Source organism: Oncorhynchus mykiss, chromosome 16 (assembly GCF_057628025.1).
Source record: "Oncorhynchus mykiss isolate SJ-2025 chromosome 16, ASM5762802v1, whole genome shotgun sequence".
Classification (NCBI taxonomy): domain Eukaryota; kingdom Metazoa; phylum Chordata; class Actinopteri; order Salmoniformes; family Salmonidae; genus Oncorhynchus; species Oncorhynchus mykiss.
The window spans coordinates 21,002,329-21,146,507 of NC_143037.1; the positions used below are offsets into that span (position 1 = coordinate 21,002,329).

The 144,179-nt window shown below is 43.2% G+C and overlaps 6 protein-coding genes across 17 annotated transcripts in view; 5 read left to right on the forward strand and 1 right to left on the reverse strand.

Annotated features, from left to right (window-relative positions):
• The first annotated feature begins 2,926 nt into the window (after nt 1-2,926).
• Nucleotides 2,927-57,769, forward strand: LOC110491616 (retinol dehydrogenase 13). Of its 2 annotated transcripts, none has more exons than XM_090202213.1 (7): nt 2,927-2,945; nt 51,751-51,869; nt 54,177-54,332; nt 54,496-54,600; nt 54,754-54,966; nt 55,125-55,226; nt 55,414-57,769. In XM_090202213.1, exons 3-7 carry the CDS (start codon nt 54,191-54,193, stop codon nt 55,743-55,745), a joined length of 894 nt encoding a protein of 297 aa, XP_090058339.1. In that variant the 5' UTR covers nt 2,927-2,945; nt 51,751-51,869; nt 54,177-54,190; the 3' UTR covers nt 55,746-57,769. The 2 variants fall into 2 exon arrangements, with proteins under 2 accessions (XP_090058339.1, XP_021420862.1); XM_021565187.3 differs by lacking the exon at nt 2,927-2,945 and adding an exon at nt 51,007-51,511.
• Nucleotides 16,606-46,315, reverse strand: sbk1 (SH3 domain binding kinase 1). The gene is made up of 4 exons (XM_021565186.3): nt 45,333-46,315; nt 20,246-20,493; nt 19,412-19,614; nt 16,606-18,969 (listed from the first exon to the last, which is right to left on the reverse strand). Exons 1-4 carry the CDS (start codon nt 45,368-45,370, stop codon nt 18,127-18,129), a joined length of 1,332 nt encoding a protein of 443 aa, XP_021420861.3. The 5' UTR covers nt 45,371-46,315; the 3' UTR covers nt 16,606-18,126.
• A 949-nt stretch (nt 57,770-58,718) lies between the features above and the next one.
• On the forward strand, nt 58,719-63,883 carry decr2 (2,4-dienoyl CoA reductase 2, peroxisomal). Of its 6 annotated transcripts, none has more exons than XM_021565188.3 (10): nt 58,719-58,950; nt 59,559-59,679; nt 59,862-59,930; nt 60,339-60,390; nt 60,498-60,633; nt 61,379-61,503; nt 61,694-61,787; nt 61,990-62,094; nt 62,812-63,000; nt 63,408-63,883. In XM_021565188.3, the coding sequence occupies exons 2-10, from the start codon at nt 59,582-59,584 to the stop codon at nt 63,440-63,442; spliced, it is 903 nt and encodes a 300-aa protein (XP_021420863.2). In that variant the 5' UTR covers nt 58,719-58,950; nt 59,559-59,581; the 3' UTR covers nt 63,443-63,883. The 6 variants fall into 6 exon arrangements, with proteins under 6 accessions (XP_021420863.2, XP_090057765.1, XP_021420865.2 ...); XM_090201639.1 differs by having other exon boundaries at nt 58,728-58,950; nt 62,812-63,055; XM_021565190.3 differs by having other exon boundaries at nt 58,735-58,950; nt 59,563-59,679; nt 62,812-63,055.
• A 1,629-nt stretch (nt 63,884-65,512) lies between these two features.
• Nucleotides 65,513-109,039, forward strand: rab11fip3 (RAB11 family interacting protein 3 (class II)). Of its 6 annotated transcripts, XM_021565192.3 has the most exons (13): nt 65,513-68,910; nt 81,422-81,515; nt 84,141-84,217; nt 89,931-90,103; nt 95,759-95,962; nt 98,339-98,476; nt 99,640-99,675; nt 99,881-99,974; nt 101,089-101,333; nt 102,817-102,898; nt 103,189-103,326; nt 103,665-103,961; nt 104,842-109,039. In XM_021565192.3, the coding sequence occupies exons 1-13, from the start codon at nt 67,237-67,239 to the stop codon at nt 104,953-104,955; spliced, it is 3,366 nt and encodes a 1,121-aa protein (XP_021420867.2). In that variant the 5' UTR covers nt 65,513-67,236; the 3' UTR covers nt 104,956-109,039. The 6 variants fall into 6 exon arrangements, with proteins under 6 accessions (XP_021420867.2, XP_021420868.2, XP_090058340.1 ...); XM_021565193.3 differs by lacking the exon at nt 98,339-98,476; XM_021565194.3 differs by lacking the exons at nt 65,513-68,910; nt 81,422-81,515; nt 84,141-84,217 and adding an exon at nt 86,873-87,261.
• Nucleotides 109,040-116,204: 7,165 nt separating this feature from the next.
• Nucleotides 116,205-117,117, forward strand: telo2 (TEL2, telomere maintenance 2, homolog (S. cerevisiae); the record flags this gene model as incomplete). The annotated part of the gene is given in 7 exon segments (XM_090201681.1): nt 116,205-116,246; nt 116,248-116,446; nt 116,567-116,595; nt 116,597-116,631; nt 116,633-116,752; nt 116,844-116,949; nt 117,049-117,117. Coding segments are annotated over 7 exon segments (600 nt in total), but the record flags the coding sequence as incomplete, so codon positions are not given.
• Nucleotides 117,118-128,963: 11,846 nt separating this feature from the next.
• The window catches only part of ift140 (intraflagellar transport 140 homolog (Chlamydomonas)), a 62,361-nt gene continuing 47,145 nt past the window's right edge, over nt 128,964-144,179 (forward strand). The window contains exons 1-15 of the mRNA XM_021565195.3: nt 128,964-129,559; nt 130,104-130,269; nt 130,551-130,772; nt 134,191-134,312; nt 135,315-135,457; nt 138,419-138,594; nt 139,906-139,997; nt 140,351-140,457; nt 140,781-140,920; nt 141,240-141,443; nt 142,492-142,564; nt 142,746-142,837; nt 143,303-143,430; nt 143,701-143,818; nt 144,003-144,124. Coding sequence (XP_021420870.3) covers nt 130,123-130,269; nt 130,551-130,772; nt 134,191-134,312; nt 135,315-135,457; nt 138,419-138,594; nt 139,906-139,997; nt 140,351-140,457; nt 140,781-140,920; nt 141,240-141,443; nt 142,492-142,564; nt 142,746-142,837; nt 143,303-143,430; nt 143,701-143,818; nt 144,003-144,124 — 1,886 coding nt within the window. The 5' untranslated portion in view covers nt 128,964-129,559; nt 130,104-130,122. The remainder of the gene's footprint in view (nt 129,560-130,103; nt 130,270-130,550; nt 130,773-134,190; nt 134,313-135,314; nt 135,458-138,418; nt 138,595-139,905; nt 139,998-140,350; nt 140,458-140,780; nt 140,921-141,239; nt 141,444-142,491; nt 142,565-142,745; nt 142,838-143,302; nt 143,431-143,700; nt 143,819-144,002; nt 144,125-144,179) is intronic.

Here is a 144,179-nt window from a genome sequence, read left to right on the forward strand (position 1 = left end):
AAATGTATTAACACTTAGGGAATTATTACTAACAGCCAAAACAAATGAACATTAAAAACATGTTTAAACTATACATTTCCTTTTATCTGTACATTTTTAAACAACACAAATACATGAAGTTTAAAAACGTCCAGCAATGCAATTACATTGAACATTACACAGGGCTGTGAATAGTGGAGGAATGGTTCTTGCCTCTCTTCCTGCTGGAGGTACTACATGTTGATTCCAACCTTAAAAGTAACAACAAAGAAAGTTAGCAGGTCTGTTAGGAAATGCCTTTGTCACACTATTTGGATAAGGGTATTCTGTGCTGCGCCAGAAACTCAAAATGGGAAGATGGGAAACTTCATTCAATTCGTATGATTATATTCCTCTTTCATTGACAAATCTCGTAATGTGACTATGAGACGTGGCTATATCTAGGGGGATTTGTATTTAGCTGAGCTTGATAGCGAGCAAAATTTCGGCTAGCTAGCAATTGCTGTGAAGTCACACGGAATTATTTGAAATAATGATTGAGTTAGCTACTGTATGTAATCTAACTCAACACTTAACTACTACAAACACATTTAAATGACAATAAATAAAGGTTAACTTACTTGTTTTTTGCTGTCCAGTGGCAGCCCAAGTGGGCATTTGATTTGCGAACTCATCACATGATCAGCGTCTCAACGGCAACACTAAAAATGTACTTCTGGGTCATAGGATTTCAGAAAAGTGCCCCACACAACAGTGCAGGTCATGCTCACTAAATTAAAGGGCAACTACACTCAAAACTACACTCCCAGTGTCAAAGGTGTATACGGGAGGCGAAGTCAGGTGTAGGAGAGCAGAGTGTAGTGCTTTAATTCCGTTCCAAAATACACAGCACATAAAAACAATAACGTGACAAAAACACGGAACATCAAATTTATTTATACAGCCCTTCTTACATCAGCTGATATATCAAAGTGCTGTACAGAAACCCAGCCTAAAACCCCAAACAGCAAGCAATGCAGGTGTAGAAGCACGGCGGCTAGGAAAAACTTCCTAGAAAGGCCAAAACCTAGGAAGAAACGTAGAGAGGAACCAGGCTATGAGGGGTGGCCAGTCCTCTTCTGGCTGTGCTGGGTGGAGATTATAACAGAACATGGCCAAGATGTTCAAATGTTCATAAATGACCAGCATGGTCAAATAATAATAATCACAGTAGTTATCAAGGGTGCAACAAGTCAGCACCTCAGGAGTAAATGTCAGTTGGCTTTTCATAGCCAATCATTGAGAGTATCTCTACCGCTCCTGCTGTCTCTAAAGAGTTTAAAACATCAGGTCTGGGACAGGTAGCACGTCCAGTGAACAGGTCAGGGTTCCATAGCCGCAGGTAGAACAGTTGAAACTGGAGCAGCAGCACGGCCAGGTGGACTGGGGACAGCAAGGAGTCATCATGCCAGGTAGTCCTGACGCATGGTCCTAGGGCTCAGGTCCTCCGAGAGAGAGAGAGAAAGAAAGAAAGAGAGAAAGAGAGAATTAGAGAGAGCATACTTAAATTCACACAAGACACCGGATAAGAAAGGAGAAATACTCCAGATATACTCCAGACACATAAACTACTGCAGCATAAATACTGGAGGCTGAGACAGGAGGGGTCAGGAGACACTGTGGTCCCGTCTGATGATACCACCGGACAGGGCCAAACAGGCAGGATATAACCCCACCCACTTTGTCAAAGCACAACCCCCACACCACTGGAGGGATATCTTCAACCACCAACTTACCATCCTGAGACAAGGCCGAGTATAGCCCGCAAAAATCTCCACCACGAGGGGGGGGGCGCCAACTCAGACAAAAGTAAAGTGCCCGACAATGATCCACAATACCAAACAAACAATTACACACAAAGACATGATGGGAAACAGAGGGCTAAATACATGTAGAATGATTAGGGAATGAAAACCAGGTGTGTATGGGACAAGACAAAACAAATGGATATATGAAAAATGGAGCAGCGATGGCTAGAAAGCCGATTCCCGAACGCCACCCAAAAAAGGAGAGGAGCCGACTTCGATGACACCCAGACGCCAAAAGCCATCCCCTGAAGTGGTATAAGTGTTGTTGTGATCACAGAAAAACATTTTTTTTTCTATTAAAATTGTGTGAAAAAAACTGGGGGAAACAAGAAAAAAATGGGGGAAATTCGAAACCTTGAAAAACAAAACCAAGAAAACGGAATTTGGCAACAAAAAAACAAATTGATTTTAAAAGGCCCTACCAACTTTTGAGTGTGTGTCATCCTGCAGCACAACATTTTGGGGGAAGTTGAGGTCAGGTCCAATGTTGACTATGCACCCAGGAGGGAAAGAGGTTGGGTCATCCTAGAAATGTTTTCGTGAAATATAATATATCATATTTAGTAGATGCCCTATAGGGCGGCGCACAATTAGCCCAGCGTCGTTATGTCACATTTTACATTGTTTGTTATGTCTCACAGTTATGCCACATTTATGAACCCTTTATAAAGCATGTCATATGATTATAGATGCTTTGTAAGACATTTATGTAGTTCTTATCAAGGCATCATGAATTCTTTACAAGCTGGACGTAATTTAAGAGGGACCGATTTAAGAAACACACTTTCAAACTAAAGGAAACTTCTTGGCAGCCATAAAATAACGCAATATATGTCACAACAGGTATAAATATGTAGGTCATGACAGTGTTATGACAAGTTATGTCAGCTGTCATGACCTATTATGACACGGTTATGATCATGTTATGACACTGGGTGTCAAGTAAAATGCTACTCTTTTTTTGTCAGGATTTGTTCACACTTCAAGGATATCCATACAAGATGTGTTTTCGGCGACCTCCGGAAGTGGTCAGGAAGATCTAATCACAATCAGATCACAATGTATCTTCTGATTGTCTACACCTGTGTGCCTCTGCTACATAGCCTCTCTTTCTTACAGGTACATGTTATTTTCTTTTATTGTCAATGTAGCTCTTCAATGTAATTCAGTCTATTTTTTCATCCCTTGCTGTTACTCGAATGGACTTCTTCTCTTCTCTCACTTCCTTGGCTGCTCTCTCAACAATCTCAAGGGGGGCCAGACCCCTGCTTGTTTAACCTTTCTAGCGACAACATTCCACTGAAAAGGCAGCGCGCGAAATTCAAAAATAATTTTTAGAAATATGTAACTTTCACACATTAACATGTCCAATACAGCAAATGAAAATATAAACCTCTTGTTAATCTACCCATCGTGTCCGATTTCAAAAATGCTTTACAGCTAAAGCACAACATATGATTATGTTAGGTCATAGCCAAGTTGAAAAAACACAGACATTTTTCCAGCCAAAGATAGGAGTCACAAAAAGCAGAAATATAGATAAAATGAATCACTAACCTTTGATGATCTTCATCAGATGACACTCATAGGACATCATGTTACACAATACATGTATGTTTTGTTCGATAATGTGCATATTTATATCCAAAAATCTCAGTTTACATTGGCACCTTACGGGCAGTAATGTTTTGATTCCAAAACATCTGGTGATTTTGCAGAAATACTCATAATAAACATTGATAAAAGATACAAGTGTTTTTCACATAATTAAAGATAGACTTCTCTTTAATGCAACCGTCCTGACCGTAGAACTTTACTGTCACGTCCTGACCGTAGTTCCTTTTTTATGTATTTTATGTGAGTTGGGGTGGGCATTCTATGTTTTGTTCTGGTTTGTATTTCTGTGTTTGGCCTGGTATGGTTCCCAATCAGAGGCAGCTGTCTATCGTTGTCTCTGATTGAGAACCATATTTAGGTTGCCTGTTCCCACCTGTGTTTGTGGGTAGTTTTCTGTCTCTGTGTCTGCACCAGACAGAACTGTTTCGTGTTGGTCTATTTTTGTTATTTTGTCTAAGTGTTCTGAGTTAAAATAAATATTAACATGGACACTTACCATGCTGCATTTTGCTCCGATCTTGACTACTCTTCCTCAGACGAAGAGGAGATTCGTTACACTTACGGAAAAAGCATAATCTAAGAACGGCGCTCAGAACCCAAAACAGCCAGAGGAATATTCGCCATTTTGGAATCAACAAAGTTAGAAACAACACCATAAATATTAACTTACCTTTGATGATCTTCATCAGAAGGCACTCACAGGAATCACAGTTCGGCAATAAATGACTGATTTGTTCCATAAAGTTCCATCATTTATGTCCAAATAGCCACTTGTTGTTAGCGTGTTCAGCCCAGTAATCCATCTTCATGAGGCGCGAGCATTTCGTCCAGACAAAAACTCGAAAAGTTCCGTTACAGTCCTTTAGAAACATGTCAAACGATGTATGGCATCAATCTTTAGGATGTTTTTAACATAAAACATCAATAATGTTCCAACCGGAGAATTCCTTTGTCTTCAGAGAAGCACTGGAACGAGAAGTAACTCTGTTGGGAGCGCGCGTCATGAGACCAAGGCTCTCTGCCAGACCACTGACTCAAAGAGGTCTCATGAGCCCCTCCTTTATAGTAGAATCCTCAAACCAGTTTCTAAAGACGGTTGACATCTAGTGGAAGCCCTAGGAAGTGCAAACTCATCCATATCTCAATGTGTATTCGGTAGGCCAAGCTTTGAAAAACTACAAACCTCAGATATCCCACTTCCTGGTTGGATTTTCTCAGGTTTTCGCCTGCCATATGAGTTCTGTTATACTCACAGACATCATTCAAACAGTTGTAGAAACTTCATAGTGTTTTCTATCAAATACTAATAATAATATGCATATATTAGCATCTGGGACAGAGTAGGAGGCAGTTCACCCTGGGAACGCTATTCATCCAAAAGTGAAAATGCTGCCCCCTATCCCAAAAAGGTTAACGTTTGTAACACGGGGAATGATGATATCTGCTCTGTAAAAATACAAATGCACATCTTGAATTCATATCTATGACACGTTACAAAAATACTATGCATATTATGCATAACACTGACCAAATCTACTTGGTTTAGACAAGCAATTTGAAACCTATAACACAATAAATTAATTTGGCTTCCTAGAAAATCAGTTTTGGACATAACTTGCTTACCACTTTTTCCATGTGGTTTCTTCCTTGACAAACTCCATGAAATTATGACCTCATCCTAAATATTTGGTCACATGATTAATTTTGTATATGGTTTCCTAGAAACAAGGTGTGGCTCAACTAACCCTTTGGCTCAACTAACCCCACTCTCCCATACCATAAGCTCATGCCACAGCTAGCTTGAAATGTCGCCGATGGAGCTATTGAATTAGATTTGATAGCTCAAACGGTTGGCATGTTACCAAGGAGGGCTGTCACATGTGCTAGCAAAGCAGAGGTCCTGGGTTCGAGCCTCGGTGTCAGCCGAATCAGGAGGAGGAGGCACTCGTTAAGCAAGCAGCATGATGTCTGTAACACTCACAAACCGATGATTAATTAATTAAATGTAGCATAGCCTAGCATCTCCCCATAGCCGGGGCTTAACAACTCAGCACCTCTACTGAGCTTGACAACTCCATCCACCCATGAAACATCTTGGCTCCATCCATCCTTGCCTATCAGCTCCACACAGCTTGTATTTAGAGACCCTATTCCTCTCCGGCAAGATCCGAGGTATAGGCTGCTGGAGCGATTAATGCTAACTCAATTAGTCTGCAGTTCTGTCGTTATGCTACTGTAGCTAGCTAGCTACCTCAGGTCACCTGCCCTTCAAAGAGCGGGAGAACATTCTATTGCACATTATAAGATTCCACACGCTAACTTCAGCACTCTCTCTGCCACATTGACCTTTCCGGAGTTTTTGTATTGTGTGACCTAATTAGCTTAGTGCAGCAGCTGCTACAACCCACCATTTCCCAATCATCCAACTCAGCCCCATTATGAATATACCACTAATGCCTCAGATCAAAGAAGACAACATTAGCACGTGCTGAAGGGTGGCGGCTGATAATTATTTTCGTCCACCGTGGCATATACCAATTGCTCTCGACCTCTTTGAGGTCCGCCAGATAACTCCTATCTACGGATGTGTTAATTGGTCTTTCAGCAGGAAGTCGGCTTATTAAAGCAGTCTGAGGGGCTAGTGTACACACCAGACCAAAGCCTCGGGAAATGAGACGTGCTTTGAGCTGACCTTCAGCTAATGTGCAGTCGAAAGGACAGTCTAGGACTGGATTTGCATACACAGATAGACCGAGTGGAATTAAATGCAGGGAAGAAGGAGGATAAACTAAGACATTCAGCCATTTCTAGATGTTAATGTTAATGCTAATGCGACTTTAATTGTCATTTTAACATTATATAAAAAGTTGGCATCAGTGGTGTACAGAAAGTTTTATTTTAGCTCGATATTAAACATTTTTATTTGTTTGCATGTTAAAGACATTATTCATTTGTACATTTACATAATTCAACTGGCTGGTGAAGACCAGTGTAGGATCAGGACGTAACTGGGGTAAACAGTAGGCTACTCAGTACAGAGCTAAAATCAACACTACACAATGTGATCATAATGCCTACACAACCTAATAACAGTCTGTGACAACTGACTTGACACTTATGACAACTGACATGACACTGTTCTGATGTATAATGTTGTGCGATGTTGAACGAAACTATAAATATTCACCATATCACACAGCAAAACAGTGTATGTCATAAGTGTAAGGCTACACATAAGCAAGTTATGCAAGCATTGGGACCGCCATTTCAAATGTCTCTAGACTACCCCTGTCATTATCTACATTATTGCACAGACGGACAGTGGGACCTAAGGCAGAGCTATTAAGCGTTCTTACAACCAATGGGAGACTGATGCTTCACCCTTTGAGTGATCACAGAAAAGCTGCGCCCAGATTGAGGTCTATGAACCATCGATCTCTGACTACGGTCACCCTTAAATTGTGACATCTGACCAGGGCACTGCAGGACTAGCAGGTAGGTGTTCGAGAGACGATGAAGGACTAATTAAGATGAATTGGACATATTTTGACAATGTAATTAGTACAACAGATGTATTTACATAGCATATGTGATGGAATGAGACCGTATAATACGTAGTGACCTCAGAAAGTATTCATACCCCTTGACTTATTCCACATTTTGCTGTGTTAGATCCTGAATTCATATATAATTAAATATTTATTCTTCTACTCTCCTACACAATACCCCATAATGACAAAGTGAAAACATCTTTCTAGAAATTCGTGCTAATTTATTGAAAATGAAATACAGAAATGTCTCTTTTAAGTATTCACGCCCCTGAGTCAATACATGTTAGAATCACCTTTGGCTGCAATAACAGTCTTTCTGGGTAATTCTCTAAGAGCTTTGCACACCTGGATTGTACAAAATTTGCACATGATTATTTTTAAATTGTTCCAGCTCTGCGAAGGTGGTTGTTGATCATTGCTGGATAGGCATTTTCCAATCATGCCATAGATTTTCAAGCCTATTTAAGTCAAAATTGTGACTAGGTCAGGAACATTCAATGTCGTCTTGGTAAGCAACTCCAGTGTATAATTGGCCTTGTGTTTTAGGTTATTGTCCTGCTGAAAGGTGAATTTGTCTCCCAGAGTTTGAACTAGGTTTACCCTAGGATTTTGCCTGTGCTTTACTATATTCCGTTTATTTTTATCCTAAGAAACTCCCTAGTCCTTGCCAATGCTAAGCATACCCATAACATGATGCAGACACTATAGTGCTTAAAAATATGAAGAGTGGTACTCAGTGATGTGTTGGATTTGCCCCAAACATAACGCTTTGTATTCAGGGCATAAAGTTAATTTCTTTGCCACATTTTTAGCAGTTTTACTTTAGTGCCTTATTGCAAACTGGATGCATGTTTTGGAATAATTTTTATTCTGTAAATGCTTCCTTCTTTTCAGTCTGCAATTTAGGTTTGTATCAATGCTTCTCCTATCACAGCCATTCAAATTCAACTTTGAAACTGTTTTAAAGTCACCATTGGCCTCATGATGAAATCCCTGAGGAGTTTCCTTCTGCTCCGGCAACTGAGTTAGGAAGGACCCTTGTATCTTCCAAGTGACTGGGTGTATTGATACACCATCCAAAGTGCAATTAAGAAGTCCAGCTTGGTCAAAGGGATATTCAATGTCTGCTTTTAAAAATGTTTACCCATCTACCAATAGTTGCCCTTCTTTGTTAAGCATTGGCAAACCACCCTGGTATTTGTGGTTGAATCAGTGTTTGAAATTCACTGGTTGACAACTGAGGGACCTTACAGATAATTGTATGTGTGGGGTAGGCATTCAAAAATCATGTTAAACACTATTATTGCACACAGAGTGAGCCCATGCAAATTATTTTAATTAATTAATTACTTGTTAGTCACATTTTTACTCCTGAACATATTTAGGCTTATCATAACAAAATATTTGACTACTTACTGTCTCAAAACATTTCAGCTTTACATTTTTATTTAATTTGTAAACATTTCTAAAAACATAATTCCACTTTGACATGATGGGGTTTTGTGTGTAGGACAGTGACACAAAATATAAACTTATTCCATTTTAAAATCTGGCTGTAACACAACAACATTTTTATAAAGTTAAGGGGTTGTGAATACTCTCTGAAGGCACTTTATGTATATACAGTGCCTTGCGAAAGTATTCGGCCCCCTTGAACTTTGCGACCTTTTGCCACATTTCAGGCTTCAAACATAAAGATATAAAACTGTATTTTTTTGTGAAGAATCAACAACAAGTGGGACACAATCATGAAGTGGAACGATATGGATATTTCAAACTTTTTTAACAAATCAAAAACTGAAAAATTGGGCGTGCAAAATTATTCAGCCCCTTTACTTTCAGTGCAGCAAACTCTCTCCAGAAGTTCAGTGAGGATCTCTGAATGATCCAATGTTGACCTAAATGACTAATGATGATAAATACAATCCACCTGTGTGTAATCAAGTCTCCGTATAAATGCACCTGCACTGTGATAGTCTCAGAGGTCCGTTAAAAGCGCAGAGAGCATCATGAAGAACAAGGAACACACCAGGCAGGTCCGAGATACTGTTGTGAAGAAGTTTAAAGCCGATTTGGATACAAAAAGATTTCCCAAGCTTTAAACATCCCAAGGAGCACTGTGCAAGCGATAATATTGAAATGGAAGGAGTATCAGACCACTGCAAATCTACCAAGACCTGGCCGTCCCTCTAAACTTTCAGCTCATACAAGGAGAAGACTGATCAGAGATGCAGCCAAGAGGCCCATGATCACTCTGGATGAACTGCAGAGATCTACAGCTGAGGTGGAAGACTCTGTCCATAGGACAACAATCAGTCGTATATTGCACAAATCTGGCCTTTATGGAAGAGTGGCAAGAAGAAAGCCATTTCTTAAAGATATCCATAAAAAGTGTTGTTTAAAGTTTGCCACAAGCCACCTGGGAGACACACCAAACATGTGGAAGAAGGTGCTCTGGTCAGATGAAACCAAAATGGAACTTTTTGGCAACAATGCAAAACGTTATGTTTGGCGTAAAAGCAACACAGCTGAACACACCATCCCCACTGTCAAACATGGTGGTGGCAGCATCATGGTTTGGGCCTGCTTTTCTTCAGCAGGGACAGGGAAGATGGTTAAAATTGATGGGAAGATGGATGGAGCCAAATACAGGACCATTCTGGAAGAAAACCTGATGGAGTCTGCAAAAGACCTGAGACTGGGACGGAGATTTGTCTTCCAACAAGACAATGATCCAAAACATAAAGCAAAATCTACAATGGAATGGTTCAAAAATAAACATATCCAGGTGTTAGAATGGCCAAGTCAAAGTCCAGACCTGAATCCAATCGAGAATCTGTGGAAAGAATTGAAAACTGCTGTTCACAAATGCTCTCCATCTAACCTCACTGAGCTCGAGCTGTTTTGCAAGGAGGAATGGGAAAAAATGTCAGTCTCTCGATGTGCAAAACTGATAGAGACATACCCCAAGCGACTTACAGCTGTAATCGCAGCAAAAGGTGGCGCTACAAAGTATTAACTTAAGGGGGCTGAATAATTTTGCACGCCCAATTTTTCAGTTTTTGATTTGTTAAAAAAGTTTGAAATATCCAATAAATGTCGTTCCACTTCATGATTGTGTCCCACTTGTTGTTGATTCTTCACAAAAAAAATACAGTTTTATATCTTTATGTTTGAAGCCTGAAATGTGGCAAAAGGTCGCAAAGTTCAAGGGGGCCGAATACTTTCGCAAGGCACTGTGTCTACATATATATATATATATATATATATATATATATATATATAAACATGACTACATGACCAAAAGTATGCGAACACCTGCTTGTTGCACATCTCATTCCAAAATCATGGGCATTAATATGGAGTTGGTCCCTCCTTTGCTGCTATAACAGCCTCCACTCTTCTGGGAAGGCTTTACACTATACGTTGGAACATTGCTGCAGGGACTTGCTTCCCTTTAGCCACAAGAGCATTAGCAAAGTCGGGCACTGATGTTGGGGGATTAGGCCTGGTTCTCAGTCGGCGTTCGTTCCAATCCATCGACAAACCATTTCTGTATGGACCTCATTTTGTGCCTGGAGGCATTGTCATGCTGAAACAGGAAAGGGCTTTTCCCAAACTGTTGCCACAAAGTTGGAAGCACAGAATCGTCTAGAATGTCATTGTATGCTGTAGCATTAACTGTGACCTTAATTGCCTACCGTCTGTAAGCTGTTAGTGTCTTAACGTTAACGTTAGTGCTGTTAGTGTCTTACCGACACTAACGTTCCCTTCCCTGGAACTAAGGGGCCTAGCCCGAACCATGAAAAACAGCCCAAGACCATTATTCCTCCTCCACCAAACTTTACAGTTGGCACTATGCATTGGGGCAGGTAGCGTTCCCCTGGCATCCACCAATCCCCGATTCGTCCATCGGACTGCCAGATGGTGAAGCGTGATTCATCACTCCAGAGAACGCATTTCCACTGAAAACTTCACAGATTTTCATTGTAAACATTGTTTAAACACTCTTTCCCATGCTTGTTCAATGAACCATAAACAATTAATAAACCTGTGGAACGGTCGTTAAGACACTAACAGCTTACAGACGGTAGGCAATTAAGGTCACAGTTATGAAAACTTAGGACACTAAAGAGGCATTTCTACTGACTCTGAAAAACCCCCAAAGAAATATGCCCAGGGTCCCTGCTCATCTGCGTGAACGTGCCTTAGGCATGCTGCAAGGAGGCATGAGGACTGCAGATGTGGCCAGGGCAATAAATTGCAATGTTCGTACTGTGAGACACCTAAGACGGCGGTACAGGGAGACAGGACAGACAGCTGATCGTCCTCTCAGTGGCAGACCACAACACCTGCACAGGATCGGTACATCCGAACATCACACTTGCGGGACAGGTACAGGATGGCAACAACAACTGCCCGAGTTACACCAGGAACGCACAATCCCTCCATCAGTGCTCAGACTGTCCGCAATAGGCTGAGAGAGGCTGGACTGAGGGCTTGTAGGCCTGTTGTAAGGCAGGTCCCCACCAGACATCACCGGCAACAACGTCACCTGTGGGCACAAACCCACCGTCGCTGGACCAGACAAGACTGGCAAAAAGTGCTCTTCACTGACAAGTCATGGTTCTCTCTCACCAGGGGTGATGGTCGGATTCCCGTTTATAGTTGAAGGAATGAATGTTACACCGAGGCCTGTACTCTGGAGCGGGATCGATTTGGAGGTGGAGGGTCTGTCATGGTCTGGGGCGGCGGTGTGTCACAGCATCATTGGACTGAGTATGTTGTCATTGCAGGCAATCTCAAAGCTGTGCGTTACAAGGATGACATCCTCCTCCCTCATGTGGTACCCTTCCTGCTGGCTCATCCTGACATGACCTTCCAGCATGACAATGCCACCAGCCATACTGCTCATTCTGTGCGTGATTTCCTGCAAGACAGAAATTTTAAATGTTCTGCCATGGCCAGCGAAGAGCCTGGATCTCAATCCCAATGAGCACATCTGGGACCTGTTGATCGGAGGATGAGGACTAGGGCCAATCCCCCCAGAAATGTCCGGGAACTTGCAGGTGCCTTGGTGGAAGAGTGGGGTAACATCTCACAGCAAGAACTGGCAAATCTGGTGCAGTCCATGAGGAGATGCACTGCAGTACTTAATGCAGATGGTGGCCACACCAGATACTGACTTACTTTTGATTTTGAGCCCCCTTTGTTCAGGGACACATTATTCCATTTCTGTCAGTCACATGTCTTTGGAACTTGTTCAGTTCATGTCTCAGTTGTTGAATCATGTTTAGTTGACAGTGAGAGCAAATGTATTTTTTTGCTGAATATATATATGTATATTTTTTTTTCAGTAGAAGTCGGAAGTTTACATACACTTAGGTTGGAGTCATTAGAAGTTGTTTTTCAACCACTCCACACATTTCTTGTCAACAAACTGTAGTTCTGGCAAGTCGGTTAGGACATCTACGTTGTGCATGATACAAGTAATTTTTCCAACAATTGTTTACAAACAGATTATTTCACTTACAATTCACTGTGTCACAATTCCAGTGGGTCAGAAGTTAACATGCACTAAGTTGACTGTGCTTTTAAACAGCTTGGAAAATTCCAGATAACTGTTTGGCCATAATGACCATTGTTATGTTTGGAGGGAAAAGGGCGGGGCTTGCAACCCGAAGACCACCATCCCAACGGTGAATCACGGGGTGCTTTGCTGCAGGAGGGACTAGTGCACTTCACAAAATAGATGGCGGAAAAGGAGGGAAAGTTATGTGGATATATTGAAGCAACATCTCAAGACATCAGTCAGGAAATTAAAGCTTGGTCGCAAATGGTTCTTCCAAATGGACAATGACCCCAAGCATACTTCCAAAGTTGTGGCAAAATGGCTTAAGGACAACAAAGTCAAGGTATTGGAGAGGCCATCACAAAGCACTGACCTCAGTCCTATAGAAAATGTGTGGGCAGAACTGAAAAAGTGTGTGTGAGCAAGGAGGCCTTACAAACCTGACTCAGTTACACCAGCTCTGTCAGGAGGAATGGGCCAAAATTCACACAACATATTGTGAGAAGCTTGTGGAAGGATACCCGAAACGTTTGACCCAAGTTAAACAATTTCAAGTCAATGCTACCAAATGCTAATTGAGTGTAGGTAAACTTCTGACCCACTGGGTATGTGATGAAATAAATAAAAGCTGAAATCTCTCTTATTATTCTGACATTTCACAATCTTAAAATAAAGTGGTGATCCTAACTGACCTAAGACAGGGAATTTTTACAGGGATTAAATGTCAGGAATTGTGAAAAACTTTGAAATGTATTTGGCTAAGGTGTATGTAAACTTCCGACTTCAACTGTATGTACAGTACCAGTCAAAAGTTTGGGCAGACCAACTAATTGCAGGGTTTTTCTTTTTACTATTTTTACTATTTTCTACAATGCAGAATAATAGTGTTGACATCAAAACTATGAAATAACACATATGGAATCTTGTAGGAACCAAAAAACTGTTAAACAAATGAAAATATATTTTATATTTGAGATTCTTCAAAGTAGCCACACTTTTCCTTGATGACAGCTTCGCACACTCTTGGCATTCTCTCAACCAGCTTCATGAGGTAGTCACCTGGAATGCATTTCAATCAACAGGTATGCCTTGTTAAAAGTAAATTTGTGGATTTTTTTTCCTTCTTATTGCGTTTGAGCCAATCAGTTGTGTTGTGACAAGGTAGGGTTGGTATACAGAAGATAGCCCTATTTGGTAAAAGACCAAGTCCATATTATGGCAAGAACAGTTCAAATAAGCAAAGAGAAACGACACGCCATTATTATTTTAAGACATGAATGTCAGTCAATACGGAACATTTCAAGAACTTTTAAAGTTTTTTCAAGTGCAGTGCAAAAACCATCTAGCGCTATGATGAAACTGTCTCTCACGAGGACCGCCAGAGGAAAGGAAGACCCAGAGCTACCTCTGCTGTAAAGGATAATTTCATTACCAGCCTCAGAAATTGCAGCACAGATAAATGCTTCACAGAGTTCAAGTAACAGACACATCTCAACATCAACTGTTCAGAGGAGACTGCGTGAATCAGGCTTTCATGGTCAAATTGCTGCAAAGAAACCACTACTAAAAGGACACCAATAAGAAGAAGAGACTTCCTTGGGCCAAGAAACACGAGCAATGCACATCAGACCGGTGGAAATTTGTTCTTTGGTCTGATGAGTCCAAATTTGAGATTTTTGGTTCCAACCGCCATGTCTTTGTGAGAGTATGTGAACGGATGATCGCCGCATGTGTGGTTCCCACAGTGAAGCATGAGGAGGTGTGATGGTGTGGGGGTGCTTTGCTGGTGACACTGTCTGTGATTTATTTAGAATTCAAGGCACACTTAACCAGCATGGCTACCACAGCATTCTGCAGTGATACGCCATCCCATCTGGCTTGCAATTCGTGGGACTATCATTTGTTTTTCAAAAGGACAATGACCCAACACACCTCCAGGCTGTGTAAGGGCTATTTGACCAAGAAGGAGAGTGATGGAGTGCTGCATCAGATTACCTGGCCTCTACTATCACCCAACCTCAACCCAATTGAGCTGGTTTGGGATGAGTTGGACCGAAGAGTGAAGGAAAAGCAGCCAACAAGTGCTCAGCATATGTTGGAACTCCATTAAGACTGTTGGAAAAGCATTCCAGGTGAAGCTGGTTGAGAGAATTCCAAGAGTGTGCAAAGCTGTCATCAAGGCAAAGGGTGGCTACTTTGAAGAATCTAAACACTTTTTCAAATGTAACACTTTTTTGGTTACTACATGATTCCATATGTGTTATTTCATAGTTTTGATGTCTTCACTACATAGTTTTGATGTCTTCACTAATAGTATAAATAAAGAAAAACCCTTGAATGAGCAGGTGTGGCTAGCAGGGTGGTGTTGTTATTCATACTAGGGAGGTGTTGTTGCAGAACAACCAGACACAAGTCAATTATGTTTGATGTTTTGGGAGTGGACAGGAGCTGAGAAACTAACCAGAAAAACACTGACTGTCACTATAGCAACAGGGATGATGGTCTGTCATCATTGAAAGGAAGGGAAGGGAAGGGTGAGACTCACTAACAAACAAACACATACACACACAAACACACACCTGTAAGACATGACAGTAGCGGCAGCTTAGCAGATAAATAGAGACGAACGCTCGATAAAGCAGCATACAGAGTGTTTTTTAGATGCTTATCTAGCACATGTGGATGTGTGAAACTTACACGGAACCCAAACCGGCTGCGTGCGTGCTCCATCCTCCATCCCCCCCTCACACCAGACTTGCAGCGCTATCTGCGTAACAAATAGAACTGACTTCTATTTTAGCCCTTGGCAACGCAGATGCTTGTTGGCGCGCGCGAGCAATGTTTGAATAATATAGATTTCAAAATGTATTTTGCAACACTTGTGCACGTGAACGCGAGCGGTGTAGTCGGGGTATTACTCCTCAGCCTGTAGTGTCCCCACTTGCGCCAGCAAATAGTTAGCTTTTTGCGTGGCGCTGACGGGTAAGACGCTCCAGGAGAGCGGTCACGTGTGCAGAGGTCCTGGGTTTCAGGAGGAAGTTGTACTCACTAAGCAAGCAGCATGACATCCTTTGCCCTTATGTAACTAATTTTCTTTTTTTTCCTGTGAGATGAGACTCTCGCCATGCAACGGCCTCTATTGATCATCAGCCCACAGCATGCCAAAGGGGAGAGAGAGATCATTCCACCAGACAACACAACATGGCTCAGAGACTCATTCGCAGGAGAAAGACAGGCAGATGAGAGGGAGGAATGAGCGAGTGAGAGAGAAAGGAGAAAAAGGTGAAGGACAGAGAGTAGGAAAATTGGCTGGCTTGGGGTTTGAGGAGCCTGGAGTGAACATGGGATCTTTGAACACTTGTGTTGGAATTGCTTTGGTAATGTTATGCAGTATGTATGTGTGCAGTAATACAGAAAAGCAGTAATTCAGTGAAGTACTTGATTGAATTGAGTTGTGAGTAAGGCGAAGGGGACTATTGATGGTCAAGATGTGCTCAGGTCATGATGGGGTCACGGTGTTCAGAATGTGCTCGGGGAGAGACATTACCAGTGTTAAACAGTACTATTCCAATGGGCCCTGGTCCGATCCCTCCCACACTCTAAAGGCTGCTACTGTCCACCAAATATCGTCCCGGGTTTCTGCACCATGATTCACCACTACAGAGCATTATCTTTTTATAGCTTTCCTATACTGTACATACTTTGCCATATTCCTTTGCTACATACAGTGCATTGCTCTAAAAAGAACATAAAATCCTGTATCCCCTCCCAGTAGTAAAACTAAATTAGTAAAGCTACATGGTTGAACTACCTGACGCTAATACAGTGTACCACTTCACATATGAAATATTTACAGTATAAAGTCTATTTTTCCTTTTAACATTTCTCCCCCATTACAAAGAGCGTGTGATTTAGTTGTTCAAACACACACATATGCACCCATATACATACACACCCACAGTCCCACACACACACAAATAGCGGGTATAAAATAAGCAATCGCTGGACTCTATTCTATAACAGCTTCCAAGCATTTGAATGTCAATATAATAAATCATTTATTTTCACACCTGAAGATACCTGTGCCTGTATGAACCAATGAGCACACTGTTACTGTATGAAATGTGTCCTTTTAAACTGTTTGTCTACCAGAGGAAATCACTTGTAACCCTAATAAGGAAGTCATTGTGAGACAGGAAGTGACCCGCTAAGATGTCCTGAGATAATGGGGGAATCTCATTTGGATTTGCTCAACTCCTGTGTCCTCTCTCCTGCGTCCTCCCTCTCTCGCTTACTATATATGAAACAAGACTCTTTCTCCACTCGCGCAATATTAGGAAAATTATGTTTACAAGGGTGGAATCATATGTTATATATCCATGGGTGGAATCCCCAAAATAAATGTTTGAAGTGATAAAAAATGAATTTAGATAGTTGTGCAAGACATTTTATAGATACAAGGATAAGTAGCATGTCGTTTTTAAATGTTTGCATGCTTTTCACCTTCAAGAAAACAACAGCTGATTCAAAGGGGCAGGTATTAAAATACTTTGGCGCTTGCCACCACGAGGATACTCCTGTGCTTCCTCTGCAGAAGTAGGTAATCGAGGAGGTGAGCAGGCTCCTTCGTTCGCCTACTAACGAATTGACACTCTCCTCCACCACTCGAACACTTATCGGTTTTCGGATCATGGAGAGAGGACGGAGGAGTCGAGGAGAGGACGAACTTTTACCCAAATTAGAATCTCCCGATGTCTGACAGCAAGGTCCTATCTCAGTTCAGACAGTCTAGATGAGCAATGTCCTGTCGTCATAGTAACTGCTCCATTAGAGAGTCACTTTCACATAAATTCTTCTTTTGAAAAACGATCCTTCTCCCCTATTGTCCAAAGCCATTTTCACATTTTAGAAATGTTCATAAAATCTGTGAGATCCCATTGGTTCAGCGATATGTCAGCTAGAAGATCAGTTTTCCCTATTGGATTACTGGCCCTCAGATCAGCTAGTTTTCTAAAGAAAGTCACCTGACCAGCTAACGTTTTGGCCTCCCCAGGTTAAATGTATTCATTGAGAGACAGAAGTGGAGGAAGAAAGAAAAAACATTGAGAAAGGAGGGAGAAAGGAGAGAATAGATGTGACATCAGAGCATTGCGTGTTTTTACCAAACTCCTTGTTTAGAAACGGCTAGCGTTGTTTCTTTCGTTAGCATCATTAGCAGTCTTACTGTGTGGGCTCAGAAGCAAAATGGCTGAACAGCAGAACGAGTTGCTGTGAGAAACGGTGACAGTCAGTGGACTCTTGAATGTTGCTTCTCCAACTCTTAGGTCACAAATCAAAATGACAAACGCATGCTCTAGTGATGACTCGTCCTATAGTACGCTGTTGTGAGTGATGATACCAATTTCTGTGGCACAGTCAGGATTTTGACATTGGGGTTCTTCTCGGCAGCGTTGTAATGCGTCATCCTTTCACTCCAGTCTCAATGGCAGTCTCTATTACTTTGCACAGCTTCCGATCGCTGTGGCAATAGCCACAAACACTGCTGCTCATCCCCTCATTCTCAGACACAGATCTCTATGGCAGTAGCCATCACCATCTGGCTCTTGGTCTTCTCCCGGCCCGGAGAAGAGTGGTGCTGGCCAGGAGACTCCTCCAGAGGGGAATGGGTGTCAGAGAGGACACTCCTCTTCAGGGGCGCTGGGCGCAGGAGTGAGGTCGTCCCAGGGGGGGTGGAGGGCTCTGGGTGTCTGTGGGAGCGTGATGAGGAGGAAGACGAAGAGGAGTTGGAGGTACAGCTTGCGGAGCATACGCCAGACGAACTGGACCTCTCGCCTCTCTTGGCCCGGCAGGAGGCGCGGCGTCGGAGCTCGCTGACCAGTTCGTACTTGACAAAGCAGAAGACGTCCTTCACGCCGCAGCGCTTCTCTGGCTCGGCGGCGAGCAGCCGCTGGAACATGCGTAGGGCGTCATCAGTGAAGCGGCGCCACTGGGACGGGTAGGCCACCGTGGGGCACCCTGCTCGCTGCCAGCGGCGGAATTCCTCGTAGAAGGCATCGGCGGGCAGCGCTGCCTCCCAAGGGAAGTTACCCGTCAGCATGCAGAAGACGAGCACACCGAAGGCCCACACGTCTAGACTGGTGGTCACCAGGAAGCCTTCTGCACGACTGGCACGGCACACCTCTGGCGCCGTGTACGGGATGGTGCCGCTCACACGCTTCACGCGACAGCCCACGCGCCGTGTCATGCCGAAGTCAGCCAGCTTGATGCGTCTGCACTCACGGTCGAAGAGGAGCACGTTCTCGGGCTTGACGTCACGGTGCACCAGATTCTTGCTGTGCATGAAGTCCAGAGCCAGACCCAGCTGCTGCATACAGCGCTTCACCATCTCCTCCGGAAGACCAACCTACAGGGAGGAGGATAGGAAAGGAGGAAGGAGGGAAGAAAAAGAAAGGGGTGAACAGATTTGTTTTAGTGTACAGTGGAGGGGAGGAAAACCAAGTGCAATAAATTAAATGAGATAGATGAGAAACAGAATAGAGGTATAGAGGGAGTAAAGTGGGACCAAATAGGTTTTGTTAAGCATTATATTTGCACTCATATTTAACAACCTAGAGTAAGAACCTTTGAGTCAAAGGTAGCCCTCCACTGAAAAGCACTGGAATGGAAGCCTTACGGTACACACTAAAAGGAGCATGCAGCTCAAATCTGAGTAGGGACTTAGACAAGGCGCCAATCCCAGAAGGGCTTGTTAAAACCACATTGCTTTGAAACACTGCGCTTGATTGGCTAAGGTGGGGGAGAACAGGGATTGGTGGGCAGATGATAAGCATGAACCAGTACAGTACCTGGGGGGGAATGATGTCGAACAGGTCTCCCGCGGGGGCGTACTCCTGTCCGAAGACGTAGCTATCCTCAGTCTCGAAGAGTACATCCAGGACTTTGATGATGAAGGGGCTGCAGCTCAGTGTGCCCGTCAGGCTGTACTCCCTCAGGAAGCTCTTCAGCTTCGTCTTGCTCTTTGTCACAAACTTCAGAGCCATTTTGGTGCCTGATATGTTCACACAGAGAAGAACAGAATGAATGAATGAATGAATGAATACTTTAATGTCCCATGGGAAAAGTTGTTTGGCAACACTTCAGAAGACAGACAGACTGTATCAAAATACTGTACAGTATCAGAGCGATATTTTAGAGTCAATGCAGACGTATAAACTAAACTGACATTTATTAAGTGAATTTAACTAAATATGCCTGTGCAATCTGATTCTGTGTATCTGAAACCTTCTCCACTCCCCTCTCTGTACCAGCTGCCTCTGTGCTCTGAAACACACCCTCAGCTGTTGACTAAGCACACAGCTGTGCAATCAGAGCATCTTAGAAAGCTCCCACTGCACTTTTACCCAGTCTAGTGCCCTCTTCACCTTAATGGCATGTAACCTTTTAATGAACTCTCAACCTAAAGAGCCTTTTCACCCTGAAGTCTTACACTATTGTGACCTTTGACCTCACAAACACCCTGTCACTGTAGTGCCCCGTTTAATTGAACTCTTGATTTAGCCTACATTCTATTGCACCATCTGTCTCTCTGGTTCTGTTGTGGTATGACCTTGTAAACTCTATTGAAACCTTTGCTCCCAACAAAGTCCCTTCACCACACCCATGCATGCCCTCTGACTCACCCTGTGTGCGGTGTGCCACCAGGTCCACCTTGCCGTAGGTGCCCTTGCCCAGCTTGCGAATGTGCTCGTAGTGTTTGGCCACATCTGCAGCCGACAGGGAGGTTATGGCCAGAGCCTGCATGTCCTCCACAGGCACACCGCCACCACCGCAGTAGCCCACCTTGGAGGTGGGAGAGCCCCTGCCGCTGCCCACCTGGCCCGGCCCCGACGGAGACAGAGACAGGCTCGCCTTGACGCTGTGGGGCACACTGGGGACAGAAGAGAACACACAAACATAACATTATGTAACATTATGTCATGTCTGAGACAGTAAAGACTAGGAGAGTTTAATGCTAAATACAGCAAGCTTATTGGCGATCAAACACACACACGTGACAACTTTGACTTAGTGTGTGTGTATGTGTGTGTGTGTGTGTGTGTGTGTGTGTGTGTGTGTGTGCGCGCGTGTGTGTGTGTGTGTGTGTGTGTGTGTGTGTGTGTGTGTGTGTGTTTGCCTATGTGCAAGTGAATGACTACACTGAGGTGAGAGCTATGATCCCTTATTGATGTCACATGTTAAATCCACTTGAATCAGTGTAGATGAAGGGGAGGAGACATGGATTGAGACATGGATTGTGTATGTGTGCTATTCAGAGTGTGAATGAGTAAGACAAATTATTTAAGTGCCTTTGAATAGGGTATGGTAGTAGGTGCCAGACGCACCTGTTTGAGTCTGTCAAGAACTGCAACGCTGCTGGGTTTTTCACGCTCAACAGATTTCCGTGTGTATCAAGAAAGGTCCACCACCCAAACGACATACAGCCAACTTGATACTGTAGGAAACATTGGAGTCAACATGGGGCAGCATCCCTGTGGATGCTTTCGACACCTTGTAAAATCCAAATTGAGGCTGTTCTGAGGACAAAAGGGGGTGCAACTCAATATTGGGAAGGTGTTCCTAATGTTTTGTCCACTCAGTGCACAACCGACAGGTTCGAGTACATCTTCATTTGCATACAATCAATGCAGTGGCAGGGGAGTAGAAGGGGATTGGGTTGTGTGCCTGGTAGTGGAGGCTGGTGGGAGGAGCTATAGGAAGACAGGCTCTGTGTAATGGCTGAAATGGAATTCATAGAATGGAATCAAACATGGTTTCTATATGTTTGATGTGTTTGATACTGTTCCATTGATTCCATTCCAGCCATTACAATGAGCCCGTCCTCCTATAGCTCCTCCCACCAGCCTCCTTTGGTGCCTGGTAAACATATTTGACATAGAGTCCCTCTGGGAAGTTAGCCATGTGTCTTAGATTGGGTTTAAGGGTCGCCAATCTTCTAGGAACTCATGCAGACAATATTGACCTTGACAGTACACGAGTTGGATGTAGGGGTAGAAACAGCTGACACAGAAATGGTAAAGACAGTGGTGGATATAATATAATGATAATAATATAATCCAGATTATATTCAAGTGCCTTTTCCAATAGAAATGCATTTCCATACAATCGATAGCGTGAAGGAAGAAAAAGGGATTACTTTAGTTGTGCCCAGTAAATATATTTGGCTTGTAGTGGCTCTGGGCTAGCTGTTGGAATGTTGGTTGTCGTCTCCAGTTGCTGAACCCTGAAAAATTTGTCACCGAGATGTTTGGTAGGACTTTGCAATAGGGCGGACTGACCATTGGAGGACATTGTGGTCGTATAATGCATCAACACTTCATTACACTCTTTGACACAATAGATAAGCTTATTCGGAATGCAAGGCTAACCTAAAAAACGAACAAATGTATACATCTCTACCATTGCCATTATGTGTGACTGTTTGTACGTGCTGTGTGTTTACTTGTACTGTACACACAGATAGGGTTATTGATAAGGCAAGGCTGATCTCACATGGAGATGTCGTCTATTGTGCATGAGTATCAACACACACACAAACCTCAACAGTGTGTACTTCACACAGAGATGTATTGCAGCGCCAGCTGTGCCATCAGAGACTCTGGGTTCGCGCCCAGGCTCTGTCGTAACCGGCCGCGACCGGAAGGTGGCCTACCCCGGCCTCCCCTAACCCAGACGATGCTGGGCCAATTGTGCGCCGCCCTATGGGACTCCCGATCACAGCCGATTGTGATACAGTCAAGGATCAAACCAGGGTCTGACGCCTCTCAGGAGCCATGCTGGGACTAAACAAGGCCAAATGATAAAAGTGTGCCTCGCTAAGTATCTTCCATAAGAAGATACTAATTTATCAGTCACGATTAGAGAGATATATAGACATACTGTAAGTCGCAGCATGTCTTCTGCCTAGGAGTGAAAACTGTACAGTGCAGTGTATATCTATGTTGCTCATTTGTTGATATAAAAAAAACTGCTTTGAACAAGTTTGGTTCAATTGCCCAAATAGCCTTTGAAAGTTAGAAACAGATTGACTAGACTGGATCCCCGCTCCTGATCCATCAATCATAATGAATGTTTGTTCTCCTTCAGCTCTAGCATGCTAGTTGCAGCCACCTAGGGCTCCACGGGGAACATCAAGTCTAATCGCATTACTCAGCCTCTACTAAGACAAAAACATCCCGAACCAAAGACGCTGCTCATTTCCTTTGCAGAGCATGATTAAGAGGCCCAGAATGTGATGAGGGGAAGAGATGCATCAGCTGCAGTCTAAAGTTCTAAATGAGAACCAGGAAATGGGAACCTGCAAAGTGCTTTGTGAGTGTGTTGATGGAGGGTTATGTGTGAGTCTGGGTTTGGATGAATGTGTGTGTGCATAAGTGTGTGACCGAGCTACGTTTGCATGTGTATAGGTTTTTGTGTGAGCGTCTGTCTATGTGTGTCTGTGCACTCATTTGCGTATGTGTGTGTGCCCCCGTACACACAGTCCGGCAGTGACACTATAAAAGGGCCATTGTGTTTTCTATCTCTCCCAGAGAGCAGCTGCGGCGCTGCATGAGGGAGGCAGAGCGTCTCCACCGGGTCTCTTTCCTCACGACTCAGCGTAAATGTTAAGGCCACATGCCATACTGTGCTCCCATACTGCTCTCTGATCCCACTCTGTCTTCGGCAGCTATAAAAGAGTGGCACCGTGGATATATACGGATTTCACTGGTGTGAGATCCTTATGTCCCTTGCTTTATTGAGCCAGTGTAGATCATTAAAATAACTGAATAGAGTCTGCACACTCAAATGATCCATACACACATGTACATTTGAAGTCGGAAGTCTACATACACCTTAGCCAAATACATTTAAACTCAGTTTTCCACAATTTCTGACATTTAATCCAAGTAACAATTCCCTGTCTTTGGTCAGTTAGGATCACCAATTTATTTTAAGAATGTGAAATGTCAGAATAATACGAGAGAGAATGATTTATTTCAGCTTTAATTTCTTTCATCACATTCCCAGTGGGTCAGAAGTTTACATACACTCAATTAGTATTTGGTAGCATTGCCTTTAAATGGTTTGACTTGGGTATCCTTCCACAAGCTTTCCACAATAAGTTGGGTGAATTTTGGTTCATTCCTCCTGACAGAGCTGGTGTAACTGAGTCAAGTTTCAGATCTGCCCACAAATTTTTGATAGGATGGAGGTCAGGGCTTTGTGATGGCCACTCCAATACCTTGACTTTGTTGTCCTTAAGCCATTTTGCCACAACTTTGAAAGTATGCTTGGGGTTATTGTCCATTTGGAAGACCCATTTGCGACCAAGCGTTAACTTCCTGACTGATGTCTTGAGATGTTGCTTCAATATCCACATAATTTTACTCGCTTATGTTGCCATCTATTTGGTGAAGTGCGCCAGTCCCTCCTGCAGCAAAGCACCCCCACAACATGATGCTGCCACCCCCATGCTTCACGATTAGGATGGTGTTTTTCGGCTTGCAAGCCTCCCCCCTTTTCCTCCAAACATAACGATGGTCATTATGGCCAAACAGTTCTATTTTTGTTTCATCAGACCAGAGGACATTTCTCCAAAGTGTACGATCTTTGTGCCCATGTGCAGTTGCAAACTGTAGTCTGGCTTTTTTATTGCGGTTTTGGAGCAGTGGCTTCTTCCTTGCTGAGCGGCCTTATAGGTTATGTCGATATATGACTCGTTTTACTGTGGATATAGATACTTTTGTGCCTGTTTCCTCCAGCATCTTCACAAGGTCCTTTGCTGTTGTTCTGGGATTGATTTGCACTTTTCGCACCAAAGTACATTCATCTCTAGGAGGCAGAACGCGTCTCTTTCCTGAGCGGTATGACGGCTGCGTGGTCCCATGGTGTTTATACTTGCGTACTATTGTTCGTACAGATGAACGTAGTACCTTCAGGCATTTGGAAATTGCTCCCAAGGATTAACCAGACTTTTTTTTAATTTTTATTTTCCCATGATGTCAAGCAAAGAGGCACTGAGTTTGAAGGTAGGCCTTGAAATACATCCACAGGTACACCTCCAATTGACTCAAAATATGTCAATTAGCCTATCAGAAGCTTCTAAAGCCATGACATTTTCTGGAATTTTCCAAGCTGTTTAAAGGCACAGTCAACTTAGTGTACGTAAACTTCTGACCCACTGGAATTGTGATACAGTGAATTATAAGTGAAATAATCTGTCTGTGAACAATTGTTTGAAAAATGACTTGTGTCATGCGCAAAGTAGATGTCCTAACCGACTTGCCAAAACTATAGTTTGTTAACAAGAAATTTGTGGAGTGGTTTTATTATTTTATTTATCTGTTATAAACTTGAAAAACAAGTTTTAAATGACTCCAACCTCATTGTATGTAAATTTCCGACTTCAACTGTATCGACTACGATCAAAACACTTAAATAAAGGTATGTTAGTTAAATAATACAGTATGACTGCCATTAAAATGGGTGAGCGGATTGCAGTGAGAGATCTATTCCAGTTTATCATTCCCAATTCATGTCATTCTTAGCACCTCGCAAGCCCTTAATTTGCTGCTCGCAGTGATTTTCCTATTTTCCATTCATAGTACATAACAATGGTACAATTTCAATTCAATGTGTTTAATGCAGGCCTGAATCACTTCATTGAATATATCTATTGTTCCCTGGACGGCAGACAGATGGCGGTATAGCACAGCTGTTGAACAGTAAGGCCGAACTGGAACGTTTGCCAAAATAAAACGCAACTGCTCAGCTACAGGGACCGACACATATCAGTTTGCTACTAGCTAATTTTGCAGTCTGGCGACATGGATCGATTTATTGTAAAAAAGAAAACAAGTAAATCTATTGACAATGAAAATGAGGGGGAAGAGCTGGAAAACAACATGACAGCTATGAACGAACAACCACCGGAGAACCAGGAAAATGAGGAAGATGGCGGCAGGTAGCTAACGTAGCTAACATAGCTAATGTGGCTTCGATGGCTAAGAGAAGGAAATCGACCGAAAGTTCCAAGAGAAATGGACAGACAAGTATTTTTTTTAACTGCATGATGGGACCAGCTCACTTTGTCTTATTTTCCAGAAGGCAGTCAATAGTTTTAAACGAGCAAATGTAGAGTGACATTTCCAGTCACATCATGCCCACTTTGACAAAACATATCCGCCACAAAGCAACATCAGAAACAACAAAATAGCGCAGCTCAAAGGACAGCGACAAATGATGGACAGATCTAGCACTGTTGCAGAGATTGCTTGGATATTCGCGAGAAACAAGGCCTTCACAGACGCAGAGATTGTCAAAGAATGTTTTTTTGGCCTCAGCCCTAAATATTGCATGCTGATTTCACAAACAATGAAGCTATTTTAAAGTAAATTAAGGGACTGCAACTCTCAGACTCGGCAATAACAAGACGGATAGAAGACATTGACGAGGACATCGGTAAGCAACTGATTACTGACATGTCCGTGGCGCTGTGTTTTAGTATTGCGCTTGACGAAGGCACTGATGTAAGTGACATTGCCCAATTATGGGGTTTGGGTCCGATTCCCTCATGTAGAGGTCATTCAGAGAGGAACTTCTATGCCTCTTTAGGGACAAAAATGAGGAGAGGGTATTCTGAAAGTCCTTGTTACATTGTTTGCTGATAATATTGACTGGTCCAATCTGGCATCTGTGTGCGCTTACGGTGCCCCAAACATGCGAGGAAAGGAGAAAGGACTCATAGGCCTGATGAGAAAGATTGAGGATATTCCCGAATTTGTTACGTTTCACTGTATCATTCATCAGGAAACACTCAAAGACTGTGACTTACAGAATGTGATGCAGCAAGTCGTGTGCGTGGGTGAACATTATTATTGCGAGGGCACTAAATCACCGGCAATTCCGCGAGTTGCCGGAGGAATACCAGACAGAATACGAAGACTTGATAATTCACAACGAGGAGAGATGGCTGTCTCGTGGCAGAGTTTTTGGAAAGATTTCTCTCCTCCTTTAAATCTGCGAATTTGTTGCAAGCAAGGGGAGAGACGAGCCAGAGCTGGATGATCCACAGTGGATACTGAAGCTTTCTTTTCTAACTGACATCACCTGCCACCTGAACACGGTGACTCTCCAGCTCCAAGGGAAAGCTAAAACTCCAGGCAAAATGCTGTGTGTGGTCACAGCATTTCAAAATAAAATCACCACACTGTTTGTTTGACAGTTTGTTCATTTCCCAAAGTTGAGCAGTCACCACATCCAACCCAGACATACTGCAACATTTTAGCTATGATGTATTTGTGCATGTGTTGGAAGAGTTGAAGCTGGAGTTTGAGTCAAGATTCAAGAATATCATGGAGTACAAGGAGTTTTTTCAACTTCATTGAGAACCCCTTTCATGTGCCAGTGTCATCTCTGACCCCAGTCATCACCGCCCTCTGTCCTGACCGTGCTGGAATAGAGAGTGAGATAGTGTCATCTCTGACCCCAGTCATCACAGCCCTCTGTCCTGACCGTGCTGGAATAGAGAGTGAGATAGTGGAGCTGCAGGCACATGACACATTGCAAGGTGAACTAAGATCAGGTGTTACCCATCTCTGGAGCCTTGTGTCAGACACAGAGTATCCACTTCTGAAGCAGTGTGTGCACTTATTCATGTGAAGCAACATTTTCAACAATGAACATTGTGAAACAAAAACAGAGAAACAGACTGACCAATGCACACATGGATTGCCTCACAAGGATAACAACAACAGACTATACATTTAGAATGAATTCAGTCAAGGAGCAGAAGGGACATTTTCGCTCATCCAACTACTGAGGTAACCCTTAATATGGGTCTTATACATGTGATGTAGCCTATTTGATGTGTGTACAGTGGGGAGAACAAGTATTTGATACACTGTTGGTATGTTTTCCTACTTACAAAGCATGTAGAGGTCTGTAATTTTTATCATAGGTACACTTCAACTGTGAGAGACAGAATCTATAACAAAAATCCAGAAAATCACATTGTATGATTTTTAAGTAATTAATTTGCATTTTATTGCATGACATAAGTATTTGATCACATACCAACCAGTAAGAATTCCGGCTCTCACAGACCTGTTAGTTTTTCTTTAAGAAGCCCTCCTGTTCTCCACTCATTAACTGTATTAACTGCACCTGTTTGAACTCGTTACCTGTATAAAAGACACCTGTCCACACACTCAATCAAACAGACTCCAACCTCTCCACAATGGCCAAGACCAGAGAGCTGTGTAAGGACATCAGCGATAAATTGTAGACCTGCACAAGGCTGGGATGGGCTACAGGACAATAGGCAAGCAGCTCGATGAGAAGGCAACAACTGTTGGTGCAATTATTAGAAAATGGAAGAAGTTCAAGATGACGGTCAATCACCCTCGGTCTGGGGCTCCATGCAAGATCTCCCTTCGTGGGGCATCAATGATCATGAGGAAGGTGAGGGATCAGCCCAGAAGTACACGGCAGGACCTGGTCAATGACCTGAAGAGAGCTGGGCCCACAGTCTCAAAGAAAACCATTAGTAACACACTACGCCATCATGGATTAAAATCCTGAAGCGTACGCAAGGTCCCCCTGCTCAAGCCAGCGCATGTCCAGGCCCGTCTGAAGTTTGCCAATGACCATCTGGATGATCCAGAGGAGGAATGGGAGAAGGTCATGTGGTCTGACAAGACGAAAATAGAGCTTTTTGGTCTAAACTCCATTCGCCGTGTTTGGAGGAAGAAGAAGGATGAGTACAACCCCAAGAAAACCATCCCAACCGTGAAGCATGGAAGTGGAAACATCATTCTTTAGGGATGCTTTTCTGCAAAGGGGACAGGATGACTGTACCGTATTGAGGGAAGGATGGATGGGGCCATGTATCGTGAGATCTTGGCCAACAACCTCCTTCCCTCAGTAAGAGCATTGAAACACACAGCCAGGGCAACTAAGGAGTGGCTCCGTAAGAAGCATCTCAAGGTCCTGGAGTGGCCTAGCCAGTCTCCAGACCTGAACCCAATAGAAAATCTTTGGAGGGAGCTGAAAGTCCGTATTGCCCAGCGACAGCCCCGAAACCTGAAGGATCTGGAGAAGGTCTGTATGGAGGAGTGGGCCAAAATCCCTGCTGCAGTGTGTGCAAACCTGGTCAAGAACTACAGGAAACGTATGATCTCTGTAATTGCAAACAAAAGTTTCGGTACCAAATATTAAGTTTTGCTTTTCTGATGTATCAAATACTTACAGTGGGGCAAAAAAGTATCTAGCCAGCCACCAATTGTGCAAGTTCTCCCACTTAAAAAGATGAGAGGCCTGTAATTTTCATCATAGGTACACTTCAACTATGACAGACAAAATGAGAAAGAAAAAATCCAGAAAATCACATTGTAGGATTTTTTATGAATTTATTTGCAAATTAGGGTGGGAAATAAGTATTTGGTCACCTACAAACAAGCAAGATTTCTGGCTCTCACAGACCTGTAACTTATTCTTTAAGAGGCTCCTCTGTCCTCCACTCGTTACCTGTATTAATGGCACCTGTTTGAACTTGTTATCAGTATAAAAGACACCTGTCCCCAACCTCAAACAGTCACACTCCAAACTCCACTATGGCCAAGACCAAAGAGCTGTCAAAGGACACCAGAAACAAAATTGTAGACCTGCACCAGGCTGGGAAGACTGAATCTGCAATAGGTAAGCAGCTTGGTTTGAAGAAATCAACTGTGGGAGCAATTATTAGGAAATGGAAGACATACAAGACCACTGATAATCTCCCTCTATCTGGGGCTCCACGCAAGATCTCACCCCGTGGGGTCAAAATGATCACAAGAACGGTGAGCAAAAATCCCAGAACCACACAGGGGGACCTAGTGAATGACCTGCAGAGAGCTGGGACCAAAGTAACAAAGCCTACCATCAGTAACACACTACGCCGCCAGGGACTCAAAACCTGCAGTGCCAGACGTGTCCCCCTGCTTAAGCCAGTACATGTCCAGGCCCATCTGAAGTTTGCTAGAGAGTATTTGGATGATCCAGAAGAAGATTGGGAGAATGTCATGTGGTCAGATGAAACCAAAATATAACTTTTTGGTAAAAACTCAACTTGTCGTGTTGGGAGGACAAAGAATGCTGAGTTGCATCCAAAGAACACCATACCTACTGTGAAGCATGGGGGTGGAAACATCATGCTTTGGGGCTGTTTTTCTGCAAAGGGACCAGGACAACTGATCCGTGTAAAGGAAAGAATGAATGGGGCCATGTATCGTGAGATTTTGAGTGAAAACTTCCTTCCATCAGCAAGGGCATTGAAGATGAAACGTGGCTGGGTCTTTCAGCATGACAATGACCCCAAACACACCGCCCGGGCAACGAAGGACTGGCTTCGTAAGAAGCATTTCAAGGTCCTGTAGTGGCCTAGCCAGTCTCCAGATCTCAACCCCATAGAAAATCTTTGGAGGGAGTTGAAAGTCCATGTAGCCCAGCAACAGCCCCAAAACATCACTGATCTAGAGGAGATCTGCATGGAGGAATGGGCCAAAATACCAGCAACAGTGTGTGAAAACCTTGTGAAGACTTACAGAAACGTTTGACCTCTGTCATTGCCAACAGAGGGTACATAACAAAGTATTGAGATAAACTTTTGTTATTGACCAAATACTTATTTTCCACCATAATTTGCAAATAAATTCATTAAAAATCCTACAATGTGATTTTCTAGAGAAAAAAATCGCATTTTGTCTGTCATAGTTGAAATGTACCTATGATGAAAATTACAGGCCTCTCTCATCTTTTTAAGTGGGAGAACTTGCACAATTGGTGGCTGACTAAATACTTTTTTGCCCCACTGTATGTCATGCAATAAAATGCAAATTAATTACTTAAAAATCATACAATGTGACAAATTAAAGATCTGTGCGGCCCTCTGAATGATTATCTCAACCCAAAAGTGGCCCCCTTATAAGAAATAGCGAGTAACACTGTTCTAGACTCTAGAGATCACCACACGCAGCCATTTGGTATTTTCTGCAATGTTTCCTTTGCTGTGAACTGAAAAATGACCTCTAGCAGCAATCAGCGCAGAGGTCGTCTACTTCGCTAACCCTTACAGATAAGACATCCCCTTTAAAGCCCAGAATGCCCTAACAGACAAAAGCATACCATTTAAGGTCCAGAATAGTCCACACTAACAGACAGAAGAAACTGCGTGAACCACACACACACACCAACATTTCTGCTAAATTGCAAAAACTGTATTATTATATTAAAATGGTCTACAGTAACAGCCTGGACCTCCATATGCCCAGACACGAGATGGCTAGTGAAATAGCCAGATGACCTTTACTGAACAAACTCTTGGCTTGAGATGAGAATAGAGATGAACCCTGCGAGACTAATGCAGAATTTTTTTAATTTTTTGTCTCAGTTTGATTGGCTGGGCCACTCAAGGACTTTCACATTCTTGTTCTGATGCCAATCCAGCATTGCTTTGGCTGTATGCTTGGGGGTCATTGTCCTGTTGGAACATAAATATTTTTCCCAGTCTAAGGTCGTTTGGACTCTGAAGCAGGTTCTCATCAAGGATTTCCCTGTATTTGGCATCCATTGTTCCCTCTATCCTTACCAGTCTCCCAGTCCATGCCGCTGAATAATCCCAATAGCATGATGCTGCCACCTCCATGCTTCACAGTAGGGATGGTGTTAGACGGGTGATGAGCTGTGCCTTGTTTTCTCCAGACACAGCGCTTTGCATTCAGGCCAAAATGTTCAATAGTATCATCAGACCACAGAATATTTTGTCTTATCTCAGAGTCTTTCACGTGTCTTTTTGGAAACTCCAGGCGTGCTGTCATGTGCCTTTTTCTCTGGAGTGGCTTCCGTCTGGCCACTCTCCCATAAAGCCCAGATTGGTGGAGTGCTGTAGAGACTGTTATCCTAGCCAATAAACTCTGTGGTTCTGTTAGAGTGGTCATTGGGTTCCAGCTCACTTTGTCTTATTTTCCAGAAGGCAGTCAATAGTTTTAAACGAGCAAATGTAGAGTGACATTTCCAGTCACATCATGCCCACTTTGACAAAACATATCCGCCACAAAGCAACATCAGAAACAACAAAATAGCGCAGCTCAAAGGACAGCGACAAATGATGGACAGATCTAGAACTGTTGCAGAGATTGCTTGGATATTCGCGAGAAACAAGGCCTTCACAGACGCAGAGATTGTCAAAGAATGTTTTTTTGGCCTCAGCCCTAAATATTGCATGCTGATTTCACAAACAATGAAGCTATTTTAAAGTAAATTAAGGGACTGCAACTCTCAGACTCGGCAATAACAAGACGGATAGAAGACATTGACGAGGACATCGGTAAGCAACTGATTACTGACATGTCCGTGGCGCTGTGTTTTAGTATTGCGCTTGACGAAGGCACTGATGTAAGTGACATTGCCCAATTATGGGGTTTGGGTCCGATTCCCTCATGTAGAGGTCATTCAGAGAGGAACTTCTATGCCTCTTTAGGGACAAAAATGAGGAGAGGGTATTCTGAAAGTCCTTGTTACATTGTTTGCTGATAATATTGACTGGTCCAATCTGGCATCTGTGTGCGCTTACGGTGCCCCAAACATGCGAGGAAAGGAGAAAGGACTCATAGGCCTGATGAGAAAGATTGAGGATATTCCCGAATTTGTTACGTTTCACTGTATCATTCATCAGGAAACACTCAAAGACTGTGACTTACAGAATGTGATGCAGCAAGTCGTGTGCGTGGGTGAACATTATTATTGCGAGGGCACTAAATCACCGGCAATTCCGCGAGTTGCCGGAGGAATACCAGACAGAATACGAAGACTTGATAATTCACAACGAGGAGAGATGGCTGTCTCGTGGCAGAGTTTTTGGAAAGATTTCTCTCCTCCTTTAAATCTGCGAATTTGTTGCAAGCAAGGGGAGAGACGAGCCAGAGCTGGATGATCCACAGTGGATACTGAAGCTTTCTTTTCTAACTGACATCACCTGCCACCTGAACACGGTGACTCTCCAGCTCCAAGGGAAAGCTAAAACTCCAGGCAAAATGCTGTGTGTGGTCACAGCATTTCAAAATAAAATCACCACACTGTTTGTTTGACAGTTTGTTCATTTCCCAAAGCTGAGCAGTCACCACATCCAACCCAGACATACTGCAACATTTTAGCTATGATGTATTTGTGCATGTGTTGGAAGAGTTGAAGCTGGAGTTTGAGTCAAGATTCAAGAATATCATGGAGTACAAGGAGTTTTTTCAACTTCATTGAGAACCCCTTTCATGTGCCAGTGTCATCTCTGACCCCAGTCATCACCGCCCTCTGTCCTGACCGTGCTGGAATAGAGAGTGAGATAGTGTCATCTCTGACCCCAGTCATCACAGCCCTCTGTCCTGACCGTGCTGGAATAGAGAGTGAGATAGTGGAGCTGCAGGCACATGACACATTGCAAGGTGAACTAAGATCAGGTGTTACCCATCTCTGGAGCCTTGTGTCAGACACAGAGTATCCACTTCTGAAGCAGTGTGTGCACTTATTCATGTGAAGCAACATTTTCAACAATGAACATTGTGAAACAAAAACAGAGAAACAGACTGACCAATGCACACATGGATTGCCTCACAAGGATAACAACAACAGACTATACATTTAGAATGAATTCAGTCAAGGAGCAGAAGGGACATTTTCGCTCATCCAACTACTGAGGTAACCCTTAATATGGGTCTTATACATGTGATGTAGCCTATTTGATGTGTGTACAGTGGGGAGAACAAGTATTTGATACACTGTTGGTATGTTTTCCTACTTACAAAGCATGTAGAGGTCTGTAATTTTTATCATAGGTACACTTCAACTGTGAGAGACAGAATCTATAACAAAAATCCAGAAAATCACATTGTATGATTTTTAAGTAATTAATTTGCATTTTATTGCATGACATAAGTATTTGATCACATACCAACCAGTAAGAATTCCGGCTCTCACAGACCTGTTAGTTTTTCTTTAAGAAGCCCTCCTGTTCTCCACTCATTAACTGTATTAACTGCACCTGTTTGAACTCGTTACCTGTATAAAAGACACCTGTCCACACACTCAATCAAACAGACTCCAACCTCTCCACAATGGCCAAGACCAGAGAGCTGTGTAAGGACATCAGCGATAAATTGTAGACCTGCACAAGGCTGGGATGGGCTACAGGACAATAGGCAAGCAGCTCGATGAGAAGGCAACAACTGTTGGTGCAATTATTAGAAAATGGAAGAAGTTCAAGATGACGGTCAATCACCCTCGGTCTGGGGCTCCATGCAAGATCTCCCTTCGTGGGGCATCAATGATCATGAGGAAGGTGAGGGATCAGCCCAGAAGTACACGGCAGGACCTGGTCAATGACCTGAAGAGAGCTGGGCCCACAGTCTCAAAGAAAACCATTAGTAACACACTACGCCATCATGGATTAAAATCCTGAAGCGTACGCAAGGTCCCCCTGCTCAAGCCAGCGCATGTCCAGGCCCGTCTGAAGTTTGCCAATGACCATCTGGATGATCCAGAGGAGGAATGGGAGAAGGTCATGTGGTCTGACAAGACGAAAATAGAGCTTTTTGGTCTAAACTCCATTCGCCGTGTTTGGAGGAAGAAGAAGGATGAGTACAACCCCAAGAAAACCATCCCAACCGTGAAGCATGGAAGTGGAAACATCATTCTTTAGGGATGCTTTTCTGCAAAGGGGACAGGATGACTGTACCGTATTGAGGGAAGGATGGATGGGGCCATGTATCGTGAGATCTTGGCCAACAACCTCCTTCCCTCAGTAAGAGCATTGAAACACACAGCCAGGGCAACTAAGGAGTGGCTCCGTAAGAAGCATCTCAAGGTCCTGGAGTGGCCTAGCCAGTCTCCAGACCTGAACCCAATAGAAAATCTTTGGAGGGAGCTGAAAGTCCGTATTGCCCAGCGACAGCCCCGAAACCTGAAGGATCTGGAGAAGGTCTGTATGGAGGAGTGGGCCAAAATCCCTGCTGCAGTGTGTGCAAACCTGGTCAAGAACTACAGGAAACGTATGATCTCTGTAATTGCAAACAAAAGTTTCGGTACCAAATATTAAGTTTTGCTTTTCTGATGTATCAAATACTTACAGTGGGGCAAAAAAGTATCTAGCCAGCCACCAATTGTGCAAGTTCTCCCACTTAAAAAGATGAGAGGCCTGTAATTTTCATCATAGGTACACTTCAACTATGACAGACAAAATGAGAAAGAAAAAATCCAGAAAATCACATTGTAGGATTTTTTATGAATTTATTTGCAAATTAGGGTGGGAAATAAGTATTTGGTCACCTACAAACAAGCAAGATTTCTGGCTCTCACAGACCTGTAACTTATTCTTTAAGAGGCTCCTCTGTCCTCCACTCGTTACCTGTATTAATGGCACCTGTTTGAACTTGTTATCAGTATAAAAGACACCTGTCCCCAACCTCAAACAGTCACACTCCAAACTCCACTATGGCCAAGACCAAAGAGCTGTCAAAGGACACCAGAAACAAAATTGTAGACCTGCACCAGGCTGGGAAGACTGAATCTGCAATAGGTAAGCAGCTTGGTTTGAAGAAATCAACTGTGGGAGCAATTATTAGGAAATGGAAGACATACAAGACCACTGATAATCTCCCTCTATCTGGGGCTCCACGCAAGATCTCACCCCGTGGGGTCAAAATGATCACAAGAACGGTGAGCAAAAATCCCAGAACCACACAGGGGGACCTAGTGAATGACCTGCAGAGAGCTGGGACCAAAGTAACAAAGCCTACCATCAGTAACACACTACGCCGCCAGGGACTCAAAACCTGCAGTGCCAGACGTGTCCCCCTGCTTAAGCCAGTACATGTCCAGGCCCATCTGAAGTTTGCTAGAGAGTATTTGGATGATCCAGAAGAAGATTGGGAGAATGTCATGTGGTCAGATGAAACCAAAATATAACTTTTTGGTAAAAACTCAACTTGTCGTGTTGGGAGGACAAAGAATGCTGAGTTGCATCCAAAGAACACCATACCTACTGTGAAGCATGGGGGTGGAAACATCATGCTTTGGGGCTGTTTTTCTGCAAAGGGACCAGGACAACTGATCCGTGTAAAGGAAAGAATGAATGGGGCCATGTATCGTGAGATTTTGAGTGAAAACTTCCTTCCATCAGCAAGGGCATTGAAGATGAAACGTGGCTGGGTCTTTCAGCATGACAATGACCCCAAACACACCGCCCGGGCAACGAAGGACTGGCTTCGTAAGAAGCATTTCAAGGTCCTGTAGTGGCCTAGCCAGTCTCCAGATCTCAACCCCATAGAAAATCTTTGGAGGGAGTTGAAAGTCCATGTAGCCCAGCAACAGCCCCAAAACATCACTGATCTAGAGGAGATCTGCATGGAGGAATGGGCCAAAATACCAGCAACAGTGTGTGAAAACCTTGTGAAGACTTACAGAAACGTTTGACCTCTGTCATTGCCAACAGAGGGTACATAACAAAGTATTGAGATAAACTTTTGTTATTGACCAAATACTTATTTTCCACCATAATTTGCAAATAAATTCATTAAAAATCCTACAATGTGATTTTCTAGAGAAAAAAATCGCATTTTGTCTGTCATAGTTGAAATGTACCTATGATGAAAATTACAGGCCTCTCTCATCTTTTTAAGTGGGAGAACTTGCACAATTGGTGGCTGACTAAATACTTTTTTGCCCCACTGTATGTCATGCAATAAAATGCAAATTAATTACTTAAAAATCATACAATGTGACAAATTAAAGATCTGTGCGGCCCTCTGAATGATTGTCTCAACCCAAAAGTGGCCCCCTTATAAGAAATAGCGAGTAACACTGTTCTAGACTCTAGAGATCACCACACGCAGCCATTTGGTATTTTCTGCAATGTTTCCTTTGCTGTGAACTGAAAAATGACCTCTAGCAGCAATCAGCGCAGAGGTCGTCTACTTCGCTAACCCTTACAGATAAGACATCCCCTTTAAAGCCCAGAATGCCCTAACAGACAAAAGCATACCATTTAAGGTCCAGAATAGTCCACACTAACAGACAGAAGAAACTGCGTGAACCACACACACACACCAACATTTCTGCTAAATTGCAAAAACTGTATTATTATATTAAAATGGTCTACAGTAACAGCCTGGACCTCCATATGCCCAGACACGAGATGGCTAGTGAAATAGCCAGATGACCTTTACTGAACAAACTCTTGGCTTGAGATGAGAATAGAGATGAACCCTGCGAGACTAATGCAGAATTTTTTTAATTTTTTGTCTCAGTTTGATTGGCTGGGCCACTCAAGGACTTTCACATTCTTGTTCTGATGCGAATCCAGCATTGCTTTGGCTGTATGCTTGGGGGTCATTGTCCTGTTGGAACATAAATATTTTTCCCAGTCTAAGGTCGTTTGGACTCTGAAGCAGGTTCTCATCAAGGATTTCCCTGTATTTGGCATCCATTGTTCCCTCTATCCTTACCAGTCTCCCAGTCCATGCCGCTGAATAATCCCAATAGCATGATGCTGCCACCTCCATGCTTCACAGTAGGGATGGTGTTAGACGGGTGATGAGCTGTGCCTTGTTTTCTCCAGACACAGCGCTTTGCATTCAGGCCAAAATGTTCAATAGTATCATCAGACCACAGAATATTTTGTCTTATCTCAGAGTCTTTCACGTGTCTTTTTGGAAACTCCAGGCGTGCTGTCATGTGCCTTTTTCTCTGGAGTGGCTTCCGTCTGGCCACTCTCCCATAAAGCCCAGATTGGTGGAGTGCTGTAGAGACTGTTATCCTAGCCAATAAACTCTGTGGTTCTGTTAGAGTGGTCATTGGGTTCCTGGTCAACTCTCTGACCAAGGTCCTTCTTGCCCGGTTTCTCAGTTTGGGCGGGCAGCCCAAGGCAGAGTCTGCATAGTTCAATTTTTTTGTTGTTGATATGATGGAGACCACTGTGCTCTTGGAAACTTTGAACACTCTAGAAATGGTTTAATAGCCGTCCCTAGATTTATGCCTCATCCCAATTATATCTTGGAGATCTACGGAGAGTTCCTTGGACTTTATGGGGGTATATTTTCTGCTCTGACATGCACTGTCAACTGTGGGACCTTATATAGACAGGTCATGTCCAAACAATTTAATTTACCACAGGTGGACTCCAATCAAGTTGTAGTGAGTGACATCTCAAGCATGATCAAAGAAATTGGATGCACCTGAGCTTAATTTGTGGTGTCATAGCAAAGAGTCTGAATACTTATGTAAAGAAGGTATTTCTGTTTTTAATTTGTATTAAATGTGCAAACATTTCTAAAAACATGTTTCCACTTTATCATTATACGGTATTGTCTATAGATGGATGATACGTTTTTTTAATCTATTTAACCCATTTTGAATTCAGGCTGTAACAGAACAAAGTGGGGAAGAAGTCCAAGGGTGTGAATTCTTTCTGAAGGTGCTGTATGTCTCCTTTGTTCTTTACTAAACTTAGCGTTGTTTTGTGTAAAGATTGTTTGGTCTTGAATCTATAATTGATCCCTCGTGCCTCATCTCATCCTTTTCCCATATTCACTGAAATGTTCTATCTGTACAATATTGGCCTCGTGTTTGAGTGCCTATTCATCTCCATTCATCTCAACATGAGAACACATCAATAATTAGGCTCTTTTGTCTTTCATATTGGTGTTAAATTAAAGGCCCAGTGCAGTCAAAAATATGATTTTCTGTGTTTTATATATATTTCCACACTATGAGGTTGGAATAATACTGTGCAATTGTGAAAATGGATGATGCCATCTTAGTGTAAGAACTGTTTGAAAAGACCGCCTGAATTTTAGCCTATTTTAACAGTACATTAGTTAATAGAACAATGGGAAAGAGAGTTTCAAACCTCTCTGCCAATAACAGCTAGTTTTTCGTTTTACCCTCCCCACGCAGACCACCCACTGGGCACAGATGTCAGTTCAACGTCTAGTTTTGATTTACATTTGGTTGAGTTGTCAACTAATGTGAATTCAATGTGAAATCAACCAAAAAAATAGGAAATTCCCTTACGTTGATGCGTTTTTGAAAACTCAATCAGTTTTCCACATCATCACCAAAGACATCATGCCCATAGGGGGCACAGGGGCACATGCCCACTCAGATTTGTCCTGTTTAAAAAATATACTTTTATTTGTATTTTTGGTTGTTGTTTCTCTGTAATATTACTTGCCACCTAGCAATTTTATGAAGTTTCCTTTAGGTAGCCCAGATAGGTTCCAAATCTCACAACCTCATAACTAGCTACCAAGAAGCCATTTCAGGCTATCAATCAAGTTAGAGTAGCTGGCTTGTCGAACTATCTTAGCTGGCATGCCTGCTGACAAGGTTGGTAGACTTTAGAAAAGCAATTACTAAATGTAATGAATAGGATTCACATTCCTTTCAATCATTTACAGATTTTGCAAAGATGCAGAGAAACATATTTAGTTTCTAAAAATAAAAATAAACACCAGTCAGGAGGATACAGACAGCTCAAGAGGTATGCTTAGATATGCAGAAAAATACTTGTTTTTTTTTACATGGAATTAAGAATAACGGTTTTGTCTCTAGATAGCAGGAAAAAGCTGTTTCAGATGTTTGAAAAAGAATGCCCCTGGTCATCACAATGAATTTTGGGTTGAAATGACTGGCAACAATGTTGATTCAACCAGTTTTTGTCAAGTGGGCACTCCCAGACAGTCCTAGCAAAATTCTTGCTTGAGAAATTGCTCTTTATTTTTGACCATTTTAATTGAAAACAATCACAGTAAGGTACTTAATTGTTACATAGAAATCATTTGATATTGAGATAAAAACGGCTGCATTGGACCTTTAACATTGCATTTCCATGGGAACCGTTTCCCCTGATAATAGACGCAGCTTGGCAACTTCAAGTGGACATCTCTCTCTTACACTTTAATACTGCAGTAGGGATCTCATCTACACAGTAGCATTCTATACTCTGAGTCTGGCCATTTAATTAAAACTGTATGAATAACGCAATCAGAGTTAATTGTAGCCTGTGAGAAAAAAGTTCTGTGATGAATGTCATGTCATAAGCTTGAGTTGAGGCGAATCAGCCGATATAAAGAATATTTAAAAAAAGCCTTGGTTAGGCCAGGGTTTGACTAGGGTGGGCATTCTATGTTCATTTTCTATGTTGTTTGGCCTGTGATTCTCAATCAGAGGCAGCTGTCTATCGTTGTCTCTGATTGAGAACCATACTTAGGTAGCCTTTTCCCCGCCAGTGTGGTGTGGGTAGTTATTTTCTGTTTAGTGTGTTTTGCACCTGACGGAGCTGTTACGGTTGTTCTTTTGTTACTTGTTGTGTTCAGTTTAATAAATAACATGAACACGTGCTGCGCTTTGGTCCTCCCCTTCTTCCACCAACAGCCGTTACAGAACTACCCACCACCAAAGGACCAAGCAGCATGGTAAGGAGGAGCAGCGCTATCTGGAGAAATGGACATGGGAGGAGATACTGGAAGGCAAGGGACCCTGGGCACAGTCTGGGGAGTATTGCCGTCCACAGGAGGAACTAGAGGCAGCTAAGGCTGAGCGGCAACGCTACGAGGAGTTGGCACGGCTGGCAATGAAGCCCGAGAGGCAGCCCCCCCCAAAAAAACATTTTGGGGGCTACATCTCAGCTCCCCGCATCTGCCGGGCTAGGGTGAGGATCCAGCCAGGACAGATGGTGCCAGCCCTGCTCTCCAGTGAGTCTCCTCGGGCCAGGATATCCTGTGTCGGCGCTGCGCACTGTCTCCCATGTGTCTGCACAGCCCAGTGCGTCCTGCGCCCCACATGTGCCGGGCTAAAATGACCGACCAGCCAGGACGGGTTGTGCAGGCCCATAGTTCGAGACTGCCAGTGTGCCTCCACAGCCCGGTCTATCCTGTGCCTCCTCCAAGGACCAGGCTGTCTCTCCGTCTCCTCACTCCAGAGCCTCCCGCCTGTCCGGCGCTGCCAGAGCCTCCCGCCTGTCCGGCGCTGCCAGAGCCTCCCGCCTGTCCGGCGCTGCCAGAGCCTCCCACCTGTCCGGGGCCCGCTGCGAGGGTCCCCGCTCCAGAGGCGCCACCTAAGTGGGTCAAGCCTAAGGTGGAGCAGGGTCCACGTCCCGCACCAGAGCCTCCGCCATAAAGAGGCGCCTGGACCCTCCCCTTTAGAGTCCACACCTTTTGGGGGGGGGGGGGGGTGTACTGTCACGCCCTGGCCATTGGCTTTTATTCTCTATTTTGGTTAGTCCAGGGTGTGACTAGGGTGGGCTTTCTATGTTCATTTTCTATGTTTTGGATTTCTGTGTTTGGCCGGGTGTGGTTCTCAATCAGAGGCAGCTGTCTATCGTTGTCTCTGATTGAGAACCATACTTAGGTAGCCTTTTCCCATCTGTGTGGTGTGGGTAGTTATTTTCTGTTTAGTGTGTTTTGCACCTGACAGAGCTGTTTCAGTTCTTTTGTTACTGGTTGTGTTTAGTGTTCAGCTTAATAAATAACATGACCATGTACCACGCTGCGCTTTGGTCCTCACCTTCTTCCACCAACAGCCGTTAGACTACTTTAGCTGCTGTGTTAGAGGGGTCAAAAACCTTCAATGAAATGAAACATGGCCGCTCTTTACATTCCATTCTGAGGAATTGGCCTACTGATTCTAAAAAGTGGGGGCGTGGGTGTCTGACACAGCAACTCAATATGGAGAGTTTGTGTTCTTCATAGCTTCTAAAGTCCACCTCCTCAATTCCCTCTTCTCTATTCTTGAGAAATGTAAACAGGAGACTAATGAAAGAAATAATTTGATTGCGTAGTCTGACTCACTTCTCTCTCCCAGGCCCTACAGGACTCTACATTTTGTCTCAGCTGAAAATTCATAATCTCTCACGCGTGGGTAGGTTAGTTTTCTATTACAGCATATTGGATGACCATCATTCATATGACATTGGTAGGTTTAGGCTACTCACATTTGCCATCTACCCATCATGCGGTTTCTACAACCTAGCCTACAAATTAAAGTTCATAATGTAGTTGCACAAGTCGAGAGACAAATAGAGTAATCAAGGTGAGACAGTGACGTGTTCAATACCGTTTTGCACACTCTTGCCTGTATCTAGCTGATCTGAGGGGTAATCAATAGTCCAAATAGTTGCATTCCGTTTTGCAACTAAAACGAGTTTCTATTGGACAAATTCAGGTAGGTTCATCCAAAGTTTTGTTCCGCTTGCTTCGTTTATAAGAAATATTTTGCAACCGACTCGGCAGAATGAATAAACCCCAGATAACCCTCTCACACCTTTCACTTTCATAGGATCCACATACAGCATCACTTTTCTCGTATAATTCTTTCTCACATCTACGCTCTCTCCTCCTCTCAGCTTTTCCCTTCACTTGTGGATTTCAGTGCACAACAACAAAATATAGCTAGCTCTCTCCCTCTGCATCTCCTTAATTTTGAAAGATCAACAATTTTGAGCAAATTAATTTAACTATTGTCCTCTCTCTTTGAGTCAACAACTCGCCATACTGCAGTGCTAGCTAGCTGTAGTTTATGCAGCTTATGCTTCCGGTAATAGAGTAATTCTCTGAACCTTTGATTGGGTGGACAACATTTCAGTTCATGCTGCAAGAGCTTTGATAGGTTGGAGGACATCCTCTGGATGTAGTCATAATTACTGTGTAAGTCTATGGAAGTTGGTGAGAACCAAGAGCCTCCTAGGTTTTGTATTGAAGTTACCTACCCAGAGGAGGACGGAAAATAGCTGTCCTCCGGCTACACCATTGGTCTACCCTAGAGGGTGCTGTTGAGGCTACTGTAGACCTTCATTGCAAAACAGTGTTTTAACCAGTTATTTGGTGACGTGAATATGTTTAGTATAGTTTCAACTTTATATTTAAAAAAATGAAATTCACTGAGTAGGATGGTCCTTCCCTTCCTTCTCTGAGGGGCCTCCACTGTCACACACACACGCACTGTATCACAGTTTGTGAGCACCGAGGACATGCTTGAGAGGAACAACAAAACACTTTATTCAATATAACCTCAATAAACAACTTGTTCAATAGGAGCGCCCTGTGAGTGTTATCTAGCTCCGTGGTCCACCACTCAGTAGTAAATAACTGAATCATCTACCTTAACAGCACGAGTGCCAGTAGAGCCAGGTAGGAGGAGAGCTAGCTACAGTAGCACTCCTCAGTGTTCCTCACACACGCCCATAACATTGGAGACTTCCTGCTGGCCGGTGATTGGACAGACCAGCAGCCGGGGCCACATCCACTCATTTTGACAAATCACCTTCACTCTGCTGATCCGGCTCTCTCTTCTCTGTCCTCCACCCCCCCCCCCCCCCCCCACCCACCCACCCACCCACCCCCACTGAGCCTCTGAGCCGTGCGGGTGCCACTTGACTCCCTCTCTCTTTCTCTCTCTCATGCCCGCCTCAACACCTGCTGCTTCTGCTGAGAGCTGTCAGGGACGGTCAGGGACAGTCAGGCACAGTAAGGCATCACCTCGCCACCACGCCGAGAGGGACTGGACATCACGGACCGCAGCACAGAGCGGTAACCCTACCCGAGGGTAAACACCCAGAGAGCAGTCAACTGTCCACCTATTATTGCTCTATTGTGAGCAGAGCAGCTAGATTCAAAGAAACTAGACCGTGTGCTACTGCTAACTACAATGGATTGAACTATAAGGATGTAGAGCACCATTCAACATGAAATAGCTAGTACACCATTCCACATGAAATGTCTAGTCTACATCATGCAAAAGCAATTATCAAAACAGTAGAGCCACACAAAACCACTCAACAGTCAAAAAGCTGTGCTCAGCCAGCCAATAGGAAAATATACCGTATGCCCCCACACCCTGTATGCACACTACAGTGTAGGAATGTTTCCTGTCATGACTGACACTATAGGATTGAGGACATGAAATGGGAGCGAAACACAGCAGCCTTCCCCAAGGCAGGGAGGATAATTAATCTCTTTGATATGAAATGGATGGGTAACCGTGACTCCACAGCTGTACTGACAACAACTGTAGCAGACTAGAGTCTAGAAGAGTCTACAACAGGCTGGGAGAGACACAGTTTGGCTGTATTATGATGAGGATCTAAAGAGAAACTTGGCCATTGGCTGGAGGGGACCACTGTAACCAGAGAATCAGGCCTTGATGTATTACCATGACGATGGGGGGATCCTACCGCCAAACGCCAACCCTGTGGTGACATCAGGCTGGATTGATTGCTGAGGCTGCTGAGATCACTGAACCAGATGGGCTGAAATCCAATCAAGTCCAATCCTCTCACTTGTTCCTTCCCCTTTCCTCTGGCCTCATTGACTTCGGATGGAATGTCTCCGCTGTAGATGCCGCTGATCTAACATCACGCCTATCCATTCAGTTAAGCACATCAATTTACCTGCCACTGAAGCGTGTCATGATTTACCAGCCCACCAGGTCTGTCGTGTCCAACCTGCCCCCTGTCTACACGCTACACATGACACAGGCTATACAGTAGGTGTACTGCTCAGTGCACTGTGTTAATTGCAAAACAGGGCAGAGTGGTGTGCATACTGTCGACAGTACAGCGTGTTCTATTACATATATGGTACGTGTGTGGTACAGTGTATGGCTACCATAGGCTACCATGAATTATACAGTATGGGATTTAACCATTTTCCAGTATATAGAGTGAAACTGTACTGTGATTTATTCATATAGTACAGTAACGTACTGGCTTCACGAAGTTGTTAATGAACACTTTGCAACGCTGTTAGTGAACAATGGTCCTGTGATTGCCCTGCAAGGTCAAGGAAGTAACGCTGTTTCATCAAGCAATAAATAGTGAATAAAATGAATGTCCAACTCTTCACTGTCATCATGTTTCATTTAGAGTCCATTACACCCCAGAAGGCCTGCTGCTTTTATTGATTTTTGTTCAATACATGCCATTATCAGTGAGATATTTACGCCACTGACCAGAGTGTACATTCGCTTTATGGTGCTTCCGAGTGCCCATTGTGTTACTCTATTAGTGCATAATGGTGCTAAATAACAAATGCAAAGTGCTGGCTGGGAAAGGAAATCCTGCCTGATTTAAAATGTACATGCACTATGGAAATGTGTGGAGGAAAAGTCAATCACATCCACCTAGAGAGAGAAACACACATTCAAGTTCACCTGGAGAATATACTGAATAGCCCGTCTACCTTGAAGGTATGTCTGTGCTCATCAAATCGTTTAATTGTAAAAAAAAAAAAAAAAAGTTTAAAAAAAAGACATAGGTACAATAGAGACAATTTTGAAGATGTCACCTTTTCCTCAAAGAAAACATATTGCATAGGTGAATAGTGAAGGCCTAGTGAATATGGCTCTTAAAATCTGTGAAATATTGATCACAATTTGTTGAATGAATAGTCCACAATCCACTTGCAAATAAATAAAGACCACTGAAAACCTTTAGAGACTAGGCTACACTAAAAATGATGCACATAGCCTAAATCACAATACATAGAAACAAACAAGCAAACACAGACTGACCAATAAACAACGGTTCATTGCGTTTATGATTCAAGTTGCCATTGCATCATATTTCCCCAGGTGTATGCATATGCTAATGAGGTAACTTTCACACGATCTGTGTGATAATGAAGACCGATCAGAGGTTGTAACTTAACTCACCTGCTGGCGACCTGTCTGTCTCCTCCATGGTCCTGCATTTGCGCAGCGCGAGGAGCCCCTGCGCTCTTCAACTGACCGGTTGATTCACCGGGGTTTGGTGGCAATAAACCGACGAGATCTCCTGTTTTTTAAACTATTCTATTTGAAATGAAATGAATCATATTTCAACATCAACGAATGAGTCCATATATGAAAGTTGTATTTTTAAACTGCAGTTGTGTTTTTGTTTCAACTATGCAGGGTTCTCTTGTCTGAAAAATGAATAGCCTATAGTGTGAACTGACTTCAGGTCCGTCTTTGTGTCTTGTTTTCTCCTCTGTGTTGGTAGTAATTCTCTGTTTGGTTCCGTGCGTAAAGGCGCTCTTCTATTTAGGGTTATTCGGTGCCAATGGAGAGTTGACTCCGTTATCTTCTATGGTTTGGCGAATTTCGGTAAGATTGCCCGTTTGCCTCTCGAAAGCGCACATCCACCGTCAACCTGCGAGGCAACTAGAGGCGGGTGTGTGTTTATCTTTCGCTCTTCTTGGGGTCTGCATGACCCAATTCAACACCACACCAAATCCATTCATTTGCAGCATACTTTTCAGCCTGCGTGGAAAATGACCCGACTCTCTATCTGCACCTATTCACCGTTTCTCCATTTGTCCTCTTTGAATCAGAGTGCTATTGTTGCTTTTCGCTCTCCTTTTCATAGCTGTTCCAATCTCTCTGCTGCTTAGCACTACCAGCCAGCTCTTTCATTGTTCCCTCCCGTCTCGTCGTCTCCACCACTCCACCTTCTGGCAGCAGAAGCGCGCTCTCACGTGCACTGGGTCCTAGTGCCTGGGGTTTGTTCCCAATATGTCTTTGACTTACCACACCAATGACTGTTGAGTAATTCAGTAGTTTATGGCCTCAAGTACTGTCAATGAATTTACTGGTTGGTGGTTCCCTGGCCTTGTTTAACAACAGGCAGGCATGCAGGCATCTTTGTCATCCTGAATAAATTGGATTGGTGGAATGGGATTAGAATAACAGGGATAACCTTATCAACCTTAGCGCATAGTCGCCCACTAATCCTTCGTGAGCGTCATCAGAAATCACGGATCAGAAAGGTTGACGAGTAGAGGAGTTGAACGGTTGGGAACTCGTCATCGCCATATCCCCCTCAGGCTGGCCATTTGTTCCACTCAAGACCCACTGCTCCAGAACTAAGACAGCCTAGGCCTACAGGGTGCGGAAGATAAGCTGGTTACACACATAACCAGGACTGGATCAGCCCACGGAAGAGGAAAGAAAAAGGAGCTTCAGCCTCTGTAACAACTACACGGACAGTTTATTAGGTACACCACTCCGTTCACGAAAATGGATCGCTCCTACAGACAGTGACTCGCCTGGCCATGGCTTGCTATATAAAGCAGGTAGACAGGCATTGAGGCATTCAGTTACTGTTCGATTGAACATTAGAAGGGGGAAAAAGAGTGGCCTAAGTAACTTTGATCGTGGTATGATTGTCGGTGCCAGGCTCGCCGGACCCAGTATCTCAGAAACGTCCGCCTTCCTGGGATTTTTTTACGCACGACAGTGTCAAGGTGTTACCGAGAATTTTGCCACAAACATAAAACAACCAGTCAGATGAGGCCCTGTGGGCGAAAACAGTTTGTTGATGACATAGGTCTAAGGAGAATTGGAAAGAATCGTGCAAGCTAACTGGCGGGCCATAAACAGACAAATAACGGCGCAGTACAACAGTGGTGTGCAGAATGGCATCTCGGAATGCACAACTCCTCAGTCATGGATGGGCTAACGCAGTAGATGACCACCCCGGGTTCCACTCCTATCAGCTAAAAACAAGAAGAAGCAGCTCCAGCGATCACCAACACTGGACAATTGAGGAGTGAAAAAACATGGCCTGGAACATGACAGCAAGTTCAGTTAACTTGAGTGGCCTGAGCAGTCCCCAGATCTCAACCCAATAGAGCATCTTTCGGATGAAATGGAACGGGCTGTTCGCAGCATGAATGTGCTGTCGTCCAATCTGCAGCAACTGTGTGATGCCATCGCGTCAGCAAGGACCAAGGTCCCTGGGGAACGATTCTGACACCTTGTAGAATGCCCCAAAGAATCCAGGCTGTTCTGGTGGCAAACTGCTGCTCCAGTTTCAACTGTTCTGCCTTATTATTATTCGACCATGCTGGTCATTTATGAACATTTGAACATCTTGGCCATGTTCTGTTATAATCTCCACCCGGCACAGCCAGAAGAGGACTGGCCACCCCACATAGCCTGGTTCCTCACTAGGTTTCTTCCTAGGTTTTGGCCTTTCTAGGAAGTTTTTCCTAGCCAACGTGCTTCTACACCTGCATTGCTTGCTGTTTGGGGTTTTAGGCTGGGTTTCTGTACAGCACTTTGAGATATCAGCTGATGTACGAAGGGCTATATAAATACATTTGATTTGATTTGACCCGGTACTAGATGGGCGTACCTAATAAAACTGTTCGGTGAGTGTATGTCAGTACTGAGAGTATGTCTGCCTCTACCTATGTCTTGAAACAATATCAGTGACCTCAGAGTATTCTATTGCAGTCTTTTCCTGTTCAAGTAACATGTATTGAAAAGACAGTTATTTGATAAAGTATCATCAGTTCGATGATCTCACCTTTTGAGAGGTTCAAGACTTCGCACACTCTTTGGGAATTGGGCAAGAAGCAGTGAGGCAGAGAGTGAGAACTAGGCTGTCATAAATCATGTTGAAGGTCAAGTACTGTGGACTGACAAAAGGGAGCGGTGTGGGTCAAGTAAGTCCAGGGGGGCTTGAGCCGTGAACAAATAGAGCAACACTACTTGTCTGCTCTCCCCTCTCTCCCTCTCTCTCTCTCACTCTTTCTCTCTCCAGAGAAGTTGCTCTGTATCCTTCCTTCCTTCCTCCATCTCTCTCTCTCCTCTTTTTTCAGACACCAGACCTTCATTGCTCTTGTCCTAGTTTTCACTTTTGTGTGTCACCTCTTCCTCTCATTTACAGGGGTGGCCTCCTTTCTCTCTGTTCTCAAACTTGTTTTCTTGTTCCCCAACGTGAACTATAAAACAGTGGACTGTTTCACTGCACTGTTTTTCTTTCTAAAAGGATATAATAACATCAGTGGCCTGTCATGCTTACATTTGTTCTCTAATTCCTCTGAAAATAAATCAAAGCTTGGCAAAAAATGTCATCATGAAATGTAATCTTCCTAACCTTTATTGTCTCTCTCTATTTCCTATTGCCAGTGCAAGAAGGTCTGTGGATATCCATCCTTACCCCATACATTGTTTGTAATGTCCCAGTGTTATATAACAAGAGGAGAGTGTTCAAGGGGAGGGTGGTCTAGATATGGAGAGCTTAGATGTGTGTTATAAACAGGGGTGCAACTTTGGTTTTAGAAGTGGTGGGGGACATCATTTTTTAAATATATATTTTTATCCAGTCGGATAAACACTCCAAACAGCCTATTCGACCGCCCGGGGGTTTCCGCATGGTCCTAAAACACACCGTTGACTCGTTTTGTATCACATTCCAATGATAAAACTGGGGGGGACGAAAATGCAATTTCAGAATGTGGGGGGGACATTTCCCCCCTGTCCCCTGTGAAAGTTGCGCCCCTGGTTATAAATGTGGCTCAGACACTGAGCTGTTCTGACAGCATAGGAGACTTGTTTACTCCACTGATGTTGGGTCAGCTTGAGAGGACGTGTCTGGGATCATCAGCATCTCTTTAGAGAACATCAATAAGACATGTCCTAATGTACAATGCAGACAGGGGGTCACCCTGTAGCAGAGAGAGAGAGAGAGAGAGAGAGAGAGAGAGAGAGAGAGAGAGCAAGAGAGAGCGAGAGAGAGAGAGAGGGAGAGGGTGAGAGAGAGAGAGAGAGAGAGATCATAATAATGGCGTTAGAGCCATAATAAGGAAAGAATAATAAAAGCCAAAAATGTATTTTGTTTGCACTGGACCAAAGCCCTGTGTGGGTGTGACTGTTAAAGTTTTTTTTAAAGGCACTTACCAGAGAAAGTGTATCACCTACAGTAGAGGTTAGTACAATAACCACCTATTCAAATCAAATGTTATTTGGCACATGCTTCGTAAACAACAGGTGTAGACTAAGAGTGAATGTCTTATTTACGGATCCTTTTCAAATAATGCAGTTAAAGATAAAAAATATAAATAGTGACATGAGGAATAAATACACAGTGAATAACGAAAAACAATAACGAGTAAAAAAATAACATGGCTTTATACAGGGAGTACGAGTACCGAGTTGATGTGCAGGGGTAGGAGGTAATTGAGTTAGTTATGTACATATAGTAGTGCTAAAGTGACTAGGGGACAGGAACGATAATAAACAGCAGCAGCAGTGTGTGGTGAGTATGAAAAGTGTGTGTGTATGAGTGTGCGTGTTTGTGTGGCGTCAGTATGCATTTGTGCGTGTTATATGTGTGTGGGCATATGTAGTGTGTGTGTTTATCACAGGAGGTTGGTGGCACCTTAATTGGTGGAGGACGGGCTCGTGGTACATGCTCGAACAGAATAGGTGGAATGGTGTCAAATACATTAAACACATCGTTTCCATGTGTTTGATGCCATTCCATTTCCTCCATTGCAGCACATTATTATGAACCGTCCTCCCCTCAACAGCCTCCAGCGGTGTGTATGTATGTGTTGGTGTGTCAGTGTAAGTATGTGTGAGTGTGTAGGTGGAGTCCAGTGTGTGTGCATAGAGTCAATGCAAGAGAGTTAATGCAAAAAATGGTCAATACAGGTATTCTGGGTAGCCATTTGATAATTTATTTAGCAGTCTTGTTTAGCGGTCTTATGGCTTGGGGGTAGAAGCTGTTCTGTTGGTTCCAGACTTGGTGCACTGTTACCGCTTGCCGTGCGGTAGCAGAGAGAAAATTATTGGGTGGTTTGCTGGAACCTTTGACAATAGTTTGGGCCTTCCTCTGACACCTCCTGGTATAGAGGTTCTGGATGGCAGGGAGCTTGGCCCCAGTGATGTACTGGGCGGTACTCACCACCCTGTGTAGCACTTGGGGTTGGGTGCCTTGCAGTTGCCGTACCAAGCGGTGATGCAGCCAGTCAAGATGCTCTCAATGGTGCAGCTGTAGAGCTAGTGCTACACTTTCACAAAGACTTAATTGATGGTTGTTCTTAAAAAGCACAAAAAAACTGACATCGATACAAAAAATGAACAGTTGGGAAACATGTACAGACACGGGTTTATAACCCATCACAAGAGTGGGAATATCAAAATGTCACACCGCACTTCAGGCTTCTGCAGGGGTATTCGTCAGTTGGGACACCTACACCAAAGACTTTGATTTAATACCAAGTAAGCCTAGTTCTTCTTAATTTGCTGAATTAGAATGTTAACATCATAGAGATCCTATTAAGTAGTCTAATGACTAATTCTGTGTTAAAAGCTGCAATATGTATATTTTGGACACAAGTGAGTTATAAATCTGTCATTCTCATTGAAAGCAAGTCTAAGAAGAAGTAGATCTGTTCTATATGTGGTATTTTTATACTTCTGGTTCTTAAGTTTCGTTTTTGGCCCTAATAATTGGAGTCATTGTCCACAAGGCAGCACTATGGTCTGTCTAGTTCCTGCCTAGCCTTTCTTTGGATTGGTGGATGCATCTCGGCTGAATTGGGCCTCGCTCTTCCTCTTCCTCTCTAGCTGATGAAGATTATGTCATAGAACAAAATGTATAAGATCTCCTAAGCCTGTGTTGACCACAGACCTTAATTTCGGTGGTTTATCCTACAAAACGCCATTAAATTCCCTATAAGCTTTGTCCAACTGACCATTGTGGAGTTAGTGCCTACAAAAATACGTAATTACTATTTCTCTCCATAGCACTTTCAACATTTTGTCGTACAAGATAGTAACGCAGTAATAATTTTTAAAAAGTATTACACTATAAGTCCCATAATGCTATTGGCGAATGTTTTCGTTGTGATTGGTCAGACGCCTGTGAACTGGTTGACGTGTATTACCGTGCGCCTCTAACCTTGTCCATGAGGATATTATGAAAGTCTCCTGTTTGTTCGCAGTTTTATAACCTGTCTTATGTTATTTGTGTGTGTAAACCTTCGAAAAACGATGAGCAAATATATTCTGCCCGTCTCGGTCTTTGGAACAGTGTTTGGGTCCGCTGTTTTATTGAAGTGAGTCGCCAAAGAAATTCCGTCTCAAAAAGCTAGAAGAATCCTAACAACTATACCTTTTGCCATCCGCTGATGCTTCTGTAGTCTTATGACAAAGCTCCCCAATCCATCAGGGGTTTGATGTAATGAAACTGCCAGTGTCAAAGTTAAAGATATATAATGCACAGTGCTATTTAACATTGCATGTTGTAATGTGTAGCCAAAACCATCTCTTACAGCTTGTGTCATTCTCCCCATAGGAACCATGTTACTGGAGGCCCTTGTCCCAGTAAGGCTAAAATTCCAGGGAAGACCGTGGTCATAACAGGAGCCAACACTGGGATTGGGAAAGAGACAGCCAAAGAACTGGCCAAGAGAGGTACAGAGAATTTGGCTACATCATAGCGACAACTAACCACTTATTTTAAGCAAGGGCTTATTAGTAGGCTACAGAGCACATATTTAGACAATGCAATTATATTCCATTTTGGTCACTGTAAGGGATCTCGTCCTCCTCTTCTGAGGAGGAGTAGCGAGAAGGATCGGAGGATCAATTTGCAGCGTGGTAATTGTTCATGATGTAATATTTAATTAAGCAAACTGAACACTGAAATACAAAAAAACAATAAAGTGAACGAACGAAAACCGAAACAGTCCTGTCTGGCTACATACACAAAGACAGAAAATAAACACCCACGAAACACAGGTGGAAAAAGGCTACCTAAGTATGATTCTCAATCAGAGGCAACTAACGACACCTGCCTCTGATTGAGAACACAGAAACCAACATAGAAAAACACTGCCCACCCCAACTCACGCCCTGACCATACTAAAACAAAGACAAAACAAAGGAACTAAGGTCAGAACGTTACACACTGGCTATTATTATAGTTTTACTATTATTAATGTTTGTCTTTACTATTGTGTGATTGGCTAGTTGTTACAAGTAATTCAAGCAACCATAATTGCTTGAGAAAACAGCCAGAACGACCTTAGTATTAATTATGAGTTACCTACAGTTGAATTCTGAAGTTTACATACACCTTGGCCAAATACATTTAAACTCAGTTTTTCACAATTTCTGACATTTAATCTAAGTGACAATTCCCTGTCTTAGGTCAGTTAGGATCACCACTTTATTTTAAGAATGTGAAATTTCAGAATAATAGTAGTGATTTACTTCAGCTTTTATTTCTTTCATCACATTCCCAGTGGGTCAGAAGTTTACATGCACTCAATTAGTATTTGGTAGCATTGCCTTTAAATTGTTTAACTTGGGTCAAACGTTTTGGGTATCCTTTCACAAGCGTCCCACAATAAGTTGGGTGAGTTTTGGCCCATTCCTCCTGACAGAGATGGTGTAACTGAGTCAGGTTTGTAGGTCTCCTTGCTCGCACACGCTTTTTCAGTTCTGCCCACAAATTGTATATGGGATTGAGGTCAGGGCTTTGTGTTGGCCACTCCAATACTTTGACTTTTTTGTCCTTAAGCCATTTTGCCACAACTTTGGAAGTATGCTTGAGGTCATTGTCCATTTGGAAGACCCATTTGCGACCAAGCTTTAACTTCCTTACTGATGTCTTGAGATGTTGCTTCAATATATCCACATAATTTCCCTACCTCATGATGCCATCTATTTTGTGAAGTGCACCAGTCCCTCCTGCAGCAAAGCACCCCCACAACATGATGCTGCCACCCCCGTGCTTCACAGTTGGGATGCTGTTCTTCGGCTTGCAAGCTTCCCCCTTTTTCCTCCAAACATAACGATGGTCATTATGGCCAAACAGTTATATTTTTGTTTCCTCAGACCAGAGGACATTTCTCCAAAAAGTACGATCTTTGTCCCCATGTGCAGTTGCTACCGTAGTCTGGCTCTTTTATTGCAGTTTTGGAGCAGTTGCTTCTTCCTTGCTGAGCGGCCTTTCAGGTTATGTCGATATATGACTCGTTTTACTGTGGATATAGATACTTTTGTACCCGTTTCCTCCAGCATCTTCACAAGATCCTTTGCTGTTGTTCTGGGATTGATTTGCACTTTTGGCACCAAAGTACGTTCATCTCTAGGAGACAGAACGCGTCTCCTTCCTGAGCGGTATGACGGCTGCGTGGTCCCATGGTGTTTATACTTGCGTACTATTGTTTGTACAGATGAACGTGGTACCTTCAGGCATTTGGAAATTGCTCCCAAGGATGAACCAGACTTGTGGAGGTCTACAATTTTTTTTCTATAGTCTTGGCTGATTTCTTCTAATTTTCCCATGATGTCAAGCAAAGAGGCACTGAGTTTGAAGGTAGGCCTTGAATACATCCACAGGTACACCGCTAATTGACTCAAATTATGTCGATTAGCCTATCAGAAGCTTCTAAAGCATGACATAATTTTCTGGAATTTTCCAAGCTGTTTAAAGGCACAGTCATCTTAGTGTATGTAAACTTCTGACCCACCGGAATTGTGATACAGTGAATTATAAGTGAAATAATCTGTCTGTAAACAATTGTTGGAAAAATGACTTGTCATGCACAAAGTAGATGTCCTAACCGACTTGCTAAAACTATAGTTTGTTGACAAGAAATTTGTGGAGTGGTTGAAAAATGAGTTTTAATGAATCCAACCTAAGTGTATGTAAACTTCTGACTTAAACCGTAGCTACTCTTTCCCATTTTCTATCCTTTTCCATCCAATCAGGTGGTCGAATCATTATGGGGTGCAGGGATATGGAGAAATGTGAGGCGGCTGCCAAAGAGATCCGGGGGCAGACACTGAATCCTCATGTTTACGCACGCCACATAGACCTGGCCTCCATCAAATCCATCCGCCAGTTTGCAGAGAGAGTCAACCAAGGTCAGTTAAAATACGCACTGGAGAGACATCAACTCAAATGAGACCCATTGGAAGTAACGGCCACTTTATGAGTTGAGCTACACCCTATTCTCAGACAATGGTGTGTGTGTGTCTCTCTCTTTCTCTCTGTGTTTCTCTCTGTGTTTTCTTCATGTCATTGCAGAGGAAAAGCATGTGGATGTGCTGATAAACAATGCAGGCGTAATGAGATGTCCAGCAGGGAAGACAGAGGATGGGTTTGACATACAGTTTGGAGTGAACCATTTAGGTATGTTCCTGAATACTCCCAAGTAGTGTGCACTTTCTGCATGGTTTTATTTCGTACTGTTGCTTAACATTGTATTATAAATACATAGCTATAATATAGGAGAACATGGGCATTGTCATATGTTCATGTTACTGTGTTCCTCTGTTTCTTCAGGTCACTTCTTGCTGACCAATCTGCTGCTGGAAAAGCTGAAGGACTCTGCCCCTAGCAGAGTGGTCAACCTGACCTCTCTCGCCCACATCGTCGGGGAGATCGATTTCAACGACCTCAACTGGGACAATAAGAAGTTTGACACCAAACGGGCCTACTGCCAAAGCAAACTCGCCAACGTTCTATTCACAAGAGAACTGGCCCAAAGGCTAGAAGGTAAGTCCAGTAGCTCTGTGTATGTGTGTGTGTGTTCTCTGTGTGGGTGGATAGGTTTGTCCTCTGTTAGGGTAGGTTTGTTATTTTTGTGTTGTTGGGTTTGTATTTTCCATTGATTACAGTATTGATTACTGTGTTGTTAATCTTTGTTGTGACAGGTACTGGGGTCACTGTGAATTGCCTACACCCCGGGGTTGTTGCCACAGAGCTGGGGAGACACACTGGCCTCCACCAATCGCAGTTCTCCAGCTCAGTGCTCAGTGAGTCCGCCGCCTTCTCATTGTCTATTACACTTGGAGATCCACTCACGTGAAAATGTTTGCTAAACCATCATATCAGTTTAGATTAATAGGCTCAGTAGGTCATAGTTCAAGCTCCCAATCTCTCAGGAAAAGTTATTCACAAAAGGCTTCAAATGACCCCTAATGTCTCTGCCTCTCCCTGCAGGTCCGTTCTTCACCCTCCTGGTGAAGGGGCCAGAGCTGGGGGCACAGCCTAGTGTCTATCTGGCCGTGGCCGAGGAGTTGGAGGGGGTTACGGGCTGCTACTACGACGTCATGATAGAGAAGGAGCCAGCACCCAAGGCCCTCGACCAGGAGGTGTCCCGGAGGCTGTGGGAGGCCAGTGCCAGGCTGATGGGGCTGGAGCAGGCAGCATCAGCAGCAGTGCCAGCTTCAAATAGGGCCCAAGAGAAGCCCAGCACAGACCCAGACACAAAGATCATAGCCAAGCACTCACTGTCAGCGCTTGAGCAAACAGGAATGAACCCTGGAGTATGAGCCCTGATATGGAAAGAAGTCACAGTGAACGGTTGACTTTGCATAGGCGCCATTTTCTCTTGACAAGAGCATGTACAATATGAAATCGGAGCTAGCTGGAGATTTCGATTATGGCTCGTGAGACATATACATATGCTACAGACTAATGCTTGATTTCACCTGCTTGTCCAATGTCCATACATCTGGAGATGTTATCGAGGCAATGATACAGGAGTGACTTGTCCAACAGCACAGTGAGTGTTGGCTTACAGTAGGTTCCAGAGGGAGCAGGTTTTCATTCCAACCAATGAATGTCAAGTTATATTTTAATGAATAATTATGGAAACCTTTCATGCCCAGATACTCTGAGACAGAAGGAGATGGAAATCACTGTTATTAAAACAGTTGTAATGTGTTATGAACTGAACACAAAGGCTCAAGTTCATTGCATGTATTGTAATGAGTAAAGTATAATGTTGCCTCATCTGGCCATGACGAGGCTCAAGGGAAATGGTTCCCTTGTCATATTATTTTTTACATTTTTAACATTTATTTAACTAGGCAAGTCGGTTAAGAAAAAATTATTATTTACAGTGACGGCCTTCTCCGGACAACCATGGGTCAATTGAGTGCCGTCCAATGGGACTCCCAATCACAGCTAGATGTGATACAGCCTGGATTCGACCCTGGGACTGTAGTGACGCCTCTTGCACTGAGATGCAGTGCCTTAGACCACTGCGCCACTCGGGAGAAGCAGTTGCTTATCATTGATTATACTATTATTCACTGAGCTGATCTAACAATACTAGAGTGAAAGTCGGAATCAGAAAAGTGGAAACGCAATAATGAGATACCTAGAGTCGTATTATAGATCCCAAATTTAAAAAATATATATATTCTCTGATTTCTCCCACAAGACATGATTAAGATAAGCACATACTGTAGAATCTGGAGCTGTATTTATGCTTTAATCCTGTCATGTTTATTTGGGCTGGTTTATGTATTATTAATCGTTTGTGAGGAAGAGGGTTAGCATTCTACAGGCTTTGCTAGTGTTTTAAAAACTGTAATCTGTCAATTACCACCACCTGGTGGTGAGCTATCAAACTATGAGGGCAACACATTTTGACCACTTATGTAATGAAGAAAATGGAGACCAAAGAAAACATTTCTTAACCCCCCCCCCCCCACAGAGCTTCTGCAAGCTTTGACTCTGTCTCACCAAAAATATGTTACTTACATGTCTTGATGTTTTCCTGTAGCTAAATTGTTGCTTTATAACAACACATCACCTCACTAGCTGGAGTCAAAATACTGTTGATAAAACTGTCCAGGCTGGCCTGCATTAATGGATACTGCTGGCATACACACAGCCTAAGTGCTTTGGATATATTAGCCCTGAACTATCTGAGGGATCCATTTCACAGGGCTCTTCCTGTCAATAAAATCCCTAAATTCAGATTGAGAGAAAGACATCCACCATCTGAATGTACTCTGATGAGCATCGATCCCTGGAAACTAATACCGTTCACCAGCCAAATCTGGTGTCAGTTTACCAACAATGACACTCCCTGGTGCCACCCTAAAAAGCTGAGGGTAATAGGAGATCAAGGGTTTTTCCACATCCCTCTGATTTGGAAAAGCAGGTCATGTTTTGTAAAGTGGAATACCAGAAAGACTTTAACATATGGTTGTGAAGGGCCATAAAAGAGACACTGTTATTGCTCTCCCTAAACATGCACAGATACATTTAGATTATAAAAAACAAAATTATATTATTTAATGGCCACCTAGAATATGGTGTTATGGAAACACTTTTGACAATGAAAACATTGACCTTTTTGTTTCTGTATCTTATCTGAAGGTTCTGCAGTGATTTATTCATTCTTGCCTTGAGGTAGAATTTAGAAACATGTCTATCATGTCTGTGAGCCTTGAGGCATTTGTATACTGAACAAAAAATGTAAACGCTACATGTAAAGATTTGATCCTATGTTTCATGACCTGAAATAAAAGATTACAGAAATGTTCCATATGCACAAAAAGCTTGTTTCTCTCAAATTTTGTGCACAAATTTGTTTACATCCCTGTTAGTGAGCATTTCCTTGCCAAGATAATTCATCCACCTGGCAGGTGTGGCATATCAAGAAGCTGATTAAACAGCGTGGTCGTTACAGGTGCACCTTGTGCTGGGGACAATAAAAGGCCACTCTAAAATATGCAGTTTTGTCACACAACACAATGCCACAGATGTCTCAAGTTTTGAGGGAGTGTGCAATTGGCATGCTGACTGCAAGAATGTCCCCCAGAGCTGCCAGAGAATGCAATGTTAATTTCTCTACCATAAACCTCTTCTAACATAGTTTTAGAGAATTTGGCAGTACATCTAACCGGCCTCACAACCGCAGATCAAGTGTAACCACCTCAGCCAAGGACCTCCACATCCGTCTTCACCTGCGGGATCGTCTGACACCAGTCATCCAAATTAAACTGAGGAGTATTTCTGTTTGTGATAAAGCCATATTGTGGAGAAAAACTAACACCCATGGCTGTGTCCCTGTCCAGTCATGGGAAATGTGTTTAGTAGACTTTAATTTTTGCCAAAGTTTTATTTTTTTTATGGTGTTTAGTAGTGCAAGGGCACTTCACAGACTTGCACACGAGCACTTCAGACTGCCCACCCATGGCTGCACCACTGTCCAGTCATGGGAAACTGATAAATTAGAACCTAATGAATTAATTTCAATTGGCTGATTTCCCTATATGAAATGTAACTCAGTAAAATTGTTGAAATTATTGCATGTTGCATATATATATATATATATATATATATATATATATATATTGTATAGTTTAAGCGTCTCAACAGAAAAAACAACACTAGATATTCTATCCCAGTATTTTTATGAATAAGCAAAGAACACATTTTCTATCCTCTGCATGTATGACAGCATGAGAATGACGTTTGCGCTCTTGAACAGACCCTCTTGAACTACATATCCCAAAATGCACTTGTCGTTTCACAAAAAAATGGGTTCAAGGTACAGTATTTTCATGACCAGAGAGCAAATTTTCTGTTTGACAATTTAGTGAATTTGTAATCGTCTTGGGTCGCAATTTGTGAAGTTAATCTGCAACAGAGTGCATTTGGTCGTCAAGAGACGTTTGTGAGGCGGTGTCATTACAGAGGAGAAGCTACAACAGGAAAAGCACAAGAACACTGTCGGTGAGTGCAACTTTACCATAGAGAGAACAATGAGCCAGATGTTTTAAAATAGAATAGGATGTAGAAATCTGAAGCATCCGGTTGGCGTTTCCACTCAACACCAAATATGGTGATGAGAGGAAGCCCAGTGGCCGGCAGTGGGAGAAGACGGAGCGAGAAGAATTTTGGACGAGATTCTGCAAATTTCCTCATCGATGAAACGTTTGATCTCAATACAGTTTTCTGTTCCCAAAACTAAAATATGTTACGAACATAGTACTTTTTGCCAAACGTTCAAAAAAAAGTGCGTTGTTTTGTAAGTGCAAGGGCGATTTGAGATTCAGGCTAAGCGTTCCCTAACTGAAATATGCAAATACATGCTAGAACGCGCCAATAGGATCTCGTTAGTTCGTGCTTGTTCTGCCGACTATGATTAATTTTCTACCATTGGAAACGATTGGCTGTGGTCTATCTTTGGGTTATAAAAAAAATCTTTGACTTTACTTTGTCAACTTTAAATTCTTCCATGCATCTTCCGCTGCAGTCTGCAATGCAGCATATGTCCCAGCGATTGCTACATAGCGCAAAGTGTGCCTTAGAAGTGTAATAAATGTATATTTTTGTTCCAGCCAGGCACCTTTGGAACATCAGTATGGCAGAGCCACAGAGGGTGAGAGATTTGCCTGAGGATGTAGACACAGATGACTGCATGACTTCATACACTCACATTTACAGTCCAGATTTACTCAAGTAAGTGCAAATACAACCTTAACGTACCAACTGTACTTGAGCTGTGCATTGTCATTTGGAACAAAAGCAATGGCCAGTAGATTTTATAGGGAAATGTTATTACCTAAATAGGAAAAGATGACATAGGGCACTCTGTATAATACTGGTACTGTACATACTTTTTTAACAATATCTTTTCACAGAGACCAAGTGGCGTTCATAACTGGAGGGGGAACTGGAATTGGACTGCGCATAGCTGAAGTGCTCATGAGGTACTGTACCTGGAGTCTCTTGACGTACTACTCCATGCTCCCTGAGACTGTACTTTAACCCTCTGGTTGGGTTATCACTGCCTATCTTCTTTTACCTATAGAGCATGTTACTCTTCACCTAAGACCTTGTCACGCTTGGCTTCTCAGTACATCACATGATCTCAGCCTTAACCTTGCACTTTTCACTTGACACGTCCCTGCACCCCTCACCCCTCATCTATCACATTCCCTTGGCCTTTACCCTGCCTACACCTGGGACTGCTCACCTTATGCCACTGTGTTCTACCTATAGCTTACTTGTGTCATCCGCAAACCACCATTAGAGGTACTAAAACCTTATGCCGCATGTCATCACACACGGAACACCTTGCACCTCACCCCTAACCTCTCACCTTTCGTCTCTTTCAGGCACGGCTGTGACACAGTGATTGCCAGCAGAAACTTGGAAAAGCTGACAGAGGTCTGCTACCCTTATATCGTGTAGTAGACCAAACAAAAATGATGTTGATTAAATGTTGAATAAATGTTGATTTATCATGCTGATGTCTAGTCTATGTTTTCTTCCAGGCTGCTAAGAAGCTGATGGCAGCAACTGGACGCCGCTGTCTCCCTCTGCCCATTGACGTGCGACAGCCCCAGACCATCTCCGCTGCCGTGGACGAGACGCTGAAAGAGCTGGGCAGGATTGATATCCTCATTAATAGTATGTAGAACACACACGTGTGCACAGAAAGACATGCACATGCACCCATACAATAACATTGTAGGTATGGGGGGGAAATTAAATTGGCTCTGCTGTGAAATTGTGTGCGACATTGATTTTAATGAAGCCATGTTGCGGTGAAAGCAGTGTGATTTTGTTTAAATTATGACATTTTCTCAAGCAATGTCAATCTCTCTTTATCAACTGTTATCATATAGGCCTGTTTCAGATCACAAAGTCATCATCTGTTCTGGCTTTTATCGTTTTTGTTACGTTTATAACTTGATTTGCATTTCACAACATTTCAATCTCAGTCTTTCTTTACATTTGTACATTTTCTTTTTAATACCCAATTTTGAATGGAAACGTGTTAACGTTGGTTGTTTGAAATAGGTATATCTCTCTGGTCACCCCCAAAACCAATTCTTCCTTTGGCCGCCTCTCCTTCCAGTTCTCTGCTGCCAATGACTGGAACAAACTACAAAAGTCTCTGAAACTGGAAACACTTATCTCCCTCACTAGCTTTAAGCAAGCAGACTTTTTTTCTACTGTATTATTGACTGTATGTTTGTTTTACTCTGTGTTGTTGTATATGTCAAACTGCTCTGCTTTATCTTGGCCAGGTCGCAGTTGTAAATGAGAACTTGTTCTCAACTTGCCTACCTGGTTAAATAAAGGTGAAATAAATAAATGAATGTAAATAAAATATGTAAGGAACTGTCTAGCGATCTATTTTATTTTATAGATGCTGCTGGAAACTTCCTGTGCCCTGCAATCTCCCTCTCCTTCAATGCCTTCAAGACAGTCCTGGAGATTGACACCATGGGTACATTTAACACCAGCAAGGTGGTCTATGAGAAGTGGTTCAAGGTACGGTACACTCTCAGTATGCACTGAGATTTTTCAATCAATTTCCTTCAATCTAACTACCTACCTTTTCCCATGACTTGCATGGATATTCCTGTTTGTTTTTCATTGTTGTGCTATTACCTCAGATAGTCATACTTCTGGTAAAATGTATGGATAGATAGACTTGATCATGTCTGATGTTTGTGTTCAGGACCACGGGGGTGCCATTGTAAACATCTCTGCCACCCTCGGCTACAGGGGTCAGGCTCTCCAGGTGCATGCTGGCTCTGCCAAGGCTGCCAACGGTAAGAAACATTACAGTGTTATAACTCTATGATTGTAACTATATTGTTGTGTTTTTATGTGGTTCTATGTATTTGGTAGAAGTAGCTGTAGTCTTTTGGTGAGTCAGCACTATTTCTCAGATATAACAGCAAGCCCACTAACAACTTCCCCTCTCTTTATTCATCCCACTACTCTTTTTCTTTTCACGTCTCTCTCCCTCAGATGCCATGACCAAGCACCTGGCTGTTGAATGGGGACCAAGTGGGGTAAGGGTTAACACCCTGGCACCAGGTCCTATTTCTGGGACAGAGGGCTTCCATAGACTGGGTAAGGATCTGTGGCTGCCTGGCTGTGATTTGATAAACATGTTTGGATTGATTAAGCCGTGAGCCAAACTCACACATGGCCACACATACTTTTTAGTGATAAGTCTTGCCACTCCTCTCTACCTTTTAATGAAGTATGTATTATTATACACTTAAGTAGATCTGGGTAATTCTGTGTTATTTCTATGCTAGTGAGGTCAAAGTTATCAACAGCAGAGCCTTAGGGGCTTCCCGGGTGGCGCAGTGGTCTAGGGCACTGCATCGCTGTGCTACCAGAGACTCTGGGTTCGTGCCCAGGTCAGCCGCGACAATTGGCCTAGCATCGTCCGGGTTAGGGAGGGTTTGGCCGGTAGGGATATCATTGTCTCATCGCGCACCAGCGACTCCTGTGGTGGGCCGGGTGCAGTGTGCGCCAACCAAGGTAGCCAGGTGCACGGTGTTTCCTCCGACACATTGGTGCAGCTGGCTTCTAGGTTGGATGCTCGCTGTGCAGCTTGGTTGGGTTGTGTTTCGGAGGACGCATGACTTTCGACCTTCGTCTCTCCCGAGCCTGTACGGGAGTTGTAGCAATGAGACAAGATATAGTAATTACTAACAATTGGATACCACGATACCATATATAAAAAAAAAAGAGGTAAACTAAATTAAGTCCTCTTCAGTCTCATTTTTCTTTGCCCCAAATACTTGTTCTCACCCTCCCCTCCCCTCTTGTCTTCAGGTGGCAACAGAGCAGACAGCATGGGCGCCTTCTCATCCATTCCGCTGCAGCGGGCAGGCAACAAGACTGAGATGGCCCACAGCGTGCTGTTCCTGGCCAGCCGCGCCTCCTCCTATGTGACGGGCCACATCATGGTGGCTGACGGCGGGAGCTGGCTCACCTCAGCCAATGATGTTTCCATGCTGCTCGGTATAGCTTCCTCTCAGTCTGCTAAACTCTGACACGGCCCCTCTCCCCGTCCCAGGTGTGTAGTACAGGGAAGGAGGTGCAGCTGTAGGTGTAGGGGAAGAGGACGTTGTGAAGTGTGTTGTGGATAAGTAGAGTGCATTTATCTTTAATCTAGAAAAAATATTCTTCTGCACTTTGTGACATCGGCTGATGTCAAATTTGATTGATTGATTGGAGTAAAGTGGCATAGTTATAGGGGTAGTGTTTTGCCCTGAGTTGGGCATAACTGATTGCTTAATTTGTCTGGCTTGTGTTTCATTTTCTTCTGTGGCCTTTCGCCTAAGGATACTTTAGATAGAGAAGCATCAACTTATTATTTGATATGCAGATACTGTCTTCAAATTAAATGGTGTTTATTTTGCTTTCAGGCTATTGGTCAGCTGAACTGAAGAGAGACAAGTAGATGGTGAAGAAGAAGTGGCAGATTTTGAATAATCTGCTAAATATAAATCAATGGATTTGCCATGTATGATCTTTGAGACTGGAAAGCTACCATAGCTGATAGTGGTTAAGTGGACAATAGGAGTTAAACACAAATATTGACTGGAAATGATTGACCTAAAAAGACACATCACAGCCACATGTTGAAAACGGGATAGATTGGCCCAATCATGTTTCAAGCGTTGGATAATGAGTTAATCCACACCATTTAAAAAAAATGTAATTACTATATACAATAACTACTTTGGATTAAGAATCAATATGTTGATGAACGTGATTAGTAAAATCGCCTTCTGTAGTTGTTGAATCATGTAGGCTAGTTGTTGAAATTACATTGTAAAGCACTTACAATTTCCATACACAATGTCCAGAAATGTTCCTAATAAACCTTGACATAATGACATTTAAAAACTCTGCCTCCATTTCAAACATCACAACACTTTTCTAACCTCATCATACATGTACTGAACTTGAGTATTCAAAATGACTCCTCCAAGCAAACACTGAGTTTTCACATAGCATGCCCTACTGTATGACCATATTGTTCTAGATAAATGGCGAATGAAACAGTAACACCAATAGTATAGCCAGAAAGATAATACATTATTAATATGCATTGACTAAAATCTGCCAGAGGGGGGCGCCAACGTACAATGCAGTAGAAATTGGGACCTTTGCTTTGGATTCAATGTGTGTTGTGTTGCTAAAATGTTAAACTTGCCAATATACCCTTTACATTATTCGTTCACCATTATTATGCTAAACAAAGCCAAAGAAAACCAAGAACATTTAATCTATTGCCTACATGAGAAAGGCTGGGTACCACTCACAATCACTGTTGGTGCTAGTTGAAGTCTTTTGGAGAATGTGCATGGCCATGGATGTAAAAATACACTACATTACCAAAGGTATGTGGACACCTGCTCGTGGAACATCTCATTCCAAAATCATGGGAATTAATATGGAGTTGGTCATCCCTTTGCTGCTATAACAGCCTCCACTCTTCTGGGAAGGCTTTCCACTAAACGTTGGAACATTGCTGTGGAGACTTGCTTCCATTCAGAGCTTTAGTGAGGTCGGGCACTGACGTTGGGCGATTAGGCCTGACTCGCAGTCAGTGTTACAATTCATCCCAAAGGTGTTCGATGGGGTTGAGGTCAGGGCTCTGCAGGCCAGTCAAGTTCTTCTACACCAATCTCAAAAAAAAATTCTGTATGGACCTCCCTTTGTGCATGGGGGCATTGTCATTCTGAAACAGGAAAGGGCCTTCCCCAAACTGTTGCCACAATGTTAGAAGCACAGAATTGTCCAGAATGTCATTGTGTGCTTTAGCGTTAAGAGATCCCTTCACTGGAAGTATGGGGCCTAACCCGAACCATGAAAAACAACCCCAGACCATTATCCCTCCTCCTCCAAACTTTAAAGTTGGCACCATACATTGGGGCAGGTAGCATCCACCAAACCCAGATTTGTCAGTCGGACTGTCAGATGGTGAAGCGTGATACTCCAGAGAATGCATTTCCACTGCTCCAGAGTCCAATGGCAGTGAGCTATACACCACTCCAGCCAATGCTTGGCATTGCGCATGGTGATCTTAGGCTTGTGTATGGCTGCTCGGCCATGGAAGTCCATTTCATGAAGCTCCTGATGAACAGTTATTGTACTGACGTTGCTTCTAGAGACAGTTTGGAACTCTTTAGTGAGTGTTGCAACCGAGGACAGACAGATTTTTTACAAGCTAAGTGCTTCAGCACACAGCCGTTGTGTGACAGCTCTTAAGTAAGGCCATTCTACTGCCAATGTTTGGCTATGGAGATTGCATGGCTGAGTGCTCGAGTTCATACACCTGTCAGCAATGGGTATGGCTGAAATAGTTGAATCCACTCACTTTAAGGGTTGTCCACATACTTTTGTATATATAGTATATGAAATAAACAATGGTTAAACAATGCAATTAAAAGCCTACACAGGTATTTTGCATCGTATTTTGGACTGCGGTTCGTTCTGTGCGCGTGCGTGAAACGTCACCGCTGTATGCGGCTGAGGGATGGCAAGGGCCGGGTATTTGCTGCTGATGCTGATGACAGTGTGAACGGCCTCTGCGCTCCTTTATATCGTTATACCTCAGTGCTGTAATCACGGTTTAGAAATGTGGCAACATATTTTGTATGTTTGACACATACAGAAGCATCTTCAGACGGAGAATCATGTCTTTGGAGAGCGTTAGGATGGTAAATACATTTCGGGAGGCCGGGAGAAGCTGAAGAAATTTTAAGCAAGCGGACTGAATTTGTTCCTGACACAGGTGGATGATTGTTGGATTCGAAACGTCTGGATAAAAACACAAAACGCGGATGTAAATGAAAATTATCGTCAGAACGAATAAACTGACTTAAATGGGAAAAGGAAATTAGCTGAAGGTCTTCATATTCAGTCTAATTTTGCTTCAGAATCAAGGGCTGACGAATTGGCTCGTTAGCTAGCTAGTTAACAAGCTAACTAGCTCGAGCTTCCTTCAGGATATTATAGGGATGCTCGGACGCCTTCGCGTTAAATCAATGTTAATATTGCCAAACATGTTATTGTCAGTCTGCAAGCATTGGCATGCTTTACATGGAGTTCAACGTTGCTAGCTAACTAAGTTAGCAAGCTAGCTATTTATTTACTCGAAGGTTGGCGTATTATAATCCATTGTCAAGTTAAAACATCTCGCATTGGCTAAAAGCTAGCGAGCTAGCTGGTTAACCAGTTGACGTTAGCTACAGTCACACTTTGAAACCAAATTGTCGATAACCCAGTGGCAGTGCCACATATTAGTACATGTTAAAAGTAGTTAAACGTTGGTGATATTATTGCATCCTATTTATAGCATGAATTCAATGTTCTGCTTATTTTCAGACTGAATTTTTTTGGCAGTCAGCTGTATTAGCAAGACGATGCTTGACAACAACCGGGGCAACTGACAGCTAAAATTAGTCCGTCCCAATGATGCTGGAGATGGGGACAGTGAATTTATATAGCACGCCGTGTTTATCATTTGCTTCCTTATTCCCTTGATCAGGTTTGACCATTTTCTATCAAACTAAACTGATCAATTCCCTTACTATCACAGGAACTCATCTTTTTGTGTGTTATGTCACTTCATAATGTCTTGTAATATCATAGTCACTGTATGACATTGGCATAGAATTAGAATACTAACTATTAGAATATAGTAATTTAATAGGATCGATATGGACATTAGCATGTTGCCCCAGTAATAGTTTGGTTCTTAGAACATTTCTATTTAGCCTGTGCTATTTTGCTAAGACACATGTCACCAATTAATGTTGCATTCTAAAGTATACATCAAAGTTCATAATTCTATGGAATGAATTAAACATTTTTCTGAAAATGCACATTGGATTAGTTGACAACATTTTTTAAAAAATGCAGGGTTAGTCACTGTAAATGCATGAGTAGTGGATAATTTAAGGCAACATCAACAATTATGGCAAGTAGACAAATCAATGAATATAGGGAATAGACTGGTTATAAGCACTAAGGTGTTTACACAGTGCTGAGATGTCATAAATTCAGAGCCAGTCAGGCAGGTTTTTATTTACCATCATGCAAAATTTGCCTATGGATCTAATCAAGGATATCAACTACCATGTGTAGAATAACAATATTGAAATTGAGAAAGAATTGGATTTTGACTTTAATGTAAGAGGAATTATAAGCTTTCTCAAATTTGCTCAGGAATTATCTATTTAAATGGAACAGACTCTGATATCTAGCCCTCTGGGGCATTCTGAGTGGGATCCAGAAGGCACAAGCTCCCATGGATTCATCCTCTTGGATTCAGACAAAGGAGCCATAATGCCTCAGAGAAAAGGTGGTCAGACAGCTTTGGATTTCCAGAAAGTTGACCAGGATGTATCTCTATGCCTGGAAGAGCTTTTCCAGGAGAACGCCTTAAATTTAGACAGTCTTTTCAGGACCTCCAGTTACTCTGGTGGAGACAAGATTTTGCCATGGGAGGGAGATCAATCTAATCATTCTCAAGATGTTCCCCTGGACAAACCTCTAGAGTTATCGCCTCTTAAAGACAAAATTGAGGAACATAACAATGTAAGTGACAGTCCTCTACCTTGGCTGTTATTCTCCAAAACCACTGATTTGCTCAGGGACAACTCAGTGTGTGAGGAACTAAATTCCCTGCAAGATCCACCTGTGAGTTACACAGACTCTGTTAACAGTCACAAGGAGCTGATAACCCTCAGTGAACCTCCTTCTCCTGTGAAGGTTTCAGATAGGACTCCAGATACCAACACAGAGGCTTCCTCTTTGTTGGTAGATCACCTCTCATCTGAAAACTTCACCTTCTCCCCCAGCCCTGCCCCTTCAGGTGAGGTGAACCCACAGGGTGTCAGTAAGGAGCTTTTACTCCTGTCACTGGATGAGGACAGTGGCTTCCCTCCTCCCTTACAGGGCGGGGAGACTGTGTCACCTGAAACCGGGGACAAAGGTTTATTCCTGGAACCTGTGACTGATCTACCCACAGTCAGTAACAGTACCCCTGAAGGTTTACCTGAGAGCAGCTTCTCACACAACAACATCCATACTGACTGCGCTAGAAAATCTCCAGGGGTTCAGGTGGGATCTGTGCCTTTGCTGGATCTGGAGGTTCCTGACTGTGACAACAGCCTCAGCCTCTGCCCTACTCCTCTTGAGTCACCTACCTGCACGGGTGCATCACCTGCAGAGGATTCAGAGCAGGAACACACTTTGGCTACTTCAATCCTGACTCTATCAGAGCACATAGGTGAGGGGGACTCGTCCGTCCTTCTGAACTCTTCACCATCGATTGAACCCCCGTCGCCAAAGTTCCTCTCCAACAGAGATGCTTCGGTCCTTGGTCAACTGCCCAGTGGCTGCAGCTCCGAGGAGAATGGCCCCCAAGATTTGATGGAAGACAAAATTATCTTTGATTTTACCAAACATGAGGGAGAGGAGGAAATGGCTCTGGATCAGTGCTTGACCTTAGACGTGCTGCCCGATGAGGAAACGTGGGACTTGAAACCACCTGAGGCTATACAGGGTGACAGTGTTCCTGCCTTACAAACTGAACAGCGCGATGGGGAAAGGTTGGCAAACTTGGACCTGTTTGCCGGAACCACGGGTTGTCACAAACGTGATAGTTTTGATTGCCCAGTTCTGGAGTTGAATGGTTTGTCTTCTGACTCTGGATGGACTAGTGAACAAACAGTAGAGACGCTGTCACTCTCTAAAATGGTGGGGTCTGACTCCATGGTCCCCATAGTGAATCAGAGAGAGGAAGACCCATCACCTCTGAAGGCAGTGTTTGACGCTCTGGACCAGGATGGGGATGGATTTGTACGCATTGAGGAGTTTATGGAGTTTGCTGCTGCCTATGGGGCTGACCAGGTGAGATGCATCTCTTTTTAAATTTGTGTCTATGCATTGTTTTTGCTATTCAGTTCGCAGTCAGTGCATGAGGGAGTGTAAGGTCATGGTGAATTGGTCATCTGAAAGGGTTCTGCATGCGTGTTAACCTAGAGATCATAAGCCTCATTCTGTTTAAATGATTTACTATTGATTTTCCGCTTTACTGTAGAGCTTCCTGTAAAATCTTAGTTAATTCCATCAACTGCAATCCATCCCTCAGTGTTTCCTCAAAGGGCGAGAGGCTTTAATTTGTAGGCTATTTTGTAACAGAGACTAGGCAGCCAAGCTAACTGGTAGGCCTCTGTTAATGGCCATTATTACAACTAGTTTCAGATTGAGTAAGAGGAGCCTAGCTTATAAACGTCAGGTAACATGTTCTCACATGGGATAGGCATACACTCTTATTTGTTATTTTCCATGAAGAGGGAACGCACTGGGGGGATTTATGTTACCCCAAAATGCAATAGAACCCAGGAAACCTGAGCACTTGGACTTTGGTGTACGATACTGAAGAACACCGGGCAATGTTTTTATAATTTAAACCCTAAACGTAGCGTTTGCCGGCAGAGGTGCGATATTGAGTCATGTCCTTTTACCGTCCAAACTCATTGTATGCAGCCTGCAATACATTCGTATCCCTCGTAGACCGTACCTAAAACATTCTCTATTGGCTTAGATTTCCTACTTAACTTTATTTAATGGCGAGGAGGCTGGTAAAAAAGGGAAATATGCAAACTTTCCATGTGAATCACCATTTTTCACCACCATGGTGGCTAAATGCCAATCCTGGTTGTGTATCGTGTTCAGCCAATCAAGTTGCAGCAGTCTTTTTTTCACCGTTAACCTAACGCAGCGCTGTATCGCGGAAAACTAAGACTGTTCTCAGGGCGGGTCTGCCGGTTTTGACTAGCAGAAGTGACTTTTCGTAGCAGGTTAGGAGAATTAGGTTAGGGTTAGCTAAAATGCTAAAAATTGTCTCTGGCGTGACTCAAACATATCTAGCAACAACCAGGTCTGCCCTGAGAACAGTCTTGGTTTCCACTAATGCGATGAAACCCTTGGTCTGATAGTTTCAACCGTATTGTCTGAACGCGATACAACACATCCGGGATTAACATTTAGCCACTCTAGCAATGGTGATGGAAATGGTGTTTCATAAGTAAAGTACTTATTTCCCCTGTTTTTTTCCCGCCTTATCGCCATTAAGAAAGGTTAAGGAGGAAATCGAAGCCCATGCAGCCTGAATGGAGAATGTTTTTTTTGTTTTTTTTTGTTGCACAAATTGGTTCACGAGGGATACAACTGTATTGCTGGCTGCATATGCATTTGGACGGTAAAATTACTTGACTCAATATCGCCATCTGCCGGCCGTTGGGCTACCCTAAACACAAACCTTCAGCTTTGCATTTATCAGCAATAACAGTAAAGTAGGCTACAATAGGTCACAAATGGTTTGTGAACACACTATTGAAACATGATCAGACAAAGCTTGAGAGTAATTTCATGCTCTATAGCTTGGGTTTGAAATGAATTATGAGAGGATGAACTCGGGTCACTTATTCCCGTTAAACCCAGAGAATGCTTTTTGGCCAATGGATTTGAGAATAGATTTGGCCAACACTGCCACTCATTCTTAACCTTGTTTTGATTAATATTTTGCCTAATCTCTCATTGGTCAGTGTTCAATAGCTGGGATTTGGCATGAAAATCGTGATAAATCTGAAGGAAAATATACAGGCTGAAATTAATTCTGACAGGACAGGCCTGGTACCTCCTGCTCTCTTATTCTACAAAACAAGCCACGAAGATGGTCAAATCTGCCCATAGGCAACATACCTCACTCCATTGTACTGCATAATCTCATGTGTATTGGCTGGCCTGTATATCATAGCTGGCCTGCCCCAGCTATGACTTTCACCCATTCTCCATCCCAGGCATCTTGCTTTACACCCTGTGGTTTTTCTTCGCTAGGAAGTGAGGCCAATTAAAGAAAAACATTAAAATGCCTTCCACAGCTGTTGGGAGGTGAAAGGTGTAAAATAAATAATTTGATTGGCATCCATCCCTTTTTGTGAAAATAATTGTATGTGGGTATAGGCTAGAGTTTCCCCCTTAGCTTTTTTTCATAGTCCTTTGGTTTTACTCCGAATCCACCCTGCTTTATTTCTCTGTAAGGCCATGGAGTTAATTTTATTATTTGTCTACGAGGACATGGCTGGGCCTAGGTGTTGGATGTGGTTATATGTACACAAACTCAGTACATAAACAATAAAGTTTAAAGGGTGTCAGGTTCATTCCTCTGTTGTCCAACATTCTTGCCTTTTGTGCCAGTCACAAAAGTATGTTTATAACAAGTAGTCCTTACTTCCTGAAAGCACCCAACCTTTCAGTTGCAAATAATGGGTGAAAGGTTGGATGCAAATACCATTGTAACTGGTGACACACACATTCGCAATTTAATTATCTTTTCAATGATTACCATTCCATATAGGCCTACTTCAGCACATTTAGCCTATCTTGCCAATTGTAGGCTAGAACAGAATTTTAGGACTGACCCTGAATGTGGTTGCTGAAAGGAAGATCTTGGAATGTGTGGTGGTGGTGGGGGTTTAGGCAATTAAAGAACTTCCATTATAGCTTTATCCACAATTCTTTCAGAGGAGACATTCTATTTTGTTAACCTCATTTCCCTGATTTGAGATTTTACCATGGCATTTTAAGCACAGATGCACTCTACATTATACAAGTTAGTGCGTAGTGGTTGGTGAACACAAGTCACTCGAGTCAAACCACCATTTAGGCCTAGTCAAAACATTTGACAGTGATTTCTTTGCAACAGGAACAGGGTAGATTAGCAGGCTCTATTGCTGGCTGACTAATCGTCTCTTTAAATCCTCTTCCCCCAGTTCATAACACCATTGTCAGCCCTGTTTTTTTCCTGTACACCCCATAGGTATCTCTGGCTCCCCAGACTGAGTGGTTAGGGAGGCTTAAGTAGAATGTTGTATTTCCCCAGAGTCAGAGGGGCTGAAATGTGTAGGGTACCATCACCTCCCTACGACCCTGTTTTCTGAGAGGGAGGGGGGACTGCTTCACTCTGGACCATCACCACAAAGTACCATATCTTGTTTTTTATGGCGTGAGATAAATTAACATGACATTTGGGAAACCCTCCCAGATCGCTGGTGTAGTCTAACTCTGTGTTATTCCATGGTGTTTGGTTTCTGGTGGCCTCTTCCACGAGTAGCTCCATAGTATCCTTGTGGTTTTCCTGACATCCATGTTTATCAAGGATTTGTTTTGGATCGCAAACCAGGTTGTGCAGATTTGATTACCTCAGTGTCTCTCGTTGAGCTGAGGTATTGCATGTCTGGTTTCCATGAGCTGTGGGAAAGCTTGCACCCTTTACAGCTTAGCTTATTCAATTGCTTCTCAGATGTCCGCCTGGCCTATCATGACTAGAGAGAGAAAGATAGGCTTAGACTGGTTTGCGTTCTTCATTAAGGAAAGTAAGCAAGCAGTAGACAGACTTATCTCTAGAATTTGAAGAATGTTATTTAATGACCTTATGAGTGGGTTTTGTATTTGTCGATTCAAGGACAGTTTGGCATAGTCCTAGTTAGTGACACAAATTTTCCACCCAGTAGGATAGACAGACCTATAAAACCCATAGAAGCCCACCTAACTTTCCATTTGGTTTCGGGTGAAAGGACCATGTGACTAGGCCTAGCTATATACAGATCAAACTTAGGCCTAGTTATTCCCTCCTTGCTCGGTGGTAGTACAAGCTTCTGAGTAACTAGGTTGCAGAAATGCAATGGCCTTTCTGGCATCTGCATCACTATTCATGTGAAGGATGCCATTTCACAAACAAAATATACCTATGAAAAATCAATAGAAAGTGGTGTTCAGCATGACAGTGTGGGCAATGGGCATATAAAATGTGTTTACAGCAACTTATTTTATATGGTACATTTAGTCTGTCCTTGTGGATTTTTATTGTGCCTGTAAGCTTCACAAATCATTTTATTTTCCTTGTTGTGGTGGAAGCGCTTGGCAAATCTCTCATGTACCTAAAAACGTTTCACAGGTAGGTCTGAGAAGAGGATAATTCATATCTAACCTAGCTAACTTTACACTGATAGGTCTGCATAGGACATTCCCTGCGTTGATAGTTGCAGACGAGGGAAGCTATTGCATGTACAGTGTGATATCAGATATCTGATATTTGCATGGATGTCCTAATCCGTTAATGGGGCCTCAGAGTTGAATGCAAATCCCATCCCGGAAACATTCCAGGAAGAGGTGTGTATGTGTGTGTGTGACACTCAGGCAACCGTGTGGATCGGAGGAGAGAAAATGGAACAAGAAGAGTTTGTAGAACATAGCGCTTGCAATGCCGATTCCCATGGGGGACCAGTACGAAAAAAGTATGAATGTATGAACTCACTACTCTGGATAAGAGCGTCTGGTAAATGACTTGAATGTAAATGTATATACTCCATCATGGAATGACCTTTGACAGTGGCTAAGCCCCTATACTGGGGTACTGATGTAAAAAGTATTTCTGTCTGTAATAAAGCACTTTTGTGGGGAAAAAAATCATTCTGATTGGCTGGGCATGGCTCCCCAGTGGGTGGGCCTAGGCCCTCTCAGGCCCACCCATGGCTGTGCCCCTGCCCAGTCATGTGAAATCTGTAGATTAGGGACTAATTAATTTATTTCAATATACTGATTTCCTTCTATGAACTGTAACTCAGTAAAGTCTTTGAAATTGATGCATGTTGCGTTTTATATTTATGTTCAGTGTAGAACAGGATTATCTATTTTGGATGCAGTTTAAATGGAGTTGATAGAGAGAGAAAGACTGCGAGATTGTGCTCATGTTAGTGATAGGCTGTTTTTAAAACTCTACAGCTGCAATTTAAAAAATTATAATAATCTTTACAATTAAAAAACAAGGTGACCCCCGAAACCAGATGGAGATGGATAAATTAGACATACATTCGTTCTTTGTATTACTGTAGCATAGACTATGCTGCAGCAAATGTAGGCATACCTGTTCCAAGAAAAACCATGAGATGATAGGTCTACATGCATTGTGAGCATCGCTCCATACTGAGATGGGCTGTCTGTCCCCACCCTGAGCGTTGGTGATTCATCATGCAGAGGCCATAGAGAAGCCAGATTTAGACTTTGCATATAATTTAACAGTTCCATTTCACGCCTTGCTGTTCATATAAATAATTTATTATAATTTACTGGTTTCTCGCAGTTATTTATCCCGGGAAAAGGAGTGGTTTTGGGCAGTAAATCTCGGTAACCGGGTTCCCGCCATTCAACCCTAGATCTGAAGGGTTAGACAAGTTAGTGGCAAGGGATAAAATGTAACTGGGCTGAGAAAAGAAGACGGAGAAGACAACAGAGATGAAGGAAGAGCCTGAATGTGATGTGGTGGAGTCAATGAGAATGAGAGGGAAGAGCGGAGCAAATTAAAGAGATGAGACTGCAGGCGGTATGATGTAGCCAGTCTAGCCACCTCAGCCTTTTAGTCTGTCTCACAGTTGTTTTGATTTCCCTGAGGTCTGATGATCAGAAAATGTTACAGTAAATAAGTAACTTATGTGTATTGTACAGGAAGCCCTGTTGCATATCTCACAGCCATAATCCTAACCCTCCGTTATCGCACATTGATCACCCTCAAAATAAGGTCACCCCAGGAGTGAAGACATGGCAGTATCAGGGAATTGGAAGATCACAAATTGGACAAGGTTTTTTTCAACCAACACTCCAGTGGGTTTTGACCTAGTTTCCACACAAAGCTCTTGGCCCTGCATTGTGATAGTGGCAGGCAGCTCTTGTCCATCCACCTCCCTCTCCCCTCTACAGACAACTAGCCAGTCAGCCTCCCCTGTCCTGCTTTTATGTACATTCCCACTAATCCTCAGCGGAATGTCCGATGCCCTGTCCCAAACCCCCATCCTGTTTCTGTGTGTGTGTTCCATTGTTGTTCACAGAGAGAATCTCCCATTAGCTCCATCTCCCTATCCATCTAGGCTATTGCTAGTGAAGTGTCAGGAATAGTTATTCAGCACAGTAATACTCCGTTGAAGACAAGCTGTTGTGAAACCCCCATAGGAATAAGCATCTCACTCCCGGCATGTTACTTCGTCTTACTGCACAACTGTGGCCTGTGTGGAGCACTGATTAGACACAAATAGAGGAAACGCAGAAAAAACACCATCCATCCAGGCTCTCACTGCCATGTAAATGGAAGGACATGCCCGTTTTGGCCCGTGAAGTATTCTGACTAGTGCTTTCCTCAGACTGTCCCCTCAGGGCCGTTCTCTTTGGGCTACTGTACATATGGTGGGGTCTTTCTTTCCTGCCTTTTTTGCTGTCAGGACTACAAAAGCATAGCACTGACAGTAGTGAACCCCCCCACCTACGTGTGCTGGTCTCACCAATTCTCTAACTGGAGGTGTGAAGAGAGGTGTTTCCTGTGCTGTGGTGACCCGGCGCTCCGGTTGTCTGTGGCCTGTTCTGAGGAGGATCGAAAGCTCAAGTGCAGGGAGACACCCACTCACTCTCACCTCTCAAATGTCAATCTCCATCTCATTTACTGCTGTTTATAAACTTCCAACCGCTTTAAACGACCCATCTATTCACCGCCATCCACTTCCTGACCAACCTAATTTATGAAATATTTACATAGCAGCGAGCACTTGGCTATCAAATTTAACCTGAAATCTTATATCAACATTTCAGTGTTAACCCACCAATAAGGCAAACTAGTCTGATTTTGCCTTTCAAACTTCAGTTGTATTTAAAGACATGCTCCAGAACTTTGGCAACTAGTAATTATTTTTTTTAAACCTCCCGCTTTGGGCTGGATGTGTCAATGTGTAGTTCGTACATGCATAATCTATGAGCAGAATTACTGTTTTACCTCAATTAGCCTCGAAATCCCTGATTTGAAAGCAACTGTTTACTGGAAGTTGTTCAGTGCCATTTTACCCCACCTGGGCCAGCCCCCTAGCAATTTGAGTTTCAGCCAATGAGTTCAGCCCCTCTTCATTTGAGTTACAGCTAGCAAGATGCACACACAGCAGAGCGTGAGAGCGCAATGACATGGTGCACATATCTGCACGTGGCTCGTGAACGCTACTTTCAGAACTGCTGGCTAAAAAGTATACAAAAGTACTGGAGAATCTCTTTAAAATTCAAGCAGGTAAAGTGAATCGGTCTATCACCATGAGGGCTGAGGCTAATTCAAGAGTTTCAGCTGCTACCTCTCTAGGTGTAGCTTATGTTTGCTAAGCAGATCGACTGTTTGGGTGTGTGTAACTGATACAAAAGTGCAGAACAGGAAAGTCTATTCACAAAGTTAAAGCCTCTGTTGAATGGTCATGTTAAGCCCAGTCAGATTTGTACTTGTGGTACTATGTCATCTATTGTCTCGGTTTACTCTCATGTTGATGTTGAAAGTTTTCCCAAGGCTTGTGTTATGCCCACAAACTTCCGTAACCTCCCAGCTTATTGTAAATGATACATGTATGGAATGACAGCACAATGAGTATGGGATGTGTAATTGCAACATACTGTATTTGTATCTAAAACATTATAAAAATTGAGTCACAACTAGGAGTGATATTATTTTTCGTGGCCTATTCTTAAAAGAGAACTGCCTCCTAGAACCAATTTCTCTGGTTATAAATGTGGTATCGATATGAGTCAGAAACATTACAAAGTGTAAATAGGATCATTTTGGTCATGAAGTCAGTCTGCCTTCACTTGTAGCCTGTGAGAAAGACCCGATCACTTGACAGAGAGCCATGTGAGTGAGAGGTGCTTCGGCACACAGCCAGGAGAAGGTCATTCTAATTATTATATTCAGCCCAAGGGCACAATGGCCACTGGCCACAAAATGCATGGATTTTAGGGGGCATTACAGCCACACAAACGGGATGGAGGTGGAAATTTGAGGCATTATGAAATGCTTGTCAAATTGTGAATGAGAGTGTGTATAGCCTGCGCAAAAAACAAAGCAGAGCTCATGCCTTTCATGCAACTTTTTCAAATCATTATTAGTCTCATCAAAACATATAGCCCAACATTTGTATCACATCTAAAGTTACATAACTCTAAATTAAGCGTATATAGGAGGACATGTTTCTATGTTAACCACTCAACACAGAGTGCACTCCCCCAAATCGTTTGGAGAAAATATCCTTTCTATTTTATTCAGCTATGTTCAATTGTATTCTTCATACTATAAAATAATGCCATGAAATTCTAAGCAAATCTTGTTTGATGCATGAGTGGAAGAAGTAGCACAGACCCTCTGCTGGTGCAAAACACTGAACAGTCAATAATGTATGTACAGTGGCAAGAAAAAGTATGTGAACCCTTTGGAATTACCTGGATTTCTGCATAAATTAGTCGTAACATTTGATCTAATCTTCATCTTAGTCACAACAATAGACAATTACAGTGTGCTTAAACTAATAACACACAAATTATTGTATTATTCTTGTCTATATTGAATACATAATTTAAACATTCACAGTGTAGGTTGGGAAAAAGTATATGAATCCCTAGGCTAATGACTTTTCCAAAAGCTAATTGGATTCAGGAGTCAGCTAACCTGGAGTCCAATCAATGTGATGAGATTGGAGATGTTGGTTAGAGCTGCCCTGCCCTATAAAAAATACTCACAAAATGTGAGTTTGCTATTCACAAGAAGCATTGCCTGATGTGAACCATGCCTCGAACAAAAGAGATATCAGAAGACCTAAGATTAAGAATTGTTGACTGGAAAGGGTTACAAAAGTATCTCTAAAAGCCTTGATGTTCATAAGTCCATGGTAAGACAAATTGTCTATAAATGGAGAAAGTTCAGCACTGTTGCTACTCTCCCTAGGAGTGGCCGTCCTGCAAAGATGACTGCAAGAGAACAGTGCAGAATGCTCAATGAGGCTAAGAAGAATCCTGGAGTGTCAGCTAAAGACTTACAGAAATCTCTGGAACATGCTAACATCTCTGTTGACCAGTCTAGGATACTTAAAACACTAAACAAGAATGAAGTTCATGGGAGGACAAGACGTGAGAAGCCACTGCTGTCCAAAAAAACATTGCTGCACATCTGATGTTTGCAAAAGAACACCTGGATGTTCCACAGCGTTTCTGGCAAAAAAAGTAATTCTCACCAGAGAAAGTCTCAGAGCAAACGAAACAGCACCCCTCTGTTCATTTAAATAAATAAATTAGGCCCTAATCTATGGATTTCACATGACTGGGAAGAGGCACAGCCATGGGTGGGCCTGGGAGGACAAAGGCCCACCCACTCAGGAGCCAGGCCCAGCCAATCAGAATTAGTTTTCCCCACAAAATGGCTTTATTACAGACACAAATACTCTTCAGTTTCATCAGCTGTCCGGTTGGCTGGTGTCAGATGATCCTGCAGGTGAAGAAGCCAGATGTGGAGGTCCTGGGCTTGTGTGGTTACACATGGTCTGTGGTTGTGCGGCCGGTTGGACGTACCGCCAAATTTTCTAAAACAACATTGGAGGTGGCTTATGGTAGAGAAATTAAATTCTCTGGCAACAGCTCTGTTGGACATTCCTCCAGTCAGCATGCCAATTGCGTGCGCTCCCTCGACTTAAGTGTTGTGTTGTTGCATCCTGTTTGCAATAAGGCACTGAAGTAATACTTCAAAAAATGTGGCAAATTAACTTTTTGTCCAGAATACAAAGCATTATGTTACAGAGGTATTAGCAAATCCAACACAACACATCACTGAGTACCAAGTTTCATATTTTCAAGCATGGTGGTGGCTGCATCATGTTATGGATTTCCTCGTCATCGGCAAGGACTAGGGAGTGGTTTTAGGATAAAAATAAATGGAATAAAGCTAAGCAACAGACACTAGGAGACATTCACCTTTCAGCAAGACAATAACCTAAAACTCAAGGCCAAATATACACTGGAGTTGCTTACCAAGACAACATTGAATGTTCCTAAGTGGTCTAGTTACAGTTTTCACTTAAATCTGCTTTAAAACATATGGAAAGCCTTGGCTGTCTAGACAGAGCTTGAAGAATGTTTTTTTAAAGGCAAATATTATACAATCCAGGTTTGCAAAGCTTTTAGACTGCAATCGCTGCCAAAGGTGACTGTATTGACTCAAGGGGTTGAATACTTATCTAATCAAGATACAGTCTATTATTGTTTTATTTTTCATTAAACTTAAAAAAAAAATGTCACAGCAGCAATTGATAAAACAGGACCATGTTTGCAAAACAAGTGTTTCTGAGCTTATGTCAATATTACACAGGTAAGCTAGCGATTACGGAAATCAGGAATGCAGACAGGCTCAATAGACCTTTAATAAACGAAGGACTGTGTGTTATGTTGGGCACCTACTGACCCCAAAAAGATTTTATGATTTTTTTCTTCTCAATGACATGTATTGCTAAATAAAATTTTTGTAAGGAAATACAGTTAAGCACCACATTACAACAAGACAAAACAGCTTGCTGAATCAAGTCTTATGAGTATAAAAGCATAGCTTGTTTTCACATAATAAAAAATGCTTGAAAAGGTAATGGAATGGGATTAGTGTGGTGTGTAAAAGAATCCAATACTTTAACTTGTATGCGGTACAATTCACATTATTGTCGGAGCACCTCCTCTAAGAGTATGAATGAGGCGATTTGAGAAGCATTCACGTTGTTTGAAGTACAATAGCCCAACATCGCTACTGTAGTAGGTCAAAGCTGTGTGCTGGAAAACCTTAGTAGAGCATGGGTAGGGTAGGCATTGTGGTGCTCATGTGAATATCCTTTATTTTTCAGACCAATGCCTTTTTCTCACTTAAAACCATATTTTTGTTTGTTTTTAATAGAAATTTGTGTTGACAGCTGAGCTGACTGAAGACCGGGAATTCAACTCGCAGTTGTTATCATTTCCACTGTAACATGTCTTTAGATGACGTGATAAAACTTCAAGTTGCAAGCTACTCTAGTAGCAAGGTGTTGTCGAATGAGTGTCTCATGAAACACATTCCAGACACTGGTACTTCTTGCTATGTTGATATAATTGGGATTTGACAGATAAGTATTGCTATGCTAGCTAGCTGCTCCCAGGTTGGCTAAACATAAGGTCAGCGCGGGCTTTAGCCTACACCTAGAACTGAATCAGCAGATCATCTTGAGATGGCGAGTCAGTCAGGAGGGGAGAAGTCTTCAACATCAACTTCTCTCCTTCTCTATCTTAGCTTACCTCGCTGTCACTGAGTTACTCACTACTGCTTTTGTTTGTTTGTTGTGATTTGAATGGCAAAGACACACCCAAGATACACCCACATTAAGCCACACCCCAAAGACGACTCTCGTTTGGGATTCAGTAAGGGCCGCTGAATTTCTTAATGAGCACCGGAAGAAACACATGCGGAATCAGTGAGTGCAGTTCACCTTTTGGAAAACAAAACAACAAAGTGCATTCCATATTCCCCAATTCCATATTTCAGCCCCACAACAATGTTTATGTTGGCTGTTCAGTCTAGTTCTTATACATTAGGGTGTAAAGAGCACAAACACTAGTCTCCTTGGATACCACCTCTTGTTGCCAGGTTACCTGGGGAATGGATACAGGGACATCACGTAACTGATTGTATCTTGTCATTTGAGTGCCAGGTTAGGTGCACTCTGTCTCGTTGTGTATAGAAATCTTTATTTAAGTTGTAAAATGCAAGTGGTAGCAAGGTTTTGCGTTGTGTGTGTGTGTGTGTGTGTGTGTGTGTGAGAGTGCGTGCGTGTGTGTGTGTGTGTGTCTTTTGGTTTAAGTAGGCTTATAGAGACGTGTTGGGTTTGTGTTGAGGGAGGTGAGACACTTGGAGCTCAACCCATAAGCTCACCTTGTCTGAGGACACTGCAGTCCTGTAAAATTGAAGCGCATTCCCATGTACCTTTTATGAAAGAGTTATGAAATCAGAAATATGTCTACCTGTGCAGAAACGTATGATTCTGTGGAGGTCAGAGCACTTTGTTATTGGTTCTCATTGTCTTGTCTTGAAAAGAAACATCATACCGGTTGAAGGAGCCTAACCACAGAAGGCTCAGTGAGACAGTTCAGTCATTTTGCAGATTTTCAATTATGTTTTTGCCGTCCCTGACAAATTTCCATTACGTGACCGAGCTCAATGAAATCAGTCATTTTAGGTTGTCCATTTGTTTTAATGTCCTTAGTGTTCGCAAAGCTACAACCTTTCAATTTGAATGCATTCCCCTGTTCCTTAATTCTATTCGCTAATTTTTACCACGTGTAAGCATTGCCCGTACATCACGTTAATTTGGACAGAATGAAATGTGATTTATTCACAAAGCACTCGGGGCAACACAGCTGATTTGATTATATGATGATGTTAGCTTTTTGATTGCTGTGTCTAAGTGTGTTTGAAAGGTCCATCATGGCTGTCTCATTATTACAGGTAAAGGATCTGACCAAGTTCCTGGATCCAAGTGGGCTGGGGGTGATCAGCTTCGAGGACTTCCATAGAGGAATCTCGGCCATCAGCAATGGAGGTGAGTCAGAGGATCTTCCTTACAAAGCTGTGATGAACATGACTGCCGTTATAGCTTGGACCTTTATTTGGAAACGCCTTTGAAAGCTCGAAAATGAGGCCTATGCGCTCTCACTGACATGCCAAGAAAATCGGACAAAATGGGGGGTCTTTTGTTAATCAGTTGGTATCGCTATCCACTAGATGGACTCCAATACATCATCATTTGAACTATTTGAAATTGCTATCATTTCATTAAGTCTGCTACTTCTGACAATATGGAGAGCTGTTCAGTTTTAAGATCAGGACCTCCATTGATCAGTACCATATGTCGGTCCTATTAGGCTCTATCTATCCCAGCTTCTTCCTGATGGCAGCGGCCATTGTTCATCTGCTCACATTTAGCTAAGGTGAAAGGTTTCGAGGAGGGGAGAGAAAAAAAACAGTGACCCAATTTCATTCAGACTGCACTCAAATCACATTGTTTTTCTTTCACGGAACATTTTCCTCTTCAGCTCATTTCATGAGTTGAGAAAAAGTGGGAAGGTATACAAAGGCCTAGCCTACTATAAACCTTCCTTTTCTAAACAATGGAAGCAATGTATCATGTGCCTGACTACTGAGTCATCAGGTTTTTCTCATCCACTTCAAGGACGGGTGAGAGATGTGTCCTGAAAAGTATGTGTAGGCCGTAGACTGCTTGTTTACACAATGTCCATTTTTCAGCCCACCCATGAAAATCATAGGTTGCTGCAAACGAAACCAGTGGAATACTAAAAACAAATATTCCACTGCAATCCTGTTATGAGTCACAATATTGCCATTATGGTAAAGAATGTCACCCTGGGGCTATGCGGACATCATCATCATCAACACAGAGACAGTGTTGACATCACACACTAGCTGTGTTAGCGTGCTGCAGAGGTTTGTGTTGATGTCATCGCAACAGTGTTGTTGCCCTGGCTGCCACCACAGCTCTTTGCTTTGATGTTAGTCTGTGTTGGAGTTTTTCCCTGTGCTTTCTGGGTTACAAACGCTCCAGTTACCCGGACCGTTAATAAGTAATATTCTGGAAAGCATGAGACACGAGGCACATGGACTTCTGCTAGGCCAGGTTTCAGCTAGAGAATGAAGGAGGGGGGAGAGGGACTGGGCTGAGTCCTAATCACCTGAATAATTCAGTGTCTCCTCTCTCTCTCTCTCTCTCTCTCTCACCCCCCCCCCCCACACTCGTTTCTGATCGTCTCTCTGTCTTTATTCTCATGTCAGCTCCTTATCCGTTTCATGAGACCTCACAAAGGACAGGAGAATGAGTCACCCTTAACTTCCCAGGCCTCTCACACTTGGTTGTCAGAATTCCAGTCCATCTGTCTGTATAGCTAACCTAGCTCAGGGCTACAAGTGTTCTGCACTGGTCACCCCCACCTCGTTTCTCTGGAGTCACATCAGAAAACCTGCTATTCCAGCTCCAACTGGAATCCCAGTTCATTTAGAATGTTTACTTATTTTAATTTTAACTTGGTTTTTCCTTGTCATTTCTCTGTCGGTTACTGGCTGGATGTGTTTTTAATAAAGAAAGCCTGTTGGCAGTGGAAATACCTTACCCCCTGTGGTGTCTATGGCATGTCTGGTATAGCTAAGCCAGTGTAGCACAGGGAGACAAGTTGAATAAAGTCTGTCAACTCTTAGAAAATACAATGTCTCTGTCCATTGTGACCCTTTTTGAGTCGGTGCCAAGCGACCGTCTTATACAGAGGGACAGGCAACCCTCTCAAGCGAACCTCCTCCCAGCACAAAATGAGACTTTATGTTCTAGTTAACTGGCCAGTCATTTGTATCAGTCCTGAACAGCAGCGGCTGTTACGTAAGACCGAGGTACAACCTGCATGTGGTCCAGCGACCGCTGCTGTCAAGAGCACTGTTTGTGTTCTTAGCTCAGCAGCAGGGTGTTATTCAGAGCTTTGTTAACTAGATACAGGAGCCTGCCCCAGTGGCTGCTGGGAGTCTGGCCCGACACCCTACTGTCCACTCCCGATTGGTTGGTCTCGGGTTTCACAGCACTTATCTGCAGGTGCTTTCATTGGAGTCTCTAAATCTGAATTTGATAGGGGTCATTTCGTGTTCTTTTTATTGGTTGATTTAGCTGACACACACTTCACACACTCACATTGTGTACACGGCAGCCCTTGAAATGTGACTGTTACATAATGTTGATTGTTACTCCAAGCATAAAGACTGTTTTTCTAAATAGGGCAGTGAAGATATGTACAGTAAAAGAAGCACTGTATTTGACCATAGTACATTTGACTTTTTCCCCAACATTTACTCCCCCCCTCCCCCTTCTGTATACTTTCAAGTTTTGCACTTTTAATAAAAAATCTGAAATCCTTTTTTGATTTGCTTCACTTATACAGTGCAGCCTATTATTAGTTCTCTAACGTGCAGTTAAATCTTGAACTCCCAGAGTGGACCTTACAGTATTTCCTCTGTTTACTGCATTACACCTGTGTAGTGGCGCTGTTCTGCCATGTTTTCGTTGGCACATTGGCTCGGTGTTTACCATCGCATTGTGTTGACTTTGCTCTGTATGTGTTTGCTGTGTGTTATTGGCCTGCGTGTGTTGACCTTGTCCTGTCTGTGTCTGCAGGGACAGAGCCCCAGCTCTACGATGTGCACTTCAGCCCAGGGGACGGAGCCGTGGGCTGCTCAGAGGAGTACGATGAGGTGGGTGATGTCATTGGATATCGTCATCGCAGTTCTTGGTTACTACCAGCGATATGACCACTCACACAGACTTAAGTACATCAGGAAAGCAGTGTGACTGACTGCACCACAGTATATGAACCCCCAACATAAAGCAGCATAATATGGGCCAGGGTGGTGAATGAGCAGCCCTGTATAGCATGGTACACCACTGTGACAGTCCATTGTAATTTATTTTGGTCTTGTGTGGTCCGGTTGTGCTGTCCACATTCTCCCTTTGCATACAGCTCCCAGGCTGAAGTCTCTGTGCACTCACACATCCCACAGTATTTTCAGCAAGTGGCCAGAAAAGCTATCATTACCCCACTGGGAATATTCCGCATGCTGAACACTACGGTTTGGCACCCGTCGTATTTTTCTTTTGACTAAATATTGAATGGTTAGAGTCTGGTCGTACTTTACACACGCATGCTGTTATGTTTTTTCAGCTGCGGTGGACATATCTGAAATTCCTGGCTCCTCTTGTGTGTGGACTTGTAAATTCAAAAATGTCCTACTTCATATTCATCCTCACCAGCACCACCCCAACATCAACATGTTGAAAATGGTGGGTTTCTATGTTTGTAGTAAAAAATATATATTTGGAAGGTAAGTGTTTTCCAATGACATCGGTGGGCATTGTGTGATTTTGACCAATTGTGAGTAGGTGTTGCCTACTAATTGGTTGTTGATGATCTTTTTTACTACGAAACATAAACGCGCCATTTTCACATAGGTTGACGTTGGGGTGGTGCTGGTTGATGATGAATATGAAGATTAGACCTTTTCTTTCGACTTTTTTTACATTTATTTCACCTTTATTTAACCAGGTAGGCCAGTTGAGAACATGTTCTCATTTACGACTGCGACCTGGCCAAGATTTAGCAAAGCAGTGCGACAAAAACAACAACACAGAGTTACACATAAACAAACATACAGTCAATAACACAATATAAAAACCTATGTACGGTGTGTGCAAATGTAGAAGAGTAGGGAGGTAAGGCAAAATATTATTCAGTCAGTTTGCTTCCAACACTGTAGTATGTGCACACTGTGTAGTTTCAGCGCCCCCTATTGGTATGGGTAATTAGTGCAGTCTGTCATCTCAGTATAGTATACAGCAGTGGTCTGGCCAGGCAAGCTTTGGCTCTTTGGCTCTAACCTAGCACTTAAACCTTAGCGTTTACTTGACAGGTTGAATCAAGTCCAACACTGTTTTTCAATGGACTTTCATTTGTATTAGCCCTCCAATAATACCTATCTGGTTTGGGTACCTTTTAAATTGACATTTTAGTCCCCTGGGGGAATTGAACCTACAACCCTGGAGTTGCAAGCACCATGCTTTACCAGCTGAGCTACATGGGAGAGGAACATTACAACTAATAGCCTTTAGTTATTGCACACACCTCCAAAAACACAGTGAAGATAGTTGCAGAAACGGTTTGCTTAAAATCAGTGTTGGGTGTCCTCTCCATGACATTGAATTAAACATTACCTGCTGTATCACTACAGTATACATTTCTAACAAATGTCCTGCCCTAAGAAATAGCGGTAGCTGTATTGGATGGAGTTTGGGGAGAGTTGGTGGTTGGTGCTTTTAATGTCAATGCCACACCTGTGTCCCTGAACTCGTTGTTTTCCCCCTGGGGTCCTGGCAGTAAGGTTCCTCACTCAATGGCCACACTGTTCTAACCCTGTTTGCTCTCAAAACAGGAGAGGTGAGGTAGCTGGGCGGAGGGCCTGCTTGCCTTGAGAAAACCAAACACTCCACCCTCCTCCTCCTACTTTTCCTCTTCCTTGTCCTTCCCGCTCTCAGCTGGCTTGTTTACGTCCCCACAAATACCCAACCAGTGTGTTGTTACCCCTTGTTATTGTGAGAGTATCTCTCCCTGTCAATACTTAGCCATTGTGGCCTAACCTCTTCTTATAAGGAAGAGATGCATTAACACAGCCAATACCAGACCCCTCTCCTCCAATGGCTCGATCTCTGGGTTTACAACGTGCTGGTTTTGCCTCCTTAAAGGTCCAATGCAGCCGTTTATATCTCAGTATCAAATCATTTCTGTGTTAACAATTTAGTACCTGTTTTTAATTAAAATGGTCCAAAAAATAAATAAATGCTTTTTAGAGACATTTCTCAAGCAAGAATTTTGCTAAGACTGTCTGGGAGTGGTCTGAATGGGTAGGGGGAAAGTAAAAAATAGCTGTTATTGGCAGAGCGGTTTGGAACTCTCTCTCTCATTGTTTTAACTAATTTACGGCCAAAACTCCGTCCCACCAAAACAGGCTGACGTTTCAGACAGTCTTTTCAAACAGCCCTTACTCTCTTTTTCACAGTATCCAACCTCATAGTTTGGAAATATATATATATATATATATATATATATATATATATATATATATATATATATATATATATATATATATATATATATATATATATATATATATATATATATATATATATATATAAAACACATGAAAATCAAATGTTTTACTGCACTGGGCCTTTAAGGTAAACAACTAGTCAGTTTATGGCTATGCACATAGAGTTTATATGGCCCTCTTCATCCAATCATACAAGCCTGTAAAGACTGGTAGAACAGGCGGTGGCTTAATGATTCACCCTGTCACATTGGTCCAGGAACTAGAGACATTGAAGTAGAAAACGTTAAAGGGAACATTGCTCCCTTTCTTTCATATGACATTTTGATCATCAAATTCCATGAGAGGGGTAGTTGGGGTGGTAATGGCAGTACGGGCTGTACCCTTGCCTTCGGACTCTTTCAGTCTCCAGACTCCACCCCTTTTGAGAACCCACTGGAGCTGAACTAGGTGTTGGGCATTTTATGTTTTACACTTTTGCTTTCTGAGATTGAAAAGAAGGAAGCGCTAGGAGGGGAAATTACTGGGGGGTTTCATTACAGGCCAGTCTTCCTGCCCGTGAGCCCCAGGCAGACAGCATGGTTTTGGGCATGGTGGACAGCCTTCTGGGCCCGGTTCCTCCTGGAACTCAACACAGACAGGTATGGGAGGGTCTCCCATGATGGCTCTCTTGCTCTGGACTCATTGAGACTCACCTGGCAGGCTCTTGTTATAGCTAAATGTCTTATGAAGTTCTATTGAGTGTCTATTTGAACATTTTGATGTGTTTTTGTGCTTTGAGCTTTAGGAAGTGAAATCTCTGTGTTAGTCCATGTTGACTCAAGGTGTTGACACAGTAGGCTTTGCTTGGCACGGACATCTGAAACCTGACAGGTTGGATCTGAAATGTGTTTATGCCGCATCAGTTGTTTGGACGCGGCTCTAATTGGCTTTTCACTGCCATTGGCAACAGTTGAATTGCGACTACGCTCTCCTATGAGAATACTGTTTCTTTGTTTGTTTTCTTTGATGAACCGTCTATGATTGGTGATGTGAATTTTTTTAGCAGACTTATCTCAAGATTGACACATTTTGGCCTATACAATCTACGACGATCATAATTAATCTGTTCTGCTTGGTTTCATGATATACGTAACAGCTTGTTAATCATTACCATCGTTTGTTTCTTTCCATATCTGCTCAGGATGCGTCACAGATAAACATCTTTCCTCTGGAGTCATAATTGATATCAATGAATGCTGTCAGCAAAATTATAGCTCGGAAAAAAGTAGGCCGTAAGAGTCAACCGTATCCAGTACAGCCTCTAGTCATCGGCTCTGAACTGGGTGTTTTTAATGTTGATTTGCTTATACAGTCCACCCACACATTAGCTACTGTATGTACAGTGCATTCGAAAAGAATTCAGACCCCTTGACTTTTTCCACATTTTGTTAGGTTTCAACCTTATTCAAAAAGGGATTCAATTGTTTTTGTTCCTCATCAATCTACACACAATGTCCCATAATGACAAATCAAAAGCAGGTTTTTAGAATTTTGGGCACATTTATTAAAAATAAAAAGCGGATATATCACATTTACATAAGTATTCAGACCCTTTAGTCAGTACTTTGTTGAAGCACCTTTGGCAGCGATTACAGCCTTGAGTCTTTTTGGGTATGACGCAACAAGCTTGGCACATATGTATTTGGGTAATTTCTCCCATTCTTAGGTTGGATGGGGAGTGTCGCTGCACAGCTATTTTCCGGTCTCTCCAGAGATGTTCGATTGGGTTCAAGTCTGGGCTCTGGCCCTGCCACTCAATGACATTCAGAGACTTGTCCCGAAGCCACTCCTGCATTGTCTTGGCTGTGTGTTTAAGGTCGTTGTCCTGTTGGAAGGTGAACCTTTGCCCCAGTCTGAGGTCCTGAGCGCTCTGGAGCAGGTTTTCATCAAGGATCTCTCTGTACTTTGCTCCGTTCATATTTCCCTCGATCCACACTAGTCTCTCAGTCCCTGCCGCTGAAAAAAACATCCCCACAGCATGATGCTTCTACCAACATGCTTCACCGTAGGGATGGTGCCAGGTTTCCTCCAGATGTGACGCTTGGCATTCAGGCCAAAGAGTTCAATCTTGGTTTCATCAGACCAGAGAATCTTGTTTATAATGGTCTGAGAATCCTTTAGGGGCCTTTTGGCAAACTTCAAGTTGGCTGTCGTGCCTTTTACTGAGGAGTGGCTTCCGTCTGGCCACTCTACCATAAAGGCTTGATTGGTGCCTGATTGGTGGAGTCCTGCAGAGATGTTTGTCCTCCTGGAAGGTTCTCCCATCTCCACAGAGAAACTGTTGACCTCTGTCAGAGTGACCATCAGGTTCTTTGACCAAGGCCCTTCTCTCCCAAATGTTCCGTTTGGCCGGGCGGCCAGCTCTAGGAAGAGTCTCGGTGGTTCCAAACTTCTTCTATGTAAGGATGATAGAGCCTACTGCGTTCTTTGGGATCTTCAATGCTGCAGACATGCTTTGGTACCCTTCCCCAGATCTGTGCCTTGACACAATCCTGTCTCGGAGCTCTACGGACAATTCCTTCGACCTCATGGCTTGGATTTTGCTCTGACATGCACTGTCAACTGTGGGACCTTATATAGACAGGTGTGTGCCTTCCCAAAACTTGTCAAATCAATTGAACTTACCACAGGTGGACTCCAATCAAGTTGTAGAAACATCTCAAGGATGATCAATGAAAACAGGATGCACCTGAACTCAATTTCAAGTCTCATAGCAAAGGGTCTGAATACTTATGTAAATACGTTTTTATTTTTTTATAAATTAGCAAACCTAAAAAACTGTTTTCACTTATTCATTATGGGGTATTCTGTGTAGATTGATGAGGATTTTTATTTTTTAAATACTTTTTAAAATAGCACTGTAACATAACAAATTGTGGAAAAGGTCAAGGGGTCTGAATACTTTCCGAATGCACTGTACCTACCAGACATCATACTGCTGTTTTTAGTCACCTGTTAATGATTTCTCAATTCAAACGATGTCCACTTAACTCTCTTTGTGTACCAGGGTGGCAGGTAGCCTAGTGGTTTAGAGAGTTCAGATAGTAAATTAAATGTCGTTGGTTCAAATCCGGGAGCTAGGTAAAACATCTGTCGATGTGCCCTTGAGCAGGGCACTTAACCCTAATTGCTATGTAAAGTCGCTCTGGATAAGAGCGTCTTGCTAAATAACAAAACATGTACGTACTTTAGACCACAATTGTGACATTATATGATTACTAACTTTGTCTTAAAGAATAACTATAAATGTCCTATTTCCCTCCTGTAGCAAAACGAGGTGACGGACAGTGCATACCTGGGCTCGGAGAGCACTTACAGCGAGTGTGAGACGTTTACCGACGAGGACACGGGAGCCCTGGTCCAGCCCGAGATGCACGAGGATGTGGAGACGGACAGCGGCATCGAGGCCACGCTCCACGACCCAGAGGACAGTAGCAACAGGTCAGTTCTGGCTGACTTTTGCCTCTGCATGGTCATTCACAGTTTTCTCAGGACAGGCCCCTGGCCCAATAGTTAGTCCTGATCATCACCTCTAACCTCGGCCCCTTAACTCGACCCACATACGGTTGGCCAAAATCAAACCCTAACTATACCCCTTCACCTCGTACTTAGAACTACCATAATCATTAAAGGTAGACTCAGCGAAATGGCGTTGCTACGAGCAGCACAGCGGATATTGCGATGTGCGAAATGCAAGACAATCGCACACAGTATCTACGCATGTGCACGGGTACGCTTCATGATTTTACCACGTGCTAGCCACGGGACCAAAACAGCGACGAAGTTGAGCCTCTCGCTTCAACACTCTTTGTTGCTGCGGAAATTGATCCACCGTGCTGTTTACTTTCTCCATCTACGTCATATCGCTGAGTCTACCTTTAACCTTGCGCTAAAGTTGTAATTTCGTATGTAGCTAAATCGAGGTGAGGCAAAGGTAGGTCGAAGCTGTCCTGAATACCACCCACGTTGAGTCACTGCTAATCACTCAGACACCAGGGTTTGACTGTAACATTATTGTACATATAGGTCGAAATAGTAATGGTAATTAACTAGGATAAGTCAAACTAACGCTAGCTCCAGTCATCACAGCCTCGGTAGCATCAAGCCTCTGTATCCCGTCTTAGTTTCTAGAGACGACTTGGAGTCTTATGTGGGTCACCAGACAGATTAGAGGCAATAATAGCCACCATTGTAATGGCCCTGGGCTTAAAATACCTTTCGTCTACCGAGAACAAAACGTCTTATCATATCAATCTAACTGAAGACGCCTTTTGTTTATGTTTGCTCCAGGGTGGTTGGTCCTGGCTGCTCCTCAAGTGCATGCAGGCTCTAATGTGCATCTAGTCTAATTACCATGGTTTGTTTTGATCAGTTAACAAATTACATAGATCATGTTATTGTCTTACTATTGGACGATTACTGTTGGCCAGACGTGTTTTGAACTCTTAGATTTGCAGTGGGACCTCTCTTCAACACACGGCAGATAACTTGCAGATAACTTGCCTGGAGATAGTTATTAGTAGTAGTTATTTTGAGTGACGATTGTTTTTATTTTTTAAGGACCAGATGGTAGAGAATCGAGATCTTAGGTCATCAACATAATTTTCAAAGGTGTAATAGATCACAGACAGTTTGAAATAAACTTGCTTACCCCGTTATTAAACTACACTTTGGTTGTTGAACATTCTGCCCTCGTTTTTTGCTGCACGATATTCGAGGTGACCTCACACTCAGACACAATGTAAAATGCAGAGACCTTGAAGAGACAGCTACATGTGCCCTGATCTATCCACTGTATGTTTGAGTTTGTCTTTTGGTTGACTGTGAGCTTTGAGACAAGTTGATCTTCAGTGGCCAAGAGTTATGTGTTGCTGCAATGATTACAGTAAGTTAATCTTCTATGTTGACTTTTACCTGCACTTCTACCTCAACTTTTCTGGTTAGCGGAAATCAGGCAATAGCATGACACCTCTTGCCTTTTGAGCTCTATTTGTGTAGTATTATCAATGCCCAACGAGTTTGTTTCAAGTCAGTGCTACTTTATTTGTCCCCTTAGGGCAAAAACTAGACATAATGTCCCTTCGGGGCAAATACTGATAACATATACCATTGTCTTGTGCTCTTTGTCTAAGGATTTGTTTTGGTAGGGTTCTTCCACCCCTAAGGATTTAATTGAGTCAATGGTTAGAATTAAGCAAAGATTATCAGCTGTGGTCACTCTGTAGTGCGTACCCCCAACACCCTGTTCCTAAGATGTCAGATTAGTGCCCGCCACCTGTTTGGAACAGCCACTTGACAACGTCCTTTACACAGGCAGTTCCAGATATCTCTGTCAAGAGCTTATGCGTTTAAGTGTTTGATACCTAATTGTAGAAGTTTACATTGACTAATTGTTGATGTAGGCAAATTTGTGCCGAATTTGGCCGCGAGGGATTTTATATGCCCCCCCCCAAGTAAAAACACCTCCAAGTGATTTTATATGCCCCCCCCAGGTAAAAACAGCTCCAAGTGATTTTAAATTTAGAAATCTGTTCCAAAGTATTCCCACGCATAATAGAGATATACATTTGATCGGACACAAATGTAAGTAAGGATTGAAATGATTATGTATTAGTCATCTTATACCTGTTTGGGCTTCTTGCGGTCAATATGCAGTCTACAAATTATTTGGAATTATGTTCTGGCCATCCGCTCAAAAAAGTAAATCCGCTCAAGAAAGTAGCTACTGTTTGGGGTCTGTATTCTGACTATTAATGAGTTGTTTTTGCCTGTAGTGCTGGGGTCAGTCACGAGGGAGGAGGAAGTGTAGGGGAATGAGGTCTTATCTGCTGACTGTGTAACCTGTCTATCCGGGTAGATGACGGATCTGGGGGGGTGGACCAGTTAACAGGGATGTGTTTGGACTTCCTGTCAACAGCTGTGCCTTGAATTCCAGGAAGTGTGGAGTTTGCTCTTTTTTTTTTGCTCTTTTCCTTTTTTTTTTTTTTGGAAGGGGCCCTATCTTTCCTTCGTGCTGATGGGGGCCAAAGCGCGGCCGGCAGGCACTTCCACTTTCTCCTGTTTCAGCAGTCCTGCACTATCAGCGGTTTGGCAGGAATCATGGAAGGTCGTCCCCTGACTCACCAGGGCTGAACTTCCCAAGAAATAAAGGACTTTCAGTGTATTTTGACCTTTCGCTGGGCTGAATCGTGTTGACACATTTTGAATAGAAATGTATTCCACTGCCAAACTGCAAAGTCTATCCAACATCCATTTTCTACTCTGCTATGTCAGATCATGCCCCTGTTACTCTTGCCATACAGGTGTTTTCTTATACAACTTTCTAGATTTCGCTTGTTGTGGCTATCTCAGGCCTCGCCTATCAATTCGTCCTTGAGGCAGATTCCTCTCCGTTTCAGCTCAGTTCCTTCTTTGAGTTCCATATTTCCTGTGTTGAATTGCCCTGTCTGTCACCGAGTCAGAAGATCACTGCAGGTGAGTTACACAAACCAACCACAACCATTTTGAGTTGACGTCACGGTGAAAAGGTTTACAATGGGTGTCAGCGGTGGGATCATACCGCTGACAGCAATCAGATGTGCTACTCTAAAATTATAAATTGGCTTCATGAAAGACGCTGCAATTGTTATACAGCAGCCCTGTGAGTGTATCTCACATCATATCCCACTGGAGTCCACTGGAAACATGTGATGAGTCCCATGATGATCCTGCCCCATTAAAAAAAAAAATAAATTAAGTGAATAAGAACAATAACAACACACTCCCACCTCCCTGTCATGTGCTCTTGCATGAAGACCTAGACACATTTCCATTCCTACACATGATGACTCAACACTGTCAGTAACATTTAACAAAATGTTTAAGCTTTGGTTTTTCAACTCCTCCTAGTAGTTTCTGTGCCCTGGGAGACGGCCCTTACATGAATGAGTCTATGCTCTTGGCTGGGGATTAGGAGTTTAACAGGATTACCCAGCCCCAGCCCGTCCGCCCCTTGTGTCCTACCCCAGCACTACCTCACTCGGCTGGGCCCGGGCCGGTCACCGCACCTGCCTGGTGCCTCTGCTTAACCCTTAATCGTATTAACCCTCAGCCACTCACAGCCTGCCTCCCTGTCTTGCCACATGTCTACGGGGACGAGCCCATGGTAACAGGGGACAATCCGGCTGGTCACTTGTGAGGACTGATCATTTGTGGTTACAGACTGTGAGGAAGACTTTCTAGTCGACCAAGTTGGCGGTAACCTATAAAACGTGCAAAGAAAGACGAGTGTGCGACTCTCAGTAACATGTTCTGGGTACCATGGACTAATCCCTTGAGTGGACAAGGTCTTTGGGATCGTCTCCTTAACTGAAGAACTGAGCAGCACTCCTCTTGGGTTGGTGTGACCAGTGAGCATTCAGGATTCCACTCTGGTTGACTGGAGGTCGTCTGTCTCCAGTTGCTCCGAGGTTGAGACGCGGGGGCAGCGGGCGGCGTTTAAAGATGCGGTCTCTCTCCTCACCTGCCCTCCATGTGCGGGACCTTACTAGGGACCTCAGTGTCGGGCTGAGTAGTGGGTAAGTGGGCCCGAATGTTGGGCTGCGAGTCAAATGTATTGAGGTTGAGGTTTTGAGTGCTATGCTAGAGTGTTCAAGTGTTAGGGTGTCGCAAGTTTTGTGCTGAGTCAGTGTTAATTGTTTTTTAATGTTGGGTTGAGAGAGGCTGAAGTGTATCTGAAGTTGATCAGTGTTTAAGTGCAGGCTACCCTGTCGGTGGTTAGCGTACAGTGAATTTGAAGGTAGGATTGAGTGGGTTAAAAGTCTGTTGACTCTGTATGTGTAAACACAAGAAATAGAACTAGGCTTTGTCATTGGATTGACAGCAACCCTTGGAATGGTGCTGAGGTGTATATCCTGTGTGTATGTAGCTACAATCCAGCCACCCTTCATGTCCTGTTGGGGTACAAAGGAAAGTCTGGCTATCTAATACCCTTTCTTGTTACAGAAAGCAGGGCCACTATTATATATCATCTGAACTCAGGTGAACCTACCAATAGGCCGTCGCAGACCAGCCAAGCATGTCTATTTTGGTGGCTAAACATGACTAACTTTAACTTTCCATGTATTTGTGTGAAGATTTGCCTGCTAATTTTAAACTTGACGAGAAGCTTCGCCCAGTCTCTTTTCAATTAAGGTCACCCCTTAAGCTTACACTACATAGAACCTAGTGAAAGCGCCACTCTCATGCAGCGAGTGTAGCTAGACATCAGATGTATATTGCCGGTGGACCATGAACATTAAATGTGCTTCATCTTGACCAACGAGTCTGTGGGATTAATGAATTATCAGATTACCCTTAAAGACAATTGATTTTAAACTTGTCGAGATTGCCGGGCGCTTTGTAGGGCTGTCTTAATCTGGGATGCCAAATATTCTATTTGTTGGATTTAGGCTAGTTGCTTTCAATGCATCACAGTTCAACACAAACAGTGTGCTAAAGTCTGCATATAGAACTTGGAACATATCCACACTCGTACTGTGATAGTTGAGCGCTTCTAATTTGGTTAAAGCCGTGTTAAAATAGATCATCCGTGTTACGGAAGCGATGCCTCCGTGGTCTGTTGGTGAAGGAAACCCAGACCTGTTTTTTTACAGTGAAGTGATAAACAGAGATAGTCAGGTATAAAAACTAAGCTCTAGCCCTAGCCTTAGCCCGTAAATAAGTTTGTACACAATCTAAGGAACAAACGCACATACAGGCATAGAACCACAAACCATGAGTAGGTCAATTCAAGATTTTTCTGGCATTTCCACCCCTGAGACACCATTGATACAGACACCAATACAGTCACAAATTTGGGTAAATTTAGAAAAATACCTCCGTGAACGTGGCTATATGCAATTCCTGTGTGTGTACCTGAAGGGGCATTCTTCCTCCTATGTTTCTCTCTCTCTCTCTCTCTCTCTCTCTCTCTCTCTCTCTCTCTGTCTCTCTGTCTCTCTGTCTCTCTGTCTCTCTGTCTCTCTGTCTCTCTGTCTCTCTCTCTCTCTCTCTCTCTCTCTCTCTCTCTCTCTCTCTCTTTTATACACAATCATCCCTCTTTTCTCTCTCCCTCAGGTTCTCCCTGAGCTCTGAGTTGCACAGCCACACCCTGGTGACAGTGATTGGCGGGGATGAGGAACATTTTGAGGACTTTGGGGAGAGCAACACCTCGGAGCTGCTGCTGGACACCACTGAGGAGGGAACCGAGGGAGAGGGGGACTCATCCCACCTCCAGACCCCCGACCAGAGCAACTGCTCCTCCCTGCTACTCTCTCCCAGGTACGGGCCACCCTAAAGAACAGCAGCCAGGGTCATACTGAGCACTCAGAGTAAGACTGTGACAGCCTACACATTCATATACGACACAACTGCTATGTTTTTAAGTGCCACGAATCAGTTCAAAACTCTGGCGTGTCGGATGAAGGTCACCCACAGTAGCTGCCACATTGTTACCAACAATAACATTACTTTATCCTAGGGCATCGTCTCTAAAGTCAAACATACAGCGCAGTTGTTGGCTCCTGTCAGGGAACAGGGAACGTGTTGTCTTGCTGGATAGAGGAGCACGGTGGATTTAGTCTCTGGAAATGGTGGTGGCACATTCCCAGCTACATTCTCAGCCCTAGCCACAACCTTCCCTGGTGCTGTTATAACAAGACAGACTGGCTGTATGTTTGGAAAGACTGGAGGTCAAACATGGATAAGAACTCTCTGGAGACCTCATTTCCAGTCCACTCCCACTGACTCCTGCTCCTGAAGGGCGAGGTAAAAAGGGAACAAGGGCAAAGTTCACTTACTTAGAACTCTTCCTGTTGCTGCTTACTCTTTAGAGCTACTGCACACCATACACTTACACATATCCAGTCATCAAGGGTGGACATAACCAAGCGTGTTTATTAACAGAGAGTTACAGGCTTTCCAAAGGCTCGCTAACAAAGCTGCGTTTGAGCCAGCCAGTATGGACTGTGTTAAGTCTGTCTCACCTGACCACATCTGATCACTCACTCCCCTCTCTCTTTCTTCTGACACAGTACTGCTCTGCCTGAACACTCCTGAGCACTTCCCCTCCTCTTTTTCTGTAGCCGCTCCACCCCCTCCTTCTCCCACACTCTGTTTTCATCAGAGACCCTAAGCCGGATAATGCGTAATTCCCATTTGGGTGATATTTTTCCCTATCTTTCATGCCTGCAAATTCTTAGCCAGCTAACTGCCTGGGTTTTTCTCGGTCACAATATGGAAATAAGCCGGCCCAAGTGGATTGGCTTTAATGATTCCTTCCGAGTTACCAGTAATTCTAAACCTTTCCCTCCCTCTGTAAGTCACCCTTACAACCGTAAATTCCTTCCAACCAGAATGAGTGGGCACTAAGGCAATTTGAATGAGGCCATTGTGATTCAGGAGCATTGTGGTTAGTGCAGTAGTGTATGCGGTGATGCCGAAAATTTCTCTGACCCTCTCCACACTGCTGTGTGTAAACACACTCCTCTGTACGCACAAGACGCTAACCACTCTCCTCATCTTACTACACACACACACACACACACACACACACACACACACACACACACACACACACCTAGATGTTACACTGCTGCTTCACTGCCACTCTGTCTACAATCCCACACTTCTGCATCACTACTACTGCTACACACAAACCCTACTGCAGCTGTTACTTCACATAAGTGTCCTTCACTACAGGCCAGCCAGCAGAACATGCCTGAGACAGCACAGCAGTGATTCTCAGGAACCTATGACCACCTCGAGACACACACGCCACACATACAGGAATCGAGGCACACGCCACACATACAGGAATCGAGGCACACGCCACACATACAGGAATCGAGGCACACGCCACACTTACAGGAATCGAGGCACACGCCACACATACAGGAATCGAGGCACACGCCACGCATACAGGAATCGAGGCACACGCCACGCATACAGGAATCAAGGCACACGCCACACATACAGGAATCGAGGCACACGCCACGCATACAGGAATCGAGGCACACCCCACGCATACAGGAATCGAGGCACACGCCACACTTAAAGGAATCGAGGCACACGCCACACTTACAGGAATCGAAGGCACACGCCACGCATACAGGAATCGAGGCACACGCCACACATACAGGATTCGAGGCACACGCCACGCATACAGGAATCGAGGCACACGCCACGCATGCAGGAATCGAGGCACACCCCACGCATACAGAGGCGCACTCTTCTGAATAAATTATCAGCCAGAAAAGGTGACGTGAGGAGAGGCTGCGGCGACCACACAAACTCCAGTTAGCTATTGATGTTTGTTTGTGTGCTAGTTATCGTGAGCTGAATATGAACCTCACTGCAGCTCCTCGGGGCCAAGTCACTAAAGTAATACATGAATGTACAGATAAAAGTGTTCTCCATGACAGTAGCCCTTCTGTTGAAGGGGCGGGAAGAACCCTTGGTTGGAACAGCGCTCTTAGAAGGAGTCCATCCTTTCAGTTTACCCCCACACAGCTCAATTACTCACAAAGTTTCACTTTTCACAAACTCTCCTGATCCTGCACTCTTGATCCCCGACGCTTCCTCTTCTCCATCACGGTGCACCTCCCTTCTGTCACTCACTCCCCTTCTCCTCCTTTCCTCCTCTCTTTTTCTCCCCAGCACCCCCACTACTCTCCCTGCCAGCTTTCAGAGCTTCCTCAGGGAGGAAGCGCTGGACTTTTTCTGTAACCAATGTCACAAACAAATCTCTCGCCTGGAGGACCTCTCCACTCGCCTCAATTTCCTAGAGATGAATAGGTAACATTCCCCACCACCACTAAGGTTATCCCGTGTGTGTGTGTGTGTGTGTGTGTGTGTGTGTATTGCCGTGTTGACTAGGTACCACACACTGCTCTCGTTCTCTGTGCGTGTGCTGTCCTGTTGTGTTCCGTTTGTAAGATGCACACAGGTGTGTTGTGTTTAATACTGTCAAACAGGCGGACACATGCACAGAGTTTGACAGCGTTTGTGCGTATGTTTTTGAATAGGTCGTCACACACATCTCCACTCCACTCATCTTGACTCTTCAGTGCACGTTTGTGTGTGAGTTGCGGTGTGTTGACAGCGTTAGTGCTTGGTTCGACTCGGCTTTGGGGAGAACCTCTCACTCAAACTCAAGCTTGCTCGTGGTGTCTGTACTGTGGTGTTATAAATAAGGTTTCTAAGGTTCATAATCGATGTTGGTAAAGGTGAGTTTGGTGGACCGCCACTCTTTGCTCTAGCTGTTGGTGCCAACAGAAGGTTTGCCCAGAGTTCCCATTGCTCATATCATTGCATGCCCTATGAGTTCCATGCAGACATATCTCTCATCCTGTCAAGGTCATGGAAACAATTCCATGTGTGCAGTGACAAACGTTGCAAAAAAAAAAAATATATGCTAAACCTGAATTTACTTCCAGGTAATTGACATCATTGGCAGTGGTGCATGGCTTATATCATTGCTCTCATATTCCATTTAAAGTACTCACTCTATTACAGCCTTACAAATGGATTGAATCATCTTGTACCTGTTCAAGCATGAATGCTGATGGAAAAACCAACCTTTTTAACTGATACACATGCTTTTGTGTCTGGGTTGTGTTCATTAGGCACCAAACGGATGAAAATGGACTGAAACAGGGAGTGACTAGGCCTACCTCCTAGACCAGTCCAATAAAAAACCTGCATTTTTGTTTTCGGGTTGCATTTCAAATGCGGGCGTGTGTGTTTTATTGCTGTGGCGTATCTGCAGACGTGCAAATGAACATGTACCTTACATTAGGATCCTGTGCTCCCCGTATGACAACCTCTTTATCCCTCTGCTTTTTGGAGCGAGGGATGAGGGGGTGGGGAGGAAGGACACCAAGAGACAGACGCTGTCTCTTTCATCTGTCTTTTCTCCCTTCTGACTGGTCTTCTGTTGTTCTACCCCCCCCTTTCAGCTCCAGCAAGAGGCTGTCCAGCAAGAAAGTAGCGCGGTAGGTCAAAATGAGTTATTTTTATCAATTCAGTAGAAAATTATTTTAGATTGAACGTGAAAATATGGTGGATTATGATGAACACAACTAGCTATCTTGACTTATCGTGAAGTTGCAAAGTGAAAGTTTTCCAGGACGGAACAGTTTGGAGCTGCTTTTTTTTATTTTTATCACAAACATTTATTTCTTCTCCCTGGCGTTTCAGACACCTCCTCCAGAACAGCTCCATGACGCTGGACAGCATGAGTGAGCTGTCCCGGGACATACTGGACCTGGCTGACACCGACATCACTGACAAGGTCAGAGTTCAACATCATAAGATTATACCGCATCATACCGAGTTTATCAACCGTGTCAAACAGCATTGACATACAGTGCTGTATAATGTAAAGAAAGAGTTCAGCGTCAAACAACACATGCAGTGTATGATACACAGTATCATACACAGTATTATACACAGTATCATACACAGTATTATACTCAGTATCATACACAGTATCATACACAGTATCATACACAGTATCATACACAGTATCATACACAGTATTATACTCAGTATCATACACAGTATCATACACAGTATTATACACAGTATCATACACAGTATTATACTCAGTATCATACACAGTATCATACACAGTATCATACACAGTATCATACACAGTATTATACTCAGTATCATACACAGTATCATACACAGTATTATACACAGTATCATACACAGTATTATACTCAGTATCATACACAGTATCATACACAGTATCATACACAGTATCATACACAGTATTATACACAGTATCATACACAGTATTATACTCAGTATCATACACAGTATCATACACAGTATCATACACAGTATCATACACAGTATTATACACAGTATCATACACAGTATTATACTCAGTATCATACACAGTATCATACACAGTATCATACACAGTATCATACACAGTATCATACACAGTATCATACACAGTATCATACACAGTATCATACACAGTATCATACACAGTATCATACACAGTATTATACTCAGTATCATACACAGTATCATACACAGTATCATACACAGTATCATACACAGTATTATACTCAGTATCATACACAGTATCATACACAGTATCATACACAGTATCATACACAGTATTATACTTGCATTGTTGGGTTTAGAGCTTGCAAGAAAGGCATTTCACTACCTGTGCATTTTACATTAAAACTTGAAACCACTGAACATAAAATAAAAATATAATCCAGTTCTCAATAGCATAATTTAAATGCAACAAATCACCGGTCAATTCTACACAGTGTAGTGCCACTTGTAGTCCCCCCCCCCCCCCCCATTGTGGGCTTAAAGAGATCGTAATAAACAAACAACACTGTTCTGGGCTAACCCTCACCCCGTCCTCCTCCCAGGTGCTCCTGCTGGAGCGACGCGTGGCGGAGCTGGAGAAGGACTCGGAGGCTAGCGGGGAGCAGCACGCACGCCTCCGCCAGGAGAACCTGCAGCTGGTGCACCGGGCCAACGCCCTGGAGGAGCAGCTCAAGGAGCAAGAGCTCCGCGCTGAAGACCACCTGCACCAGGAGACCCGCCGCCACAAGGACGCCCTCACCAAGCTGGAGCGGGAGAGGGGCCTGGAGCTGGAGAACCTGCAGGCTAGGTATGTGGGGGGTGGGTGTGTGGTGTGCGTGTCCATAAAGACGAGGAGAGAGGTTAGCAACCTGTGCGTAGCATCCTCAGCTCTGCCCAGGTGTGTGACTGTGTGTGACTGTGACTGTGTGTGTGTGACTGTGTGTGTGACTGTGTGTGTGTGTGTGTGTGTGTGTGTGTGTGTGTGTGTGTGTGTGTGTGTGTGTGTGTGTGTGTGTGACTGAGACTGTTGCAAGGCTGGCCAGCAGGTTGCCTGGTACATAGGCCTTTAGAGGCTGTGATTGTCAACACTGCTCCAATGATTGCGTCGGTCAGTGACATTGTGTGGCTTCACTGACACCTACTGGTTTACAGCTGTGTAGTGCCAGGGCAAAAACTGTGCACCCAGGAGGGGCCCCAGGACCACCCTCCCAAAGCCCTTGAACCCAAAGCTGCTTCTCAGTAGAGTAGACTTGTAGCAGGTAGCTGCCAAAATAAAGGAAACACTTGAGTAAATACACTGCCATTCTGAGTGATCACCTTCAACCTATGGTGAATCATGTCTATCCTGATGGGAGTGGTCTCTTCCAGGATGGCAATTCCCCCATCCACAGGCACCGAGTGGTCAGTGAATGGTTTGATGAGCATGAAAACAATGTAAACCATATGCCATGGACGTCTCAGTCACCAGATCTCAACCCAATTGAACACTTATGGGAGATTCTGGAGCAGCACCTGAGACAGCATTTTCCACCACCATCAACAAAAACCAAATTATATAATTTTCCATGGAAGAATGGTGTTGCATCCCTCCAATAGAGTTCCATACACTTGTAGAATCTATGCCAAGGCTCAATGAAGCTCTTCTGGCGGCTCGTGGTGGCCCAACTCCTTAAGATACTTTATGTTGGTGTTTCCTTTATTTTGACAGTTACCTGTAGGTGTCGCAGCAGGTCAGTTGTTGCCTGACTACCCAGACTCCTTGCTTTGGCCAAAGGCCACGCCCACGGACATTAGTTTCTTCTCCGCAATGAATCTGGATGTGAGTACTTCCCTGACCCTTCACCAAATGCGAACGCATTCGGGGCCGTCTGATTGGTCCAGAAACTGATGGGTTGGGCCAGAGCAAGAACACATGCGGGTAAAGCGGTGGTTTGAAAATGTGTCATTGGCTTTGATACTTGATTGGTTAGAGACGATCCAATCTCTGATGACTTTGTTTTGTACAACACCCCTCGTGCCCCTCGTCACCACAAACGGCTTCAATGATGGCAGTCTCAGACTAAAGCATGTCGCGAACGACAGAGCAGAGGAAGAATGGAGTGTGAGTCGTCAGGCTAGGTCAGTTGTACTGTATCTGCTCAGCTGTGAATGTGCCAGTGTGTGGAACAGAATGTTAATTTAATTTGTTGAATGAATGATTTGAATAGATTGAATTGGTTTTGTCAAATGTGTTGTGTACCGCGGCTCTAACATTGGTGAATGTAATTTAACTGCGCAGTTTTCTGTCCTAGGCTGCAGCAGCTGGATGAGGAGAACAGTGAGCTGAAATCCTGTGTGCCCTGTTACCGCGCCAACATCGAGAGACTAGAGGAGGTAAGAGCACTGTCTTCTCTCCTCCTCCTCGTCTTTCTTCCCCTCTTCCTACTCCTCCCTTTCTTCTTCATTCACTTCCCTATCACCTCCAGTTTCCTTCTCTTCCCCCATCTCCTTTCTGTTCCCTCCAATCCCTTGTCTATTTACCTCTCATCCACCTCTTCTTTCCATCTACCTCAACCCCCATTTCCCAAGTTTCCTTGGCAAGTTTCCTTCTCTTCCCTCCCATACCTTGTCTGTGTATTTCTCCTATTATCTCTCATTCCTCCTCCTTCTCGTTCGCCCATCAGGAGAAGAGGAAGCTGGAAGACGAGGTGGAGGACGTGACGGAGCGGATGAACGAGGAGCTGGAAACCCGGAGGAAGACGACCGACAAGCTGACCCACGAGCGCCACCAGAACCAGAAGGAAAAGGAGCACACGCAGGAGGTGAGAGGTCACGAGGTGACACCTGTACATCGCAAACTGTACGTCAGTCTGACTCGGAAGGCACGTCAAATGTGGAGGGTTGTCCTGTCTGTTGTTTAGATTTGGTCTGTCGATGAGTAGGGTTTGTTTTTGCTTTTCGTTATTTCTCTGCTGCTGGGTAGAACTTATGTAAAAAAAAAATTAAAAAAAGTTTTTTTTTTTTTAACGTTTTCTATTTTTCAACCTACCCCTCCAACGGTTGGTGACTAGTTGCTCTTGCAGAATAGACTATTCCTGTATCTCTCTCTAACAGCGGTCTTTCTCTCTCTCTCTCCCTCTCCTATCCCCCCCTCCACCAGCTGATTGAGGACCTGCGGAAGCAGTTGGAGCACCTGCAGTTGTACAAGCTGGAGGCAGAGGCTAGGAGAGGACGCTCTCCCAGTGCCGGGCTGCAGGAGTACCAGAGCCGCACCCGCGAGGCCGAGTTGGAGCAGGAGATCCGACGCCTCAAGCAAGACAACCGCAGTCTGAAGGAGCAGAACGATGAGCTGAACGGCCAGATCATCAACCTGAGCATCCAGGGAGCCAAGAACCTGGTGACGGCCTCCTTCTCCGAGTCACTGGCTGCCGAGATCAACTCTGTGTCCCGGGGAGAGGTGAGTCACAATATAGATAGATACATGTAAACAGTAGATACACATAGATGTACATGGCATAGATATACAGAGAAGGCTAAGCATAGATACAAGGCCATAGATATGCAGAGAAGGCCAAAAATGTACAGGCCATAAATATACAGTACCAGTCAAAAGTTTGTACACACATCTGGCAGATGCAGTGCAGGTATAGCCTACATGATGAGATTATTATAGGCAAAAGGACAGAGCGAGATTATTTAAATTTGTCAAACGGCAGCCGAGCATCAATCATCACGTCACCAGAATAAGACCCTCGATATTTATTGGAAAGCAGCATCAAGCTCATCGCTGTGCACTTTCACCACCCTGTGAAGTTCATCATAACTTATTTCATCTGTAGCCTAATAAACTGCATGATTTCCCGTGTCGTAGTGGGAGGACCACACGTCATCGCGTGACTCCAAGTTTGCTTCGATATTATGGTTATTATATCAATGTTTGTGCAGAAAAGTGTTTCTACTGCCATTGGATAGAAACGTGGTTAGTGAGACTAACAGTTAAGGCAGCCCCCTCCGCACCTCTCTGATTCAGAAGGTTGTGTTAAATGCGGAAGACACATTTCAGTTGAAGGCATTCAGTTGTACAACTGACTAGGTATTCCCCTTTCCCCCTTTTAACCTTGATGATTAAAGGTGGAATAAAATACATTTCTTAAGACTCCTGGTGCCCAGATGGCGGCCTCATCACAATTCTGAATCTTTCACGTTTATTGCTGAACTCTGTATTGTATATCTTGTTGTGCCGTTTTACCATCTTGAATCATTTTTCAGTGCAAATGAAAAGGTCTTTTCCTTAAATCCTTGTAAACATTAGATCTTTTTTTTTTTTTTTTTTGCAGTTGATGGAGGCCATCCGCAAGCAGGAGGACGTCAACTTCCGACTACAGGACTACATCGACCGCATCATCGTGGCCATCATGGAGTCCAACCCCTCCATGCTGGAAGTCAAGTAGAGGTGGCTGTCTTGAAGTAGGGCAGCCTGGCGGCCTCTCCGCCTCGCTGGACTGGGAGAGACTGGCTAAACACTTAAAGACTGGCTACTGAGACTGACCACAGAGAGAGCAATACCTATTGAACTATACTAGGTGGGGGAAAAGTACTCCAATTATCATTAAAGAAGATGTATTTTTTGTCACTGTTGGTGGCTGTTGTCTATGAGAAAATAAGCTACATGGTTTAACGTCCCTGGGATTTGAGCTTTGCTTTGTGTGTGTGTCTGTTCCCCCTGTATACAGTAGGCTTTGGTTCTAATGACTTCCCTGCATTTGGGTAGAGGGACCTGAGTTTTCCTTGTGTGTCTGAGGTTGTGTGTGCAAATGTGTTTTCTCTGAGGAACTCTTGGAATCCATGGAAGACCTGGTTAACGGGTCACTGTCCCCTTAAATATCTTCTTGGCAATGAAATCTTGTGAGCCCCAATGCTAGCATGATTCTAAAATGTTTTGTCCTTGCACTACATATCAGCCAATACCATCTTTCACCATGAGCTCAGTAAATGAACTCCTGGGGTGTTTTGGGAGCGTTCTCCTGTATCGGACTGAACCATGTTTAATCCACGTTTAAACCGGATGTAGCACTGGTCAGGGGACGAGGTCAGATGAAGTTGACCCTGGCTGCTCTCTTGAACACAGACTACATAAACCGTGTCACGTTTGCAGTGTAAGTCTTTATCCTGGTTTGACTTTTGACTTGGGTTATATTCCCAGTGTGAGTTAACCCAACCCAGGTGAGGGACATTTCCTGGGGTAGAGGACAAGAAATGCCCTGAGGGTTAGTGTGTGTGTGTGTGTGTGTGTGTGAGTGCATGCATGCATTTGTGTATGTGTGTGTTACGTTTTTTTTGTTGTGTTGCTTGCAATACTTTGTTTTGAAAAAAGGTTAAAAAGGTTTGGTGACTACAATGGTAGTAACACGAATGACATGTTCATTCTTGTGAGCCTCAATGTCTCCACAGTGAAGCTGAGTGGCTCATTGTTTGCTGTATCTCCGTTTGTTTTTACAATGAAACAGAGGTCCTAGGGGGTCAGGCGGGCTAAATACTCCAATACAAGAACACTTCTCCATCACATCAATTCCTTTTAATGTAAGCTCTGACTTTGAGGTAGTTAAAAACGGACAAATACTGACATAAATGTTGGTCATACTGACAGGAAATAATTGGATTGTCTAACTTGGACACTAAATCAAATGGAGAGAAAATGTTGCTGTGTTGTTTTTATTTGAGCTGAGTGCGCTGGGAAGTGTTCTTTTATAGTGTGACTGACCCACCTGATCCTTAGTGGAGCCTTGCTGAGTGAAAGTGAAAGGGAGCCAGTTTATCCAGTGGGAAGGACATGTCTGGTCTGCTTGTAACCAAAAACATTTACTGGATAAGTGACTTACTTTCCGTAAAGATGTTCAGACAGAAAATGCTGAATAATTTGACTAATGAATAATGTCTTATTGAAGGAATAGAATCAGTTCATTTTTGGGGGGGGTTTAGACAAAAAAGTATTATTTGTATAAAAAAAAATATTTAAAAAATGTAAAGTTTATTGTGAAGGGATGTAATCGTAATATGACGATATATTGTTTTAAAACAATATGAATGAATTAAGAATGCTGAATTGATTTGAAAACTGACCTTTTTTGAAGAGGTTACATGTCGTTACTCTCCCACAGCTTTTTGATTTAAAGGAGCGGAACATGTTCAACACTTAGATGAAGCAATAATGTTTTGAAGAACAGTGGAGAACGAAGAAGAACAGACTTTGTGGACAAACGGACGTCAGCAAACCAACAAAACTCCCTTCTTTTACTGTATGAGCCTCAGTTGACTAAGCACCAATCTGAATTTCCGGGAACTTTTCGCCACATTTCTGGACGTAAGCAAGAGGAAATGAGAATGGCAGACTTTTAATACACGTCATCAGTGCTACCTATTCACTAATGCACTCCCTGAGATACTGGACATATTGAAGGATATCACTGTTGCTGACTCTTACTTGCTGGAACTGCTGACAGCTTGTGGTTTGTCCCTGGGTGAAAGGGATGAACAGCAACGTATACTGTACCAACCATCGCAGCTATACTAAAAAAAAAATACCGCAGCCACCTCCACCACCTATCAAACTCTTGCTACAGTATGCCACCACGCTTTTCTCCTCTTCAGCGCTCCATGGAAAATGGCCTTGTGTGTAAACGACTTGTACATGTCATTTTTTCCCCGAACCTTTAGATTCTAGGTATTTTTATAGTTGGGGGGGGGGGGGGGGAATTGCATTTTTCATCATTTTCTTTTTGGTCTTCTGCTGAAAAATAATATGATCCTCCCCCAAGGGAGGGTCTTGTGTATGCCGCTCTCGCATGTAGCCCGTACACGTCAATTTCTCCCATCTGTGAATCACATCCAGATATTTATTCTGCATTTCACTTCACAGTCCCTGCCCTGTTGTTTCTCTCTAATAGTAGTTGTTTTTGAGGGAAAAGTTTGTAAATAGTTTTGGAATCTATGGCTTCTCAAGGGAAACTGGCATTCAGCGGATTTAATGGTTGAATGCTACTCGAGGGGAAATTGTTGATTTGAGAAAAATAGTTGATTATTTTAGATTGAAATGTATATCTTGTACTCAATGTAGCATACAGTACATTTCAAAAGTGTTGCATTGAGCACCCATTGAATTGGCAACACTGGCGTGCTTCAGTCTCGTCTGACCAATTCAAAATGTCTGTTTATGGTTAGGTCTTTCCACTTCAACCCAACTGAGGTGTGATCCACTGTAATGCTGAGGTTGCAGACAGTGGCCTCATGAAGGGCATTGTCATTGTAGTCAACGTCAGTGACACATGCCAACTCTGTTATCGCCCCAGCTGAGAACAGGCACTGCACAGAACTACTGATCACTATTGTATATCACTTTCTGAATCTTTAAAACCGATCATTAGGTTCACCGAACCATATCATGTGGAGGTCAGTGGAGTTGCACTGCGCCTGATGCCTCGGGACAGATAGTGAGGCCTCAGAAAGCCAGCCCACAGAGGGCTGAACTGTCTGAGTGGTTCAAGTCATTCTGCCTTTGAGTGTAATAGGTTGCTTTCCCCAGCAGATATGAGGCTCAAGAGGCTTCAGCCAATCATTTACTACTACAGTACCCAGCAGCCAGTGGTGCATTCCTAGGAGGAAACCATAAGACATATCTTCCCCTATCTTACAGACAGCAGCAGGATTACCCTATTTTCTGTTTATTCCTTGTTTATTTTTCATTTCAGACTGTCTACTGTAGTTTAGACAGCTAGTTGTGAGACTTACACTAGCATGATTGCTAGCTGACTGATTAGACTAAGACCAGAGTCCTGTCCAGACATTACACTTGATTGAATGGGATTCTCTAATGCACTTTAAACACGTTCCAATTTATTTTTAACCACATAATTTTAAAACTGACCAAAGAACAGAAGTTTTACTTCTCACTGACCATTTTAACTATCGGTTCACACTCTCTTCCTTGCTGAAATTTGAAAACGTTATCATCAGAAGAGTAATTCATTATCATTGCTGAGTCCAACTCTGCCCTGAAAAACTGGCCTGCTAGTCTTAACACTGTGCCTCTCTCTCATAATTGTCCCTCTTACTAACCTGATGACGAGCCCTTGGAAAGCACTGACCGTATGTGACTGTCAGTTTGTTAAATTATACTTAGAAAAACTTAAATGTGTATATAAAATGGTTTGTGATTTTTTTTTGCTCTCACACTAGCTTCCAATGTCCAAAGAAAGTTTTGCTCAAGGCACAAACATCACTACTATAGTAGTGCATGGCTTGCCGTTTAAAATGAATGGGAAGGGAAAAAGAGAACATTGTAGAAACAAGAATTGTACAACTGAAGTTTATTCTTATTCTGAAGGATAATGTATTGTTTACTGCTCTATGTTTTTCTTTGAAGGTCATCTGAATGATGTAACCCTTGTTGTTCTTGGGGAATTATAATTTCAAGTCATTGTAAAAAGGTAAAAGAAAACAATGAAGTAAGATTAGAAAATAAATCAAATAATAAAATGATATTTTGTCTGATCTCGTTATTTCGTATGATATTGTTCATCACATTTCCATACAAGAGACTGCGTACATGAAGACATAGTGGTATCTTGTAACCATGATAAGAATGTGGTTTCCGTGGAGAGAGAATGCAGTGTACTTTGAACTTTCTTGACCAATAGTATTTGTGATGTAGACAATTATATTTCCTGGATTGCTGCTCATTGAAGGATTGTACCACTAATCTATTTTCTCACATTTTACTGCAAGTGATTAAGAAAATGATGTCCCTCTATATGACAAGGGAGAACTGAAATTGAAAGTTCCATAGTAAATTGTTCAGGCATTCTAAAATTTGCCTAGTGTTGTCTACAGGTTATTTATTGCAGCCTAAACACTGAGTGTACAAAATATTAAGAACACCTGCTCTTTCAATGACAGACTGATCAGGTGAAGGCTATGGTCCCTTACTGATGTCACTTGTTAAATCCACTTCCATCAGTGTAGATGAAGGGGAGGGGACAGGTTAAAGAAGGATTTTTAAGTCTTGAGACAATTGAGACATGGATTGTGTATGTGTGCCATTCAGAGGATGAACAAAATATTTAAGTGCCTTTGAACGGGGTATGGTAGTAGGTGCCAGGCTCACTGGTTTGTGTCAAGAACCTCAACGCTGCTGGGTTTTTCATGCTCCAAAGTTTCCCATGTGTATCAAGAATGGTCCACCACCCACAGGACATCCAGCCAAGTATTCAGACCCCTTGACTTTTTCCACATTTTGTTACATTACAGCCTTATTATAAAATTGATCACATTGTTTTTTTCCCCTCATCAATCTTCACACAATATCCCATAATGACAAAGCAAAAACTGTTTTTTAGATATTTTTGCAAATATATATAAAATATAACACTGGTATCACCTTTACATAAGTATTCAGACCCTTTACTCAGTACTTTGTTGAAGTACCTTTGGCAGTGATTCTTCTTGGGTATGACGCTACAAGCTTGGCACACCTGTATTTGGGAAGTTTCTCCCATTCTTCTCTGCAGATCCTCTCAAGCTCTGTCAGGTTGGATGGGGAGTGTCGCTGCACAGCTATTTTTAGATCTCTCCAGAGATGTTAGATTGGGTTCAAGTCCGGGCTCTGGTTTGGCCACTCAAGGACATTCAGAGACTTGTCCCGAAGCCACTCCTGCATTGTCTTGGCTGTGTGGTTAGGGTTGTTGTCCTGTTGGAAGGTGAACTTTTTTCCCAGCCTGAGGTCCTGAGCACTCTGGAGCAGGTTTTCATGAAGGATCTCACTGTACTTTGCTCCGTTCATTTTTCCCTTGATCCTGACTAGTCTCCCAGTCCCTGCCGCTGAAAAACATACCCACATCATGATGTTGCCACCACCGTGCTTCACCATAGGGATGGTGCCAGGTGTCCTCCAGACGTGACGCTCGGCATTCAGGCCAAAGATTTCAATCTTGTTTCTCATGGTCTGATAGTCCTTTAGGTGCCTTTTAGCAAACTCCAATCGGGCTGTCATGTGCCTTTTACTGAGGAGTGGCTTCCATCTGGCAACTCTACCATGCCTGATTGGTGGAGTGCTAGATCGTTGTCCTTCTGGAGGGTTGTCCCATCTCTACAGAAGAACTCTGGATCTCTGTCAGAGTGACCATCGTGTTCTTGGTGACCTCCCTGACCAAGGCCCTTCTCCCTCGATTACTCAGTTTAGCTGGGCGGCCATCTCTAGGAAGAGTTTTGGTGATTCCAAACTTCTTCCATTTAAGAATGATGGAGGCCACTGTGTTCTTGAGGACCTTCAATGGTGCAGACATTTTTTGGTACCCTTCTCCCGAACTGTGCCTCGACACAATTCTGTCTCGGAGCTCTACGACAATTCCTTCTACCTCATGGCTTGGTTTTTGCTCTGACATTCACTGTCAACTGTGGGACCTGATATAGACAGGTGTGTGCCTTTTACAAATCATATACAATCAATTGAATTTACCACAGGTGGACTCCAATCAAGTTGCAGAAACATCTCAAGGATGATCAATGGAAACAGGATGCACCTGAGCTTAATTTCGAGTCTCATAGCAAAGGATCTGAATACTTATGTAAATAAGGTATTTCTGTTTATTATTTTTTATAAATGTGCTAAAATGTTGCTTTGTCATTATGGGGTATTGTGTGTAGACTGATGAGGAATAACAACGTAACAAAATGTGGTAAAAGGTAAGGGATCTGAATACTTTCCGAAAGCACTGTGTCTAAGTTTTGAATATAAAACAACTTTGTCTAATACAATGGCTTGGCCTTAGCTCTCTCTTGTGTTGCCCATTCATTCCAGAGGAAGCCTTTCCTTCTTTATCACCCACTCCCCTGACCTATGGATACCCTCTCCATCCCAAGAACCAGAACCTCCTAAGCCAGGTCCCTGCCTTTTCACACTATGGGGAGGCAGGTAGCCTAGTGGTTAGAGTGTTGGGTCAGTAACTGAAAGGTTGCTAGCTCGAATCCCCGGGCTGACAAGGTACAAATCTGTCATTCTGCCCCTGAACACGGCCGTTAACCCACTGTTTCTAGGCCATCATTGTAAATAAGAATTGGTTCTTAACTGATTTGCCTAGTTAAATGAAGGTTCAATTTAAAACGATCAGCCTTTTCAATACTGGCCCCCTCCATCTCCAACCCATCATCCCCACCTGCAGGCTTTGGACATGTACTACCAGAGTCCACAGTCTTAGCTTTACTGACTACACACCATCCTCTCATACTGAGCAACAGTAGGGCAATTTCTACAATTATACTCTGTCCGATGGAGATCACTACCGTATAGTATCAGGGGGCTTCATTCTCACCACCACCGATAAAGGTACCACAGACCACCACCTACAGTATGACGAGCGTGTGTTGGAACATATGGGGCCTGTGTGTCCTCTGATGGAAGTCATGATGGTGGGAAGTATACCAGTGGTCCCTGTGGATGGTATAGGCTTGTGAAGTGTGCGGTTAACAGTCCAACGGTTCATGGATATTAACCCAAGAATGGATTTTTTTATTTCACCTTTATTTAACCAGGTAGGCCAGTTGAGAACAAGTTCTCATTTACAATTGCGGCCTGGCCAAGATAAAGCAAAGCAGTGCGACACAAACAACAACACAGAGTTACACATAAACAAACGTACAGTCAATAACACAATAGAAAATAAAAATAGAAAAATCTATGTACAGTATGTGCAAATGTAGAAGAGTAGGGAGGTAGGCAATAAATAGGCCCTAGTGGTGAAAATTAATTACAATTTAGCATTAATACTGGAGTGACAGATCTGCAGATGATTTTGTTCAGGTAGGGATACTGGGGTGCAAAAGAGCAAGAGGGTATGTAATAATATGGGGATGAGGTAGTTGGTGTGCTATTTACAGATTGGCTGTGTACAAGTATAGTGATCTGTAAGCTGCTCAGGCAGCTGATGCTTAAAATTAGAGAGGGAGATATAAGACTCCAGCTTCAGAGATTTTTGCAATTCATTCCAGTCATTGGCAGCAAAGAAGGGAGAGAAAGGCTGCCAAAGAAAGCGTTGGCTTTGGGGGTGACCAGTGCAATATACCTGCTGAACCGCGTGCTACGGGTGGGTGTTGCTATGGTAACCAGTGAGCTGAGATAAGGCTGGGCTTTACCTAGCAAAGACTTATAGATGACCTGGAGCCAATGGGTTTGGCGACGAATAGTGAGGGCCAGCCAATGAGAGCATACAGGTCGCAGTGGTGGGTAGTACATGGGGCTTTGGTGATAAAACAGATGGCATTCAGTTTGCTGAGTAGAGTGTTGGAGGCTATTTTGTAAATGACATCGCCGAAGTCAAGGATCGGTAGGATAGTCAGTTTTACGAGGGTATGTTTTGTGGCATGAGTGAAGAAGCCTTTGTTGCAAAATAGGAAGCCGAATCTAGATTTCATTTTGGATTGGATACGCTTAATGTTAGTCTGGAAGGAGAGTTTACAGTCTAACCAGACACCTAGGTATTTGTAGTTGTCCACATATTCTAAGTCAGAACCGTCCAGAGTAGTGATGCTAGTCAGGCGGGAGGGTGCGGGCAGCAATCGGTTGAAGAGCATGCACTTAGTTTTACTAGCATTTAAAAGCAGTTGGAGGCCACGGAAGGAGTGATGTATTGCGTTGAAGCTCGTTCGGAGGTTTGTTAACACAGTGTCCAAAGAAGGGCCAGATGTTTACAGAATGGTGTTTTCTGCATATAGGTGGATCAGAGAATCACCAGCTGCAAGAATAACATGTGCAACCAGAGAGGAAAATAATCAAATGGCTACCCGGATTATTTGCATTGTGTGCCCCCCCAACCCCTCTTTTTACGCTGCTGCTACTCTCTGTTTATCATATATGCATAGTCACATTAACTATACATTAATGTACATACTACCTCAATTGGGCCGACCAACCAGTGCTCCCACACATTGGCTAACCGGTCTATCTCCATTGTGTCCCGCCACCTACCACCCGCCAACCCCTCTTTTATGCCACTGCTACTCTCTGTTCATCATATATGCATAGTCACTTTAACCATATCTACATGTACATACTACCTCATTCAGCCTGACTGGTGTCTGTATGTAGCCTCGCTACTGTATATAGCCTGTCTTTTTACTGTTGTTTTATTTCTTTACTTACCTATTGTTCACCGAACACCTTTTTTTCCACTATTGGTTAGAGCCTGTAAGTAAGCATTTCACTGTAAGGTAAAACCTGTTGTATTCAGCGCACATGACAAATAAACTTTGATTTGATTTGACATCATTGATATTTACAGAGAAAAGAGTCGGCCCGTGAATTGAACCCTGTGGCAACCCCATGGAGACTGCCAGAGGTCCGGACAACAGGCCCTCCGATTTGACACACTGAACTCGGTCTGAGAAGTTGGTGAACCAGGAGAGGCAGTCATTTGAGGATTGTACAATAAAAAATCATTAGTACAATATTGAGGTTTCTATATGACCAGTACAATATTATCATATAATTGTATGTGTATTTTTATATCGTTCAAAATAGCTATATCGTTTATATCGTGAAAAATAGCTAGCTATTACTAGCTAGTTAGAGTAATAAATAGTTAATTTTTCAAGCAATTTGAACCTTAGCTTGTTTTCAGCTGTAGTATTTGTTCATTTCTGTTCATTCACTGCTTCAAACAATTTAAAATGTGTCGTTTATCACCCACGGTGTGGAAATCCAACCTGTCAGGCTGCCTAATGGTGGCTACTGGCTAGCTAGCTAAACATTCAGGTGAGTGCCTATCAAGTGTCTATCACTAGTATCTCCACGTGGGACCTCTTCTGTTGATGTATGTTTGAATGTCAATAGCAATTGGTCCAATAATAGCTATTATGGGATTGGGCTGTCAGTAGTTACTTAAATAAAATCTCATTATGCTGTTACCAAATGTATGTGTACTGAACAAAAATATAAATGCAACAATTTCAACGATTTTACTGAGTTACAGTTCATATAAGGAAATCTGTCAATTGAAATAAATTCAGTAGGCCCTAATCTATGTATTTCACATGACTGGGTAGGTGCATAGTCATGGGTGGACCTGGGAGCCAGGCCCAGCCAATCAGAATGAGTTTTCCCCCACAAAAGGGCGTTATTACAGACAGAAATATTTATCAGTTTCATCAGCTGTCCTGATGGCTGGTATCAGACGATCCCCCAGGTGAAGAAGCCGGGTGTGGAGGTCCTGGGCTGGCATACTTACACGTGGTCTGCAGTTGTGAGGCCTGTTGGACCTACTGCCAATTCTCTGAAATTATGTTGGAGGCGGCTTATGGTAGATAAATTAACTCTGGTCGACATTCCTGCTGTCAGCTTGCCAATTGCACGCTCCCTCAAATCTTGAGACATCTGTGGCATTGTGTTGTGTGAACAAACGGAACATTTTAGAGTGGACTTTTATTGTCCGCAGCACAAGGTGCACCTGTGTAATTATCATGCTGTTTAATCCGTTTTTTGATATGCCACACTTGTCAGGTGGATGGATTATCTTGGCAAAGGAGAAATGCTCACTATCAAGGATTTAAACAAATGTGTGCACAAAATTTGAGCGAAATAAGCTTTTTGTGCATATGGAACATTTTTGGGATGTTTAATTTCAGTTCATGAAACATGGGACCAACACTTTACATGTTGCGTTTATATTTTTGTTAGATATATGTAATGTGTAGCTAGGTAACGAGCTAGCTAAGTTATTTGAATGTAGTGATAGAAGTTAGAACACATGATCTATTATCTAACATAGATAATGTATGCATTGAAGCTCATCTTGTCCCGACCAGGTGCAGTTGAGGGATGCAGTCCCTAATCCCAGATGTTGTCCAACTCTCAGTGGGCCACTGTGTCTGAACTCTCAATACCTCCAAAGAAAAGGAGGTGACCAAAGCTCTACACACACTAACCAGTACCTGGACAGTGAGTCTCAGAGTACAATCCCCTCAGCTCAGCGAGCAGAGTTCAGTCGAGCCCACTACACCCAGGCCCTACAGTTTCTCATCATTGACATCAATGCTTATTGGTTCCAGCTTCTTTCCACTGCCCAGCGCACAGAATTGTGTTAGTGCTGATGGATGTTATCGCCGTAGTGAGGTGAGAAATATGTTGGGAGATGTTGATAGTGTATACTTGGTCCTACCAGCCCTCTCGGATTCTTATTAGAGCCATGGACCTCAGCGCGGCCAATGTGTATAACAGACCCAACGCTATGTCTTAATGTTAATCCTCGCTTGCAAGACGGTTTTGGAAACATTTGGAACTTCATATCATCAAGAAAGAATTTTACAAATACAAAAGATACACTTCATACACTCTCAGTGGAATTAAAGTTCCAAAGGTTTGCTAAACCCTATTGAAAGCGATGATTGTTAACATTTAAACAAAACGTCTGGGCTGTTTACACATTCCCCGTTACAGCGAGACAGGAAGGAAAATTGCATTACAATGCATTGACAGTCAATACAATGGGGCTATTGGATACTATAAAGAACTTTGTCTTAACTAGTGGGGACCTGTGTGATAATGATACTGGTGGGGACCTGTGTGATGATGATATACTCATCTCGTGTGTGTGTGTGTGTGTGTGTGTGTGTGTGTGTGTGTGTGTGTGTGTGAGAGAGAGTGAGTGATCTTCTATCTCCAGCAGGTCTGGACCGTTTGGTTAGCACCCTAGAGCGGGTTCCTTCAGAGCGGTCCTCTGACAGTCCTACTGTGGTCCCGCTGTCAGGTGACTGGTCCGCGACTGGTGGCTCTGCCTGACCTGACTGCCAACCAGTTGCATCACCACAACAAGACCCTCTTCCTCCCCCAGCTGTACTACCTACTACTGGCCAGAGGAATGCTCACCACGCTGGAGAGAACCTGCCAGGCTCTGAGAGGTTTGTATGTCTACTTGATATATTGCAGAAGATAGTACATTCTGTTTTAACTTTAACTGTCCTATGGGAAATGTATGTTATTATGTGTGTCACTCACTGTCAATACACTGTTGTTCCCAGATGGAAAATACTGCTCCCTGACGTTTTTCAGCCAAGGCACTGGGCAAGGCCTTTGTTCAGGGACATGGTATTTGGGGTTATGGCCCCTTGCCTCTCCTCCTGCACGCGTTCAGACATGGTGTGGCAGAGGCTGTGCTAAAAGCCGGCTAGCTAGAGTGTGCTCACTGGGCTAGTGCAGGCTGTCAAACGTTGAGAGAAAGGGTGATGGCTAGAGGTTATCGAAAGGTGTCAAAAAAGTATTTATCTTTCTCTTGCAATTTAAGTCTTCTTTTCCCACTAGGCCTGATGCTCTGTCCAGGATCATGGAGAACCTGGTGTTGAAGAACAAAAAGGCCCAGTTTGTCGTCACCTGTAAACTGCTTCTGCTCCAATACAAGTATGAGGTGAGAAAGTGAACTAGACTATGAGTCTAGTCAATCTGTCATTGTTGGGATTGGAAAAGCCTCTGTAATAGCAGAAGTCTTCATCTTATTTTCTTCCAGACTCATGTGTTAAGGATTCTTCTCGGCTACCTGGCACAGGATAGGGAGAGAAGGTAATTACTTATATAGGTGAGTGTTCAACAAGTAAGTATCAGGATAAGGTAAGACCCAGATGCAGACCGTGTCGAAGTAACAATGTTTATTACAGCAAGAGAGGCAAAGGTACAGGACAGCAGGCAGGCTCAGGGTCAGGGTCAGGTCAGGCAGAGGTCTGAAATCCAGATAGGGACAAAGGTACAGGACGGCAGTCAGGCAGGCTCAGGGTCAGGGTCAGGGTTAGGACAGGCAAGGGTCAAAATCCAGAAGGGCGAGAAAAAGAGAGGCTGTGAAAGAACAGGAGCTGACAGAATAAACGGTGGTAAGCTTGACAAACAAGACGAACTGGCAACAGATAAACAGAAAACACAGGTATAAGTACACAGGGATAATGGGGAAGATGGGCGACACTTGGAGGGGGGTGGAGACAAGCGCAAAGACAGGTGAAACAGATCAGGGCGTGACACAGTACCCTAGTATGTGACACTAGTATGTGACTGAGTGAGGTGTCTTAAACATGTCCATCGTTCCCTGCTGCGTATTCTGGTGTCGCCTCAGACAATGTCCCCATTGCTGGGACTTGACTATGTGATTCAATGGGGTGTCTGGTGTTTTGCAGGTGGCCACTTAGATGGGCAGAGCTCTGTTGGACTTTGTCTGGGCTGTACGCTACCGCGTTGACCAGCGAGTATATCTGAACACAGGTCATAAATAGGAAACTGTTTTCGTCTTTCGTCCAATCGGTCTATGGCTTACCCAACCTCTTTATTCCTAACACAGGATGGTGCGACAAGGAGTCCTATTTGCTGTCTGCTCTGTCTTTCTGAGCATGCCAAGTCAGAGTTTGCTGGTGGAGCTCCGTGATCAGCTATTTGAGACCAGAGCATGGCTGGCAGGTGAGACAGAATATAGCTACTACATGCAGTAGTAGAGACCAGCCTACTGAATCGCAACGTATTGGGCGGAGTTGGAGTTAATTTACCCAGCCAATTCAGGAAGTACGTATATCGACCGTAGTAGTAGTTTATTATGAATATTAAATGTAGGCCATATTTGGCAGCTAAGAGCTGAATTGCAGTGAATGATGATCATTCAGTTGGCTGCTGGTATGATGTACCGGGAGAGGTTAGTTCGGGTACCAGCCTGAGTCATGTTAAATTGCTCTCTGGTCCCCAGGTGATCTTCAGTCCTCTTCAGCTTCTCTGCATCCACACGGGACTTTGTAGGCGTACTCCTCTACTAATGGGCAGCACCCACTAGGGTGATGCTTAAGCCGCCACTGGCTCTAAAAAGCTTGAAGCAGTGGTCATCTACGTGTCCTTTGCCATTTCCACACTGCACTCTGCAATCTTTGGGAAGAATGTGGTTAAAAAGAGCACAGTCCACATGTTCATGCAGCTGCTCAGTGTGCGTCAGTCAGGGAATCCAGGAAATCCTGTCCTGCAAAGTTTTGTCGGTGACATCGTTCACTTATCAATGGGAATTTAAATTCTCCCAAGGATATTACCAATAGTCCAGAAGACTCTACATGTATGCTAGAAATGTTCCAATTGCAGGATCATGGAAACTTTAATTTAATGTACACGTTTTCAATGTGAATCAACTGTGTTAAATGTAGCCTTGCTTTTAAATGGCCACACCAGTAGAATTCCACTTTTTTGAGCTGGAAAATGATGGCCAGAGCTTACCCATGATATTGCACAACGATGTAAGTCATTAAGTCATCATTTTAGTCAAAGTATGATATTTCAGGCTTGAAGTGACTAAACCGAACTCCCCGCTTCATGCAAATTCGTGCCAATGATGTGTCTTTTTCCTATGAAATGATGTGTAAATTCTTTGAGAGTCAGCGTTTAGTTTCAGGGCTAGGTTTTATTTGAATGATACCACCCACCATCACGGCATTGTTTAGTAATCAGAAACATCTGCGAAGTTACGACTGAGCTGAGCAATATAATAGATCATCTTGGGCTACTGCAAAGATGGTGGATAAATGAAGAGAGTTCCCTCAGGCCATTCAACATTGAAAATAATTGTCAGTTCCAGTCTACTTAACGGAATGGGTCTCCCATAGACACCAATGCAATAGCAACTGGGTCTGATCTACTTAGTTCATTGACTTTCATTGAACCAGAAAAAAACAACAGCAAGTGGGACTGTCTTGCTTTCTTCTCCGTCTCTAGCTACAGCTTTTCGCTGTACCCTACACTTGGCTGCCTGGGCCAATGAGCAAATTTGGTGGTAAGGATAGGCAACAACACGTATGCCATGCTGATCCTCAACACTGGGGCCCCTCAGGGGTGTGTACTTAGTCCCCTCCTGTACTCCCTGTTCACACACAACTGCGTGGCCAAAAACGACTCCAACACCATCATTAAGTTTGTTTACGACACAACAAATCATTAAAATCCAGACAGAAAATATTTACACAAGAAGCAATCTAATATCACACAGTCAAACTCTCAGTCGTTTAGTAAGTTCTACATTCTGGGTTTCTCACTGTTAATAAACATCGCACAGCGTTTCAAAACAACGGTCACCAACAACGATGAAACAGCTTAGAGGGAGGAGGTCAGAGAACTGCCAGGACAACAACCTCTCCCTCAATGTGAGCAAGACAAAGGAGCTGATCGTGGACTACAGGTAAAGGAAGGGTCGAATAGGCCTGCATTAACATCTACGTGGCTGTAGTGGAGCAGGTTGAGAGTTTCAAGTTCCTTGGTGTCCACATAACCAACAAACTATCATGATCCAAACACACCAAGACAGTCGTGAAGAGGGCACAACAAAACCTTTTCCCCCTCAGGAGACTGAAAAGATTTGTTTACAGAGAGATTATTTCATTTATCACATTTCCAGTGGGTCAGAAGTTTACATACACTAAGTTGACTGTGCCTTTAAACAACTTGAAAATTCCAGAAAATTATGTCATGGCTTTAGAAGATTCTGATAGGCTAATTGACATAATTTGAGTCAATTGGAGGTGTACCTGTGGATGTATTTCAAGGCTTACCTTCAAACTCAGTACCTATTTGCTTTACATCATGGGAAAATCAAAATAAATCAGCCAAGACCTCAGAAGAAAAATTGTAGACCTCAACAAGTCTGGTTCATTCTTGGGAGCAATTTCCAAACGCCTGAAGGTACCACGTTTATCTGTACAAACAATAGTACGTAAGTATAAACACCATGGGACCATGCAGCCGTCATACTGCTCAGGAAGGTGACGTGTTCTGTCTCCTAGAGATGAACGTACTTTGGTGCGAAAGTGCAAATCAATCCCTGAACAACAGCAAAGGACCTTGTGAAAACGCTGGAGGAAACAGGTACAAAAGTATCTATATCCACAGTAAAATGCATCCTATATCGACATAACCTGAAAGGCCGCTCAGCAAGGAACAAGCCACTGCTCCAAACCGCCATAAAAAAGCCAGACTACGGTTTGGAACTCCACATGGGGACAAATATCACACTTTTTGAAGAAATGTCATCTGATCTGATGAAACAAAAATGTATCTGTTTGGCCATAATAACCATTGTTACGTTTGGAGGACAAAGGGGGAGGCTTGCAAGCCAAAAACACCATCCCAACTGTGAAGCACGGGGGGTTGCAGCATCATGTTGTGGGGGTGGTTTGCTGCAGGAGGGACTGGTGCACTTCACAAAAAGATGGCATCATGAGGGAGGAGAATTATGTGGATATATTGAAGCAACATGTCAAGACATCAGTCAGGAAGTTGAAGCTTGGTCACAAATGGGTCTTCCAAATGAACAATGACCACAAGCATACTTCCAAAGTTGTGGCAAAATGGCTTAATGACAACAAAGTCAAGGTATTGGAGTGGCCATCACAAAGCGCTGACCTCAATCCTATAGAACATTTGTGGGCAGAACTGAAAAAGCGTGTTGTGAGCAAGGAGGCCTATACAAACCTGACTCAGTTACATCAGCTCTGTCAGGAGGAATAGGCCAAAATTCACCCAATTTATTGTGGGAATCTTGTGGAAGGCTACCCGAAACGTTTGACCCAAGTTAAACAATTTAAAGGCAATGCACCAAATACTAATTGAGTGTATGTAAACTTCTGACCCACTGGGAATGTGATGAAAGAAATAAAAGCTGAAATAAATTATTCTCTCTACTATTATTCTGACATTTCACATTCTTAAAATAAAGTGGAGATCCTAATTGACCTAAGACAGCAAATTTTTACTAGGATTAAATGTCAGGAATTGTGAAACTATTTTTAAATGTATTTGACTAAGGTGTATGTAAACTTCCGACTTCAACTCTATATAGTAGGCAGTGTCAGAGGAAAGCCCATAAAATTGTCAGACTCCGGTCACCCGAGTCAAAGACTGTTTTCTCTGCTATGGCGCAGCAAGCGGTACCTGAGCGCCAAGTCTAGGACCAAAAGGCTTGGTCCAAAAGGCAAAACAGCTTCTACCCCCAAGCCATTAGACTGCTGAACAATTAATAAAATGGCCACCGGACCATTTACATTGACACCATTTACATTGACACGGACAGCTGTCAGTGCACTACTTGTTGTTATTTCTCCACTCCACGTGGAAATCACCCATGTGTATTAGCAGCCTGCGTCATTCTTCGCAGGTGGAACCTAAAGGACAATTTCTGCTATTGGACAGGAATTACGTCAAATTGCCCTCTGGTAGGAGCCTTTAAAAAAATATATTGCTTGAACAGCCTCATTGCTCCTTATGTTTTATGTCTACCTGTTTATGATAATGACGATTGTAATGGTCCAACCTGTGGTGCTGTTGACAGATGTAGCTGAAGGGGACCCTGATGGAGACTGCTGGAACCTGGCCGTGCAAAGCCTGGTGCTGCTGGAGAATAGTCTGAAGAATGGATTGGACCCTGCTCCACTGGGCCTGCCGTCACGATCACGACATGATGATGACATGATGATACACAGTGGACCTTGATGTCCTACCCCTCTGGTGCATAAAGGGCAACAGCCAGCGTTTTGGTTGCCACTGCCGGTGTACTGCCTTGGGACACTGGTTGTGAGAGGATTACAAATGATGCTTGCCACTAGGAACTGGCTGGCAGAGGGGCCGAGGATGTTACAGATCCTGGATCCTGGACACTGAAGGACGTCCTTTCAGTTAGAGCTGCAGGTGCGGCTGGCCCAGCATATCCTGGAACGAATGAATGCATGCCAAGCCAAAGGAAAGAGAGATGAATGACATGTATTAAAACGTTTGTGTGGAGGATGACTTTTTGCTCTCTTTTCTGCGCAGGAATATCCCTGTAATGTAGGCGTTTGTTTACACAGAAAGTCTCGTCAATGGTGTTACGCACACAAATACACACGTGTGCAATATGCATCCTTATCCCGGAGAAAGACCATGCGTGATGTGGACATATTTGTGTACCTCAACAAGATATTTTTTGGAAGATTATTTTCTGCTGCCTGAAAAGGAAGTGTCATGTATAAAAAAAAAAAAAGAGAAAGCACTAGCTCAGTTGCACGGGTGCCACTGTGTTTCTGTTCTCATGTTTGCTGTGACAATGAGTGTCAAGTAGTTGGCAAGACGGCACCAACAGATCTGGGACCAGGCTAGGTAAATTGCTCCGGGCTTCTTTATGTTTCAGAACCATTTAGGGGGCCAAACACTTACAAAGCCTTGCCCTCCTGAGTAGAATGAAGAATATTGTATTTTTCTGACAAGCAAAGGTACACAATCCGGAACACTTCATGTCGCATACAGTGCCTTGCGAAAGTATTCGGCCCCCTTGAACTTTGCGACCTTTTGCCACATTTCAGGCTTCAAACATAAAGATATAAAACTGTATTTTTTTGTGAAGAATCAACAACAACTGGGACACAATCATGAAGTGGAACGACATTTATTGGATATTTCAAACTTTTTTAACAAATCAAAAACTGAAAAATTGGGCGTGCAAAATTATTCAGCCCCCTTAAGTTAATACTTTGTAGCGCCACCTTTTGCTGCGATTACAGCTGTAAGTCGCTTGGGGTATGTCTCTATCAGTTTTGCACATCGAGAGACTGACATTTTTTCCCATTCCTCCTTGCAAAAACAGCTCGAGCTCAGTGAGGTTGGATGGAGAGCATTTGTGAACAGCAGTTTTCAGGTCTTTCCACAGATTCTCGATTGGATTCAGGTCTGGACTTTGACTTGGCCATTCTAACACCTGGATATGTTTATTTTTGAACCATTCCATTGTAGATTTTGCTTTATGTTTTGGATCATTGTCTTGTTGGAAGACAAATCTCCGTCCCAGTCTCAGGTCTTTTGCAGACTCCATCAGGTTTTCTTCCAGAATGGTCCTGTATTTGGCTCCATCCATCTTCCCATCAATTTTACCATCTTCCCTGTCCCTGCTGAAGAAAAGCAGGCCCAAACCATGATGCTGCCACCACCATATTTGACAGTGGGGATGGTGTGTTCAGCTGTGTTGCTTTTACGCCAAACATAACGTTTTGCATTGTTGCCAAAAAGTTCAATTTTGGTTTCATCTGACCAGAGCACCTTCTTCCACATGTTTGGTGTGTCTCCCAGGTGGCTTGTGGCAAACTTTAAACAACACTTTTTATGGATATCTTTAATAAATGGCTTTTTTGCCACTCTTCCATAAAGGCCAGATTTGTGCAATATACGACTGATTGTTGTCCTATGGACAGAGTCTCCCACCTCAGCTGTAGATCTCTGCAGTTCATCCAGAGTGATCATGGGCCTCTTGGCTGCATCTCTGATCAGTCTTCTCCTTGTATGAGCTGAAAGTTTAGAGGGACGGCCAGGTCTTGGTAGATTTGAGGTGGTCTGATACTCCTTCCATTTCAATATTATCGCTTGCACAGTGCTCCTTGGGATGTTTAAAGCTTGGGAAATCTTTTTGTATCCAAATCCAGCTTTAAACTTCTTCACAACAGTATCTCGGACCTGCCTGGTGTGTTCCTTGTTCTTCATGATGCTCTTTGCGCTTTTAACAGACCTCTGAGACTATCACAGTGCAGGTGCATTTATACGGAGACTTGATTACACACAGGTGGATTGTATTTATCATCATTAGTCATTTAGGTCAACATTGGATCATTCAGAGATCTTCACTGAACTTCTGGAGAGAGTTTGCTGCACTGAAAGTAAAGGGGCTGAATCATTTTGCACGCCCAATTTTTCAGTTTTTGATTTGTTAAAAAAGTTTGAAATATCAAAAAAATGTCATTCCACTTCATGATTGTGTCCCACTTGTTGTTGATTCTTCACAAAAAAATACAGTTTTATATCTTTATGTTTGAAGCCTGAAATGTGACAAAAGGTCGCAAAGTTCAAGGGGGCCGAATACTTTCGCAAGGCACTGTATGTGATGGACTGAATGTTAATCTCATACATTTTATGGTGTCCTCAAATCAAATGTACAGAATTCAAACAGAATCTTCAATATGAATAAAAAGTGCATTCGTAAAATATTCCGACCCCTTGACTTTTTAAACATTTTGTTACTTTACAGCTTTATTCTAAAATGGATGAAATAATTTTTTCCCCCGATTCAATCTACACATAATACCCCATAATGACAAAGCACAAATAGGTTTTTAGAAGTTTTTGCAAATGTATTACAAATAAAAAATGTACATAAGTATTACGACCTTTGCTCTGAGACTCGAAATTGAGCTCAGGTGCATCCTGTTCCCATTGATCATCCTTGAGATGTTTCTACAACTTATTCGGAGCCCACGTGTCATAAATTCAATTGATTGGACATGTTTTGGAAAGGCACACACCTGTCACTCGGGAGCTCCCGAGTGGTGCAGCGGTCTAAGGCACTGCATCTCAGTGCTAGAGTAGTCAACTGGACGTGATCGAGAGTCCCATAGGGCGGCGCACAATTGGCCCATCATCTTGGTTAGGGTTTGGCAGGGGTAGGCTGTCATTGTAAATAAGAATTTGTTCTTAACTGACTTGCCTATTTAAAAAAAAAAAAGTGTAATTCAATTAAATTAAAATATATATAAGGTCCCACAATTGACAGAGCAAAAACCAAGCCATGAGGTCGAAGGAATTGTCCGTCGAGCTCCGAGACAGGATTGTGTCGATACACAGATCTGGGAAAAGGTACCAAAACATTTCTGCAGCATTTAAGGTCCCCAAGAACACAGTGGCCTTGTTAAATGGAATGCGTTTTGACCAGCAAGACTCTTCCTAGTGCTGGCCACCCGGGCAAACTGAGCAATCGGAGGAGAAGGGCCTTGGTCAGGGAGGTGACTAAGAACCTGATGGTCACTCTGACAGAACTCCAGAGTCCCTCTCTGGAGATGGTAGAACCTTCCAGAAGGACAACCATCTCTGCAGCACTCCACCAATCAGGCCTTTATGGTAGGGTGGCCAGACAGAAGCCATTCCTCTGTAAAAAGGCACATGACAGCCCGCTTGGAGTTTGCCAAAAGGCACCTAAAAAACTCAGACCATGAGAAACAAGATTCCCTGAATTAACCAAGATTGAACTCTGGCCTGAATGCCAAGTGTCACGTCTGAAGGAAACCTGACACCATCCCTACAGTGAAGCATGGTGCTGACAGCATCATGCTGTGGGGATTTCTTTAAGCGAAAAGGACTGGGAGACTAGTCAGGATTGAGGGAAAGATGAAAAGAGCAAAGTACAGAGATCCTTCATGAAAACCTGCTCCAGAGCGCTCAGGACCTCAGATTGGGGTGAAGGTTCACCTTATAACAGGACAACGACCCTAAGCACACAGCCAAGACAACGCAGGAGTGGCTTCGAGACCAGTCTCTGAATGTCTTTGAGTGGCCCAGCCAGAGCCCGGACTCGAACCCGATCAAACATCTCTGGAGAGTCCTGAAAATAGCTGTGCAGTGATGGTCCCCATCCAACCTGACAGGGCTTGATAGGATCTGCAGAGAAGAATGGGAGAAACTCCCCAAATACAGGTGTGTCAAGCTTTTAGCTTCATACCCAATGAAGACTCAAGGCTGTAATTGCTGCCAAAGGTGCTTCAACAAAGTAGTGATTAAAGGGTCTGAAAACTTATGTAAATATGTTATTTCAGTTTTTACATTTTATACATTTGCAAACATTTCTAAAAAAACGTTTTTTGCTTTGTCATTATAGAGTGTTGTGTGTAGATAGATGAGGAGAAAAAAACGATTTTATACATTTTAGAATAAAGCTGTAACGTAACAAAATGTGGAAAAGTTAAGGGATCTGAATGCTTTCTGAATGCACTTTATGTCTCCACATCTGCACAGGTTCTGAGAATCTGTATCTTGAAGGAGAGTGCTATTTTTGTATTCAAGTTCGTTTTATTTACAAATCAGATGTATTTATAAAGCACTTTTTACATTTCAAAGTGCTTATACAGAAACCCAACCTAAAACCCCAATCAGCAAGCAATGCAGATGTATAAGCACAGTGGCTAGGAAAAACTCCCTAGAAAGGCAGGAACCTAGAAAGAAACCTAGAGAGGAACCAGGCTCTGAAGGGTGGCCAGTCCTCTTCTGGTTGTGCCGGGTGGACATTATAAGAGTACATGGCCATTAAGGCCAGAACATACTTCAAGATGTTCAAATGTTTATAGATGACCAGCAGGGTCAAATAATAATAATAATAATCAAATAATAATAATATCATTGCAACAGGTCAGCACCTCAGAAGTAAATGTTAGTTGGGTTTTCATAGCCAAGCATTCAGAGGTCGAGACAGCAAGTGCTGTAGAGAGGGTCGATAACAGCAGGTCTGGGACAAGGTAGCACATCTGGTGAACAGGTCAGGGTTCCATTGCCACAAGAAAAACAGCAGAAACTGAATCAGCAGCACGACCAGGTGGACTGGGGAGAACCAGGAGTCATCAGGCTAGGTAGTCATTAACTATGATCCTAGGACAGGTCCTTCGAGAGAGAGATGGGAGAATTAGAGGGAGCATACTGAAGTTCACACAGGACACCAGATAAGACAAGATCATTTATTTCACTTCCCCTAGCCCCCTGGCACATAAACTATTGCTATTACTGGGGGCTGAGACATGGGGGTCGGGGGACACTGTGAGGCAGGTATAACCCCACCCACAAAGCACAGCCCCTACACCACTAGAGGGATATCAACAGACCACAAACTTACTACCCTGAGACCAGACTGAATATAGTCCTTGAAGATCTCCTCCACAGAGGGGGTGCAAAACCGGACAGGAAGATTACGTCAGTGACTCAACCCACTCAAGTCGAGTACAGCGAAAATAGCCTGGCATGACATGACGCACCACCCCTCTTAGAGATGGCATGGAAGAGCACTAGTTAGCCAGTGACTCAGCCCCTGTAATAGGGTCAGAGGCAGAGAATCCCAGTGGAGAGAGGGAAGCCGGCCAGACAGAAACAGCTAGGGCGGTTCATCACTCCAGTGCCTTGCCTTTTAACTTCGCACCCCTGGGTCAAACTACACTCAAACTACACTCAATCATTAAGACCTACTGAAGAGATGAGTCTTCAGTAAAGACTTAAAAGGTCTACGTCTCTCACATGGGTAGGCAGACCATTCCATAAAAATGGAGCTCTATAGGAGAAAGCCCTGCCTACAGCTGTTCATTTAGAAATTCTAGGAACAATAAGGAGGCCTGAGTCTTGTGGTCGTAGGGTACGTGTAGGTATGTACAGCAGAGCAAAATTGGAGAGATAGGTAGGAGCAAGTCCATGAAATGCTTTGTAGGTTAACCTTGAAATCAGCCCTAGCCAATGAAACCAGTGTAGAGAGGCTAACACTGGAATATCAAATGATCAAATGTTTTGGTTCTAGTCAAGATTATTTATCTGGGTAGCCGGAGAGTAGAACACTGCAATAGTCTAATCTAGAAGTGACAAAACCATGGATTAGTTTTTCTGCGTCATTTTTGGATGAACATTTTCAGATTTTTGCAATGTTACGAAGAGCTGCCCTTGAAATATTATTGATATCTTTGTCAAGAGATATCAGTGTCCTGAGTAAGTCCGAGTTCCTTCACAGTTTTATTTGAGACGACTACAACCATCAAGATGAATTGTCAGATCAAACAGCAGATCTCTTTGTTTCTTGGGATCTAGAACTAGCATTTCTGTTTTGTCAAAGTTTAAAAGTAAAACATTTGCTGCCATCCACTTCCTTATGCCTGGGACACAGGTTTCCAGGTTAGGCAATTTTGGGGCTTCACCATGTTTCTTCGAAATGCACAGCTGTGTGTCCTCCGCATAGCAGTGAAAGTTGACATTCACCAAGAGGTAAAATATATAGTGAACAAAATATTTGTCCTAAAACGGACCATTGAGGAACACCGAAACGTACAATTGATTTGTCAGAGGACAAACCATCAACAAAGACAAACTGACATCTTTCTGACAGATAAGATCTAAACCAGGCAAGAACCTTGTCCGTGTAGTCCGACTAGGGTTTCTAATCTCTCCAAAAGAGTGTGGTGATCCATGGTGTCAAAAGTGGCACTAAGGTCTAGGAGCACGAGGACAGATGCAGAGCCTTGGTTTGACTCCATTAAAAGGTAATTTACCACATTCATGAGTGCAGTCTCAGTACTATTTGGACAAAGCTTATAGCCACTAAAGTTATATAAAGGTTAGATAAATAAAACTAAAACTAAACTATGATGGGGTCTAAAACCAGACTGGAGCGTTTCTTATACATTTTTCATTTTTAGGAAGCCAGTGAGTTGCTGCGCAACAGATTTTTCAAAAAATGTTGAGAGGAATGGGTAATTTGATATAAGCTGATTGTTTTTTGTTTTTTGGGGGGGCTTTTTCAGGATTTATTACTACAAATTTTAGTGAGTTTGGTATACATCCGGAGGATAGGGAGCCATTTATTATGTTCAATATAGGATTGCCAAGCACAGGAAGTAGCTTGTTCAGTAGGTTAGTTGGAATAGGGTCCAGTAGGCAGCTGGACCCTATTCCACAGAGCTGTAAGCAAACCTGTAAAAATGTAACGGTTGTGAGCAACATTCGATAACTGCGATTTACTCTCTCTAATTTCCGTAACTCCTCCTTGAACTGTATGGCGTAGATGGGGAGTGATTTGGGAAAGGGTTAGAAAGGCTGGACAGGGTTTGGGTGGTGTAGTGGGAGGAAAAACGGGAGGGAATTGGTGTCTATGGCTCTATTTCACTTTCTGAGAGGAACACGACTATTGAAGAAAATTTAATGTAGGTAGGCCGTGACTGGCCTCATACTCCAGTACAGTAGGTGGCGGTAAATGCTCCTTAAAGTTTGGATACGATCTGCCAATCCAATATCAAAGAAGAAGAAGAAGAAGAAGAACTCATCCTTGCCCACCCTTTCCGATGAGGTTGTCGGGGTAACTAGAAAGGACGCTTTTATCCCTCACACCGCAGCAGAGCAAAACCACAACAGTGGACAGTTGCCATTTATGTTGTTACGACTATTGACCATTTTTTTGGACTGCACATAGCTAGAAGAAAGCTTTTCAGGTAACTTCTCTATTCTCAGCATTTGGAACTCTAAATCCCTCGTAAATTGTAGCAAGCCGTTTTAATGCTAACGGGAGCTAACCATGGTATGCTATTTTTTGCAAAAGGCCCCAATGGATTAACGTTAGCTAACGGTAACTAGCTAATGCTAGCTAGCTGGTAGCCAATGTTTAGTTAGCATAGCGAAGATACCAAGTAAGCTAGCTTGTATTTTGTTGTAACTTTGTCCAATAAATATCCACATAAATCACAATTAACTAGGGGACCCAGTTGTACGGACATGTCCGTTTTAATTATCAGGTAGCTAACGCCAGCTGCCCAAATGTCAGTGTGATCATTCCAGCAGTTTCTAGCTAGCAAACGTTAGCTAGCTAACTTACTTGACAGCAGCAGTGGCTAATCTGTTGCTTGTTTATCTGATCAAGTCACTTGATGCAACACATACATCATATTTTACAATGTAAGTTTTCTTGGGACCCTTCTCCTCATCATCCTCCATTCCTCCTCCTAATGTTCCTCTTCCTCCTTTTCTTCCTCTCTACAGATAAGGCAGCACTGGGGACATGGCGGTGTACTTTGATCACCGTATCGAGGCCCCTGAGTCAAGCGGGGGCCCCTCTCAGGTGGCATGGCATCCCACTCAGCCTGTACTAGCAGTGGCCTCCAACAGCCCCACCACCGGGGGCAACATCGACCTTTACCTCCAACAGGTGAACCCCCCTCACCACACACTGCAGTTAGTCAGAGTTGCACCCATCCTGTCCTCAATCTGCAACTGACCAAATTATGCTATAGACTGACTGCATTGCCACATCAGACATCAGTCAATAGCTTCATGTTTATCAATTGCTGAGGGGAATTATAAACTCACTGCACTTTGCCTTTTGAAGACTGTTTAACCCCAGTAAACACTTGAAGAGTGGAGAAGATGTAGACAAGTATGAAACTGCTACTAATGGATTGACTGAACTGCTCTCCTGTCATCATGTAGGGGGAGCACGTAGGGAGCTGCCATGTGGACCGTCCCTTCCAGCCCACGGTGCTGTGTTGGCACCCCACCAAGCCTCTGCTGGCTCTGGGCTGGGAGACAGGCGAGGTGCTGCTGCTCACACACCCCTCTGGAGAGCAGACGCCGCTGCCCGCCACACATACTGCCTGCATCACCCTGCTGGAGTGGAGCAGCTCCGGCAGCCGCCTGATCACCGGGGATCAGGTGAGTGCGTGTGAACACAGACAAGTAGACACACACAAACAAACAAACCACACACACACACACAGACTACTAAGCATTTGAAATACATGCTAGAATATCAAAAGTAGTGAAGATATTTTCATAGTCCTCCGTCTTTGGGCTATTCCATGTAAAAGTCAACCTGAGCATGCACAAATAAAGTTAGTCATTTCCAAATAAAACCACATTCATAATTATCCTTAAAGTCTATACGTTGAAGTGCAGGCTTAATTTGACAAGTTTCGTGGCTCTTACAAAGCTCAGAGTGTGTTTTTCCACCAACAGCTATTATAGTTGCACAGATGAGATGTTAATGAAGCAATACAGACCAAATTGAAATGTCTTGAGATTCCTTTGCGTGTTCTACAGTCTTGTAAAGATAGGAGGGTGACTGAGACATGCAATGTAACATCCATAACGATTTTTACTTTGGATCATCTTAACAGTCTCTGTAATGATAACTTTCATCAAGGTTTTATATGGTCTATAATTGGTTTCTCTCTTCTCATTGTCAGTATCCTTTTTCAGTGGTATGATATCCTTAACATCCATAACGGTTGTGGATGTGATGGATATTGATGTATTTATCTTAGCTTCAGAAGCTTGTGCTTGTTCTGGCATTTATTCTTCAGACTTTCCCTGAAGCAATTGTTGCATTTTTGTGTTCTAGCTATGATTCTCTTGGAAAATATATGCTGAAATGCATTTCTCATACATGGTAGTACTGTTTTTTTTTTAAGATAGAAAGATGAGAAGAGTGTTTTTCAACAATCTGTGAGTAGTCCTGGAGTGTCATTTTTAAATGAAGGCTCATCTATTTGTAGTATAGGCACATGTACATTTGAAGTCTGAAGTTTACATACACCTTAGCCAAATAAAATACATTTAAACTCAGTTTTTCACAATTCCTGACATTTAATCCTAGTAAAAATTCCCTGTCTTAGGTCAGTTAGGATCACCACTTTATTTTAAGAATGTGAAATGTCAGAATAATAGTAGAGAGTGATTTATTTCTGCTTTTATTTCTTTCATCACATTCCCAGTGGGTCAGAAGTTTACATACACTCAATTAGTATTTGATAGCATTGCCTTGAAATTGTTTAACTTGGGTCAAACGTTTCGGGTAGCCTTCCACAAGCTTCCCACAATAAGTTGTGTGAATTTTGGTCCATTCCTCCTGACAGAGCTGGTGTAACTGAGTCAGGTTTGCAGGCCTCCTTGCTCGCACACTCTTTTTCAGTTCTGCCCACATTTTCTATAGGATTGAGGTTAGGGCTTTGTGATGGCCACTCTAATACCTTGACTTTGTTGTCGTTAAGCCATTTTGCCACAACTTTGAAAGTATGCTTGGGGTCATTGTCCATTTGGAAGACCCATTTGCGATCAAGCTTTAACTTCCTGACTGATCTCTTGAGATGCTGCTTCAATATATCCACATCATTTTCCTACCTCATGATTCCATCTATTTTGTGAAGTGCACCAGTCCCTCCTGCAGCAAAGCACCCCCACAACATGATGCTGCCACCCCTGTGCTTCACGGTTGGGATGGTGTTCTTCAGCTTACAAGCCCCCTCCTTTTTCCTCTGAACATAAAGATGGTTATTATAGCCAAAGAGTTATATTTTTGTTTCATCAGACCAGAGGACATTTCTCCAAAAAATATAATCTTCGTCCCCATGTGCAGTGGAACCGTAGTCTAGTTTTTTTACTGGTGGGTTTGGAGCAGTGGCTTCTTCCTTACTAAGCGGCCTTTCATGTTATGTCGCTATAGGACTCGTTTTACTGTGGATATAGATACTTTTGTACCCGTTTCCTCCAGCATCTTCACAAGGTCCTTTGCTGTTGTTCTGGGATTGATTTGCACTTTTGGCACCAAAGTACGTTCGTCTCTAGGAGACAGAACGTGTTTCCTTCCTGAGCGGTATGACGGCTGCGTGGTCCCATGCTGTTTTATACTTGCGTGCTATTGTTTGTACAAATGAACGTGGTACCTTCAGGCGTTTGGAAATTGCTCCCAAGGATGAACCAGACTTGTGGAGGTCTACAATTTTTTTCTGAGGTCTTGGCTGATTTATTTTGATTTTCCCATGATGTCAAGCACAGAGTTTGAAGGTAGGCCTCGAAATACATCCACAGGTACACTTCCAATTGACTCAAATGGTGTCAATTAGCCTATCAGAAGCTTCTAAAGCCATGACATCATTTTCTGGAATTTTCCAAGCTGTTTAAAGGCACAGTCAACTTAGTGTAAACTTCTGACCTACTGGAATTGTGATACAGTGGATAATAAGTGAAATAATCTGTCTGTAAACAATTGTTGGAAAAATATTTGTCATGCACACCGTAGATGTCCTAACCAACTTGCCAAAACTATAGTTTGTTTACAAGAAATTTGTGTAGTCCTTGAAAAACTAGTTTTAATGACTCCGACCTAAGTGTATGTAAACTTCCGACTTCAACTGTGTGTTGTCTCATTTGCATATTTTGTTAAAATATTTCAGGAACATTTTAATACCAAAAAATCTGGTCTAAATTGAAATGGTAAAGGTTAATTGTATTATATAAAGATATAAAAATAACTTATTAGGGTGTGGTGCCTGGTCTTGTATATTATTCAGGCTACCTGTAGTTATGCAATGATAAGACACAATGTCTTCTTCTGACATTTAAAAAGCCTTCCAAGTGACAACAAATGTATTGTGATAGATTTTTCTCAAGATATCTTTAAGATTTTAATGTCTATTTCAGACTAACATCATAACGGAGGGGGGCGGAAGGTATCCTAGTGGTTAGAGCGTTGGGCCAGTAACCGAAAGGTTGCTGGATCGAATCCCCAAGCTGACAAGGTAAAAATCTGTCATTCTGCCCCTGAGCAAGGCAGTTAACCCACTATTCCCTGGGCCCGAAGACGTGGATGTCGATTAAGGCAGACCCCCGCACCTCTCTGATTCAGAGGGGTTGGGTTAAATGTGGAAGACACATTTCAGTTGAATAGATTCAGTTGGACAACTGACTATTCTTTCCCCCCTATAACATCCATAAAAGTCATTTTTCTTCTAAAGTAATAAAGGAAATTAGTATTTTCCCCCCAAAAATGTTTGTGTTCAGCCATGTGTTCAATCCATAAGACCTTTGCTAAGAATTCCAGTTTCCTCCATTTCATTTAACATCCATAAGGCTTCTTATTTGCTTCATTTTCACAACATGTCAATATATACAAGTCCATTTTTAGGGGTATACACCCCAAGGGACACACACACATCAAAAGTTTCATTTATATTTTGTTTGTCCGTTCTGTGAGACATTAAAGTTGTGAATTTTCTTGCAAATGTAACATCCATAAAGCTGGAATCGCCCATTTGGCATGTGTGTTCGAATGTGCTGTCGTTGATCTGTGTAGATGGGAGTTCTCGCGTTATGGAAGGTGGACGCCCGAGGAAGACTACAGGGAAGTCACATAGTGAAGCACGACTACACCAAGCCCTTAACCTACTGTATCTTCAGACCAGCACCCCCGGGAGAGTGAGTTACTAGAACCGTATAAGTACCCCAAAAGGTTCTGAGTCAGAGCAGGCTATTGTTCTGCATATGCTCTTGACAAAGAGATGCATCAATTGATATACAGCAATGGCCCCCAATTACATTAATCTGCTGGTAGATTTTTTTTCTTGAGCGGATGGACAGGAGACAGAAACATAGTTATAAATAATTTGTACACTGCAAATTGGCCTCAAGAAGCCCAAACAGAAATAGGATTTCACAAAAACAAACCTTGATTACATTGGGATACAATCACATATGCCTCTATATTTATGCGTAGGAATAGTTGGGAACAGATTTCCCTAAATTAAAATGACTTTGATCTGAGTTCCTGGTGATTTAACAGTCCTTTATGTCCAACAACAAAAATGATATATCAAGTTTTTATTTTATTGCTCAAAAAACTTGGATGGCCAAATAAAATCAGCATTTGGCCCGAGAGCCGCCTATTGGGGAACCCAGATATACTGTATGTGGATAAATATTTTAGAGCCCATGTGGTTTTATGCAACTAGTCAATATTATGTTTAGGTAAGACAACTAATTGTATCCATATTATCTTGGGTTGTCAATCAATGGCACTGACACTGTCTCGCCCTGCTATTAAGCATATAAATGCCAAGTGTACGTTAAGCCAGGCACTGTCTCCCAAATTGTTGGTCGGGACCCAAACCCACTGGTGCATTGCAGTTGTTTCTCTTGGGTGTTGCTCAAGACTGGGCCCTAGCTAGAAAAATGGTTTTGCTTATTCACTGGGTCAGAATGATTAACATTTGAAAGACCTTAGCTGTGCTATTTTGCCAACTCCTATGGCCATTGTCACATCATTGTTTGGCGTAACAATGGCCATAGTAGTTGGCAAGACTGCACAAACATATCTGGGATTTAGGCAAGTGTCAGTGTCACAATGCATAGTTTGGAAACCATTCCACTAAGATCCTGTCCCAGTGTATGATGCTAACTGTGTTTGTGGTCGGTTCCAAGGGATGTGGCGATGCTGGCGCGGGCGGCAGTGGGCGGGGACGAGAGTGCCCTGGACATGTTCAACTGGAGGAAGGCTGGGAATGGACCGCCGCTCAAGATGGGTCCTCAGGAGGGTCTGGTGTTCTACGTCGGCACGGCAGACGGTTAGACGCTCTCAAACTCTGTGTTTTTACCTGCATTGTTCCCCTGCGTGTGAGTGTGAGTGTGTGGGAGACCTCTCGCCTCAGGTCCTGTAGAGCAATTCCTCCAAAACAGGCACTCAACAGTTGGAGTGTGTTTAGCTTTTGTGCACTGCCCACAGGGATACAAAGTAGTCACATTTTGGCTAAATTCGCTGTTTTGAATCCAAAATATGTGACCTATGTGATTCATGTAGATCCGATGAGAAAAGCTTGGGCGGGGGGCTTTGGATGACTACTGGCTGTATGCGAACGCCTGATGCACGTTTGTAGCAATACTGACTGTATCCAGGGCTCAGCGAATCGTTCACATAACAACAGAATGCAGCACGTGACTGAAGAGACAACCCAGCAGAGAGTGAAAAGGCAGTTTGTGTCTATGCCTTTGCTGGTTAACTTACAGCAGCGCGTCCCCTGAACAATAGCGAAGAGGTAGGTGAGAAGCCTGACCACGGCAACGGGGTGAGAAGGTGATGAAGCATACTTCATGAGTTGTAACCGAAAACAACTGGCATTTGGAAAGTTTGAGGTGAGGGAGAAAGTGTGGTGGAACAAGTATTGTTAGCATTGTTAAGTTACTTATCTTGCTAGCTGGATCTAATTTTTTAAATGTTTTTATTTTTTTATTTCACCTTTATTTAACCAGGTAGGCTAGTTGAGAACAAGTTCTCATTTGCAACTGCGAACTGGCCAAGATAAAACATAGCAGTGTGAACAGACAACACAGAGTTACACATGGAGTAAACAATTAACAAGTCAATAACACAGTAGAAAAAAAGAGAGTCTATATACATTGTGTGCAAAAGGCATGAGGAGGTAGGCGAATAATTACACTTTTTCAGATTAACACTGGAGTGATCAGATGGTCATGTACAGGTATAAATATTGGTGTGCAAAAGAGGAGAAAAGTAAATAAATACAAACAGTATGGGGATGAGGTAGGTAAAATTGGGTGGGCTATTTACCGATAGACTATGTACAGCTGCAGCGATCGGTTAGCTGCTCAGATAGCAGATGTTTGAAGTTGGTGAGGGAGATAAAAGTCTCCAACTTCAGCGATTTTTGCAATTCGTTCCAGTCACAGGCAGTAGAGAACTGGAACGAAAGGCGGCCAAATGAGGTGTTGGCTTTAGGGATGATCAGTGAGATACACCTGCTGGAGCGCGTGCTACGGGTGGGTGTTGCCATCGTGACCAGTGAACTGAGATAAGGCGGAGCTTTACCTAGCATGGACTTGTAGATGACCTGGAGCCAGTGGGTCTGGCGACGAATATGTAGTGAGGGCCAGCCGACTAGAACAGGTCGCAGTGGTGGGTGGTATAAGGTGCTTTAGTAACAAAATGTTAGCTAGCCAGAGAAATGTTGAGCAACATTAGCCAACTTAACTGATCAAATAATTGAGTTTATGGTGTGAAAATTAGCTGGCTAATAAAGTCAGACAGCTAACATACGTTAGTTAGCTAACGTTACAACATCAGATGAGCTAACGTTAGTCACCTAACCAATTCGCTATAGTATTAACTGGTAACGTAAACTCACCCCATTCCGTACAAATGTGCTCAACCGCAACATCCAAATGAGGCTACAAAGAAAACTAATGGGATTGTAGCGACTGTGTTGACATCACAATTGGGGTGTGTGAACTAGGTTTCTATTTAAGCGTTGATCGACATGGTAATGGCTTTATAGCCATTTAAAAATAGACCCGACGGGGCTTATTGCCAGCTTGAATTATGCAGAAATGGGCAGTGTTTAGGTCATGTAATTGATTGTGTTGGAAAGGGGAGAAATTGTGCTTTACAATGGTATTGACATTACAGTTGATCTGGAAGTATTACGTTTTTTGGGCGCTAAAATAAGGGCAATTGTACGGACCAAGTCGATGTACGAGTTTACGTGAGTTTACGTTGACGTTATACGACTCCTGGCTCTTCCTCAAGTTATAAGGCGTTAGTTGCTTACTGGACCATGGCAATCTGTGTGAAATGTTAACTAGTTAACGATCTAACTACTATCTGTGAACTAATGTTTTCCCTCTACAGTATGTGGTTAATTTTCAGAATGAGAGAATTAGGTAAAAATGAGTCATTGCTTGTTAAACAAGTGTAGCTGGAGCGTGGCCTGGCTTAAGCTGGGTGCCACTAGAGGTGAAAGGAACACCACACACTTTCTCTCTTTTTCAATACAGTGGATAAAAAGGGGTATGCGAGGTGTACTCTGCCTTAAAGAGGTCAATTATGCCAACAAAAGATATCATGCTCTGCTGGAACATTGTAGAACAGATGTCCACAGGCGGAAAGTGTACAATGTAATAATGTGCAGTGTAGCCCAAAGATGTTGCTTTTCTTGTGTTGAACTTGACAGTAACACTTGTGAGTGAGGGAGTATTACATTTTTTACTCAGTGAACGTTATTTCTGCACACATGTAGCCTTGTGCTACATGCCTACTACAGTGGCCACAAAATAGAGCAAAAATAGAATGCCTTTTTGTTTCATTCTATTTCTGCGTAAGATGTTTTTTTCCCAAGTGCAATATTTAGATGTGTGTGTGGTCACAAGCGTTCTATTATAAAGGCGGTCAAATTAGTGTATTGTTTTCTCTCAAGACTTGAGTGTCATTTGCAGTAAATTCTAGGCAACAAATAACATTGCTTTCTTCACATTTTTAAGCTGTGAGTTAGGTTCACATTAACCACTTTTTATTTCACACACAGAGACTGATCATGTAGATCATATTCTTTGTTGTTTAATTAGTTAACATTTGCATTTCCCGCTAGCAGGGATTTTTTTTGCATGTGGTGAAACAAAGTGTCACCTTTTTGGGCCCTCAGCGGTTTGCATCCCTGTGCCCAGTGTAATTAAGTAAATTTGAAGCAGCACTGTCACTGTGTTAGTCTAAGTGTGTGTATTGACTCTGTGCCTAGGCAAGGTGCACTGTGTGGATGAGCATGGCAGGAGTAGCCCAGTGCTCAGTGTGGATGGCTCCATCCAGAAGCTTTTCTATCTGAAGAGGAGAGAAGTCCTGGCCGTTGTCACGGAAACCCTTTTGCTGTCACAGTACACTCTGGGACCTGAGGGGGGAGCCCAGGAGCTCATGAAGGTACATATCAAATTGTATTTTTCACATTTTTTATTTCACTAGGCAAGTCAGTTGAGAACACATTCTTATTTACAATGACAGCCTAGGAACAGTGGGTTAACTCCGTCGTTCAGTGGCAGAATGACAGATTTTTTCCTTGTCAGCTTGGGGATATGATCTAGCAACCTGTCGGTTACTGGCCCAACGCTCTAACGACTAGGCTACCTGCTGCCCCAATGCCATTGGATGAATCCCAGAACATATTCCAGTCTGTACTAGCAAAACAGTCCTGTAGCGTAGCATCCGCCTCATCTGACCACTTCCGTATTGAGCGTGTCACTGGTACTTCCTGCTTTAGTTTTTTATTGGAGAGCTTTGTATGCATCTCTGTGTGTGGAGTAAAGGTGGACTAGAGTTCTTTTCTTCTCTGGTTGCACATGTGACATGCTGAAAATAAATGAGGTCAAACGGATTTAAGCTTGCTTGCGTTAAAGTCCCTGGCCACTAGGAGTGCCACTTTTGGATGAGCATTTTCTTGTTTGCTTATGGCCTTATACAGCTCATTGAGTGCGGTCTTAGCATCGGTTTGTGGTGGTAAATAGGCGGCTAAAAATAATATAGATGAGAGCTCTCTTAGTAGATAGTGTGGTCTACAGCTTATCATGAGGTATTCTACCTCAGGCGAGCAATACCTCGAGACTTCTTTAATATTAGATATCGCACACCAGCAGTTGTTGACAAATACACACACTAACCAGACGTAGCTGCTCTGTCCTGCCGATGCACGGAGAAGCCAGCCAGGTCTATATTATCTGTGTCGTCGTTTAGCATATTAACATATTACAGTTTTTAATGTCCCGTTGGTAGGATAATCTTAATCATAGATCGTCCAATTTGTTTTCCAATGATTGCACGTTTGCCAATAATATGAAGGGTAGTGGTGGTTTACCTGCTCGTCGGCTAATTTTTACAAGGCACCCCGCCCTCCGCCCCCTTTTTCGCCGTCTTTTCTTCACTCGGATGACGGGGATTTGGGCCTTGTCTCGACAAAGCAGGATATCCTTCGCGTCGGACTCATTAAAGAAAAAATCTTTGTCCAAAAATCTTTGTCCATGTGAGTAATCACTGTTCTGATGTCCAGAAGCTCTTTTCGGTCTTAAGAGACGGTAGCAGGAACATTAAGTACAAAATGAGTAGCAAACATTGTGAAAAATCTAACAAAATAGCACATTTGGCTAGGAGCCTGTGAAACGGCAGCCATCCCCTCTGGTGCCATTACTTCAATTCAAGTTTGTGTGTGTGTGACTGTGTTTATGTGTTCTGTTGTCACAGGTGAAGCTGAGTGGAAAAAGTGGCCAAAGCGCAGACATCGTTTCAACAGAGACAGGCCTCCTCATCACAGCTACAGGGGAACAGGTCATCAGGTCAGACACACAAACACACACACCAACACCAACACAAGTAAGCATTTTATGGTAAGGTTGTATTCGGCGCATGTGAAAAATATACTATCCTTGTGGGGACCAAACAATTGATTCCCATTCAAAATACTATTTTCCTTAACCTCTAACCTCTAACCTTAACTCCTAAACCTAATTCTAACCCTAACCCATAAGTCTAAAATAACAATTTTCCTTGTGGGGACCAGCGAAATGTCCCCACTTGTCCAAATGTTCCTTGTTTTACTATCCTTGTGAGGACTTCTGGTCCCCACAAGGATAGGAAAACCAAACACACACACACTCTGACTGTGTAGCTAACATACAATGTGTTGTAGGCTCTGGGACTTGGAGAGGGATGACAACTATGTGCTTTCTCTGGATGAGAGCCTTGGCTTTGAGAAAGGAGAGGTGTTGAACTGTGTCTCCTACTGCACAGCCAAAGGTAGGAATGAACATTACTGGTGTTCTGAAAATTTGGGCTAATGGTGAGCTATGGTAGACTTATGTTAAATGGATTACAATTACACAGTATACATCCACTAGCCTAGTCTCAGATCTGTTTGTGTTAGCTTGCCAGCAACTCCTATGTCCGTTGTCTCTACTGCACACTGTTTATGACAATGGCCACCATAGGAGTTGGCAAGATTCTATGCTATGCATTTACCTCTCGAATAGGCAATTCTTTGTTTAATCATATTTAGGCATAGAATTGGGCATATTTGTATTGTTTCATGATGTCGCCCTCACTCCCCTGCGTCTTTCCAGAGATCCTAGCTGCAGGCACCAACAGGGGGCGTATAGCTCTGTGGAGAATGGTGAGCCAGCCCAACACCAGGACAGACACCAAGGCCCAGTGGAAACTACAGACACCCACGGAGATCGAGGGCAATGTCACCCAGCTCCAGGTACACTACTTTACTACAGTACCACATTATACTACAGTACTACATTATACTGTATTGAAACTTTGCGATGACTCAGGCACAGTGTGATATATCTTCGTCCATCACCTCTCCATCACCTTGTTTAGACAGATCCAATCAAGATTAGTTTCCAATGTGCTTTTTCGTTTGTCGACACCTGGTCTAAAATATTGAATTTCACTGATTGTGGCTACAATACGATCACCGGACTCATAGAGTGCGGTTAAATAAGTCAGTGACTATGTTATTACAGTTTTACATTCATGTGTTCTCTGATTGCAATTGTCTTGTTTGTTTCCAGTGGGGCTCCAACCTGAACCTGCTGGCTGCCAACAGTGTGACCACAGTGCTGATCCTCTGTGAGCACATCATGTCTGCCCACTTCGGCCAGCAGGTGGCAGCGGTACAGCTAACCCCATCTCAGCTCAGCCTCACAATGTTCAACACCAACTCCCACCTCACCCTGCGTTCCGACATGCACATCAAGGGTGTCTGCGTCACCAAGGTAACCAGTCCAAACATTTGTCCCGTTACCAAGTTAACCAGCCCCAAAATGTGTCCCGTGAGCCGTCACCAAGGTAACCAGACAAAAATGGGTCCCGCTACCAAGGAAACCAGCCAAAGATGTGCCCTGCTCACCAACTGTGTATGTATAGCTCAGCGTTTCCCAAACCAGGGGTCGGGACCCCACGTGGGGTCGCCTGATTTGAAAATGGGGTCGCGAGATGATTGTATAAAAATGATAATATAGCACTTGGTTCATAGAATAGCCTCTAGGTGCGGTTGTAATAAACATAGCCGTTTCTGATGTAAACAGAGCCGTTTCTGATGTAAACAGAGCCGTTTCTGATGTAAACAGAGCCGTTTCTGATGTAAACAGAGCCGTTTCTGATGTAAACAGAGCCGTTTCTGATGTAAACAGAGCCGTTTCTTCCTACAAATGTGGCTCTATCTTTTATGACCCCGTCACTGAAAGAAAATACTCAGGAATATGTATGCGTCTTCTGTTTCCCTATACAATGCCCACAAGCCACGCAGGACTTATTAGAGTGGACAAGACCAGGCATTAAATCCGACTGGGTGGGAATGAAGATGTTCTTTTCTACACAGAAGAGCACACACAATTATTGCCTGATGATCTTCTGAACTTCCCAATACCTTTCTGATATGTTTCAGTCACTTCAAACCATTCTTCCTTCACATTGAAATAATGTCAAAAGTACTGTCAGACTGATTTGTAATAGACTGTCACAGCCCCAATTAAAGAAGGAAACATTGGTCGTTGATTACATCACCTTTTTTTTTCTTTACATTTTGGAGTCGCAATATTTTTAAAATCAAAATGGGGTCACGGGCCCAAAATGTTTGGGAACCCCTGGTCTAGCTTGACTTGGGAGGCTATCGAATAATTTGTTTTCTGCTCAATGTGAAACTTTTTTACTGTGCCTGGCTCACACAAGCAGGTGTGTTTATCTAAGGAGTATGTGAGGTGTGTTGCGTGGTCTTTTTGACTGAGATATTAGGCATCTGATGTTTACGTGGTGTGTGTTCAGGACACAGTCACAGTGTGGAACGGGAAGCAGGTCACTGTGTACGAACCCTCGGGGGCAACTCTACGCAACACAGGTAAAGTGGCTGCACAGCTACATAGTGATAACATTGCACAACACCAGCATGGCACTGCATAACACGGTCATAAGCACTTATAACACGGTCGTAAGCACTGCGTTAAGACAGACGCTTAGTGTTGTTAAGCCCTGTGTGAATCCTCCCATTTCCCCTCCTCTCCCGTCCTGCTCGTCCCCAGGCTCTTTCCTGTGTGAGTCCCAGGTCTTAGCTGTGCATGATGAGAATATCTACACTGTGGAGCCCAATAGAGTCCAGGTTCGCACACCACAGGTCAGTCCCCTTACCTGGAACCCTCTGCCTATCCACAGTCACGCACACGCAGATACGTACAGACGCATGCACGCACGGATACACACACACACACACACACACACACAGTATGCATACTGCCTCTTACAGCTTCGAGGCTCCCGTCAAATCTAGTTCAGTGTTCTTTTTGTTGTTATCTGTAGCTTAATTTTTAGCTAGTTTTCTACAGCAGGTAATTAATCCTGCAGCAACAGTAAACTTATTATGTGGATTATAATTACTGGACGTTTCTTTAGGGCAAGTTGGTGAACATTGCAAACTTTAGAAGCCTTTTTAAACCTGAAATACACTTCTGTGCAGGAAAATAATTTTCAGCAACAGAAGAGGGATCAAATTAAGATCCTTCTCTGTATATTATAGACGAGCATTGTGTGTCTTTGTCTATTGTAAATAAGCCGTGTGTATCTCTCTGACTCTGTCTCCCAGGGCACAGTGAAGCAGCTACTAGCCTTCTCTGAGGCCGAGGGCAACCCTGTGCTGCTCAGTGTGTGTCAGGGCTACCTGGTGGTGGGAACAGACACAGCTCACATCAAGGTCTTTGACCTCACTCGCAGGTATCCACAAAAACAGATAAAAACCTCTCAAATTACATGACTTGTAATGGCACAACCACTTTTTCAAATCAGTGTCATTAGCCAGTGTAGTAAGTGAATGAGCTTGGCCAAATTGATTTTGTTTTGCAGGTCTCCATTGTTTTGTGTTGCTATACATAGCTAGCAAAAGACTACTCCTTGTCATTGCATATTGCAGCACAATTTTCAGGGTTCATTGTGTACGTCATTGTATAGACTGTATATACGTCTGTACTGTATGTGTGTGTATAGAGAAGCCAAGGCCCACTGCAGTGCTAAGAACCTAGTGGACCTGACCCCTAATCTGGGAGCCCTGAAATCGGTCAAGTGTAACGCCAACGGCAACCAAGTCAGCATCCTGGTCACTCAGGTGAGTGGACACTTCGAGACATAGAACCTTGACTTTTTTTTCTTCCCCAAAGGATCTCATAGATAAACTTTGCTCTTGTAATTCGCAATGAAGTTATTTGAATTGCTACACTTTCAAGTCTGTTAAATTGTACTTCTACCAAGTTGTTGATTTATGTTGTTGCTGAATTATTTCTCCCTCTAAGGTGAATGGGAGACCTGACCACAGAATGTACTTCTATGACGTAGAGATGGACACACTCTCTCACTTTGACTTCTTCACTGGTAGACCGCCTAGTGGCATCTCACAGGCCGACGACACAGAAAGGTGTGTGTGTGTGTGTGTGTGTGTGTGCGTGCATTCTTTTGACCATGTGTGTTCT

Bases quoted from the DNA above. Each gene is read 5' to 3' on its own strand.
- sbk1 (XM_021565186.3), bottom strand. From the start codon at position 45,370: ATGCAGGACCATGGAGGAGACAGACAGGTCGCCAGCAG. The intron at 19,615-20,245 runs GTGAGTCAGAGG...TGAACATATCAG, and splicing joins GGTGGCACACCGCACACAGG to GCACCAAAATGGCTCTGAAG. The intron at 18,970-19,411 runs GTACTGTACTGG...TCCTCCCTGTAG, and splicing joins TCGACATCATTCCCCCCCAG to GTTGGTCTTCCGGAGGAGAT.
- LOC110491616 (XM_021565187.3), top strand. From the start codon at position 51,414: ATGTTATTTGTGTGTGTAAACCTTCGAAAAACGATGAGCAAATATATT. The intron at 51,512-51,750 runs GTGAGTCGCCAA...TTCTCCCCATAG, and splicing joins GGGTCCGCTGTTTTATTGAA to GAACCATGTTACTGGAGGCC. The intron at 54,601-54,753 runs GTATGTTCCTGA...CTGTTTCTTCAG, and splicing joins GTTTGGAGTGAACCATTTAG to GTCACTTCTTGCTGACCAAT.
- decr2 (XM_021565188.3), top strand. From the start codon at position 59,582: ATGGCAGAGCCACAGAGGGTGAGAGATTTGCCTGAGGATGTAGACACA. The intron at 60,634-61,378 runs GTATGTAGAACA...TTTATTTTATAG, and splicing joins GATTGATATCCTCATTAATA to ATGCTGCTGGAAACTTCCTG. The intron at 62,095-62,811 runs GTAAGGATCTGT...TCTTGTCTTCAG, and splicing joins AGAGGGCTTCCATAGACTGG to GTGGCAACAGAGCAGACAGC.
- rab11fip3 (XM_021565192.3), top strand. From the start codon at position 67,237: ATGGAACAGACTCTGATATCTAGCCCTCTGGGGCATTCTGAGTGGGAT. The intron at 84,218-89,930 runs GTGGGTGATGTC...TCCCTCCTGTAG, and splicing joins GCTCAGAGGAGTACGATGAG to CAAAACGAGGTGACGGACAG. The intron at 98,477-99,639 runs GTAACATTCCCC...CCCCCCTTTCAG, and splicing joins AATTTCCTAGAGATGAATAG to CTCCAGCAAGAGGCTGTCCA.